The 140,104-nt window shown below is 52.6% G+C and overlaps 3 protein-coding genes and 1 non-coding gene across 8 annotated transcripts; 3 read left to right on the top strand and 1 right to left on the bottom strand.

Moving 5' to 3' along the window:
- Positions 1 to 41,299: 41,299 nt before the first annotated feature.
- Positions 41,300 to 65,379, top strand: KCNIP3 (potassium voltage-gated channel interacting protein 3). The gene is made up of 8 exons (XM_037056750.1): positions 41,300 to 41,833; positions 54,582 to 54,706; positions 55,148 to 55,217; positions 55,509 to 55,579; positions 61,376 to 61,483; positions 62,029 to 62,133; positions 62,742 to 62,804; positions 63,395 to 65,379. The coding sequence occupies exons 1-8, from the start codon at positions 41,731 to 41,733 to the stop codon at positions 63,440 to 63,442; spliced, it is 693 nt and encodes a 230-aa protein (XP_036912645.1). The 5' UTR covers positions 41,300 to 41,730; the 3' UTR covers positions 63,443 to 65,379.
- A 6,135-nt stretch (positions 65,380 to 71,514) lies between these two features.
- On the top strand, positions 71,515 to 71,624 carry LOC118994224 (U6 spliceosomal RNA). The gene has a single exon (XR_005068009.1). It is a non-coding gene; the product is annotated as a U6 spliceosomal RNA (small nuclear RNA).
- A 295-nt stretch (positions 71,625 to 71,919) lies between these two features.
- LOC118994178 (fumarylacetoacetate hydrolase domain-containing protein 2A) lies at positions 71,920 to 80,526 on the top strand. 4 transcript variants are annotated; one of them, XM_037056744.1, is made up of 8 exons: positions 71,920 to 72,057; positions 74,722 to 74,972; positions 76,060 to 76,276; positions 78,564 to 78,623; positions 78,840 to 79,002; positions 79,865 to 79,973; positions 80,083 to 80,170; positions 80,311 to 80,526. In XM_037056744.1, the coding sequence occupies exons 2-8, from the start codon at positions 74,728 to 74,730 to the stop codon at positions 80,371 to 80,373; spliced, it is 945 nt and encodes a 314-aa protein (XP_036912639.1). In that variant the 5' UTR covers positions 71,920 to 72,057; positions 74,722 to 74,727; the 3' UTR covers positions 80,374 to 80,526. The 4 variants fall into 4 exon arrangements, with proteins under 4 accessions (XP_036912639.1, XP_036912641.1, XP_036912640.1 ...); XM_037056746.1 differs by having other exon boundaries at positions 71,921 to 72,055; positions 74,766 to 74,972; XM_037056745.1 differs by lacking the exon at positions 71,920 to 72,057 and adding an exon at positions 72,072 to 72,269 and having other exon boundaries at positions 80,262 to 80,351.
- Positions 80,527 to 80,606: 80 nt separating this feature from the next.
- Positions 80,607 to 90,579, bottom strand: LOC118994179 (glycerol-3-phosphate acyltransferase 2, mitochondrial). Of its 2 annotated transcripts, XM_037056748.1 has the most exons (21): positions 90,501 to 90,579; positions 90,253 to 90,366; positions 89,495 to 89,568; positions 88,993 to 89,097; positions 88,622 to 88,750; positions 86,356 to 86,455; positions 85,853 to 85,986; positions 85,440 to 85,539; positions 85,125 to 85,334; positions 84,681 to 84,800; positions 84,435 to 84,517; positions 84,013 to 84,131; positions 83,231 to 83,301; positions 82,894 to 83,152; positions 82,665 to 82,813; positions 82,474 to 82,551; positions 81,894 to 82,025; positions 81,694 to 81,814; positions 81,528 to 81,593; positions 81,253 to 81,308; positions 80,607 to 80,951 (listed from the first exon to the last, which is right to left on the bottom strand). In XM_037056748.1, the coding sequence occupies exons 1-21, from the start codon at positions 90,561 to 90,563 to the stop codon at positions 80,835 to 80,837; spliced, it is 2,400 nt and encodes a 799-aa protein (XP_036912643.1). In that variant the 5' UTR covers positions 90,564 to 90,579; the 3' UTR covers positions 80,607 to 80,834. The 2 variants fall into 2 exon arrangements, with proteins under 2 accessions (XP_036912643.1, XP_036912644.1); XM_037056749.1 differs by having other exon boundaries at positions 80,872 to 81,308; positions 81,904 to 82,025.
- Between the last annotated feature and the right edge of the window lie 49,525 nt (positions 90,580 to 140,104).

The following is a 140,104-nucleotide window of genomic DNA, read 5'->3' as shown; positions in this document are numbered from 1 at the left end:
TCCTGTAGCTGCACCTGGCTCTTCCCTTGGCCGCTGTGACCCCGCACTGCTCTCTGCCCTCCACCCCACCCCCATCGCATCTTTCTGCCCTACGCATCTTGCTGGGCTCGGCACCTGCCAGTAGCCTTCCTGTGACTGGAGCAGGTCCCTCAGCTGCTGGTGCTGGGCCAGGTAGGGACAGCTCAGGGAAGCTGCCCCTAGCCACTCACCAAGGTCAGCAGGGGAACTGCTTGTGAAAACCACCTTCCTCGCTAGTGGCAGCAGGGACTGCAAGTCAGAGCACAGGCTGGGAGGTGGCTGGACTTGTCTGTGTTCAGCTGCCTGTCACTGCCACTGTCAGTGCTGCCTCTAATAATGGGCCCAGTTCACAGCCTCCTGCATGTTCCCTCCAGTCATTCCTGGGTCCTCATGGCAGCCCAAGGGGGCAAGCACGGTCACTGTCCTCTGCAGGCACCAAGGCTCAGTGGAAGGAGCGGCCCACCCACACACCCAGACTTGAACTCCACGAATAGAACAAACAGCCATGGCTCTGCTGGAGTGGGCATGCCTGCTGTCTGGGGTTCCAGGGAGTGACGTCCTCATGGCCCAGCACGTGCCCCAGGAACCTCCACCTGACAGGCCGCCAGCCCTCCTGCAGGGAACTGTCAGGAGATGGGCCCTAATTCGCTCCCTCAATCAGCCCAGCTAGAGATGGGGCATGAGTCAGGTGCCTGAAATGGCTCTGACTGTTCTCCAGATAGAGCCCGGGAGGTCAGGGCTGACCCTGCACCTGCATTGTCTTCCTGGCCCCACATGCAGCCCATGAGGTAGCTCTTGGCATGGTACCCACTTCCCAGATGAGGGACCTGAGGTTTGCCTTAGATAGCAGCAACAGCGTCACAGCTGGAACATGAAACCTGTTCTGTCTTACTGCAAAGCTCACTTCCCTAAGGCTTGGAGTGGAGGGTGTCCTGGGGAAAGACTGCAGGGGAGATGTGTGTGCCTGGAACCAGGCGGCAAAGGAGGGACCCTGTCCCAGCTGAGGGGCTGGCTCTGTAGGCTTGTGGCCCTTGAATCCTTTGGACTCTTCAGTGACTGCACAGACACCACATCCATCCATGTCCCTGGATCAGCCGTTCAACCCTGAGCCTCGATAGCCCCTTTCTGGGCTGCAGGCCCAGAGCTGCAAAGGAAAGGACCCCGGGGTTTTTAATTCAGGGTCTCCTTTCTTATCAGAACCTTCTGAAAGAGTGGGGGCTGCTTTGCACACTTGGTCTGGCTTGGGGCCGTCTGCTCTTCCCGCCCTACCCCAAGGCAGCCCTGTGAGGCCCAGGAGCAGCTGCAGAGCCCTGAATGCGACTTTTGTGAGGGACAAGGGCAGCCTTCATTTCCAAGGCAAAGAAAGAATAGGGCAGGTCTTCCTTCACAGGTCCCCACCCAGGGGCAGGAAGGAGAGAGGGAGTAAAAGGAAGACAGTGTGACGTGAGTCACTGGACTGCAACCCCCAGGCCCCCCTACCAGCGCCTCATCCCTAGTTGACTGATGTTTCCTTTTAACAGGTGCATCTGTCAGCTGTGATCAGCCCATGTCCTAGAACCACAGAGCAGCTGTTTGACAGGGAGAGAACCCAGGGGCCCTGCAGGCACCAGAGTGGGATGGTGGGGGCTGATTTGAGCTGAGGCAGGACAGCCAAGAGGGGGCCTGTCCCACCACCCAGCTGGCCCAGCACCACCCCCAGACCTGCCGCCTCAGGTCTCTACCCAACCCTCCTCCATCAGGCTGGCCTGAGCCCACCAGCTCAGCTGGGCACAGAAGCTGCTGACTCTCACCAGCCTCCTCTCCAGTGCAGCCTGCTACCCCTGCATTCCCCACCTCCTGCACATGGGCACCTTCAGGGTATGCAAGAGGCGAACCTGGGTTCCCCTGCTGCTGGTGCCATGCCCATGGCCAGTCTGTCCTGGCCCCGTTTTAAGATTCTCTCTCAAGATGGGCAATCTGGGCAGTGACCCCAGAGAGCCAGTTCTAGCCCCAAATCTTCCCTGTCAAGTCTGTGGGCTTGGGCAGGGCCCATCCCCTCCTTGGGCCTCATTTCCCCCATTTTGGACCAGATACACTCATAGCCTTTGCTCAGCCCCTGCAGGAGGTGGGGCCACATGCTGACCAGAGGTGCTCAGTGTCAAGGTCAGGATGACCGCCGACCATGCTGTGATGTCAATCCCCGTCCCACATGCACAATGTACCCTGATCTGTCACAGCAATCCCCACTATTTGGGGCCCTTTGATAGGGCCCCAGCCAGAAGAGCTGGGGCCTAGGGAGATAAGGTGGCTGCACCTTGGGGGCTGTTAACCCGACTGCATCTGCGGGTCTGGCCTCAGCCCCAGGCCCTACACATGCCGGCTACGTGTCCTCAAACGAGGTATGCAGCTCCTCTGTGCCAAGGTCTCCTCATTTTCCTGGGGAAATATCATTGATCTCCTACAAATCAGATGTCATACCAATCCTCTTAGCATGGCCCTGGGAACATAGCAAGAACTCCTGAACATGGGGAGTGTCAACGCCACTGTGTGCTGATGACATAGCCGAGCCTGGGAAAGTGAGCTTGCTCACTTTTGTCAGTGAGCAGCTCGAGTGGGCCCCTGGGTGAGTGTGACGCCCTCACGGTGCAGGCAGAGAGCGGGATGCAGTGTGCCCTGGCTGAGGTGGCGGTCACCAGAAGCCAGCTTCCGCTCTCCGCTCCACCGCTCTGAGAGGGGGAGCGCGTGTGTGAGTGTCTGCAGGGACTCGTGACCCAGCTCCCCTCTCACCAGACAGGCTGCTGGCCCACATCTGTCTCTGTCCAGGGGTGGATGGAGGACTGAGGCTCCCAGACGCCTCCCTATCCCAAATGCTCCAGGCTGCACGACACAACGCCCACCGCCACTTCCTGCCATCTGTCCCAAGTAATGGAAATAGAGCAGGTGACAAGTGGTGCTCAGTGAGCCAGTCTATGCTGCAGCATCGCCATGGATGGGGGCCAGGCAGCCCTCCATCTGAGCAGGCCTGCACAGCCCCAGATGGCCCAGGCTCTGGCCCCAAGGCGGTCCTCTTGGGACGAGTGAGGTTGAGCCTGGAGGCCGGGAGCCCCCTCCCCCTCAGAGACCAGCCCCTCTGAGGAATGAGCTCTCTAAACCTGAGCTGTAATTTCAAATGGACTGAGGGGCTTTATACAATATTATAAATAGAGCAGTGCAGGCCCCACTGAGTCAGACAATGCAGCCCTCAGCGGGCAGGGAATGGGGAACCCCAGATGATTCTAACGTGCAGCCAACTGGGCAGAGCAGGCTGGATCTCATGGGCCGTGGGTGTGGCCATGCCCTGGGACTGGGTGGCCAGGTCCACATTCCACATCAGAAGAATGAATAGTGATAATCACCCCTGCTGGGGGCTTTGTGTATGTCACCCCAGTTAACCTCTCCCAGGTAACCTCTCTGTGAGGGCACGTTATCATCCCCATCTACAGATGAGGAAATTGAAGCTCAGAGTGGTCAGGTACTTTGTCTAGAGTCACCCAGCTGGAAGGTGAGGGCCAGAGTTCAAGTTCCTGTCCAGGTGACCAAGACCTCTTTCCACTGCACTCAGCTGCCTGAAGCAACATTAACCTGCCTGAAATCCACCCCCATTCCCTGCTAAGTGCATCTTCTGAGCCAGTACCTAGTGGGTCCTGGTGACCCTTCCAAAGCTGCTCATGCTGCTTGGCATCCATACATGTCTGTAGACATTTGGGAGAAGTTAGCCATGCCTTTCACATACATGTGTACTCACTCACATGACACTACGTCTGAGAAAGGAACCTGGATATCCTTACGCAGGTGGCCTGGGTCCCTCCGTGGCCTCCAGCTGTGCACCCCATCCGGACAGCAGCTGTGTGCCCACAGGTGGCCTCTGCCAAGCCTGCTCTGGGCTGCTCTCTGGGGGTTCTCAGAGCACAGCTGACAAGAACCATAGACTGAACTAGCTGCTCAAAGGTCTTGCCTCAGTTCACCTTCAACAACCAGTCCAGATGGGCCCCACAGGATGAAGTGGTGAACTGCAGGCTACTGACCTTTCTGGGGGCCTGTGGGGATCAGGGCGCCATGAAGTGAGATGTCTGGATCCAGGTCTGTGCTTTGTCAAAGATGGTTTGGCCTGTCGCTGCGGTGCGGTGAAGACGCTCAGGTGACGGTGCTCCTGGTGGAGAGTCTGTCCCACACTCCGGGAGAGCTGGGTGACACCGGGGGCTTTGCCCCCTACATCTCCACAGTGGCAAGTGTCATTTCCTAAGGAGTCACCTCGACCCCTGCATCACTGCTCACATCTATAGGAGATCCTAAATACCTGTCACATGAGAATCCCCAACACCCATCCCACTGTCTGGGCTGGGTTCAGCTGCCCTTTCTCCCTGGACCTGAGCCGCCCCCCAAGTTGGCCTCTTGCCTCGCTGCCCCCCAGCCCTCCTTGCACTCCAGCAGGCTGCCTTTCTTAAATATGTCTGCCCAACCTGGACTGGGGCTTGGGTGGGAGAGAGAAGGCGGGACAGGGCGAGCCCTGGCAGGAGGGCTGTTGCAGCCCATCTGACTGGCAGCTCTGAGAGCCAACTAGGACAGTGCTGGCCAACAAAATGGTGAGAGCTTTGGGTGCTGTTTAAAGTGTTCAGGTAGGTACGTAAAGGCAGTTTCTCGAAAGCGAAATTCTTTTTAATCGTATATTTTAATTAACCTGATGTAAATATTAGTATTATCACTTAATGTGCAATCCATATAAAATCACTCATGAGCCACTTTACATTCTGGTAAGTGAGTATTCGAACTCCTCTGCACATCTCAGGCTGGCTTGCTGCGTCCCAAGTGCTCGGGCAGCACGTGCGGCCAGTGGCCACCTCGTGGGGCGCAGCCTGGCCAAGAGAGTGAGCCTCTCGGCCTCCATGTCTCCTAGCTATTTGCCATCTGCCTTCACCAATTTTGGTAAGGCAGACCAATTCTGCCTGCACCTCCGGATCGGTCTGGGAGGTGACCTGTTAGTTGGCTGGTGGTCACAGTGATGCCAGCTTGTCTGGATGTGGGAACATTCTTTTCTCTTTCAGTAGGTGATCAGAGGGTTATCTGTATAAATATAAATACATATAAATCCTACAGATAACCATATATATCTATCCCAAGATATAAATGGAGAGTTCAAATATTCAAGTTCCCAGGCTACTTATAGCAAGAGTAGAATCGTTTGCTCATGCCTCAGTCTACTTGATTTCAGTAATTTAGCTGCTTCATTATAGGGACTCCATTTAATTCTTCACTCTTTCCTCAAAGGTAACCATAGCAATACCACCAAAATAAAACAATCATGTTAACCTGCCCTGTATGTTGCCTGCTAAGACCACCCTGTCCTTGTAAAAGAGGGTGGGTCATCAGGAGTTACAGAGGTGCTGCCGTCTCCTATACCAGGAAGAGGCAGGCCCCAGGTGCCCAGCGGCACAGCCCTGCTTCCCGAGGCCAGCGAGCTCCAGCCCGGCGCGCCAGCACACACCTGAAGTGGAGCACGCTGGGCTGACTCCTCACTGACCGTGAGTGAATGAGAACACAGCACAGGGACCATGCGAGCTTCGTGAGAGGGTGGGAGAAAGAACCTAGGACGGAGTTTGGGCTCCAGTTGGGTGAATTGGAGGAGGGTCTAAGTGATCTCAAAAGGTTGGTGTGAGCATGAAATAAGGCAACTTCTCGCAACACCTAACTCAGTGACTGTCCCATAGTAGGTGCATTGCCATGTGGCATCCTTTCTGTTCCTCCCTGGCTCCCCACAGGCAGGGGACTTGGAAGGACACTGAGACCCGCCCCTGGCCTGCTTGGCCAGGCAGAAGCTTCGAGTCTCTGGGCTCTGGGGTGAGTGTCAGGGAATGGCCTTGCCCACCTGCAGCCTCTGCCCTGAGGGAAGCCCGTAGGCCTCAGACGACGCTCCAGGTCCCAGGGCCAGCCCAGGGCCACTTCTGGGACTGGTACCAGAGCACCCCCCTGCCAGATGTGCCAATGGGGACTCAGTGCAACCTGAGGACCCAGCTCTTCAGGCTCCATTGGTTTCTGTCACCCAACCCTGGCCATGCCCTGAGGCCTGTGGAAGGCAAATAGCTCTGTTCCCTGTTACGGTGCAGGAGTGGGAGGAGGGGAGTCATGGAGAGCGTCACAGGACTTGAACCCAGTCATTGATAAACGCTTATTGAGGGCTTTGCGTGTGTTCATATTTTTAATACCCTTTCTTGTGCATGAGAGAGTACTTCTGAGTAGAAAATCCGTCGAGGTAATTGTAGATCTACATGCTGTTATAAGAAGTGATACAGACAGATGCTGCATTCCCTACCCCCAGTTCCCCGGATGGTAGTATCTCACAAACTATAGTACAAGAGCACGGTGACATGTGGACAGCGACGCAGCCCACCGATCTCATTCTGACCCCTAGTTTCACAAGTGTTCATGTGTGTGTGTGCGCTTAGTGTTGTGCAGCTGTATGTATGAGGGGGGACCCAAAACCCACAGAATTCTCTTCTGGAGGGTGGGCCCCTTGTAGTACAGGCTTCCCCCGTGAGGTGACTATTCTAGGAACCCTACCAACTGACATTTCTGTGAGAGGCTGTGTTAGACTTCAGTGAATGTTTTTTGAAGATTCTTTCAATGTGTTTGTCCATTTCATGATGGCTGATTTGCTAGCATTCCTGCTCACATAACACTGAGTATTTAGCAGCTTTTTGTCAAAAATGGAGTGACCCCCACGTCACACCCTCCCTGTTCACCTGATCTCGCCCTGAGAGACTTTATTTTGTTTCCCTGAGTGAAAAAAGTCCTCAAAGAGAAACATTTTGCTGATGTGGAAGAGGTGAAACAAAAAATGGCAGAAGCCCTAAAAGGCCTCAAAATCAATGAATTCAAAATGATTTTGAGCAGTGGAAAAAGGCCTCAGTAGGTGTACTGCATCAAATCGAGAGTGCTTTGAAGGTGGCTGAAGTCTGAACATGTAAGAATGAATATACAGTTTCTTATAAATAAATTCCTGTTTGTTCGTGGTCCCCCTGCACACCTGCAGCTTTGCATCCCTACGGCCACAGGTGGGCGCGGGCGTGTGCGGGAGCCTCACTCGCTGCCTTCCTGCAGCCGCCTCCCCCCTCACGTCTACCCCCATAATTAACCTCTGGCCCCCCCAGTCTGTTTCATTTCTAAAATTGTGTCATTTCAAAACGTTATACAAATAACATATAAATAGAATTGTGCAGTACATGACCTTTAGAGGTTGGCTTCTTTCATTCAGGATAATTTCTTGGAGATTCGCCCAGTTGGTGGGTGTCTCGGCAGTGGGCACTGTGTGGTATCCCACGGTGTGGATGCACCGGTCTGTTTAACCAGTCACGAGAAAGGGCATCTCAGGGGCTTCCAGTTTGGAGCGGTTACAATAAAGCTGCCGTGAACATCCACGTGCAGGCCTTTGTTTGTTGGGATAAATGCTCGAGGGGGCAATTGCTGGGTTAAATGGCAGTTGCATATTTGTGTTTTTAAAGATTTTATTCATTTTATTTTTAGAGGGGGGGAAGAGGAAAGAGGAAGAGAAGGAGAGAAACAATAATGTCTGGTTGCCTCTCATGCGCCCCCTACTGGAGACCTGCTAAAACCCTGGCATGTACCCTGACTGGGAATGGAACCAGTGACCCTTTGATTGGCAGGCCAGCACTCAATCCACTGAACCACACCAGCCAGGGCGCATTTTTGTTTTTTTAAGGAGCCACCACTTGTTTTCCAGAATGACCAAAGCATTTTATGGCCTGATCAGCAACGCTGGAGGAAGGCAGTTTCCCTGCATCTTTGCTGCCATTTGGCACTGTCGCTGTTTTTTATATTAGCCATTCCAAGAGACATGCGTGACATCTCATAATAGTTTTCATTTGCACGTGTCCCAGCGCGGACGGTGTTGAACACCTTCTCGTGTGACTCTCGGCCACCTGCGTGTCCTCCCCGGGGAAACACCTTCGTGCCTCTGCCAGCCTCTAACTGAAACTCTGCTCTTTCACGGCTGGGTTTGGGAAGTGAGGACCTCCTGGGTGCCGGGCACTTGGAGGGGAAGAGCAATGCACACAGCAGGCTAGTGTCAGTCCTCAGGGCGGACGTGAGCAGGGGGAAGAGGAGAACAGACAGTAAAGTCCAGGAAAAACTACTGCATAGGATAAATTAAAAAACCATGCATGCTGTGAGGCACAGCAAGTGCTGAGGTGGAGCCTGCATGAGGGGTGGCCACCTGGAGGTGGGGGTCCCACCCAGGACCTGACCTAAAAGAGGCCTGAAAGGGAGAAGGGGTCAGCCTTGATGGTCCAGGGGATGAAGTGCGCAGGTGAAGAGAGAAAAATGTGCAGGTGAAGAGAGAGTGGTGTGCATGGGAGGGAGGGAAGTGTGCAGGGGGTGGGAGGGAAATGTGCAGGGGGAGGGAGGGAAATGTGCAGGGGGAGGGAGGGAAGTGTGCAGGGGAGGGAGGGAAGTGTGCAGGGGAGGGAGGGAAGTGTGCAGATAGCTGACAGCAGCTTTGTGGGGCACGTGAAGTAAAGAGTTTGGTGGTGGTCAGCAGCTGAGACGAGGCTGGCCAGGGTCAGGGTCAGGGTCAGGCAGGGCTTGACTGGAGTGGGGTCTGCAGGCTGAACCAGGGCATGAGGGTTCTAAACAAGGGTGAGAGGGGATCTGAGTTGTGTTGGGGTGTCCTCACTGACCCAGCTGTCCTAGATTCTATCATCTCTCAGCGCAGAAGCCCCACGGTGACGTGGTGAAGGGGTGATGTGTCATCTCTTGGGCCCCCTCCTTTTGGTGCCTCCCAGTTTGGGGAAGGGAGCTGGAGCAGCTATTTACAGTCCCTGGCAGCCCAGTCAGACCCTCTCCCAGACAGACACGTGTCAAATATTCATGAGGATGAGAAGTGGTCCCTCCTCCCCTCCTGTCCTCCCGGAGGTCTGACGGGCCCTGCCCATAGGACTGAAGCCTTCCTGGTAGTCGTGTGGCCCTGTGCTGGCTCAGCCATCATGGGCTCCTCCTTTCTCACTGCAAGGACTGCCCACCCACTTCACAGAGGGTGGGTCACAGGGGTCCTGACCATCAGCCAGGTGGGGAAACCCGGCCAAGGACCCCTGTCATCCCCCTCGAGGGAGGACACACAGGGACTGAGTGGGGGCTAGGGAGCCCCTCCTCAGCTCCCAAGGTTTCTCCAGGGCCTGGTCTCAGGAGAGCCAAGCAGTGCAGCCCAGGGCCAAGACCACCTGGCCAGTGGAAGCAGGAGACCACGGGCAGAGGGTGGCCCTGAAATGAGAGTCTCCACTGGGACCATTTCCTCATTTCTAAAGGGAGGTGGTGTTGCTGACCTCTAAGGTTGCCATGAAGGTAAGACAACACTGAGGCCCAGAATAAAATGTAGGAAGGGAGTCTTGGCCCTGCCCTGGGGGCCCCCAGCCTCTCCAGGAGGGTAGAACCCAGGACCCCTGCCAGGTCTCTTCCATCAGCTCAGGCCCAGGCTACAGAACGGAATCCCCAAGACCAGATACAGCCCCACCAGGGCACCCCTGCCAGCCAGCAGGGCACTGTCCCGGGATAGACGGGTCCTGCTCAGGGTTCTGAGGCCCCTTCTGACTAACACAGGCGCAGAGCCCACAGCAAAGAGTTCGTGCGATAACGAGGCACCAGCTGCCTCCTCCCACCCCCACCCGCCAGGACCAAAATAAAGACTTTATTCATCGAAGTCATTTCTCCCCTGAATAAGATCATTAATAATGGAGAAGGTGCCTCTTTGACAACCAGGCAGGACTGATGGGTATGTGCGTGTGCATGTGTGTCTGTGTATACAGGGGTGTGTGTGTGTGTGTGTGTGTAGGAGCCTCCCTCAGCATCCCCTGGTGTCCTGGGACCCTGTGTTAGTCAGAAGGGGCCTCAGAACCCTGGGCAGGACCCGTCTATCCTGGGACAGTGCCCTGCTGCTCTGCCGGCTCCTCCCTCTGCATCGTTGGGATAGTGAGACTCCTGGACCTCTGGGCACCACTTCCCTCTGCCTTGCCACCAGGGCGAGCCTTGGAGGAGGGGAGGAATACGGGGGTGTTGCCAAGGGACGTGTGTGTTGGAAGGTGGCTGGGTGGGGGGTGGTGACAACTGTGAGAAGGGGGCCTGGCAGCTGGCACCAGCCTTGGGAGCCCTCCAGAAGTCAGGATTAGGGGTCTGGAAGTTGCCCTGTGTAGGTGGCCACGGAACCAAAACTGACCATCAGGAGGCCCATTCCCCCACAAATGTGTGTGGGTCTCATGGGGTTCTCCCACCTAATTCAATCCTGCAGGGTGAACAGACAAGCTTCCCCTCAACCTTTTGGGCATTCACAAATTCCACAACGTAGAAGTTTGGGCAGGTTTCACATCCCCCATGTTTAGGAAAGCCCCCACTGAGGGTATGATGAGAGAGTCTAGTGGGCTAGACACTTGGTTTCCCTGTTCCCCTTGCAGCCACGGTCTGGGCTGGGCCAATGGACTTCTCTACCCTTTTTTAAAAAGGATATTGTTCATTTATTTTTAGAGAGGGGAAGGGAAGGAGAAAGAAAGGGAGAGAAACATCAATGTGTGAGGTAAATACTGATCAGTTGCCTCTTGCATGCCCCCAGCTGGAGAACTGGCCCACAACCATGAGCCAGTCAGGCATGTGCCCTGACTGGGAATCAAACCAGCGACCTTTCAGTTTGCAGAATGAGCCACACCAGTCAGGGACAGACTCCTCTACTCTTAACTTGAACCTGAAGGTAGTGACTCAACTGAGATGACTTCAGCTGCAGCCTCCAGGTTCCAGGGACGACAGGACCATGATGAGGTCAGTGGGGTGCCAGGCCCAGGGCCCCTGGGTTGGCAGCGCCAGGAGCAGGGCCAGTGTTACCCAGCGGCAGCAGAGGCATCCATAGACCCTTCTGTGGGGTGACCATGGCCGAGGTCTCGCTGTCCAGCTGCCTACTCTTTGCCCTGGTCTGTCTGCCTGCCTGGCTGGTTGTCCTCCCTGGAGAGGCTGGGACTGGGCTGGCTTCATGCTTCTCATTTCTCTCTAGTTGAAACCAGCCTGGCTCAGTCTCTGCTCCTTGCACTTGTAGAAGCCACCTAACGGCACAGCTCTCTGTTATTTGCTTTGGACAACCAACCGATTTTCAGAGCTGTGCAAAGAGAGCACGCTGACCCTAGAAGGACATCACTAGTCAGCCCACGGGCCATCATCCTGGTCTCCAACCCACCCACACGGGGGTGCTGCTGCCTCTCACGACTGGCGGTTAGGCCACGTCATCGACAGAATGAGCCTGGGGGCTGCCTGTAGCAGTGACTAGTAGGCCAGGCCACACTATGGCATGGCCGTCCCCAGCAGGAGAGCAGGACACAAGGCCACAAACAAGACCGGGCAGATGTCCCAAGGGGCCACCATGGCTGCTGGCCACACGTGACCCTCCCTTAGCCTTGCCCTCAAGGGCCCTCCCTGCTGCCAGTGTGGACATTAAGGACGGTGGGTGCTTCGGGAGCCAGGGTGCGGGGGTGGGGGGGTGGGGAGGTGGCGCTCAAAATATTGTTGCAGAAAAACAAATTCACTGTGCAGGGGCCTCTGCCCAAGTTGCCCTTTCCCATCCACACTGCTGGAGTCTGTCCTGCATCTGTGACATCTCCGTGGCTTCTCCTCCCGGACTCCTCCAGTTTGTTGTTTGAGATGTTAATTCAGATCATTGCACAAACGAGGGCAGTGGTCTGTCTCTATCAGTGTGCCCCTCCAGCGAGGCAGGGGGCCTCCTGTGCAGCCCCACCTTAAGCAGAAGATAGAGGGCGCAGGAGTGAAGCAAGGAAGCCCTGCTTTGCTGTGTGACACTGTGGATCCACTGCCCTCTCTGGGCTTTAGTTAAGGGAGTAGTCGTGATCTCTAAGGGGCCAGCCAGTTCTGACAACCAGGCCTGTGCCAGAGTGGGAGTGTGATGAGCAGGCCTGGACCTCACCTCCCTCCTTGCAGGGCCCCATCATTCTCCAGACCAGGGTGCAGAGTAGGGAGCCCACAGGCCCTGCCCTTGACCAGGAGTTCCACTGCACAGTCCCTGCTGTTGTGGGGCTGTGTACACAAGGGCAGACCCAATTCCCTCAGCCAAGGGGCCAGGAAACTTCATGGGAGAGGTGATTTGTGGCTCCCTGGGCCATAAAAGAAAGGCTTTCCACAGCTGGGTACAGGGCACGGACGTGCAGGAGAGAGTGGTGTGTTCACAGGCCAGTTGGTACAGCTGAAGGAAAGTGTGTGTGGGAGGCACAGGGTGGCCTGGATTGTCACTCTCCACCCGCTCCTGTCTTCGGCAACTGGGCTGCTTTTCCAGTGGACTCTGTGCCTTCAAGGTATCCTTGCTATGCAGACCAATGGCTCTTGCAGAGAGAGTCAGGCTGGTGAGACACTGAGCAGGAGACACCCAGGGCAAGGAGAACAGGGCCCTGGAACTCTGGCTGAGACTAGGGCTCCTAGCATGCACCCCTGGAAGACAAGACCCTGGGCGGAGTGAAGGACGCCTCGCCCAGGAGGCTGGGGAGTCTGGTGGCAATCTGGAAGTCCGCTTTGTGAGCAAGAGCTCAGGGGCTCTCTGCCTGTTCCTGCTGCAGGAGGTGATGAAGATGTCGGATGGCAGCCTCCTGGGGGACCCTGGGAACACGCCACTAAGCAAGAAGCAGGGTGTCCAATGGCAGAGGCCAAGGCTCACCCGCCAGGCCCTGATGCGGTGCTGCCTAGTCAAGTGGATCCTGTCCAGCGCGGCTCCTCAGGGCTCAGGTAGGGGCTGGGGCAGGGCTGGGGGATCTGTTCTGAACTCTGTCCTGTCTAGCGGCTCAGAGGCCACCTTGGGGCCCCAAAGCAGGCCACACTACCTCTGCCTCCATCAGACGTGTTTTCATTCACCATGCCCTGCTTCCCTCTCCCATGCAGGGCACTGAGCTCAAAGCAGGGCCCATGCAGGGCAGAGACAGGGTGGAAAGGGACCAGGCTGGAGGTCCACTGGGGTAGCTGGGGGAGGGCAGCTTCAGAGGCTGTCAAGCTGGGCTCAGGGCACCCACCTCACCTGCTGGTAACTTGGGGCTGGGACTCATCCTCCCTAAGTCCTCTGTAGAAGGGGCTGGTGCCCCCTGCAGGGCACATGTGAGGATGGACTAAAATGTGTGCAGAGGCCTGGGGTGGGGGAGGCCCTGCCTAGTGCACACGGGGCTGGTGCGGGCTCTTCACTCGGCCTGAGTTCTGGGAGTTTGTGAGGCACAGGGAAGTGGCTGCCCCGTGCTGGCTGTTGGTGATGTTTGGTGTTTGCTGCGTGTGACACAGCAGAAGGTGCTGAGGTGAGCTTGTATTCTCACACATGCACACACCACACACTCACACCTGTGCACACCCACTGTGCACTGCTGTGGATCCATTCACTCTGCACATGTGAGCACACACATGCACACACATGTATTATACACAGGCATCCCTGCCGCACACAGACATACACACAAGCAGGCACTCGTGAGCCTCTGCTTCTCTGACTCTAAGGAAAAGGTGCAGACAGCTGTCTTGGTTGTTGTCTCAGATACTCTGTGTGATTTCCAGGAGTCTCAGTCCCCTTGGCTAAAGAATGGGCACAGTGGTGTCCCCGGTGCCCCAGGAGTGCTGGGGTGGGAGTGAGCAGGGTAGCCAGCTCCCACCTGTGTGCGCAGGGCCTCCAGCTGGGCCCCTGTCCTTTACCTGAGGACCCACTGCAGGGAGCTCCCTGCGCAACTACAGCCCCACCTCTGCTTCCCCCGAAACCCTGACTGTCCTGCTGCGCTGTCACCCTTGCCCGATGTTTGCCCTTGGCCTTCCCCACAGCGGCCTCCTGGGGGAGCTCTAACGCACATGAGCATGGGGGGAGTTCATGGTCCCAACTTCTCGGGGAGGGGGAAGATATTTTGCTTGTGGCAGGAACATGAAGTTGTTACAAGTTTATGCAAACAGCGGAACTGGGCAGCTCCCACGCGACCTGATCGTTCTGTGGCAGGACTGAAAAGCACGGAGAGCAGAGGGGGCCACGGCACTCTGGCCACCGACTGGCCTGCCTCTCTGACTGACACGGCTTCATTTCCCCATCAGCGGCCCAGGGTTTCCTCAGTGGCAGCGCAAGATCCGCCTTTTCCTCCTGGAGATCTTGCAACCCCGCAGCCTGGCCGCAGCGTCTCTCTGTCTCTCCCCGCCTGATTCTCTCCAGCCAGCACCACAGCCCACCCCAGGCCTTTTTCCTATGGGGTCCTGTCTCCAACTGGGCGATGGCTGGGTGTGGTGTGCCACCCCTTCACTGGGGCTTCTAGCACACCCGAGTGTGGGTGTACACAGAAGCTGGGGGCAGGCTTGCTGTGTTCAAGGTCGCAGCTCAGGGTGGGCTCCTAGAGGGCAGGGACTTTTGCATTCAGCTTCTACTGAGCTGTGTGGATGTGTCCACTTACCACACAGCTGAGGGGACGAGAGAGTGGGGAAGGCCCGAGGCACCATCAGTGGCCCTGGCCCAGCCCCAGGAGGATGTGCTGCTAGGCGGTGTGCCGGGCACCCAGAGGACATGTGAAGTGCAGAAAAATGATGCCCTGTTTAGTTGTGTGAGGCAGGCAGTGCAGAGCGCTGTTTTACCAAAAACTCAGCCGGCGCTCAGGGAGACCCCATGACTCAGCAGGCTGCATGGAGGTAGGGGCAGAGCGGGCTTTCTGCCCTGGCGCTCCTGTCCTGTGCTCCGGGCAAGGTGCCCACCCAACCTGTGTCTGACACGCCTTTTCTCTCCACGCTGAGGGAAGAGGGAGCTTGGGCATCTGTGTGGGCAGCAGCCATGCTCATGGACTGAGCAGCCGAGATTCCACTGGCCTCCTGCACCCAACATGTCCTGTGTGTTCCCACAAGGACAGCACTGCTGGTCACACAGAGGGCTGTGTGTGCACCTGAAATGCTAAACTGTGAGCAGGTGGGGCACCCGGCCGCTCCAGGAGCTTCCTGGGCTCTGGGCACAGGGCACAATGGGTGCCATTCAGTGCAGCTTCGTCACACCCAGCCTGGGGACCTGGGCAGCGGTCACCTGTGGGAGGTGTAAGGATGCAGACACACTGTGTCCTTGCTGTCAGGGGTTTTTCCATTCACACAAGCGAGCCAGAGGGGCAGGTTGCTGGGGCAGCCAGAGCAGAAGCCTGGATCTGGGCACAGGACTGAGTTCAGGCCACATCGGCCTAGAGAGGGTGGGACTCAAGGGCCAGAGTCATGTGGGCAGGGCCTGCCAGCTGTCACTGTGCCCTGGTGTCACTCTTGGGCTGTGAAGGTACAAACAAAGAGTTGGGAGCTGGTCAACAGGAGTGGCTTCTAGAATGATTATGCCCAGGAAAGGGGGAGCACAGGACAGGCAGCGTGTCCCTACCCTACCCAGGAGGAGCACCCAACCTCGGCCCAGAAGTGTGACCTTCCACAACATGGGGCAGGGCGGGGGTGCATCTCAGTGACTCAGAGGCACTTCTCCTCTGGGGAAGCTTTCTTCTTCGGGATCTAAAACCTCTAGTCTGCAGGCAACAGTGTTGGAAATGAAAGGCAGAAGTACTGTGAGTCAGTGCCCAGGGGCTGGAGTGAGGGCCACCACCACCACGTCCCTCAGTCCCTGGACCCATGCTTCTGGCTGGAGAACAAGCAGCACCAGCGTCTGACAGGACAGCACCTGAATCTTGTGCTGGTCAGGGAACCAGCTGGCAGCAGACTGTCCTCCTGTTCTGGGAAGCTCCTGGGCCCCCGGACAGGGTGAGGCCAGGGGTCTTGTGAGCACTGGCCTTTGGCCACACTTCCTTGTTGTAAAATGAGTCCCTCGGTGAGTAACAGTGGTGTGTGGGACACTGTGATGGCTGGTGGTATTGGCAGACGGGTGGGAGGGCAGGAAGGAAGATCCTGCAGAATGAGTGTCTAATTCAGAGACATAGCCAGGAGGGAAGGGATGCAGTGCAGCTGACCTGCCACCTGCTGGCCAGCCTGGCACTCGACAACGGCTGCAGGCAGATAGCCCAGCGTGGGGAAGTCCTTTTATGGAACCAAAGGAGCCTCAGCCCACGCAGCCAGGAATACAGGCTGACTGAGGTGCGGAACAGGCTGTCCTGTCCCTGGCCATGGACCCTCCTCTGGCCTTAGGACCTTTGGAGACTGACGTCCTCACACCCCCCGAGCGCCACTCCTCCGCCTTGTTTCCTCCACTCCCGACCCTTGAACGAGTGGTTGGCAACTGCCCAGGAGAATGTCATCTATGTGCCAAGCCATCTCTCCTGCTGGGCCACACGGGCCAGCGGGCAGTCGCAGCATGCTGCCCACCTGGACGATGTCTCTTCCCGGCCCTCCCTGAGTGGGCTGCCCTGTCGACTTAGAATTGGTGCAACACTTCCAGCAGCTCTGAAAACGACATACAAATGCTTCTCCTCAAATGGTCTCAGGGACTCCCCCGGAGGGCCTCGGGTGTGTGTTGAGGGGAAGATGGCATTGTGGCTGTCACCACAGGGTGGGGAGAGACAGATGCCTCTGAGCCTTCTAGATGCCCAGNAGCCTCCTCTGGCCTTAGGACCTTTGGAGACTGATGTCCTCACACCCCCCAAGCGCCACTCCTCCGCCTTGTTTCCTCCACTCCCGACCCTTGAACGAGTGGTTGGCAACTGCCCAGGAGAATGTCATCTATGTGCCAAGCCATCTCTCCTGCCGGGCCACACGGGCCAGCGGGCAGTCGCAGCATGCGGCCCACCCGGACGATGTCTCTTCCCGGCCCTCCCTGAGTGGGCTGCCCTGTCGACTTAGAATTGGTGCAACACTTCCAGCAGCTCTGAAAACGACATACAAATGCTTCTCCTCAAATGGTCTCAGGGACTCCCCCGGAGGGCCTCGGGTGTGTGTTGAGGGGAAGATGGCATTGTGGCTGTCACCACAGGGTGGGGAGAGACAGATGCCTCTGAGCCTTCTAGATGCCCAGCCCCCGAGCCCATACAGAGACCCTGTGCTTGACACAGAATGCCTTTAGTGCTGAGGGAGAGGTCAATACGCCTTTCTGGTGCGTATCCCGGGTCTCACGAAAGCCCAGGAAGGAGCCAGTAATTGTGTGTCAGAAGAGGAGGAGGTCTTTGCCAAAGAAAGCCTGGCTTTGCTTAACACCAGAGGCGGCCATGGAATGTTGTAGGGGGCCTGCCACCAGCCCCACAGGGTGTCCTAACTAGCCTTCCCCACGTGCCGTTGAAAGGTGCCTGGTCGTCAGGCCCTGGGGGCACAGAGGCTAGTCCGCGGCCTTCCCTGCTGCAGGCCTTTCTGGCTCTCAGGAAACAGCCTGGACGCCTGCTTAACTGTGGTGCATAAGAAGGTCCATCGAACACTGCACTTACTTGCATATAAAAGAAACCTAAACAACAGTGATTTAATTTAGGCAGAGGCACATACCACCTATTTGAGAAATCTGGGCTAGGCAGTNCGGCCATGGAATGTTGTAGGGGGCCTGCCACCAGCCCCACAGGGTGTCCTAACTAGCCTTCCCCACGTGCCGTTGAAAGGTGCCTGGTCGTCAGGCCCCGGGGGCACAGAGGCTAGTACAGGGCCTTCCCTGCTGCAGGCCTTTCTGGCTCTCAGGAAACAGCCTGGACGCCTGCTTAACTGTGGTACATAAGAAGGTCCATCGAACACTGCACTTACTTGCATATAAAAGAAACCTAAACAACAGTGATTTAATTTAGGCAGAGGCACATACCACCTATTTGAGAAATCTGGGCTAGGCAGTGGCCGGCAGCAGTTTAGCCGCTTTGGAATGTCAGAGTCAAGGTCTTCAGAGTCAAGGTTTTTGCCCTTTCCCTCATAGCTGCAAGGCCATTGCTTTGGCTCCGGCCACATGGCTCCGTTCCAGGCAAGAGGAAGGAGAAACCCAGTGGAAGGAGAAAGTGGTGGTGCCTCCAGCAGGAAAGCAACACTTATAGACGTCTCTGGAGGGTTCGCTCTGCACTTCATTGGCCACAACCAAGCCACTCTGACTGCAAGGAAGGAGGGGGAATGACAGTTTTTTAAGCTGGGCACATTTCCACCTCTAACAAAATCTGAGTTGTGTAGTTGAAAAAGCAGAGGAAAACAAATACCCTTGGCATTCTTTGCCAGACATGCCTTGTAGGGTTATGATGACTGAAAGCACCAGTGCCCAGAAGGACCTTAGCAAGCTGCCTGCACACACTAGGTGCTCAATAAATGAGGGGGGAAGTGAGTGGTCAGCAGCTACTGCTCTAGCCACACACTTGATTTTCCCGTACCCTCCTCATCAGAAGGACCCCTCCTGTCTCCCCATCTTCTATTCTGCAGAGGCACCAGCAGGGCTGGGGAGTGGGGTCAATGAGGAAAGGGTCCCACCCCCTACCCCCCAGCCCTGTCCAGGGTCCCGGGCCCCCGAGCCTCCTAAGCAGGGGCTGGACTGGGACAGGGCTGCTCCCTTTCTGATTACAGAGAAACGCTGGGACCTGGATGAGGCCCCTTTGCAGTGTGATCACACCCTCAGCCAAAAATCACACCAGTGGTCCCTCCTCATTGGTGTTGGGAGCTCAGGAGCAAGGCCCACCCCCCTCTCAGCCCAGGAAGCTGCAGGAGCTTCTGCCTCCTGCAGAAGAGTGAGCTTAGGGTCCTGAGGAGCCAGAGCCAGGCACAAGGTGAGGGGGCCTGGCCGGGCCTGGGCGGGAACAGGGACTGCTGGAGGAAGCCGACCCCTGGACGAGGGTCTGAGAAAGGCCAAGAGAGCAGGAAGGTGGACAGGCCAGAGCTGCCACGGGACAGGATGAGACCCATAGGAGAGAAGCTGAGACTGAGAGACAGAGAGGCAGACCAGAAGAAGGGGAGAGAGAGAGTTCTGGAAAACCAGGCTCTGAGTGTCCACTTAGGAAGAGGCAGGCTGAGGAGGGACAGGGCAGGTGGGGTGGCAGAGGGAGAACAAGGGCAGGAGAGGGGCCCTGGGAAAGGGCCGACCGCAGGGATGGCAGGGCGAAGGGAGGCCCGGGTCCCGGCCTGGGAGGCTGCACCGAGGCTGCGGGAATGCCAGCGCGGCTGCAAGGAACTCCTGGGTGACATCCTCAGCTTCTTCTTCCGCTTCATCTCTGGGAACCTGGCTCGAGGTGAGGACTTCCTAGCAGGGGCAGGGATGAGGGTGCAGGAGGGGGCAGGTTGGGGCTCTGACCATTGGCACCCGCCTTGAGCAGGGCAGGTGATGGGGGTGGAGGGTGGCAGGGGCCCTGACTGCAGCCTGGAATCCTGGCCTGGGACCCTCGGGCAGTCAGTGCCAAGCCAGGGCTCCCCTACTTATGGGCTGGGGAGGAAAAGGAGATGGGGGGGTGTGCCTTCTTCACAGACTCCGGCCATGTCCAGGCAGGCAGGGGCCAGTGGCAGCATGAGGTGCAGACCCCATTGCCTGTTCCTCTCCCTTCCTCCCTCCCCGTGGGGAACCCCTCTCCCGGAGTCCGTCAAAGACAGATGTGACACATGAGCAAATGTATTGAAAGATCCAGTAGAAAGTGTTGGGTCAGTGACAGCCATCTTTCAGAATCTCTAAAAACCAGCCTCTCTGGGACTGCTGGCAGGGGTGCTGGTGCACACTGCCCTCTAGTGCTCGGGCCTGGGCAAAGCCCCGAGTGGAGCGCCTGCTGGGCAGTCCAGGCCCCATTGCTTCAGGCCTCCTCTGCTCCTCGCCTTGTAGGTGCCCCAGGGCTGAGCAGGACCCCACTGGGGTGAGGTCAGGGGGCCCAGGAGGCACAGGGACAGGGACTCCTGCATGTGTGGATCCCTTGTTTCCTGGCAGGATGTGGGAGAGGGTGGTGCCAGGAGATCTGTACTCAGCAAGCAGAGACCTCTGCAGCTTCCAGACCCTTTCGTTCTCCTGTTATTGGAGGGATTCAAAGGGGAAAAGGCTAAAGAAATCACGTGATTCCCTAAAGAGGTGTCAAAATAAACCCCTTACACAGGAAGATGAGTCAGCACAGACCTGTGACACGTTGGCTTTTTAGTCAAAGCTCAAAGCCGAATGTGCAGCCCAAAGATGTTAATAGGTGCCCAGGGACTGGGTGCCAGCACTCGGCGCGGCTGGGCTGGGAAAGCCTGGCCTGTGTCCCCTCCAGCAGTGGGGCCTCGTCCCTGTCTTGTTCTCTGCCCTGTCCTGAGAGCCTGGCCCAGAGCCTGGCCCACTGAGCATCTGTCAGTGGTTCAATGCTAATCAATAACATTTTAAGAATCATAAAAACATTAAATTAAGCATATAATTAATTGTCTCGAAATCTGTGGAATAATAATTGTTTAAAATACTCAAAAGTGGTAACAAATGTCTAGAAATAAGAAGACAGGGTTCTGGCAGAATGAAGGTTGCCTGAGGGAGGTCGGAGGGAGGTGGAGTCTGAAGCAGGGGTGGGGCCACAGGGGCCTCTGTGAGGGCACCTGGGCTGGGGGGGCGTGGCCACAGCATGCTTACCGCATTCTCGGTAACGGGAGTCTTTCCTTCTGGTAGCTTCACACTCAGTTCTGAACAGTTTTTCCTGCCTGATTGATATCCTGCAGACTTGGGGTGCTTTCTCTGGACCCCCATGTGTCTTCCTGGAAAGGAATGGGTGACACCGCAGCTCCCTGACCCAACAAAACCACATAGGCCTGGGTTTGCTGAGGGACGCTGGCCTGGAATGGCAGTGTGGTGGGGGAGCGGGGAGCCACCTGGGAGCCGGCAGCCTGCGGGTGTGAATGGGAGACTCTCTGAGAAGCACATGGGCCGCTGCTAAAAATACAACCGCTTGGCACTGGGGCAGGAACCTGCCAGAGGAAGCTTGGTTCTCTGTCACCTTCGACCCTTTCAGGCCACTCCGTGGAATGGCTGCTGCTGCGCTGTGGATGCAGTTTGTGCAGGTCCTGCGGTCATCTCTCAGGCCACCGAGAGCTCAAGGACTCCTTTCTGGTCCAACGTCAGCGTGCCAGACCCTCATTCACTTGGAATCCCTGCCCCCCGCGACGGTCCAGGCTTAGGGTGAAGGAAGGCAGAGCCTGGGCAGGGTCCTCAGTGCCTCCAGCTCCTGCTTCACTCTGCTTTCCCCTCAGGCCCAGGCCCAGGCCAGGGCCACCTCAGGGCACCCCTTGGCGTCGGCTCCCAGTGTGAAGGTGCCCCCTGCAGGCCATATTTCTTGGAGGAGGATGAAACGTTGAAGATGGGCTCCCCAGATTTCTTCCACAAGGTTTGAGGAAGCTCTACAGAAACACACTTCTGCCTTCATGACTGCAACTGCGGGATGTCCAAATCCCTCACCTCAACCAGGTGGCCTCTGGACAGTGCAGCCTTTGGCCATTACCCTGACTTGCCAAGGTGTAGGTCAGGCCCACCTGGACCTGCATCTCCTAAACTCCAGGGACTTGTGCCCAGATCCCCACAGGCTTCCCAGAAGCCCCTCAACTGGGTGGGGGAGGGGAGGAGGTGAAACTCCGCAACACACAAACCAGCCCTTCCAAAGACATGCCCCTCCTCCACCTCACCAAGCTTCCTCTTCTCTGCCCCCTGGGGGGTCAGGGGGTGAATCACAAAGCCGATTCCCAGTCCTGTAGTGTGCAACCTGCACAGCTGATCTTAGCCATGTGGGTCTCTGCCAAACTCATCAGGAAAAGTCACATTTAACTCTTGGAGTCCACGTCAACACAGGACAGGGCTTCTCTCCAGACTGTCTCCTGGGCCATGCACCCCACTCTGCCCAGGCTCCCAGCGATGAGGCAGGCACAGGGCAGAGGCAGGGAGGGGCCAGGAGCAAGGCAATGGGGCTCTGGCTTCAGAATGAAGTGGCAGAGACCCAGGGTTACAGACAAAGCTGGGCACAGCTGGCTCGAACTGTCCAAGCCTCATTCTTGATGTTGAAAAGATAGATCCCCTACAAGCAGACAGGAAGTGCGGGTCAAGGCTCTGTTGAAGTCCTTAAGGAGGGAAACAGCAGATGGTGATGCCAATTAAAAAAGACACAAGGGGAGTTGTAAAGAGGGTGAGAATAAAAGGAACACCAAGATACAAGTGTTCACTTAGAAATGAAACTTAGAAAGATGCAGAGCAGGGAAAACCACCCGTGGGGCTATCATCTTTGCCTCAGAGAAGAGGCATCACTGCGTCTTACCAGCTTCCCAGGCCTGGAGTCCGCCTGGGCCTCTGTCAGCGGCACAGCTTGGTCCTGCTCCTCTGAGGGTCACATGGCCCGGGCAGGTGTTAGTCGATGCCACAGCGGGATCTGAAAGATCACGCAGCACTCTTTGGGCTTTGTTTCCATAACTCCTATATATATTTTATGCTCACCTGAGGACGTTTTTTCATTGCTTTTTAGAGAGAAAGGAAGGGAGAGAGAGAAACATCGACTGGTTGTTTCTCCGGACCAGGGATCAAATCTGCAACCCAGGCATGTGCCCTGACCAGGAATCAAACCCACAACCTTCCAGTTACAGGATCATGTTCCAACCAACTGAGCCACACCAGCCAGGGCTGTTTCCATATTTAAAAACTATTTTGTTTTATTTTAATATTTTATTTATTTATTTTTAGAGAGAAGGGAGGGAGGGAGAGAAATATTGACCAGGTTGCCTCCCACACACCCTGACGGGGGGTCGAACTAGCAACATTTCAGTTCACAGGCCAGCACTGGAGCCACTGAGCCACACAAGCCAGGGCTTAAAACAACTTTTAAGAATCTCACCTTTGCCACACATGGCTGTTAAAAGGTAAACCAGGCACATTGAAACTGTCAAGAGTTTGTTAGAGCAAACATCAGTTCGAATCCGGCAGCACCAAATGGAAGGTTGTCAGGAGTGCTCCAGTGGCAGGAGCCGGGGAAGATGTAGTGAAGGCGTGGAAGCAAATCAAGGAAACTGTTTGATTAGCTGTAGCTTGAGCAGTCATGTTACTTGGGAAAGGCTCATTGGCTGTTCGTGATTGGCTGTTCATCAGTTTTATTTTCTCAGATTTGAGTGCATTGATTTGCACTCGAATCCACTGGCTTGGACTTTGGTTTGCTTGCCTAGGCTGCCGTGGTATTGAGCTCCATGTTTAAATACTTTAACATAGCCCGGCATGAAGCGGATTTCTCCTGACCGCTCTGAGCTTCCGTTTTCTCATCTGTAAAATGGTCATAAGGATAATGAGGTCATTAAGAAGGTGGTTGCCAGATGCACATGAAACTTCTGCCTTTCACCTTCTCCACCCTCCCACCTTGGTGTGCTTCTGCATCCGCTTACTTAGTATTGGCGTGCGACTCTGGGCAAGTTACTCAGTCTCTCTGACCCTGTTTCCTCACTCATGAAATGGCTATAATAGAAGGGGTGGTACTGAGGATTCCACCAGAGCGGTAGAAAACTAGGGCAGTGTTTCCCCTTGAAGTTTCAGTGGCAGAGCTGGCGGTGATGGGGAATTATTGTGTAGCTCTGAGCTAGGGCTTCCTCCTTTCTTTTCCTAATCTGTGAAATTAGAGCTGGAGAGGTCACTGTTCAAGGTCTAGTATCAGCTCCGAATTCTGTGATGTCTCCCTTCCCCACCTTTAGCTGGTCACAGGGGCCTGGGAGTGTGGAGTGTTTGTGGCCCCTAGACCCTGGGACGGGGCCTGCCTTTTGAGCATCTGCCTATTCCTGTCTCTCTTTGCAAATCCTGAGAGATTCTGCCCTTCCACTGCTCAGAGCGTCTCCCAAACCCTTCCTAGGGCCTTGCTAACAAGACGAAGTTCATTAACAGCCAACTATGAGCAGCTTGCTGTCCTGCCTTAGCTTTAGAGGAGTTCTCCTTTAGCTGGGGTTCTCCAGACAAATATAATGGGCTACTGTGACCCCCCCTTCAGTAGCCTCTGCCCACACAGCCTCCCCCATTGCCTGCCTCCAAATGGCAGGAGGAGAATGGGTAGGCGAGGTGTGGGTGGGGGTGCAGAGGGAAGGACAGCGGGAAGGCTTGCTGGGCACTGACTAGAAAGGTAGACACATGCCCAGACACAGGGGCATCTTGGGCCCCATTGCCACCTTCCTGTGCCAGACCTGCTTTCCAGTGCGTGTGTGCGTGCACGTGTGTCGTGTTCCTGCTGCTGTGAGGCCCAGTCCCTGGCTCTGGGGTGGCAGGGTATTGGGGCTTTTTTGGTGTGTGTGTGGAGGGGAACAGAAATAGTTTCCATATACTCCAGATGGAAAGAAATGTCTTTGTGCCATGCTTGGGGCTGCTCAGAGAAGAGGCAGGACTTTGGTGACTGAGATATTGGGGCTCTGGGCAGATACTCACAAGCTAGCAAGCTTGGTGTCCCCTTGCCCTAGCCACTCCTTTCCTGTGGCCTCCCCCCTGACCTGTCTGCTGTAAGGTCTCTCTTAACAGGCAATCCCTTTTTCTGCCCACTAGGGGGCAGCAGGGACCCAACATATGTGCCACCTTGGCCGGTTTTCAATTTTGGTCACCAGCTCTGCATTTTCTGATACCAACCCTTCCCCCACCTCTGCTTTTTTACATGTTTGGGGCTTAGGAACACAAGCATCTGGCGTTTCCAGCTGCCATCTCACATCCAGGGCTCATCCTTTTATCCTGGTTCCTGATGTCCTGGGCTTAGAGCTAAGCTCAGGACAGCCTGGCACCCTCTCCACAGCAGGCATCCCCTCCGCTCTGCTGCCCCTGAAATGCCTGTCCAGTCACGAGCTCCCTGTGCCTAGGGTGGCACTGGTTCCTTCCCAGGTCAGCCCTCCTAGGAGGGTGGGGTGAATCTTCATGTGTTACACAGGAAGGCTTTCTCTGTCTTCCTCAGGTGTGAATGAGGGTCAGGCTCTGCCCATGGCCAAGTGCACACCCTGGCTTGTGCATGGCCTGGGGAGTGGCTATAATGACCAGAAACAAATGCTCCCAAGATGGGTAGACCAGCTGCTGCTGGCCGCCAGTTCATGGGCTGGCAGAGTTTCTCATGGTGAAATAGTGAAGGACGGCAGTGGACTGTCAGAAAATCCCCTTCCATGGTTCACATCTTCATTCTCTTTGAAATGATACTATAGACAGAGTAGTTAGTGTTTTTTGTTTGTTTGTATTTTGGTGCCCTTGCGTTGCAAAATAAAATGACACTTTTATGGCATCTTCCAAATTTGGGGGAAATAGGAAGGGTGTGTAGAAGCCTGGGGACCCAGCGGAGGCTGACCTGAAAGGTTAGAAAGGAGCTGTGATAAGGGTGAGAGGCAGAGGCCGGGGACAGATGGGGAGGGCAGGTGTCCTGGCTGGGCCTCAGGGACAACGTTCTTTCTTCAGAACTAGGTGTGGCCATGTTGCTGGTGGAGTCCACTAGCCTGGACCCCCTCATTCTGGTGGCCAAGAGCTGTTCCTCCCAGAGAAAGACAAGCTGAGGACTGGGCCAGAGCAGTGACCAGAATCTGGGGACTGGGGTGGGGGTGTCTGAGACTGCACAGGCCCCAGCACGGAGTGTAGCCATGAGCAGGTGGATGACTAAAGGAGGGAGGGAGGAATGGCGTGGAAGGCAGAGAGGAGCAGCCAAGGAGGCCGTCGCTCAGGTGTACTGACCCAGCCCAGTCTTAGGGGAGGAGAGGCCAGTGAGTCTCCGCACCACCTAAGTTTCCAGCAAGAAAAGAGAAAGAGAGCAGGAGAGAGGGGCTCACGGACGGGGTCCCCCCACCCTGCCAGGTGGGAGGCTGCCTCGCTCAAAACAGAGATGCTGCCCCAAAAGGGGAGTGAAGAGCCTGAGGGGGGGCAGGGGCTGATGAAAAGGGCCAGCAGCCTTGGGGTGGAGGGTGAGGGTGTCCCCCCACCGCAAGCTCTGCCCCATTGGTTGTGACCCTGCAGGTCACTCCACCTCTGTGAGCCTTGGGAGCACGTGTGAAGTGGCAGAGAGTACCAGAGGGGGCTGCTCTCTGCCCATTACTCCTTTCCTCATTCTCACCTGCCCTGCCCAGTTCTGCCCCTGGAGGTAGCCACTCCAGCTCACACTCCTCCCAGCAAGCAGCCAGAGGAGCTTCACAAACATGAATCACTCACCCGCCAAAACCCCTGGGTGCTGCCCCCGAACTTTAATAGATCCAGAGCCCCTTGGGAGGTGTCCCTGCCTGCTCCTCCTCAGCAGGAGGTTAGCTCAAGGTCCTCTCTGCTCAGAGCCTCTTTGGGCTGCTCTTTCTCCCCCTTTGGGCCAAGTTCAAATGTCACCGCCTCAGGGCACTTGCCCTGCGGTATCACCACAAGCCCCATTCCTACAGGTCAAACGCCGTTCCATCAAATGGCATCTGACAAAGGTGACTCTCTCTTCTGGCCATCCCAGCTGGCTCTGCTCGATCACCCTGGAGCGTTTCCATGTGTAGGACAAGCAGCACTTCAGGGGGCTTCCAGGTTGATCAATCACACCAACCACATCCGCCTTGGCTTTGGCCACCAAGTGCTAGCACTCGGCCCTGCACTCAGGGTCTCATCATCCCCATTGCATTCAGGGATCCCCGTTCAATGGCTCTGAGGTGACAAGCAGGCCTCCTGTCTGCTCTTCAAGGAAATGTGCACACGCACTCACACACACCCAGGTTCTCCTGGAAGCAGGGTCATTATTTCACTTACAGCCAGTCCTCTGAGCACCTGCTGGGTTAGAGTGAGGGGCCGTCCCAGGAGAGGGAACGGAGTGGGCAGAGTGAGTTCTGTGTGCAGTGGTGCTGAGACCACAGCTCCACCCTCAGCCAGTCCTTACGCAGATCCTGCATGGTGAGCGGTTCTAGGAGCACCTGAAACTTAGGAAGCAAATGGTCTGTCCATCCGTCTACCCAGCACACATCCATGAAGTTCCTCTTGAACTTGGCACAGACCAAGGCATGAACTGAGCTAGAAGAGAAGAGGAGCCAGGGGAGGTCTTCCAATTCACCCTCCCCACCTTGCTGGGCCCTTGCTGACCCCTTCCCCCAACACACTAGGGAACATGCTGTGGTCAGGCCCCTGAGGCCAGGCCTGAGCTGGGGATATTGGGGACCTGCTGCCAGCCTGTGCTGGACAAACCTGGGGATCCCTGCGCTCTGCACCCTCTTGGGGGATAGAAGCAGAGGCAAGGGTCTGAGTGCAATTTACCCTTGCCCACTCCTCAACTTCTCATCTTCCCCGAGCCTAGGATCAAATACAATGGCAGGTCACCCCTCCTCCAGCCCTGTGACCTTCCTCTGGGACCTGCTGAATTCTCATAGCACCAATGGGGAAAGTGAGGGCTAGAAAGAATGGGAACTGTGCAAGTCACACATCTGGGGACCCCTAGGACAGTGCTCTTTCCTTCGCTCCCCACAGCTGTCTCACACTGGTCGGGGGCAGCCGAACTATTTTCAAGCACAGATCTCTCCTGTAGAAAGCGGCCCGCCCTGCACTGGCCCGCTGTCTGTGTGCGCCTGCACGTGTGTGCATGTGTGTGCCAACTCCTACCATCTGCTCATCCTCTGCTACCGGTGTGGCCTTTGAGACCGCCTGCCGGGGACACGGGCAGGACCGGTGCTGTTTTTGCAGCAACATCCCCATCCACAATTGGGGGGTCCTTAGAAATCCGTGGACTGACCCCTGGGGCAGCCTGGCCTGTGCAGACCCCTGAGAATCAGGATCTCAGGGTGGAGGGCTGCTGGGTGGAACATGCCCTGGCAAACCTGCAAACAAGCTGGCGCCCTTTTGATTGTGGCCTTTGCCAACTCTTAGACATGTCCTTAGGCATGTCGGCTGCTGGGGGTGGCCACTGAGCACCTCTTAATGGAAGAGGGGGTGCCACAGAGTGTGGGGGTGACTTTCCTCACAAGTCCCCCCAGACGCCATGGATGAGTGTAAACATGACTGAGACATGATGTGATCTGCTTCGGGAGAAGTGACCATTTTCCCAGAGGAAAAAGGCTGTGAGCAGTGGTTAGTTTCTCAGGGGAAAAGGGCGTTGAGCTCCCTCCTCTAGAGGCTTTTATTGGGTTGTAATATATGGGAATACAGGGAGGCCAGGATCAAACAATAGATAACATTTCAAAGAAATCCAAGGGCTTAGTTTGAGTCAGAGTCTGTCAGGAACAGAGTTTTAGAGTTTCCTGCTCAAACCCTTAACATATGAATGAAAGCACTCTTAGCAGAGCAGATTTCACAGGTTTATCAGCAAGTCCTTGTGATGCCAGATTTTTCCCCAGGACACGCTCTAGCAAGGCAAGGAGCTGCACCTCTCCCCAACAGGTATTCAGGCTTAAGGGGATTAGAGCCAGGAAGCACTTCTCCCAGAGAACATGGGGACTTGGGCTGTGTCAACACCTGGGGGGCGGGGCAAGAGTCCATTGCTCTTTGTTGCAGCCCCCCCCTCAAGTCCTTCCATGACGGCCTCCCAAGTGATCAAGTCTGGCTTAGGTTGCCCCCTGCTGTGAGGGGCCTTACCTGTCAATGACTTCTGACCAAGCTTTGGGGGCAGGGAGAGGAAACTGAGGCAGCGTTTCCTACCAGAGACAAGCTTTGTCTCCTGCAGCTGGCACTCCAAAGGTCGTCCCTCGCCCTTAGCCACAAGGGGACAAGATACAATTCCTAGAACCAGGCCGAGCGGTCCATAACAACAGAGGGAGAGGAGAAGGCAGATATTGGGTGAGGGGTTCTAAATGTAACCCGGGGGTTCCCAAAAAGGGTGAGAGGGGCCTGGCTCTGCCACTTACCAGCTCTGTGACCTTGGGCAAGTCACTTCATCTCTCTCAGCTGTTTCCTTGCCATCAAAATGGGGAGTGATGGTAGGAGAACTCTCCTCTCTGGGCTGCTGTGAGGGCAAAATAAGGTGCAGCACCTAGCCCAGGAGTGCTCAGCACCCAGTAAGCCCAATAAATGCTCTGGTTCCTAGGTCAAGGCTGAGCTTCACACCAGCCATCTCATACTGACAGGGCTGCTACTGACAGCACCCCTATCTGAGGCTTAAGCTGGTTCTGTATTCTACCTAAGCAAGCTGGGTTAAGACCAAGCCCCAGGCACCTTCCCCAGGTGGGCCTCACTGCCCCCCTGGCCTGGGCCCAGGCCAACAGGTCCTGAATTTGCTGAGTGCCACCTGGGCATACTCTGCACTGAGGTGGACGTCACCAGCTCATTTCATAGATGCGTCCTGAGGCCCAGGGAGGTTGAACAGCCACCCCAGGTGACCAAGCTGGGAGGGCCCTGTGGTGTCTGACCACAGGGCCCGTTCCCTTGGAGAGCCCATGTCACAGGGGCCCTCACCTCTGGTCATCCACAGCGCAGCCAGTGGTGGGGGACGTGTGGGGGGCTGCAGGCGTGCACCCCTCTGGGCAGCCTGATAGGGTCTGTAGGGCACAGACCCCTGTTCGTGCGCATTGGTGCACACAGTCACACAGGCCGAGGAAGTATTCTCGGCCATTATGGCGATTGATCTGTTTGATCCTGTGTGCCGCTGGGCAGGCCCTGCTTACTCATGCTTTCTTAAAAACAGCCTCTGCTCTCACACGGCTTTAATAATTCAGCTAATTGTCTCCAAAGCCAACCTGAAAATGCCAGCTCAGGGCCTTCATCCCTCTCTGCTCCTCCTCTCGTCCTCTGTGCCAGTGGCCCTCACCCCTTTCTGCCTCAGACCGAGGCCTCCCTGACCACCTGCAACCACTTCTGGGCTTAGCCTGGAGGGTTCTGGTGTTTCCCACAACCGCTGGAGGAAGAGGGGGAGTAGGGCTGGGAACGACTGAGTTGCAGGGCTGATGGGAGGGAAGGCAGGGCGGGGAGGTCTGGCCGCTACTCCCCAGCCAGCCCTGCAGTGCTGAAGAATGGGGAGGGGAAGGTGAGGACATGGGGCACCCTGCGGTCTTCTGTCCTGGGCCTCTTGCCTGTTGGTGTTCCCTGGCACCCTCTGCGGACCATCTTCGTATGGGGGTGGTCTGGGGGACTGCCCAGACAGAGGCTACTGGGAGCACTATTGTGAGGCCCACTCAGAGTGACCAGGGTATAGGGAAAAATGACCTGAGCCCCCAGGTGGAGCCTGCCCTGTGAAGACCTCACGGCCACGTAGGCCAGGCTGATGGAAGTGGGCACCAAGCCGCAAGGAGGGAACCAGTGTGTGATGGCTCATCTCTGCAAAGGGACCACTGGGCCAGGACTCCAGGGCTATGGCCCTCAATCTTTGTGAGATTGCCAGGCTGTCGCTGGTCCCATGGAAATTTCAGAACTTTCTGCCCTCCAGCCCCAGGCCAGGCTGAGAGCATCCAGTGGTACATTTACTGAACAAGTAGTGGATTTTGACAGCCAGGTGCTGCCCTAGGCCCTGGACAGCTAAAACCCCGTGTAGAGTATGCTGGCTATAAAATAAGTTATATATATATATATATATATATATATATATATATATATATATTAGAAAGGGCTGTAGAAATTACATATGGAGGGAAGTGGGGGACACTCAGGGAAGGGTTTGGAGGGAACGTGACATTTGAGTGAAGACCTGAGTGGAGTGGGGAAGAGCCAAAGGGAATGCTTTCCAGGCAGTGGGGTGGGTAAGCAGGCGTGTCTAAGGGGTGGGAGGTGGCCCATGTGGGGACACTGAGAGGTCATGGCATGGGAAAAGATGGAGAAGGGGCTGGGGGCCACTGTGGGGGCCTCAGCAGCTCAGGGCGGAACCCAGGAGTTTGCATGGAGCCGGGCCGGAGGCAGCCTACTGCCCAAGTCCACCTTCCTGTGGCTGCTGGTGGAGAGTAAGCGTCGGGGGCCAGGAAGGCAGTGGGCTCCTGAGGTCGCCACAGGCTGGGGCAGGGAGTAAGAAGCAGGAGGGTTCAGGGCCTTTTGAAAGTGGAGCTGAAGGGGTTTGCTAGTGGGCGGAATGTAGGGTGTAGAGAAAGAGAGAAGCAGAGGATAATGGCGGGTCAGGGTTTTGTCCTGAGCGCCTGGCGGTCTGGGCGGTTCTTCACCACAGGAGGGAGCACGAGGAGCAGTCCCAGAAGCGGAGGAGGGAGCTCGGCTGTGGTAGGTGAGGTTGGACACATCAGATGACAACCCAGCAGAGTATGAAGCAGGCGGTTGGCAGCTGGGACACGAGAGAGGCTGGACTGGAGACGTAAAATTGGGAATCATTAGCACATAGACAGGATTTAAAGCCAAAGGACTGGACGGCAGTGGTCCAGGGCCGAGCCAGGCATGCACACCTACTTTTAAAGGTCTCTGGCTCTTGCGCCCACACCCTGAGCTTGGCACACAGGCTGTATGACACACAGGCTTCGTGGGTGGCTTCTAGCAGCCCAGTGTCAAGCCACAGAAAGAAGCCATTCGGGGAGAGTGGGGAGAGTAAGGCTGATAGGCAATGTGGCAGTGTGAGAAGAGTTTCTAGTCATTTTTGTCCCCTTGTCTTCCTGTGCTTTGGTTTAAGGTACAACAAATCTCTCTGCCCGAGCAACTTCAATCCAGGGCCTTAAAACAGCACCTTAGCAGTCAGGTGGAGAGGGGGGGAGTGTGGACAGGACACCAGGGGGGTCCAGCAAGCATCTCCTTCACAAGTTTTAGTGCATACTTTCTGAGAGAGGAGGGGCTTAGCGGGATTGAACTCTGGCTGGTACTTGACAAGTGTAGCAGATTGCTTGTGTTAGGGGTCTGTGCGTGTTAGGAGATTGCATGTGTGAGGAGATTGCATGTGTGAGGAGATTGCATGTGTGAGGAGATTGCATGTGTGAATAAATTGCATCTATCAGGAGTTTAGATGTGTGAGATTATACATGTTAAGAGACTGCATGAGTTAGGAGACTACATGTGTTAGGAGATTACAAATATGAGATTCCATGCATGTGGAGATGACATGTGTGAGGAGACTGCATGTGGCAGGAGATGACATATGTTAGGTGATGGCATGTGTTAAGAGATTTCCTGTGTGAGATTATATGCATGAAGAGATCACTTGCTGAGGTTACATGTGTGAGGAGACTACATTTGTTCTGAGACTGCACATAGTAAGAGAATGTGTGTGTTAGGAGACCACATGGGTTAGGATACTGGGCCAAGGCCATGCCGTACAGATTCACTTCTGGTTCTCCTATGGACAACAGGAAAAAAAAACAAAAAGCATGAAGAAGGGGTGCCCTGAGTGTGCCGTGCGTCTTGATGTGCCCCAAGAGACAGCAGCACGATCTCCCAGGGAGGCAGCTGCGGTGCAGCTGGGTCCAGGGGTTTTCCCCTCGGGACTGAGGGGAACAGGGAGCAGGAGGGAGGCACAGGAGGAGCCACAGGTGAGGGGCGGGCTGCCCCACTGCCCGTTGTGCACCGAGGTGCCCACTGCAGACCAGAGCTGACAGGGGAAGGGGAGCTGAGAGGCATGCAGTGCCCTGGGTGACTGGCTGTGCCCAGGATGCACAGGGCACCCTGTCCTCTCAGAAGGAGAGCCACGGGCACCCCACACGCCATCCCCCGCACCCGCCTCGCCTTCTCCAGGAGGGCAGATCCCCATGCACTTTCCATGCAGATGTGAACACAGGCTTGAGAGCCTCCCAACATTTGAGGGGGCAACACCAAGGAGTGACATTAAGCTCAATGAAATGAAGGAGTAACAGCAAATCAACAGAGTTACTAAGGCAAGCAGAAGAAAAAGCATAGACTACAATACATATAGCTGATATTCTGAGACCCAAGAGGATATTATATGCATACAAAGAATCAACAGCCTTGGAAGTGAGGGCATAATTGCTGAAATGTGGAAAATTTCATTGCTGGTGTGAACAGCAGAACAATCACCCTAAAAAAATAAATTAATGAACTTGACTCTAGCCTGGAATATCCATCAAGTTACCTAAATGAAAAAACAGAGAGATGAAAACGTAAAAATCAATTAAGAGTCATGGAGGAGAGTTTCAACTTCGATCTAAAAGCAGTTGCAGAAAGCAGGTGTCGAGAGAACGTGGGAAACAGTCATTAATAGGAAAAGTGTGTCATTTCATTCAGTCTTTCCAGCAATGCAGCAAGGAAGCCACGCTTGATACCTGAGAAACTGGGGAGAAGTGGATGGGACTGCTCCAGGGCCCGTGGCCAGGAGGAAGGCCTGCTCCCGGGTCTGCTTGACTCCAAGCTGGGGTCACAGTAACTAAGACAACTGGACCGCCCCTGAGAGATCCCAAGGCAGAACAATGTCCCACCAAGCACGAGCTGAGGGATGTTAATATGTATTACGGGAAAAGGGACTCTGTGGTCAAATACCTTTGACACGTGCTAGGCAGATGAGGGTCAGCGAATTCGTGCCCTCTGCACGTTTTGAAGATGAGGCGGTTGGTCGGGGTCTGCTGGCTTTGCAATGAGTCACATCTGGGTCCTCAACCCATCTCTGCCTTTTTTGCTTTTTGTGGTGTTTGGGAAGACTTTTTGCCCCTCTGGGTCTTGTTCTCATCTGTTCAATGGGAATCATAATTGCATCCCCGGCTATCTTCCAGGTTTCAAGGGCCCAAGGAAATGACAGACATGAAACTGCTCCGTAGCATGCAAGAGTGTGCAAACACGAACATCCTTCTTGTGTGGGTTCTGTCACTAGGTCTCTGTGTATTTGCTGCTTCAGGCTTTGGTGGGCAGCCAGCCACATGGACTCAACTTTCCATACGTGACTTAGAAATGGGGCCTGCAGAGTCTGTTCTTTTAGCGAGTATGCGAATAATGAGAAGAGACAAGAATGCTCGGGCAGTGCTGCGTCGCAGTCCTCACGCCCTTGGACTCTTGGGTGCGGCCTGGGATAGCCAGAGGCCCGGTGTTCCTGCTACTGGGCTGAGCAGTGGGTCTGTGGGTGTTCCTCCTGCCCCTTCAAGCCATTGCCGGGCTTCAGATGTTCAAGTCAGGTAAGGAGTGGGCCAAGGCATGAGTCTTGGCCAAGGAATTGAGAGTTGGGCTCTCGTCCCCACTGTGCCACTGTGTGCCCCTGCCTGGCTCTATCCCCTATCCCTTCACACTCAGCTCTCTATGGTCCATTTTCCTGGTTTACACTACCTCCCACCCCCCTGGGCTCACACCATGTCACTCTTTGCTGTCCTGGAGCTACATGGGCTGGTCACGGGGCTTGGAAATGCCCAGGCTTTCTCTGTGCCTTGAGTCTGGAATGGGAGCCCCTCGGCCGTGTTTCTCCTTTTCTAGTCTCACTCTGCTCTATCACGGCCCATCCACTGTCTGTCTCTCTCCAGAAGGCAAGCTTCTTGAGGCCAGCGCCACGTCTGCCCTATTAGTGCCGTGTCTGCCAGGCTCTGAGCAGACACTCAGCAGAATGTGTGTCAGCTGAGTAAATGCATGAATGACCCTAAGCCTCTTCTAACTCTGAACTTAAATCTCTCCTGATTGAAGGGAGATTCAAAAACCATGTTTCCTCCCCCGGACCCACCCCTTCTCTGTGACTGCCTCACAAGTACCCGCCCAGGGCAAACCTAGCCGTCTGGGAATAAGGGTGCTGGGTGTTTCCAAGGAGCTCAGACTAAAGTCCCAGTGCAGGGACTGGGACTTCTGGAAAGTGGCAGGTGGGGCAAGTCCTCCACCCTCTGTTCTTTGCAGTTGTGAATGCGGGTGTTAATAGGAGTGCTGTGGGGATTAAATGATATTATGCATGTGAGTGCTTAAGAGAGTGGCTGGCATGTAGTTAACTCTCAATAAATGAAGTTGCTATTATTACTATTACTAGCCAGTCCCCTTGCTTCACTGAGCTCAGGGAGAAGTATGGACTGGCTGAGACCCCCAGCCCGTGGGCAACAAAGATGGGACGCAGATCCAGGACTTCCAGCTTCCAAGCCAGGGCTCTGCTCCTCCTCCTCTGTTTTCCACCTCAGACCCCAAAGCTCTGATTCCCGAGTCACTCGTCTGCATTAGCTGACACAGGGCATCTGTAATACACACCGCCCCACAAGCTGCCAGAGGCCACCGCAGCGGCTGAGATACACTGGCACCAACCATCCAGGATGGAAATTCCCCAAGACTCCCTGGGGCCCTCAGCTCGAGCTCAAACACAGACAACTTTGCAGATCAGCCACAAGAAAGGGGCTTGCGAGCACTTAGCATCGGTGTCATAAAACACGAGGATTGATGGCCCCGGGAGACCGGAGTGACTGCCAGGAGAACCAGCAAACTCTGAGTAGCCAACGATGTTTCCTACGCGTTCATGCCCCGGCCCCCGCCTGGATTCAGCCGGGCGTTAAAATAACAGGACACAGTTAACATGTGCTCGGAGCCCCCCGCGTACAGAGGACTCCCACAGGAGTGGGTGCTCCCGATTCTCACACCGCCACCAGGAGGGGGCAGGCCAGAGGGGAAGGAATGTTTCCTCCATTTTTGACATGAGGACACCGAGGCTGAAGGAGATGAAAAGAAAAGTAGCTTAGGTCACCTAGCCCCGCTCTCCTGACTCGCCATTACCCAGTCCTCTTGGAAACACAGGGAGGCGGGAAAGCCAAGCTCTGCCAAGAAACAAATTCACCCTGAGGAACTCACAAACCAACACGGTGGGCATTATGTCCACCGTGGGTCTGAACTGAAGTCGCAGACTCTAAGGGTCAGAAGTAAAGTTGCTGGGAAGAGCCATAGCTCGCCTTACCCGGTCCTGTCGTCTGGGGCCGGTGGGTTCCCCGGACTGGAGCTGAATGGACGCAAGAAGAGGCCTAGGAAGAGATGAAGAGCGTTGCACACGAGAGAGGGACTGGGAATACGGCATCGCAGGAGAGCAGGGAGCAGAATGAGGGGCCCTGAGGACAAGGGGCCCTTAAGTGTCCCCTTTGTATCACCTGTTCAATATTCCTAGACTCTTGTAACCCCTGGAACAACAGGTGGGGATTTACCCTTGCCCTGTGTGGGGCAGAGGCACAAAGACACCCTTTCCCCCTGACCCAGGGGCAGTCAGACAAGGGCTGGGCAGCCCACAGAGATGCTCCCGTAAGTAGGCGGTGAGGGGTCTGCCGCCACAGAGACACCTGGACACGTGCCCACAGGGCCACTAGCTCAGTCCTTCCACAGCTGCCAAGTCCTCCCAGACGGTGGGAACCCTGCGAACCAGAACTGTTCAATGAAGGGGCATGAAGTGGCTTATGTTCCAGAGACCGCTGGCCTTGACTCCGGCCCATGATTTCTGCGACAGTGGACGACTTATTTCCAGAAGCTGCCTCTGACACAGGAGACGCTTCTCTTTAGTATTTCTCAAGGAATGTGCCTGCTGAGGAGAAATACTCTAAGTTTTTGCTTACCTTGGAGTTCCTAATTTACCTTCCAGAACCAGGAGCACCTGGGAAGCGACACGAGGCAGTCTAGTTCTCATTACCTTGTGGCCACACAGAGCCCGCCCACACGCCGTCTGCTCTGGCCCAACCGTCAGATGAAATGTGGGAGGTTTATGGCACGAGTAGTGGAGAAAGCTCCTTTCCTTTAGCTTCAACCATAGGAAAGGTCCCACACAGGAAGTCCAGCCGGAGGGTGGCTCCCGGGGCCGTCTCCTCAGACCCAGCAGGACCGTTAAGGACCTAGGTTTTTCTATCTGCACCACCAGCATTGACCTCGCTCACAGCCTGCTCCCCTCACGATGGCAAGAGAGGTGCCCAGTTCCAGACATTAACACCTCTACACGACAGTGTCCTAGGAAAGAAAGAGGTCCCTCAGGTGTATTTTGGGGTGTTTTCTTTCATCAGCTTGTCTGATTCGTGTAGGTCACTATTGGACACGTAGCTCAATGCCACCAAGTGATGCCATTTTACAAGGAGGAAAGGAAGGCTTGGAGAGGTTAGGGTTGGAACGAGGGACGCGGCCTGGTTCTCCTGGACAGCAATCCCGTGGTCTTGCGGGTGGCACCAGGACAGCCTCTGCTGGAATAATTGGGAAGAAGGAATCATCAGACATCCCCATTAATTAGTTTGTAAATATTTATACAAGGCAGGTAATATGCGTACCTTTGGGAAGCTAACAATCTAGTGGAAGCACAGAAACAAATAAATTAACACACAAATACCTAAGTTCACATTGTGAAACTGCCCAGAAAGGGCTGGGGCCACGGTAGAGACTAACGAGAGGGAAGAGGTCCGGGGCGGCACCTCCGCAAAGGAAGAATTAGCTGAGACCCAAAGGACAAGCAGGCGTTAATTAGCTGGGTGGAGGAAGAGGAGATGGAGGAGGGGGGGAACGGGAGGAGGGGGGGGGAGGGGAGGGGGAGGGGGAGGGGGAGGAAGAGCAGGTTCAGGGAAGAGCGTGCACAGAGATCTGGGAGCAGAGTCCTGGGCTCACTCAGGCAGCTGCACGTGGCTGGGTTCTCATGAACAGGGGAGAGTAGGAGGGGCCCACCCTCGTGGGTCTAGAAGGGTAGGGTGTCGTGGAATTAAAATCATAGGCTCTGAAACTGGATGTTTTGGATTAAAATTCTGACTCTGTGGTTTAACAGCTGTGTGCCCTTAAGCAAACAGTTAACCACTCTGTGCTTTCATTTCTTCCTCTTATCAAGTCTGCACCTTCTCTGGAGCTGTGAGAAATGAAGGAGACGAGTTGTGTTGAAATGTCTCATGCTTAGTACTTGGTAGATGTCAGCTGCTCACGTGGAAATCCTTGGAAAGGATTTGACTCCTTGTTTTGTGAGTAATGGAGAAGGCAAGGGACAGCAACCCAACTCACACTGTCTTGACCAACAATAGGGGGGATTTATTGGCTCATAAAACTGAAAAATACAGGTTTAGATGTGTCATCAGGTACTGCTGGGTCCAGGCATATAGCACTCTCTTTCCACTGTTTGCTCTGCTTCCCAGGGAGGTGAGTACATTCCCAGGCTCTCTGTCCCCACAAGGTGGCAGGGAGTCCAGTTAGCCACCACAGTGAAGGAGATAACCTCTCTCCGCCTTGTCCCAGGGCCCGTCTCGTGGAGTCTCTCCTTGTCCTAGTGCCCTTCTGTGGCCCAGCCCTGAGCTGGTCACCAGGAGGAGGAGGGGCGTGGAGTGTGGAGAGAAGAACTGATGCTAAGCAGGCAGCTGTATCCCCAAATGTTGGAGATCAGTGGCCTGAGGCTGGCAGGGGTTCTAAAAGGAAATTGAGTTGCTTTTACCAAATCGACGAAAGGCATGCTGAGCAGGCAGGCACAGACAGTGTTCAGTGGGAGAGACACTGGAGATTTTCTTTACCCTGCGAAAGACAAGGTCTGACATTCCCCTTGGGATGACCACTGTGGCTGCTGAATGGACGAGATGGGAGGAGGGCAGAGCAGAGGTGGGAGAGGCAGTCTGGGAGGGAGGGGTGATGGCCAGGCTGCTGGCAGTGGGGCAGAGAAGGATGAGAAAGAGGCGCAGAGCCAGGGCTTGGTGACACACTGGGCTGGAGTGGGGTCAGCCGAGTTCTAGGCCGAGAGCCAGGATCTGGCCCACCCATGTGGGACAGGGGTCTTCCGGAGGGCAGATTGAGGGGGTTCGATTTGGGAGGAAGTCAGAATTCAGCTTTAGATCTGAGCATTTGAGCCACCTTGGGGTGTCCATTGGTAGGAATTCAGTAGGCACGTCTTCGGGGCTTTCTTGTCTGGTTCTTGTTGCCTGTGAGAAGGGTAAATAATTCGAATGATGCTTTCTCTGCCCAGTAGAATACACTGAAAAAAGGGAGGCCTTCGCCCTGGGAATAACTTACTGAGCTGTTTGCAGGGAATGTCCCTGGAACAATACGGGCCTGGTCCAATCCCTCCCTTAAGAGTCAAAAAGTCCTTGGACAGCTAGGTGGCCAAGACCAGTAGGCTGGGGGCATGCACTGGGTGCTGGTCAAACTGTTGGACTCCAGCCTCCAGGAGCTGGCAGTGCGGCTGTGGTTAGACACGAGGAGCACGGTGACACAGAAGATGTCTGGGCAGACAGCCGGAACTCAGTGCAGCATGGCATGGCCACGCAGCAGAGGCCGCAAGGGCTCAGAGGAGGAGGGGGTTAATGCAGGGCTGGTGTAATCTGGTGTGGCTTCCCAGAGACAGAGCTGGAGTGGCATCATTGATGTGGCCGACAAAAGGAAGACCGTGACCTCGAGTGTGGGGTACAAGCCTAGGTGTGGGGTGTGTCCCACCCTGCCCTGAAGAAGCTGGGTCTCTAAGAACTTTCCAAATTAGGTCAGGACACAAGGGCCTCCCTGGACGTCCCAAATGTCCTGAGATCTTCAAGTGAGGGCTTGCCCCCAGCCTTCCCAATCACCTGAGAAGCAGCAAGCTGTGCCCTCCTCAGGGCCCCTCATCTCTCCCTGCATCTGTGGCAGCCCTCAGCACCCTGAACTGCAGAGGTTTCTCTGTGCCCCTCACCTTAGCCCACCTCCTCTCAAAGGCAGGGAACTGGCAGGGAGCACTGTCAACACCGGCATACATGCTGCCACATGTTGGGGAGGGGCGAATCATGTCAGGCGAGTGGCCCTTAGCGGGGAGCTAGTGGTGGCTGGGCTGAGTGTGGGGTGCACGTATGAAGCTTGGGGGCTTGTCTGCCTTATTCCCTCTCCAGGTCCAGAGAAGAGCAGGTGTAGCGAGGCCATCAGCCCAGCCTCCATGGACCTGGGCTGGCCCCAGAGCTGGCGGATCCCAAGCTAGTGAGTGAGCAGGGAGTCAGCTTTCCATCCATTAGGCCCATGGCCCGGCTGCTGATGCTGAGCATTCTGCTCTAAGCCCTGCTGTCTACTTAGGCATCGTTAATATTTTACGCTGCAGAGCCAGGGGATCGATGCCTTGTTTATAGCTCAGTGTTTATGGACAGTCACTGAAGCTTTCATGAGCAGGATGTGCAGGAGCACCAGAGGAAACTGAGGCAGGAAAGCAGGAGTGGGAAGGCCTCAGGAGGGCCCCAAGATGGCTTCCTTTGCTTGCTTTGTTCTCTATCCTCCCATCTCTCCCGAATCAGGAACCCTGGGCATACCCAGCTCCAGACCACACCCTAAAAGGCCCCGAGCACCCCTGATCAACCCGATGGAGGCTCTTTAACTCCTACAGACTTCCACACACTTCAGGAACTCGCCCAGTCCAACAGAGACTAATCTCTGCCATCTTGGCCTCTCTGCCTAGAACTCTGTCTTTGGTCAGTGGAGACTTCATTGCATCCCACTAAAATGGAATTGAAAGCTGTGTGTCTCCAATATCTCCAATTCAGACTTTTAACCTGTGTTGAATAGTGAGGTTGAACTGTGCAAGCCCAAAGAAAGGCCTCAGGTAGCTTCCTCCCCTTCAGTTTCCACGGAAGCAGTGTGGTGCCCTGGGGCAGCGCCGGCTCTGGAACCCAGCAGGTATGGTTGCACCTGTGCCCTCTAGGTTCTGCTTTCCTCACCTGTACAATCTGGGAAGAGAAATGCCCAGGAGGGAAGCCCTCGAGGATGACAAGTAACCCTAAAGACTTGGCTCTGGTCTGCCAGTTCCAAGAGGGCCCTCAGTGCGCAGATGCGGTTTCCCACCCAACCTGGAATTCGAACTGTGTATTGCTATTGTTCAGGCTCCAGGTGAAAACAGGTCTCACGCTCAAGGACGTGGACCGGGTATGGGTTTCCGTCCACTAAGGCATTGGGAGAGCCGAATTTGTTCGCCGCAGCGCGCGCGTGCCGCCCCCTACATCTAAGCTGGTGTGCAGCGCCCACTGGTGGAAGCAGAGAGTAGCGGCTCCAGCGCCCGCTACCCCAACCCTGGAGTCCCAGAGTTTGGGCACCCAGAGGATCCGGGTCTTCGCCCTGCCGCGCCCCTCCTCTCCTCTTCGTTTCTTCTTGCTTTCCGAGGCTTTCCCGCGCCCCACTACTCAGTGCCCTGGGCAGGAAAAAGGCGACCCACAGACGAATAAGCACACCCTTGCCTTGCTCACGCGGAGCGGTTGACCTCCACTTAGCTGTTTCCCGAGGCCGGAAAGGCAGGCACCAGGCCCTCCTGGAGGAGGAGGCTGCAAGTCCGTGACTCCCTAGCGTCAGGCAGAACTTGAACTGAGCTTCGCGGACTCTAGTGCACTCTGCACACCCTCTTAAAGTCTCGAGCGCACCCTGGTTTCCAGAATTGAACAATTTTGGAGACCAAGGCCAACTTTAATCCCCGGCGGAGGGCTGGATTATGGAAAACACCCGAGGCCAGAGGGCTTCCCGGGTCCAGAGGGCTTCCCGGGTCCCTCGAAGGCCATCTCTGCTCAGGCGGTCGGGTGGGAGGGGCGGCGGCCACGTTTCGCACTATCAGCCCAGAGAGGGGAAGCCCCGATTCCGCAGCGGTGTAGTGCTCTCTTCCTTCCCGTCCCCTCCCAGCACGGATTCAGTGAACTCATCCACCCAGCGGCCTCTCGGGGCTGGCGGGGAAGCGGTGGCTGTGCGCCAGGTCCGTCCCGGGCTGAACGGTCTGAGGCGGGCCGCCTCTTCCACCCCGCCCTTCCCCGGGGCGCGCGGGGGGCGGGAGCTTAGGGGACGCCTCCCGGGTGGTCGCAGGGCCTAGGCCAATGAGCGCAAGGGGAGATGCGATGAGGGCTGGGCGTCCAGGAGTACTTGGGACCCCTGCACGCCTTCGCCCAGGGGGCTGGAGAGGGCGCGAGAGGCGCGGCACCGGTGCTGGGCATGGAGGCGCTTCTGGCCCGCGCCGCCGCCGCGCCTCAAAGTTTGCCAACTGACACGGAAAGTTGCGCTCCGGAGCGGCCGCCCCGCCGCGTCCCACCTCCCGACTGGGCCCAGCTAGCCACCGCCGCCCTGCGCGGGGCCCCGGCCGGGCAGACACCGGCAGCCCCGCCTGCCGGGGGCATGTGAGTCACGGGCGGGCAGCACCGGCCCGGCGCCTCCGAGGCAGCGCGCGGGCCGCCATGGGCATCCAGGGCATGGAACTGTGCGCCATGGCTGTGGTGGTGCTGCTGTTCATCGCCGTGCTCAAGCAGTTCGGCATCCTGGAGCCCATATCCATGGAAGGTAACTTTGAGGTCCCTGCCCCCGCTGCCCTCCGCCTGGGCCAGCGTTCTGTGGGGAGGGAGCCACACGGGCTCTGGGTCGGTACGCCTAGCTCGGCCACCCAGGTCGCCTCTCGGCTCCGGAGGGCTGGGCCTGGAACTAAGAGGTCAGAGAGGGCTCGGGCCCAAGTAGCCTCCGAGGGAACGGAGCCGCTGTGCTTAAGTTGGGTGTGAGCGAGATGCCAGGTGGCACCTTGAGCCGTATTGACTTCCAGGGTCCGAGACGCTCGCTGTGAGCACAGCTGGGTTAGGCCGCCGGGCGGCAGAGGTATTGCAGGGTGAAGACGACTGGAAGACCCTCTACTCAGGGTGCCGGGAGGCGAGCTATTATAAAGCTTCTGCGGAGTGTCTGGGGCCATCACTTTCGCCCCCATCCAACACCCATTTCCCCCTCCCCAGGCAAGGTTCAGGCCCACGGGATTAGTAATCAAATCCTCAGGCGCCACATTTCGGTCCCAATAAAATATTAACTGAGGAGACAGGCCTACTCTTAAACCAGACACTCCCCACCACCGGAGACCCCTGGCAGGCGCCCTTGGAGCTGCTTCCCAACCCTCGGTGCGTCCGGAAACTCTGGGCCGGTTGGGAGGAGGGGCCCCTGCAGGGCACACCCATTCTGAAGGAGACCTTGACTCGCCAGAGTTGTAACCTGTGCTCCTGCAGTTCCAAAGAGGCTGTTGCAGCCCTATGCCCCTGGACTGCAGGGAAGGGGCCAGCAGGTCCTGTTCATGTCACCTGTGGGCCCCTGCTGTCCTCTAAGAGAAGGATGGGCATCCACCTGCCCCGGCACTCTGCTTAACTTGCCAGGGTCCAGCTCCTGGGACTGAAATCCAGAGACCTGGGGAGGTGAGGGAGGAAGAACCTGGCCCTGCCTCTGAACTGCCCAAATCTCCTTGCACATAGGGATGCGCCCCAGCCCCTGTGAAGGGCTATGAGGACAGGAAGGGGCACAGGGCCAGGAAGCCATGCTTGACCTCCATTCTGCCTTCAGAGCCCAGAGCCCACTCTTTACCTGAAGTTCATGGCTATGTGGCCCTCAGAAGCCATCCTACTCCATCACACCTTTTCTAGGTGAGTTCAGGAGGTCCAGGTAGAAGGAAGTTGCTCAAGGTGGTTCGGAGAGGTGCCACCTTAAACTTTGCACCTGGAGAGGAAACTTGTCCAAGCCAGGTCTGCACTTGGCTGGCTGCTGGCCCTGGCAGGGGTAATCCGTGATGGGAAACTTAATGGAAAGTGCAGGCAGTTGGGGCGAGGTTGGGGGCTGAGCATCCCACGCTGCTGTGGAACACGGCTTCTTGCTGGGCACTAGCGTAGCCCATATTCCCTACCCTACCCCTCCCTATGATGGGGGTGTGTGGGTCCACCTCCCTGCACTGGGCCAGGCAAGCCAGCTGAGCTCACCAGGGGTTGCTTTGACAGATGGACGGCCCTAGGGTGGTCAGGGATGTGTCGCTGGGCATCATGCTCACAGGTCTGGGCCAGTCTGAATCAGTTTCTGTGATTCTTAAGAAGGGATTTCTTCACCAGGTGGAGAGGATGCACAAGACTGCAGGGGTTCTATTCAACCCACTAAAACAGCCACCTCAGACTCAAATGAATTTCTCTTTTCTGGTGTATTTGCCCACTTGACCCCCTGAAGGTCTGGGGTCTTGGTGTTGTGGGAGAGCACAGCATCCTAGAGTCAGCCAGGTCTGAGCTGGGAGACTGCCACCCACACAAAAATGGCTGTAATACTCCCTTACCCTTTCTGAGCCCCGGCTTGATCCCCCGTGAAGTAGGGCCAATAGGAATTCTTGCCTGTGGAACTGAGGCAGACTAGTTAGTAACTGGCCAGAGGGGCTTTCATGACCCCAGAACTATTCATGGCATGTGATAAATGCACATGCTTTGTGAACCATTGCCATCACCAGTAATTAGTAATACAGTGATGAATTGTACTCACAGAAGCAATTCACTGCTGAAAGCATCCCTCACTTAGGCAGGCCTCCCTGCCTGTGTCACAGGGACAGGGTTGTAAGTCCAGGCATTCCCTGTTGATGTAGAGTGGCACCTGGTAAGTACCTAGAAGGGTCCATTGGCCAGGGACTGTTTAAGGGGCTGTCAGCTGGGCTGTCAGGACCACCAGCCCTTAGACCCCAGCCTGGATGTGAGCTGGCACAGAGGGAAGGAAGCTGGTGCCCAGGTCCCCTCCAAGCCTGTGTGTGCGTAGTTGGATGTGCCTCTTGTCCTCTCTGAGCCTCCGTAGTTCTCATCTGAAAGAGACCAGAGTTATGAGGCCTCTGGGGATTTTTAGGCACTAATGGATCCGGGTTGTAGGGATGCAGCTTTCTAGAAATAGATGCGGGAGTCGAAAGGCCCTCCTCTGTGCCCTGGTCCCCTGTCAGTCTCTGTCTCTGGTGACTGTGCCGGGGGTGTTCCAGCCTGGTGCAGCCACCAGCTTACTGGGTGACTTTATTTCCTCACTGGTAGAATAAGAATAATAATAGACTGGTTCCCCCTCTCCATTTCAAAGGGGTGGCATGAACTATGGCTCTTTGCAAAAATTAACAGTAGAATGCAGCTCTAAGAAACTCCTAGGGGTGGGGTTCACTGGACTGACCAGCCTTGTTCCTGAGAACTTCACAGCCCTAACCCCAGACCTTCGTGTCGACACTTGTGGCCCAAGGCTTAGCTCTGGCTGCTTCTTATCTCAGTCCAGGTTTCCTAAGTTCTGGACTAGTAGCTCTTGGCCGAGAGCAGTTGGCTCCTCAGTAGATGTGTGGTAATGTCTGGAGGCTCATTGGTGAGGCCTGAGTGTAGGCGGGTGAAGAGAACAGAGGCATGAAGGAGAGAATGGGACGTGCCCATTGCAGAGGCGTGCACGGTTTCTGAGGTGTGACCTCAGGCCATCCTGAGGTGTGAACAGAGGTGTGAACAGGCCACCCCTGTTCTTCCAGCAGGCAGCTCCAATTCTCTGTAGCTGCCTTCTTCACACAGCGCCTGTGGGGGGCTGGCCTTGGAAAGGTGGCCTGGGAGCCTGTAAGGTCCACGGCTGACTCGGCTTGGAGCGACCGCTGTTACTCCTACTCCCTCCTCCTGGCTCTCCTCCCTGCCGCAGCACCCTCTCCTGCCTTTGCAGGGACTGTCCACCAGGACTCCTTCGGCCTCTGGGCAGAGCTTCTCGATCTGCGGTGCTGCCGACAATGACAGTAGCCAGCATCTAGCGAGTGCTCTGTCAAGGCCAGGTACTTTGTGTGTATCAGAGTTTTGTCCTCCTTTTAGGTTCATTTTATAGATGAGACTGAGGCTCAGGGAAAATAAATAACTGGCTTGCCTGAGGTTCCCCAACCAGAGAGTGGCAGAGCCAGGACCTTTCTGAGCTTTGGCACAGTCCTGGATGTGTCTCCAACTCTTCACGACCACGGGGGCATGCATGCCAGCTTCGTACAGCCCAGGTGTTGGGAGCCCAAAGGGAGGAAGCTGCCGGGACCAAATCTAAAGTGAGAAGAGTCCCCCTCACAAGACTGTGGGAATGAAATGTGTGAACACGAGCAAAGCTCAGAAAGCAGTGCTCAGCGCAGAGGGAGCACGTAGTAAGTGTTAGCTCCCATCCCCTCTGGCAGGAATGGCCCAGCCCAAGTGACCCCCAGAGTCCGACATCACTGACTGCGTGCTAGAGGCTAGTGGGCAAGGGGGGTGCACTTGACAGGCTGCCAAGTAAGACTTCATGTGAGATGCCCAAGTTTCTTGGAAACCACCAACCGTGTCCAGATAATAAGCAACGGTTGAGGCAGAGACTTGGAGAGGGAGGGCCTTGCCCAAGTGCCCCAGCCTCCGGTTCCGGTCCACCTCCCTGTCCAGCAGAAACCCACAAGGAGCCCACCTCTCTCTTCCCTTCCCTGGAGCCAGCCCATCCGGCAGCAGCCTTGGCCAGCGGGGACCAGGGGCCTTGCAGAAGACACAATGAAGGATGCCTGCTGCTATAGACAAGCCTGTGATACCATGTGCTCAGTCTCTGCCAGGCACCGCTTTCTGAGCTTTGCATCTTAGCTTGGTGGTCTCCTTTTCTGATGCTTATCTGTTTCAGACACCCTTCTTTTGTCAGCTGTGAACACTAGACATTGTCTTCTCCCATTCTGCTGAATTGTCTTCAATTCTCCAGAATTGTCTGGATTCCCTTCTCCAATTCTCCCATTGTCTTCTCCCATTCTCTTTAACAGGCCACAGTGCTCTTTGTCTAACAGAAATCCTTAATATGAATGGGATTGAATTCATCCACTTTTCCCTCTATGGTTTGAGGTTTTGAAATTTTCAGAAGTCTTTCCCTACCTTTACTTGGCAAGATACATTTTAAAAAATTCTATTTATTTATTTATTTTTGAGAGAGGGGAAGGGAAGGAGAAATAGAGAGAGAGAGAAACATCAATGTGTGGTTGGTTGCCTCTCATGTGCCCCTACTGCAGACCTGGTCTGCGACCCAGGCTGGATTTGAACCGGCAACCCTTTGGTTCGCAGGCCGGCACTCAATTCATTAAGCCACACCAGCCAGGGCAAGATACTTTTTATTTTGACTCTGCAGCTCACCTTTCATATGTGGGTCTTAGTTCATCGGAAAGCCACTTTGGCACGTCGTATAAAGGGCTCCAGATTCGTTTTCTGTAGGTGGTGAGCCAGCTTCCTTAACTCGACCAACCGAACAGTCTGGCCTTTCCTCGGCCTCCTGTGAAGCCCCTCCATGCCTCTTCTGTTGCGCTCCCCGGTCTGTTTGGTTTCTGTTCCTGTACCAGCCACACAACTGTTGCTGCGTGACTGTGCAGTGCGTATTAGCATCCACTATGGAAAGTTCCCTCTTTACTTCTCTTTTCTAGATTTTAACAGACTTTCCATTCTTCATTCTACATTTGAGAGTAAGTTTATCAAGGTCCTCAAAAAATCCAACTGGATTTTTAATTGAGAGTGTGCTGAATTTATAGATTGCTTTGGGGAGAAATGTCCTCTTTGTAATATTTTACGGTCCTATCCAAACTGGAATGTCTCATTTATTCAGATTACCTGTCTATCTAGAGGTCCTTTCAGGTTTGGTTAGTGCTGAGATACTTTTTAGTTTTTATTGATATTATGAACTTATGACCAATTATGATTACAATATCATAATCGATCATAAGTTCATTGATCAATTATGATATTATTGATGATATTAAAAGATACTGCATTATCTTTTTATTATATTTTAGGTGGTTATTACTAGTAGAAAATTGCTATTGGTTTTCATGAGTTAATCCTCTTTCTGGCAATCTTATCAAACTCTCATGTATATTGATTCTTTTGGTCCCTGGGGACTTTGTTATCTACAAATAGTGTTAATTGTATCACTTATTCCCAACTATCACATCATTTATTTCTTTTTTGAAGTTTCGTAGAGCATTGGCAGGACATGAGTTGGTGGTGATGGAGGCCAACCTTGCGACTGTGGCCAGATCTTGAAGACAGAGTGTCTTTGCCTTTGCCGTGAAATCTAAAACTTTCTGTAAATACATGATTTGCAAATGTGAGCTGCGTTGAGCTGAGGCAGTTCCCTTGATTTCTTAGTTTGCTAACTTAGTTGTTGTTTGTTTTCATTACAAATAGATGCAGATGTTTACCAATACCTTTCGCATTAGGATTTTCAATGAGTTTCCCTCCTTATTCTCTTACAGATGAAGTCTTCTTGATCATGGTGTACTTTTATTTTTTAAAACTACCATTAGAGCCCTGGCCAGGTATGGCTCAGTTGGTTGGGCATCCGCTCGCAAAGTGAAAGGTCAGTTCCTGGTCAGAACACATGCCCCAGTTGTGGGTTCAGTCCCCAGTCCAGGTGCTGCGGAGAGGCAACTGACTGATCGATGCTTTTCCCTGACATCAATATTTCTCTCCTTTTTCTCCCTCCCTTCCCCTCTCTCCAAAAACAAGTAAATAAAGTCTTTTTTAAAATATGGTTGGATTCAATTAGCTAACATTTGGCTTCATCTATGCTCAAAATGAAATGAGCATATCATTTTTTGATTTTCCCAGCTTTACTGAGATATAATGGACACTTAACATTGTGTGAATTTAAGGTGTACAATATGATGACTGATACATGTATGTAATGTGAAACGATGACCACAACAAAATTAGTGAACATATCCATCACCTCACGTCTACTGTTTTTTGTTGTGCTGGTGGTGAGAACATTTACGATCTACTCTCTCATCCACTTGTGAGTATGTAGCACAGCACTGTTAGCTGTTGCTGCCCTGCTGTACGTTAGACCCCAGACAGACTCACCTTATACCTGGAAGTTTGCACCTTTGACCTGCATCTCCGCATCTCCCCACCTCCACCCGCTGGCAGACACCATTCTACTCTGTTTCTGTGAGTGTGGCTTTTTTTCAGATTCCACATATAAGTGAGATCATACAGTGTGTGTTCTTCTCTGTCTGACTTGCTTCATGTAGCATAAAGTCCATAAGGTTCATCCATGTCAACACTATAATTTTTATTCTTGCATGGCCCATGTATGACTTAGGAATCAAGATGACTGTGTCCATCATTGCATGAGTAATATGGAGATCACTGGTGATACTTTTAATAGTAGTTTGTATGGAGTGGTGGGCAAATGCCCCAAAGGAGTGAGTTCAAGAGAGAATAGAAGGAGAGGAAGTGAAGACAGCGAGTTACAGGAGAGAGAAACACAATAGCTTGAGGGGAAAGTAGAACCAAGGGAGTTTGTTTTCCAGTTTTATTTTTGTAATGGAAGAAATGGCATCGTGTGTGTGTGTGTGTGTGTGTGTGTGTGTATGTGTATGTATTTGAAGTTCTTGTTTTATTTTATCGTTTTGGCCTTTGAGGCAGAGGGTTAGGTTACTCATATTCTTTAGTTCCTGGGACAGTATCAGTCTTGCCTTATTTAAAACTCCTCTCTTATTTTATCTTTCCTTTTCCCTTTCTGTCCCCCATTTCCTCCTCCCCTATCGCTCTTGTTCTAATTTTATTTAATTTAGATTTTTTACACACAGTGCCATTTGCCTTTTTTGGTGCCCAGTCCTATGGTTTTTTTAAACAACACAAGTTTATTTTCTCATAAATCTGAGATCAGAATGCCAGCAGGCGCATTTCCTCCCAAGGCCTCTTTGCCTCCTGGCTTGCAAACGGCGCCTTCTCACCGTGTCCTCAGTGGTCTTTCCTCTGCGCATGCGCGAATCTGGTGTCTCCCAGTTCTGAGTTTTGACAGATGCGCGTCATGTAACCACTACCACCATCAAGATACAGAACAATTCCATCACCACAAAAATTTCCCTCACCTTGTAGTCTGCCCATCCCTTGTCCTCAGACCCTGATGTATTTCCTTCTCCATGATTTCTTTAATTTTATATTTTCCAAAATGTACAATTGGCATCTTACATTATGCCTCTTGAGTCTGATTCTTCAACTTACCAGTGCATCTGAGATCCATCCTTGTCACTGTGGCTCTCAGGAATTTGTCCACGTTCATTACCAGTTAGTAGTCCACTGTGAGAATGTGGCACAGTGTGGTCATCCATTCACCAGTCAAACGATGCCTGGGCTATCTCTAGTTTTTGGCGATTGTGAATGAAGTTGCTCTAAATATTTGCCTAAGTTTTTGTGTCAGCATAACAGTTCCATTTTGTTTGGGCAAATAATTGGGAGTGGGATCTCTCGGTCAGACGGTTAGCGTATGTTTATAAGAAAATGCCGCGCTGGTTGCCAGTGTCAGCACCATTTCCTTCCTGCCAGAAAAGTATTTCGTTACTTCGCATCCCTAAAAGTGCTCGAGGTCCTCAACATTTGTAACCGAGAGCTAAGCGATTCTAACGGGTGTGCAATCGTGTTTCACTTGGTTTTAATTCGGATTTCCCTCGTTGTAAATGGTGTTAAACACCCTTTTATGTACTCATTTGCCATCTGCACATCCTCTTGGGTGAGGTATTTCATCAAGTCCTTTGCCCATTTATTAACATGGGTTGTTTGTTTTCTCGCTGCTGAATTTACAGAGTTGATTATAAATTCTAAATATCCTTTGTCAGAGACGTGATTTACAAATATTTTCTCCAAGCCTGTAGTTGATCTTTTTATTCAACAGATCTCTTACAGAGCAGAAGTTTTCCTTTTTTCATTAAAAAGTACAATTATCATTTTTTTCCTCCAATGACTATGCTGCTGCTGCCTTGTCTAAGAACTCTGCCTAAACCCAGGCCATGAAGATTTTCTTCTGCATTTTTTCCAGAAATGTTATAGTTGTATGTCTTACATTTAAATCTGTGCTTCATTTAGTCGAAGTTCATTTTTCTTGTAATGGATGTTCGATTTTCCAGCACCATCTGTGGAAAAAACTATCCCTTCTCCACCGAATTGCTTTTGCACATTTGTCAAAAATCAGCAGGTGATATTCGTGTGGATCTGTTTCTGAGCAGTCTGTTTCGTTGTGTTCATCTGCACGTGTTTCTCTCCTCCAGTACCAGCCTCGGTTATTACGCCATATACCGTATTTTGCCACGTATAATGCACAGTCATTTGCCACATTTTGGGCCCAAACTTTCAGGAAAAAAATCTTTCACTTTAATTTTTACTTATTTATATTTAGACACAAACCAATTATCATATTCTAGGGTATTATTTTGTAGATGGATATCATTATTGCTTTCTAGAGTTACACTTTTAATATGTAAATATAAATAAAAGGATTAAAGACATATATAGATACGGAATTAGTACTACCCAAGTATAATGTGCACCCTTTTTTTCCCCTCAAAATTTTGGGCAAAATGCTCATTATACATGGCAAAATATGGTAATAAGTCTTAAAATCAGATAAACTGATTTACCCCGCTTGATTCTTTTTCAAAGCTGTTTTAGCTAGTGCTTCCTTTGCCTTTCCATGTAAATTTTAGAATTATTGTGTTTACATCTACAAAAAATTCTTCCTGGGATTTTTATTGGAAGTTTGTTAAATCGGTAGATAATTTTGGAGATAATTGACGTCATTGAGACGTTGGGTCTCAGTGTGCGAACATGGAATGCTTCTTCACTTAGTTCCGTCTCCCATGGTTACCATCATCAGCATCTTGTAATGTTCAACATTCAGATTATGTGTGCGTTTTGTTAGACTTGTGCCTCAGTGTTTCATTTGTGGGGCAAGCAATTGTAAATGCTATTATTTTTACATTTTTTTCCAATTGTATATTGCTGGTCTATAGAAATGTGACTGATTTTGTTAATTTTGTATCCTGCGACCTTGCTAAACTCACTTATTAGAGGTTTTTTTGTATATTCCTTGGGATTATCTGCATAGGTAATCACGTCATCTGCAAATAAGGATACCCCTTTTTTCTTTTTAATTTGATCGGTACGCTTTTCCTTGCTCTCTCCCTTTCTTTTTTCTTTTCTTCCTCCCTTCCCTTCAAACCCCTTTATGCACTGGCGAGGACTTTTTTTAAAAATGATGTTGAATAGGAGAGGGGAGAACAGATATTCTTGCCTATTCTCAATCTTAGGGGGAAGATATTCAGTCTTTCACCATTAAATATGATGTTAACTATAGATTTTCTGTAGGTGCCTTTTATCAAGTTGAGGAAGTTCCCTTGCATTTCTCATTTACTGAACTTTATTTATTATGAATTTGTCAAATCCTTTGAATTTTTTCAAATCCTTTTTTTCATCATCGTTACAATCATGTATTTTTCTTTAGACTGCTAGTATGGGGGATGATGTTTAGTTATTCTCCAATATTAAATCAGCCTTGCATTCCTGGAAACCTCCATTTGTGGTGTGGTCTTCCTTTTGGACATCAGTGGATACAATTTTTGACTGTTTTGTTGAGAATTTTTGTCTTTGTGTTCAGTATCGGTTAGGACTGTTCAGGTTATCTCTTTCATCTCGGGTGAATTTGTATAATTTGTGGTTTTGTGGAACTGGTCTGTTTTATCAGTTATAGACTTTGTGTGCAGAGCCTTGTTCCTGGTAGCTCCTTTTTTTATCCTCTGAACATCTGGAGAGTCTGTACTTATTTCCCCTGTTTATTCTTGCCATCAGTGATTTGTGCCTTCTCTCTCTTTTTTGTCTTTTTCATTCTTGCTAACATTTTATCAATTTTATTGATGTTTTCAAAGGACCATCTTTTTTTTACTTCATTGATGAAGATATTTTAATGGATATTGTAGTCCCAATGTTTTCTGATCTAGTCAGACCACATTGGTAGTATTGGGAGTTGAATTTCAATAGAAATATTATTCAGAGAAAATAAGCCAGGCTAGTCAAGTATCTAGCTATACTATATAATGAACAATTGCAGGAACCAAGGATGCTCAGGGATTATATTACATTTATAGACAAAATCTAAAAATGTGAACCACCCATGCCACCACAAAGGACCACCTTTTGATTTTACTAATGTTCCCTATATTTTCCATTTTCAATTTCATTGTTTCTGCTCTTCCAACTTCCTATTTCCTTCCTTCTGCTTGCCTTGGGTTTATTTTCCTCTTTTATTTTTATTTTCTTGAAGTGGAAGCTTATTTAAAATCTTTTTTAAAAATAGGCATTTAATGCTTTAAATTCTAAGTAATTTATCTGCATCCCACAAATTTTCATGTTATCTTTTCAAATGCATTAAATTCAAAACTCTTATTTTCCTTCTGACCTTGATTTTTTATTTGATAGATATCATTTCTCTTCATCCTGAAGTACTTCTTTCAGCATTTCTTGTAGGGAGATTCTGCTGGCAACAAATTCTCTAGCACTCACTTATCTGCAAATGCCTTCATTTCACCCTCTTTTTTGGAAGGATATTAACATTGGATATAAAATTCTAGAGCAACACTTCACCAGTTGAAGTGTTGTTCCTTTGTCTCTTGGTCTACATAATTTATTGTGAGAAGTTAGCTGTTTTTCTTACTGCTCTTCTCTTGTATCTCCCTCTCCCCACTCGCTCTTCTAAGATTGCCTCTCCATCTTTGGTTTTCATCAGTTTGACCATGCTGTTCCCACATGTGTTTGTCTTTTTTACTTTCTTGGAGTTCAGCTGAATTCCTTGGATCTCCGTATTGATGTGTACCTCTAATTCACTGCACAGTGCTCCCTGGTGTGGATTCCCCATGTTGTGCTTCTTCATCCTGCCTTTGATGGGTCCCTGGGATGCCTTCAGATCCTCATAAAAATGCTGTTTCCATGAGCATCCATTTATAGGTCCCTTTAGCCGGGTAAGATTTTGTTTGGGATGTTAGAATCCAGAATGGAATTGCTGTCTTGCAAGGTTTGCCTATACCAAACTGACTGAAGATTGCCAGTTGTCCATATGGTGATAAGATAATCCTAAAGGGAGGAAAGAAAGATGGTGAGGAGAGAGGAAAGAGTAGGGAGAATTTCCGGATCCTCATACTTGAGGAGGTTAGAGGGGACAGTACCCACTGTGCAAGTGGAAGACTTAGCCAGGAGCAGGAACAGTTCATCTTCAGAGAAGGAGGAAAAGGGAATAGATGCAGTAAATGGGTAGGTGTGGTGGTAGGAACTTGGGGAAGTTTTCTGTGGCTTCTATATTCTTGGTGATGTAGGAAGCAACCTGAGGTACAGGATGGGGAATGAGGTACTGGCAGCTTAAAGAGAGGAAGCTGTGAAATAGCTACCTGGGCGATTGGGAGTAGACATGACCAAGGAAGTAGAGCCACTTTCTGAGCAGTTTGCAGGCTGCTCTTGGGTTAGTGGGAGTGAGCAGTGCTTCCGGGAGAGGCCGGGCATGGAGCAGGCCCAGCAAAGGGTTCCACGGGCTGGGGTTAGCAGTGCTCCGTGCCCGGCACTGTCCTGGGCTCCATAGGCACAGGGTGGGCAGTGCAAAGGGGCTACAGGTCACCATGGACTCAGTGTCTTGGGGGGTGCCTGGGCAGGTGGGGGTGGTGACAGTGTGGGGGGAAGGTCTGTAATTATGTGACTGGGCTGCTCTTCAGGTTAGGTACTCAGTGCTTCTCTGTGTATAGCTCTAGTTTGTGTTATAAAAGTGATCCATGCCGCACCAAAAAAAAATAGGAAAAGATAAAACATGATAAATAAAAAAGTAAAGATCACCTGAAATGCAACTCCCTCCACCCCAGAGGCAGCTGTAGGTAGTTAACATTTGGATGTCGTGTTTTTAGAGAAAAGGGCTGGTCCCTGCCCAGTGGGCCCTTGTGGTCTGACCTCCCGTCCAAATGTAAGTAACACCCCCCACCAAATGCAGCCAAGCAGCAGTGTGTTAGGCCGAATGGGCCAAGAGGGATCACCTCCCCATTGCTGGTAGAAATCAGGGAGGACTACATGGAAGAGATGGCCATGAATTGATTGGGTCTTGAAGGTCGAGGGTCCCCTGAGTCTGTCTTGCTGTCTTTATCCCTTTCGCTTCCCCTTGTTCAGTGTTTCTCAGGGACAGGGCCAGCTCCCAGCCTCTGTCCCACTGTGTGGCTGACAGGGTGGGCGTGCCCCAGGTGAGATGAGAGGGCAGGGCTCACTCTGTATGAGGAGAAGGGGCCAGAGTGGCCTGAGTGTGCTGCTCCGCAAGAGCCCCTCCATTGGTGCAGTGTGCAGCCTATGTGGCCGTACACATTAGTCATGCGAAGCAAGTCCCTCTGCCCCTGACCTCAGCCCGTGGCCTGGCATCCACCCTGTGGCGAGATGGAGAAAGGGGGCTACATGTTCCACTCTCCCGGGTCTGTGTCCCCCTCCAGATAGCAGCGACAGCGAGCTGGAGCTGTCCATGGTGCGCCACCAGCCAGAGGGGCTGGAGCAGCTGCAGGCACAGACCAAGTTCACCAAGAAGGAGCTGCAGTCCCTCTATAGGGGCTTCAAGAACGTGAGTGATACCCATCCCTCAGGAGAGGCCCTGACACACCCAGCCCTTTTGCCCCTGGCTCCAGAAAGGGGGATTCTGGCCCAGGCAGACCTTATAGAAACTTCCATGGCATAGCAAATATCCCGGGGGCCTTGATGAGGCTCATATTTTGTGGGAGGCCTCTCTGGGCGTGTGTGGGCCAAGGCCCAGAGTCACAGCTCTGAAGGCCCTGTGCTCCCCTGTGTGGCTGTGTGCTGGCACAGGGGAGGGGTGCATGGAGGGGCCACATTGGCCTGAGGGCCCCCACCTACCCCTCCTGCGTCAACCCACCCAATCACCAGGCTGTCCTGGGGGCTCGGTGGAGCCCAGCAGTGCCCTGGACAGCAGGCATCCCTCAGAGCGCGGGCTGGGGCACGAGGCTGGGGTGGCTAAGGCTGCTGAGGGGGTGGCTTCCTGCTGCAGGAGTGTCCCTCGGGCCTGGTGGATGAAGACACCTTCAAACTCATTTACTCACAGTTCTTCCCTCAGGGAGGTGAGTCCAAGGCCAGCCCCCCTGCCCTGCTCCCTGCTCCTCCTGAAGCCCCCGCTTTGTCCCTATGGCAGTTCTGCAGAGGGTGGGTGTCCCTCTATGGGGAGGGGACCCTCACCTCTACCTCTGTGCTCCCCCCACCACTTGTTTTCTTGAGGCCTGGTGCTGCCTCTATCTCATTGGAAGGGGGACCCCAGCTCAGGACACAGGTGGACCCCCAGTACGGCTGCCTGGGGTGGGGACTTGACTGCCAGGAGGCCCTAAGACACCCGACCAGTAGCCTTGCTCCCCCAGATGCCACCACCTACGCGCACTTCCTCTTCAATGCCTTCGATGCTGATGGGAACGGGGCCATCTGCTTTGAGGTAGGTCTCTGTCGTACCCTCCGACATCCCCTGCGTCTTGCAAGGTGTCCCTCTGCCCTGGTGCCACACCCTCGGATTGTCTAGAGGGTTGGGCATGACCCTGGGGTACATGCTCCAGGGTGTCCCCTGGGGAATGAGTGGGTGGTACTTGACTGGCCCTGGATCTAACCATGAAGTCAATGGAATTTGGTTTTGCTGTCTGACCACCCTAGTCCCAGCCTTGTCCTCCAATCCAGCCCCACCAAACCCCAAGACCTACTGAGGCACCTGAGGTGGCAGTGACCCAGGGTGAATTTGCACCTGAAAAGGAGACAGGGATGCGCTCAGAGATCTGTGTTCACAGTGGGGTTTCAGGCTCCCAGCCCCAGAATTCACCCCCTCTGCCAGAAAACAGACAGCCCCTGACCTGAGCAGGCTCCTGCCATCCCAGCCAGACACTAAAGGAGTCTGGTGTCCCCCTGCAGTGCCCACCAGCAGGGCCTCACTGGGCTCTGTGTGGGTGGCCATGGGCCCCACCCAGGCTGGGCCACAGGATCATTTGAAGGAGGCATCTCTGTGGAGCCCAGGCCCCTAAAAATAGCTGCAGGTGAAAAACTGAAACCTCTTTGGGGAGGAAACCATGCTGAGAACCAGGCGTGATCGATAACCACTCAGCCCAAGGGCAGTGACAGGAAAAGCACAGGGCCAGCCGGCCGCCCAGAAAGCCCCTGAATCAGCTAGAGGGATGATAGCAACTCGTAACTCATACTAACGCTGCTGCATTCCCCTTCATGGGCCAGCCCGCCCTGCGGTGCGCTGACACCCTGCCCGGCTGACCACAGGGCCCGCCCCCTCCGGCCACACTCTAAGGGCTCGTGAGTGTGTGTGTGTGTGTGTGTGTGTGTGTGTGAACGTGCAGTGTTTTATCTTCTTTATTCTCGGTGGCACCTGCACACAGTAAAGCTCCAATCCTTACAGAGGAGTAAACAGGAAAACTCGTTGTTCCCCCAGTTTCTGTGGGTCCGTCAGGAGGCACCTGAGGCACCTGGGAGTGAAGTGCAGGAAAGACTCTAGTGTGATGGGCCACCAGGGCATTGTGGGTGGTTACTCGTGTTCAGAAATCAGAGGACCAAACTGCTCAGCAGGGCCCCAGTGTGTCCAAGTGGGTGTTTGGAAGGTCTAGGTTACCCGCCGTGGTCATCCCTCTGACTCAGTCTCCAAGGGAAGGGTCTTGTGGTCCCTTTAAGGTGGTCCCTTTAAAGTGGCTGAGTTGAGGGTGCTGGTGCTGAAGCCCCTCTGCCTGGCACCTTCTCAGAAGGCTGTACCCTCTGGTGCCATTCTGGGCCTTCCGCGTGCTTCTCCGCATGTGAGGTGAATCCTGCAGTTTCACATGGTGTTTGTTTACCATGAGGACTCTTGATTTTGGCGTCCACCCTAGGAAGGCCTTTTCATGAAGGGAGGAGGGCAGGTACCTCCCCAGGACCTTCCAACCAGCAGAGCACCATCCTGGCTGCTCTTGGGCCAGGAAGGATCCTGACAGGTTGGGGGACGCTCGGCCCCCTTGTGGCCTCAGACGGAGCCTCTTCTATGCTCTGAAAACGGAAATTGGGGTCCCGTTTATGGAATTTATAGTGACCCCGATTTTTCTGTATATTCTTGAGAGACAAAATCCATGTTAATTAAAGTTACAGATATGGGAAAATAGTGTAACTTTCCTGCCCTCACCAGAAAGACCATCAGAAAACTACACTGGCAAAACCAGCAAACCTTACCATTGCCACCTGGAGCTGTGGTCCCACACTCTCCCTCAGCGCCTGCCTCCTGCCCCTGTCCTCCTGGGCCGGCCTCCCCTCGCCCCCTGGGGAGGGGGCGCACACAGATGCAGTCCAGGGCCTTGCTAATGCCCTCATTCATCATGTCAGGGCTGCTGCTCCTTTGAAGAGTTATGACTAGCGTGTGTATCTCAGGAAGACTGTGGCTGCCTCTGCCTGACCTCCCAATGCAGTAGCCCGCTTCCGGCGCATCGACTGCACAGGGTGTGCCGCGAGCAACCGGAGAGAAGGCCTGCAGCCTGCATCACACCCTCTGGTCCCACCCCCGGGCTGAGCTCCGGCTCCATGCTCGGCCTGGCACCCCTCATGGGCACTCTGGGATGCTTGGAAACTGGTTTCTCTGCATCACTACGTCATATGTAGGAACCCCTCACCCTCCCTGGGCTCCGCCTCGGGGACAGCCCCAGAATGGGGCTGTGGGTGTGATAGGCTTCACACACCTCGGATTTAAGAGCAAGCAGTCACATACCAGTAGTGACAGTCCCACATGCAGCCGTGCTCTGTGGGGCTGGCAGTTTAGAACTAGCAAGCTGCCTGACGTGGGGCCATGTGTGTGTGTTATTGAGGACAGGCCAGTGGCCTCGCAGCTCACATTCCCAGCCATCTCTTGATGCGTGCACTGGCTCACAGTGCCCGTGGCATCATGGATGAGACATGAGACAAATTCACACAGACTACCGAGTCTTGTGGAGGAAAAGGGACCACATGGCTACTCCCTCAAGCAGGGAGCACCTCAGAGTGGCTTGGCCACCCTCTCAAGGGGAAAGCGGCTTGGGGCGGCCTGGCAACTCTCTCAAGGAGAGAGCGCTGACCCTTGCCTAGACAGGCTTTTATTGGTTTTTTTTGCACAGGAGTTCAGGTACAACTTATTAATCGTTGTCAGGCAGTAAACAGTAGATAGTATACAAAGAACCATGAGGGCTTCTCCTAAGTCAGGGTCTGCCAGTTAAAAGGCTACAGAACTTTGAGAACATAAACTCACTTTTTGCTCTGGCCTTTATCATTTAACTAAAAGCATTCTCAGCAAAGCAGGCTTCACAGGATTGTTGGGAATTCTTTCCTTTGCCAGATCACCCCGGGGAACCCGCCATTCCCAGCACAAGGCTGCGCCACCCTCTGTCATTGTTTTCAGGCTTAAGTCAGGCAGAGGAGGTGGCCAAGGAATTCTCAGAGACTTCTCGCAGACAGACTGAGGACTCAGGCTTTGTCAAAGCTGGGGGGCGAGGGTCCATCACCCCCTTTCTCCATAGCCCCCCAAGTCCTTCCCTGGGGCCTCCACATGATCATGCCTGTCCTAGGTCATCCCTCCCTTGAGGAATTTTACTTGTCATTGGCTAACTGATCGTGCATTGAGGGCCAATCAGAGTGAAGTAAAAGGAGTGGAGACAGTGCCCCTGCCAAGGAGATAAGCTTTGTCTCCTTAGTGGCTTATGGTCTGAAGGTCGCTCACTAAGCCTTAGCCATGGGGGATTTCAGCTCCTGAAACCAGGCAGGGTGGTCCCCAACAACCTCTCTCCGGGTGCTGTCACGACTGTACTTCACACACACTTAGGGACACTGTATGGGGGCATTTCTTGGTTGTGGTTGACCACGAGGCCTTCCACACTTCAGGCCCAGGTGTGTGAAGACAGGAGGAGAGGACAGCAGTGCCCTCCCATGGCCCCATGAGAAGAGGGTCTGATGTGGCACTCCATACCTCTGCCTCCCACTGGGAAGCCTGTCAGACCCAGAGAAGAGGGAGTGATGCGAACTCAGAGGTGCTGTGAGTCTTCGTCACTAAGTAAATCACGCACTTCAGTGATGACCTCACCCCCGTCTCAAAGAACTGTGTGTGGTTTCTGTTCGATACCAGCATTCTCTCATTTTCTTCACTTAAACACATATGTGACTTCAAGTGTCCCATAGGTTACAGGGTGTACCTTGGAAAACAGCAGTTAACACCCGGCACACCTGAGGAGTCAGTCAGCCTCCTCCTGTTGTAGCCGATTGCCAGTCTTTGTCTCCGTGTCTCCCGGTAGCACGCCTCTACTTCCCACCTGTCCAGGCTTAGCCACGGCCCACGGGTGTCTGGTGGGGAGGCCTTGGGCCCCCCAAGCACACACCTTCTCAAGCCCAACTTCCAACAGAAGTACAGGATTCCGATTGGACAAGGACTCACAGTTTACCCTGATCGTGGGAGTGCGAGCCCAGGAAGCCGTGTGGTAAATTGTGGCGGTGCTCTCCTCCCCTGCACGTGTTCTCAGTTGGCCTGCCTTCGAGGACCGTCCCGAGTTTTCACCTGCCTGGTACTGGCAACCTCAGCGTTGACGCCACCCCAGGCCCTTCTCCAGTCATCTGATTGGGCACCTCCCTGCAGACCCCTCCCCGGCCCTGGGCTTCCTCGTCCACTGGGTCCTGGAAGCACCACCTAAGGATCTCTTCCCCTCCCTTCTGAACTGGGGTCTCCTGGTTCCTGGACCCTGTCACCTTCTTTGTTCTTGCTTTACTCTCTTTTTTAGGGGCACGTCTTCCAGCAGCTTCCTAGGGAAGAGAGAGTATATGGGAGGTAACTTTGAGTGTTTGGATGTCTGGGAGAGTCTTCATTCTGCTCTCACTCTTGCCTGATGTGCTGAGAGGGACCAGAGCAGCAGCGGGAAGCTGTGCTTCTTCGGAATGGTGGCCGCCATGCCACCGGCTTCCCGCCCCAGTGCTGCTGTAAAAGGCACAGCCTGCTGATCCCTGACCCTGTGCAAGGGACTCGGTTCCGGTTTTCTCTTCGGTTTCGTTTTTCTCTCTGGAAGCCCGCAGTGTCCTCCCTCTGCTGCTGGTTTTCTGAAATGGCATCAGGGTATATGCCTACAGGCAACAGGGCGAGCTGTTGGCAGGTGTGGGAAATCTCCCCTCACTTCTTGACCTGCTCTCCTGTGTCCTCCATTCCTCCCAGTGCCTATGGCGGGGCCTCTCTTTCTCGTCATTCCTGTCCTGTTTGCAGCTCTGCCTTCCCCCTACGTCATGGAAGATTCCACTGACTTCTCCAACCCTTATTCTAAGTCTGTTGTTCTGCATTCTCATTTTTAATTCCCAAGAGCTCTCTCTTGTTCTCAATGATTCCTTTTTTATAGCATCCTATTCTTATTTTAGGGATGTGAGATTTTCAATCTCCAAATCTGTTTTTGTTAAGTTTTCTTTTTCCTGTAATAATTTTTGTTCCTTCCCAACTGCTTTTCTGTTTCCCTTAGGCTTTCTCGTTTGTGATACAGGCTTCCTCAGATCTAGAAAGTATAAAATTTGAGTGAGGACTACGCCCCGTGGTGTATGGCCCTGTCCCTCCACAGTCCGCCACCCTCTGCCTTCCTGGGACAGGCCTTCTCTGCTCCCCTTCTTTCCGAATTCCCTGCAAGGACCCCATGGGGCAGAGGGGCTCGGCCTGCAGGCTTGCAGGAGTAGAGGGAAAGACTCATGCCCCACCAGCTGTTCTAACACAACAGTGTGCTTTTCCATGTGGAAGCTATTGGAACTTCCCTGTCTTGTCACATTACTGATCAATTATCCATCATGCTCGTAGGTTTGTCCTGACCCAGAATTGAGCACTATTAGCTTAGCTTTTGAGGCTGGACGTTTTCCAGCACCCTGACGTGCAGGTACTGGTAAACTACGAGGCAGGTGCCCCCAGAACCCCTCCGTCATAGTGGTGCATTGCAGTCCGGGACACCACAGGCTCGAATGCCTTTACTTGTGAAGATCGGTAACAGCCACCGTGTCATCCCTGCCACACACATGCACTCATCCATGCACATGTGGGCACACATATTCACACAGCCATGTGCACACATGCATTCATATGTGCACATGTGTGTGCACACCCTGTCGACCTGATGGACACCACCTGCGTGCTCTGTAATGGACGCTCCTCACCTCTAAGCTGTGAATTCACTGGAAGCCACCCAGTGAACTGGACATCGATTCTGGGGTCCGGCTGTCACTCCTCACCCTTTTTTCCTCCCAGGACTTTGTGGTTGGCCTTTCCGTCCTCTTGCGAGGAACAGTCCAGGAGAAGCTCAAGTGGGCCTTTAACCTCTATGACATTAACAAGGACGGCTACATCACCAAAGAGGTATGGGTGGCTGGGGCATGGCCCGTCTGGTCTCCCCTCCCCACGCAGAGACCAGGTGGGAGGCAGCCACCAGGCAGCTCTGGTTCCCTGAGCACAGGGAACGTGAGGCTGTGTGCCCCGCACCACGGGTCTCGATCCAGTCTAACAAGTGTCCTAGGATCATCCCCTCTTACAGGAGAGCCTCGGGGGACACAGGCGGAGAAGCCTAGAGTGGGGCTAGCTTTGGCTCCCACCTATCAAGGGGCAGTGTAGTCCCTTAGGGGGGGCGGGACTTACCACTCAGGGCCACAGTGGATTCTTTTGGCCCAAACATTCTTTTGTATGTGAACTAGTTGCTACAGTTTCAAATTTTAGAGCCAAAAATCTATGTCCAACTTCTTTCGGAGAGTCTGAAGCTGTCCCTGGGCAGAGCTGACAGGGCCCCTTCTCACTCACACCCGCCCTAGAAGGCTCTCCACCTGGGGGTGCAGCCCCTCCCCTTGGGCCCTTGGACCCTCCCCCCACTCTTGCAGCTGGACTCAAGCCAGCTCCTCTGCCCACCCCAGGAGATGCTGGCCATCGTGAAGTCCATCTATGACATGATGGGCCGGCACACCTACCCCCTGGTGCGGGAGGACGCACCTCTGGAGCACGTGGAGAGGTTTTTCCAGGTGAGCGCTCAGCTTGGATAAGCGGGGAAAGGCAGTGGGAAGAGGAAGAGGCCCCGGTTCAGGGCACCCAGGGCAAGCCACTCCCCTCTCTGAGCACCCCCTCCCACAAGGAGGTTAAATGGGCATACCCCACTCTGCTGGTTGTCAGGGCCAGGGGAGCAAATTAAAACGCCATCCCCTCCTCAATCAGCTGAACCTTGCTCGGGGCAGGCTGAGGCTCATGAATTGCAAGGCGGCTGACATCTTGGCCAGTGTTCTGGTGCCTTCCAAGAGATCCCCCAGCTCCTCCAGGGAAACTGCAAGAGGAGTGGGGTTGGGATGACTTTTCTCTGTGTCCATGGGATATGTGGCCCTCTTGTCCCTCAGTCACTCCATCTGCCCTGGTTGCCTGTCAGGGCACATTCTTGGAAGTGTCATCCAGGAGATTGTCAGAAGCAGCTGGGGGTGGGAGGGGCCCAGAAGAGCACTCTATGTGGCTGGGATCCAGTGTAGGGGACAGAGGGAACAGGTTGGGGTGGAGGAGACCCGACAGTCCACATCCTCAGGCCTGGGGCAGCGACAGTCCCGGGTGAGACACAGGCTCACTAAGGGTGTGGCTTGGTTTGCAGAAAATGGACCGGAATCAGGATGGAGTGGTGACAATTGACGAGTTTCTGGAGACCTGTCAGAAGGTAGGTGTCCTCAGGAATTGAGAGTACTCAGTGTCCTGCCCCTGCCAGCCCTCAAGCCACTCCCCACCTCCAGGGTCCACTTCTACTGAACCCATCTGCTCCCTACCCGCTCCTGCCAGCCACCGCCCACGTGGGCACCCTGTACCTCTTTTGTGTGCTTTGAATTAGAGAGGGCAGGAATGGGGCCAGCAGGGGCTGGTGGGGCCATGTGGCCCTTGGGAATGGTCACTCTGGGGAACAGGTTCTCGGAACCTCCCCAGCTTACTGACCCTCCAGTGCAGAGCACCCTTGCGGGGTGTGGGGGAGGGAGAGCTCTGGACCTCTGCCACTTACCTCACTCCCAGAGTGACCCTAGCCTCTGTCTGTCTGAGCAGCCAGAGAGGTTTGTCCTTCAGTGAATTAGTCGATCCCAGATGGGCTGCGCTTAGGCCATGGGGCCAAAGACAGGCTGTGCCTGACCAGTACCCCGTAGCTCAGGGACACAGGCAGCAGTCCCTGCGGAATGGATTCCGGGTCCCTGTGCAGAATCTGCTCAAGGTGGTCAGAAATGAGCACTGCCCCAACCTGGCCTCTTTCCCCTCTCCACGCAGGACGAGAACATCATGAGGTCCATGCAGCTGTTCGAGAACGTCATCTAGGACACGTGGGATATTGCCAAGTGGCCACTGCCACCACCTCAATTCTGCCAGGAACAGCCTCCACGAGAAACATTTTTCTAACATATTTGCAAAAAGTGAAGTTTGCTCCAGACACAGAAACACACCCATTCCTCTGGGCTGTCAGAGGGGGACCAAGGTCAGGGGGCACTGAATCTGGCTGGGAGCTGGGTCCAGGTGACATGAGCCACACTCCCCCAGCCAGCCATGTCCCAGGCCAGCAGGGTGAGGCTGCCTCTGGGGTGGGCTGATGGGAGAGCAGTGTGTATGACCACTGGCTGCTGGATATGAATGAGCAGGAAAGTGCTCAGCTCCTTCAGAGGACGGTCCAGTCTCTAGCACCAAGGCCCCTCCTATGTGAGCCCCTCCCTCCTGGCCCCATCTTTCCTATCACCCATCCACCAGACTCTGGGCTCCTCCTTCCCCCAGCCATTCCCAGCCACTATCCACACTCCCAGAAAGCCCCTCACTGCAGGACCCTGGAGGGGAAGCTGGGGGTCAAGGAAAGAAGTAGTGGGGGCAGAGCCTGCTGCTTCCTGGAAGGGACTCCTGGATGAGTTCTGTTCCAGTGATGGGGGACTACAGGGCCCTGCTGTCCCTCCATCCCAGGAAGGGGGCCCTTTAAGCTCAGGGTTGGATTTCCTGGTAGAGAATGTGAGGGGCCTGTGTGCTGACTCAGCTGGGTGGGAGAAGCCCTCGGCCACTTGCCCAGGCCTGCTCAGTGGGGATGCAGTAGCAGGCTGCCCCCATCCTTCAGGCTCTGTTCACCCCAAGGTCATTATAGGTCCCAAGAAGAGGTCACGTGGCTCAGGGACTGGCAGCCCAGGAGCCCAGGTGGTGGGCGAGCCTAGGAAGGGCTTCTCTGTCCTCCTATCCCTCAGCCTCTGTCTCCCTTGGCCCAGCAGTTTGGCCGAGCCTCCCTCCCGGTTAGGGTCCTGAAGCAGTGTTTGCCACCACTCCACACAGGCGCACCCAACTCCACACAAAAAGCACAAGCAGCCCGGCAGCTCAGGTTTAGCCCACAAGGGGAGCTAAAGGCACTTCTTATCCCAGATGAGGCCCTCCCAGTGGGCTGAAGTCTGAGTCCCCATATCCCTGGTATAGGTGGCCTGGGGAGGGAACCTGGGGTCAGGTCTGTGCCTCAGAGCAGTGGGGGCTCAAAACCTCCCCCAGCCCAGCTCACCAACGTTCAAAAGCACAAACCCCAGGACTCTGCTTGGCTGGGTTCTGCTCTGGGGGTGTGGCCAATGTCCACCTGAGGCCAGAAACAGCAGTGCTGGCTGAGAGGCCTGGGGTGTGTGGCAGGCTCACAGGGGCTTCTGGGGGACAGAGATGACAGCTTCTGCCTGCTCAGGCAGCACAGGCCCTCCCGAGGAACATTCTCAAACATACATTCCGTCGGCCGCCACCCCATCTCTGCTCAGCCTGGCTCCGGGTGAGCAGGACCTGTGGGGAAGGGTGGGATGGCGGAGGCCATGGACACTGCTCTGGCTTGGTCCTGGGGACTTCTTGGCACCACAGGTGGCCCTCTCCTTGGAGTTGCACTGATACCCGTCTCCACTCTGACTGGGGGGTCCCTCTCCCCTCCTCCAGGAGGGCATCAGCTTTCCCTGGCTCAGGGATCTTCTCCCCCGGCCCCCAGTCCAGTCCTCCCAGCTGGTGTAGCTCTGTTCTCGGGCCCAGGCCCTCGGGAGGGTCCTCACTGTCCCCCTCAGCTCGGCCAGGCTGGCTCTCTTCCAGCCAGGAGAGGGTGGCCTCCCACACTGGGACGTGGACTGGCCGCATGTCTGCATGGCAGAAGCATCTCCCTTGGGCACAGCCCGGGAGGGCAGTTCCTGTTCTCAGTGCCCACCAACATTCAGTTCTGTATATTTTAATAAAATGAACTTGACAGAGGAGAGGGACTCTCCTTGGCTTTAGCCTGACTTTGAATTTCTGTCCGGCTCCTGCCCATCTCTGCTGTTATCCAGGCTCCTGCCCAGCGCTGTTCTGGTAAGTGTTTAACCTGCCTTGAAATTGCAGCATTTGTCAGTTTCTATGCTGGACTTCAAGCTCCTAATGTAATGTCACCAAAGGCAGCGTTGAGGTACGATGGCCACATTGGTAGTCTTTATGAGAAAAGCCAGCCAGCAGGCGGGGTACCTTCTTGAGGGGCCATTTATATTTATTCCCAGGTCACTTTCCATGCCTGTTGCAGGGAGTAATCCCCGCATAGCCCCTTGGCTGGAGGGCGCAGGTCACAAGGCAGAAACAGGATTGGCCTGACTATGTCTTTCCTGCTTTTTGTTTTCAAAAGTGTAACTAAGCTCCATAAGGGTTAGGCCAGGGGAGGAGCAAGAAATGAAAACCTGAGGGGAGGAGAAGTGGGGTCCCCAACTTGGGGATAGAGAAGAGGTGGGTTCTGGGTAGTCTTCAAGGGTCAGACCCAGGGCCACATAACATCTCCACAGCGACACGGATGCAAGCCTCCATGGGTCACCAGCTTTGACTGATGGGCATCAGCAGTGGCCAGGAGGGCAAATGATGAGACCCCCTTCCCCCACCACGCACAGCAAAAGTTCCCCACCTGAGCTTGAGGACCCTGGCACAGTCCCAGCAAGGGAGCCGCCTGACTCTGCTGTCCCATGGGATGCCTGCTTTGGACATGGGCTGGCCACTGTGTGGAGCCTATTCACTCCAGCCACAGCCTGGTGGGCAGGATCAGGAAGCTGAGCTGAAAGGTGTTAAGATCTCTCAGCCACTGACGAGTGGAGTCAGGACTGGACCCAGGATGAGGACTCCAGGCTGGACGTAAGCACTGAACCATGTGCTTCACAATGGGCCACAGAGCTCCAAGTAAGGAAAGCCCATCTATCCATTCATCCATGGACCACTATCCATCCATGTGCCATCTACCACTCACCCAGACACCATCCAGCCATCTGTCTCTCTGTTTGTGCCTCTGTTTCCCACTCACCTACTCAGCACTTCCCTGATCCAGTCGCCCGGTGTGGAGGGGCAGCTGGCTATGCACTTCACCACTGAGTGGCAGCGAGGGACCCAGAAGGGTCTCTGGGCTCAGTGGCAGGAAACCTTTGTCCTGATCTGGACCATAAAACTCATGTGGTCTCAGACGAGTCTCAGCCTCTCTCTCTCTCTCTCTCTCTCTTTCACCTCCCTCCCTCTCTCTCTCTGGGTCTTGGCGTCAGAAAAAAAAAAAAAAAGGAACCCTCTCCAACTCATTTTAAGGACCATAATTACCAGGATTTAAAAAAAGTCATGAATAGGATAAAAAAATTATAGGACATTCTCAACTATAAACAAAGATATAAAAATCATAATATTAGTAATCTCATTTCAGCCATATAAGATATATATGTGATATATTTAACATCATGACAGATTTGAGTTTATTCTAGAAATACAGGGTTTAACATTAAAAAATATAAGCACTCTAATATCCAAGGATATGGGGTATCCAGGAATCTGTATTGCTTCCACTGAAAACAACACAAAACCTGCCTTTGCCAAGGTCAGCGACAATCGCCTGGACTGTCTGAACCAGCTGGTCATAAAAGAAATATGCAGACTCTAGCTGCCTGTGGAGTGAGCTCAGCCAGGTGCTGATTGGAGAGGAAAGTGGGGTATAGCTGGGGCCCAATCTGCACAGGGAGGGAGCCCACGGCCAGTGCCAGAGCCAGCATGGCCAGGAGTTACCCTGTGCCTGCGCAGGGCCAAGATGAGGGGGCCTGGAAGCAACTCCACCCACCTCTCCCATACCCTGCCCACTTACACAGGGAAATTGCATATATCTCGAAGGGAGGCTCCAGCCCTAGTTAGCCCTTATCCAGACTTGAGAGATCCTGGAGAAGGGGCAGTGTGATGGGAGCAGGTGTGGCAGGAGGCCTGGTGTGGCCCTGGAAGGCATTCAGGCTCCTTCTGAGCAGGCAGCTGAGCACAGCCCTCTCTTGGGTAGTGTAGCTCCCAGTCAGGAGACCATCCAACCCACAAGCTCCCCCTGACAGCTCCCGACTGCCGAGGGCCACCAGTGCTAGAACTGGGCTCTCTGCCAGCTGTTGGGTACCTTTTTGTTTTGTCTGTTTCTTGACCAGAAAACCTCAGCTAGTCTCTAACTCACCTGCCCCAGCCCTGCCTATCTTTGCTCTCACATCTGGACTCAGGCACAGGGCCCGCTCTGCTCAGGCTTCGAAAATGATCAAACTGTCGTGTGGATGCAGATCTATGTCTACCCACTGCTCTGCCTGAGCTGGCCCTGCCGTTCACCCCAGCAACAAAGGCCCTCAGGAGCTCCCGTCTCGAGACACCCTGGAGCACCATGGGGACACTGAGAAAGGTCAGCTGATCAGTCTGCTGCCTCTCTAGCATTCTCCCTCCTCTGGTGGTAACCCCCAGTCTCTCTGGGGATCACTCTGCCCCTCTATCCTAGAAGTCTGGGACCCTGCCTCCAAGACTGGCCTTAAGCCCATTGCTACATGGCTCTCCTGGTCAGTGAATGGCTGAGGGTGGGCACCTGGAGCCAAGGAGGCCCAGGAGACGTGAGCCCAGAACACTGGGAAAGGCTCTCCTCCCTCACATCTGAAGCTTCAGGGACCTGAGGCCTGGGGCCGGGGCTGCCATTTCGTCATTGGTAGGGGGCCATGAGAATGAAGTTAGAGCAGAAGGGATGGCTGAGGGATGGAGACTGAGAAAGTGGGGGGACAGGGGTCATCCCTTGAGTTCAAAATTAAACTATACCTTAAGGAAGCCCCTCCCATTCTCTATATTCTTCACTTATATGAGCCATCATGAAATCTCCCGCCCCCAACACTCCACTGGAAGCTAGTTAGAACTGGGCTGTGGAACTTTTAGCTGGCTGAAAAACACTCAACTGCTACAGCCCTTAATGTCAAGCTCAGCTGTTGGGTGGAACACGCTTTCCAGACTTCAGTGAGACCCAAGGGAAAGTGGGTCTGGGGCCAGCGTGCCCAGCCCTGTCTCCCCCTGCCGGACTGTGGGCCTTGTGCCAGCAGGAGCCACAGCATTCAACCTGTGGCCCCAGGACAGCCTTGCAGTTGGCACATGGGAAAGGAGTGGTCAGTAATGCTGCTGAACCAACAGTGATAGGGAAGGAGCCACTGCTGAGCACACAGCCCAGAACAAGCCTGTTGGGTCACAGGCCAGGCCAGGAGGCTCCAGGGTCAAGGTCTGTCTGTAACACATGGCCTGCGCTGCAGAGCACATCCTTCTGAATGCACACCCCCACCTGGCCCCAGCATGGCCCTCTTCCATCCACTTTCCCTTCCTGAGCAATTCTGGGTCTATCCTGTTCCCTGGAGCTTAGCTAATGAAGCCAGGGGGTGCTCTTCCACCATTTTGAAAAACCAAGTACAGTAAAACACCAGAAACTAAAAATAAGACCTCACAGAGCAGGCCATCAGTCAGCCCTGGACTGCCACTGCCAGCCAGCTAAGACTGTGACATCCTCAAGGCCCCTTCCCATCAGCTCTCACAAGCGGAGGACCCATTGTCCATTTTGTTTCTCTTGATGGAGCGAGCAGGCTGGTGCTTCCATGAAGCCGAACATGTTTCTCTTTGGCTTCCTTCTTTTCCTGATCACTTCCTCCACAGGTTTCAGGAAGCTATTTCACTAAGAGTGCTCAGATGCTCAACTTGATGCTCAATTCATTTCCTTGCCCTTAATACGTACATTCAAGATCTTGCCCTCAACCTGTTTGTTTGGAACAACTCGACAGCAGGCTGGGGCATGCTGCAGACCCCCGGCTTTGCCGCGGTAACACCTGTGGGAGCTCCTCTTTGAACAGACCCATTCCCTGACGTCTGCAGTACCACCTTTCCTGTAGGCACACATAGTCCTGTCCAAAACACCAACTCCATGTCTCTAAAAGACCTAGAAAACACAAAATGGCTGCCTCTCCTCTCTCCCTTTATGTTGATAATTTCGACACTAATAACAAATTAGTGCTATATTTTCAAATTCACTAACCTTTTCTTCTGCAATGTTCAATCTGCCATTAATCCACCTAGTGCATTGCTCACCGCAGACATTGCAGTGTACATCCATGGAAGTTTGATTTGGGTCCTTTTAAAAAATATCTTCATATCTCTAACTTTGAACAGATGGAGTATAGTTATACTGTCACAGTGTTCTTGTCCATTAATTCTAACATCTGTCAGTTGAATTGCATTGAAATACTTGATTCTTCTCACCATGGATCATGTTTTCCTTCTTTCCGAACTTGAGTTATCTTTAGATATAAGAACTTGTAAATGTTACCTTGTTGGCTGCTGAATATTTTGTAATTTCTATAAACATCATTGAGGTTGGCCTGTGATGTAGTTAAACTACTTGGAAACAGATTGATCCTTACGGGTCTTGATTTTATAATCTGTCCGTGAGGTCTAGGGCTCATTACTCCCTGCAGAGACAAGGCCTTCTTGCGTACTCTCCCCTGTGTCCCACAATTTCTGTCGTTCCAACCTGACCAGGGGAAAGAGACACTGCTCCTGGCCTCACGCAGGCTCTTGACACTGTTCCCTCTGATTCTTCTCGACGGTGCTCCCTACTCTCAGTGAGCTGCTTCAGAGGCATGCACTGCTGAGGACCCTGCTGAACACTCGAGGAGGAACCGCTACAGAAAGCCAAGTTCTCTCTCTGCCCAGGCGTCTTCTCTCCAGTAGTGTCCTGCAAACTCTAGCTACCTAGGTCCTACTGGGCCCCCAGCGCCCTATCTGCAACTCAGGGGCCATGCTGGCCCCACCTCAGTCCCCCTTTCTTGTGCCACAGCCTGGACACCGTTTCAAAGCATTAAGCAGGGGCCTCATTTGTTTCCTATCTGTTATCATTGTTCTTTGTTACTTAAGGCCCGGTTTCTTGAAAACCATTGTTTTGGATGTTTGTTTGAGTTTTTTTTTGTTGTTTCATGCAAAGACAAATCCTGTTCATTATGCCATTTGTTCATAAGCAGAAGTCCTCCTCTCCTTGGCTTCTGGAAGGTGTGGCCCCCTGACCTCTGCCTAAGTTATGTGTCCCCCTGTTTTTCTGATGGCTCCTCTGGTGCTGTCACCCTTACAGGGTGGGCCTCCTGACTGGGACTTGTGCCAGGTTCACTAGTGCATCCCCCTGTTCACACTCACCCCCATAGGTTTCATTTCTATCTCTGCAATGACCTCTATCTTGAAGCCAGACTAGAGCCCCACACTCCACTGCCCACTCTGCAGTGACCCCTTGAATGTCCCACATGTACATTAAACACATCCCATCCAGAACTGAGATCACCATCCTCTCCCCAGAACTGCTGTCCCTCCAGAACCCATTTCTGTGACTGGCACTACCATCTATCAGGCCTAAGAGGTGGCCTTGTCCCTCCTTCCCCCATCCCCCACCTCTTGTCCTCATCGGTCATTTCTACCTCTTGTACACCTACGAACTCTCATCATCTCCAATGCACACCAAGCCACCATGGCTCTCATCTGCACCGCTCTCACCCAGACACCTGTCCTTGGAGGCGTGACCAGAGTAAAACTACTTGCTGCAAGTCTGACCATGCATCGCCCTATGGGGACCTTCCAGTGGCCTCCTGTGTTCTAGATAAGATGTAGACTCCTTTCCGGGACAAGTAAAGCCTGTGATGATCTGGCCCTTGATTAAGTCTTGGCCCTCTTGCCCACAGCCCCTTATAGGTCGTCATTTGCCAGAGGCCTAGAGAGCTTGGGTTGTAACGGTCTGATTTAGTTAAATCACCTTTCCAAGAAAATGCCTGGCCTCAGATGCTGGAAATTATGCCTCCTACTATCCCGCCCTGGGCCCAACACAGCATATGAAGACAGGGTTGCTGCAAATGAGTGTAAAAGGCGGTACCTGGGGTCAAAAATAGTGGTTCCCCGCCTCACTGCTTGTGTCATCTTACGCAAAGCACATCCAGCCTCAGGCGCCCCATATGCAAAGTGAGTGCAATCATCCCTCCTGTCCTCAATAACATGCCAGAGATTTGTCTTTGTTGACCAGCGCGCTATTAATTTGGTTTCTTCTACTGCATTTGCCCAACATCAAAACGGTGTGTTCGCTTGGCAGCACATATATACTAAAACTGGACCCATGCAGAGAAGATTAGCATGGCCCCTGCGCAAGGGTGACACGCCAATTCGTGAAGCATTCCATATTAAAAAACAAAAAAACGGTGGCCGGCTCGGAGGCAGGGACCAGACGCGCGCGCGGGGTCGGGGCTGGGGAGGGCGGCACCCAGGACGCAAAGCGAAAAGAAGCGCTGGCTCTCTGGTCGCTGCAAGCACAGTCAAGGTCGAACAAGCTTGGGCGGGTCCACCCTACAGGCCTAAAAGCCCACGAGGCAGAACACCCTCCAGCGCCGGTCTGCCCCACGGTACGTAACTTCCGATAACGCCCTGTTATTGGGCGTCACCACGGAGCGCCGCCTCTGCCGACAGCTTATTGGAGAAGCCGCCCTGCGCGCTGCAGTGGGGATTCTCGGCGCACGTCGCGGTAAAGCGACGTAGCACTAGTCTTTCGGCGTCCGCCAAACCCAGACTCTGGTGCAGCAACCCTAGTCCGATAGCGTTGGGGTGCCCTACAGACCGGCCAGGTAGGTAGGGTTCTGGCCGGCCCGCGGGCATCCCCCACGGGAGGCGCCCCGCCTAGGGCAGGACTGGACCTAGGACCCTGGCCGCTCGGACCACACGGACGGGCCCTCGTGAGCGCCCACTAAGTGCAGGGGACCAAGCTAAGCATGTAGGGAAATTGAGGGACTTGCCCAGGGTGCCGTGCGTGTGGACGGACAGTGGGATGCAGTCCCAGGTACACACACGTCTCCAAGTTGCGATGCTTGTGCGCTGTTTTCGCCTCACGTCCCGGCGTCTTTGCCTAGGCACCCTTTGGCAGAGTTGGGTGGAGCTTGGGCTCTGCTGCAGAGAGGTAACCGCAAAAGCGCAAGGGTCACTTTCTGACTGGGTATCTTTGCAGGTGACGGCTCCTTTTTAGGCATCAGTGCCACCGTCTGTAAAATGGGGCTCACTGCCCGAGGGTATATTGGTAGGACCAGGTGAGAACCTGCAGTCTGTGTGGCCTGCGGTTATCTTGGAGAGCAAGTGACCAGCCTTATCCCTGAGGTGACAGCCAGCAGGGGACCAATCCTTGAGCATGGCCTAGAGCAGGCAGGGTGTCTGGGCCTCTAGAGGGTCTCCTGTTGGAGGTCCCTACTTCTCACAGAGTCTTCTGGGCTAAAATGCCCTGGGGGTGAAGGTGGGAGTGGGCTACAGCTGGATTGTCTTGTTTGCACACCACCTGAGCTTGGATTCAAGTCCCAGCTCTTTCCCCTCAAAGGAAACCTGGGAGAATCCCTTAACTTTGCAAAACCTTGTTTTTTCCATCTGTAAAATGAGGCTAACAATACCAGCCTTCCACAATTATCAGAATAAATCAGACGATGTGGATAAAGCACTTAATGAGACCTGGCATTCAGTGGGAGCAGTAGCTGTCAAATATACAGGGTCCAGCAGGAGTAACGTCTGCTCTAGTGTGGTTGGTAGGTACGTGACTGTCTCCAGTGAGATGGACAGCAGTTTGAACATTTCACCTCTAGTGTCCTCAAGTGTGGTGTGTTTATTACAGAATTATATGCTTAGGATTTTGTGATAATCAGGTGTGTTATTTGTGCCAGACCCTGTATTTTAGTGGATAGAGCGTCTGAGTGTGTGCACTTGGCTAGGACAGACTTTATCAGTGGTATGGTTGGACCTGTGACAGACAGGAGGGCAGGAGGCTTCAAGCCCTCGTTTTCTTGTCAAACTCATCAGCCAGCACAGCGGTTAGCTCGTACCTGGGTCTAATGCATCTCTAGATGAACAAGGCAGATGGAATGATTGGGGTGAGAACCAGGAGTCTGGGACTACCTACACATGCCTGAACATAAAGACTTGTTTTTTAAAGCAAGGAACCAACTATGGAAGGGACTGGTTGGAGACCAGATTTAGGTTAGAAACAAAACAAGATGAATGGGTTTGTTTTTGAGTGCAGCTTGGAACTTGAAACAAGGTGTGAGCCCTGTTGATACCTTCTAGGTGATTTGAAGAGGGAAGGCACAGCCACACGTCCTGAGCTTGGCAATCGCCAAGCTTTCCCAAGCAGTGAAAAGTCAAGCCCCTGCTTCTGCAGAGAGTAGTGGCTAAGAGCCTCTGTGTGCCAGGCACAGTCAACTCAACAGTAAAAGAGACAGACGAGGCCACAGAACCAGAGAGGAGGCACCCCCTCAGACTGTTGCTTCTCAGACCTAGGCCCTGCGCCTTGCAGCCTCCCTCTGGCAGCGTGTGCTCCAGCAGGAAAAAGTAAATATTTACTCTCTGAGGAGGGAGGTGGGGGCTGCACCTAGAAGGTGGAACAAGAGGATTATGGCTTGATAATGTCAGCAGGGGAAAGCATTTTAGTAGGAGGGTAATAGGATCAAATTGGCAATTAAAGATGGTTTGTGGCGGGTGTAAAGCCAGTTTTCCCAATGGTTATTTGCATGTGACTTGCTCCACTCTTATCTAACTCCTAGTCCTGCTTGTTTTAGCCCAGTCCAATTTAGCATCACTTCCTTAAGAAATCAGACAAGTCTTCCTCCCGGGAAACCAAACCAGCAGGTAGCTCTTTTGTCAAGGAGCAGAGTAGCCTCAGCTTTCCCTCTTCACTTACTCTCTTAGTGAAGAGCCTTAGAAATCTTATACGACAGCAGCCTCATTTATAAAGAGGGAAACAGGCCCAGGCAGGGTGATTATCCCAAGGCCACAAAACTCCACTTCATCACGCTGCCCTGATCACACTTGCAGGACCCTGATTGTCACAGCAGAAGTCCCCTTGCTGAATTGTATGGCATCAGCTGTTAACATCAGTCTTCCTTGTGAGCAGGATGGCAAGGCTGAGTGTGTCTGAGTGACACTGTTTGCGCCAGTGCCAGGATGGTGCCAGGCAGTGTACGCTTTCAGAAAGCACTGGTTGAAGGAACGCTGGACCCCCTGGCACCTAGCTCAGAGCCTGACATGATGTATTTGCTCCTTTAGAAAGGTGTCATTGTGTGCATTGAACTGAGCGAAAAACCACCTTATGAAGTGCGACAGGATGAAATAACTTACAAATCCAGACCCCTTCCATGTGGTGTGCCAGGAGCTTGGGCTGGAGCTCGGAGGGCCTGGGGCTGCAGATGAAGGGGCTTTGGGCCCTGACGAGCTTGCCAGTGCCCTCTGTGCTCTGCAACCTGCTTTTTTCTCCATAGACTCTGATGCTGTTCCCTGTTAGAAAAAGGTTGCTCACAGCTCTGCTGCATGCTCAGTGGTGGCCCTTCCAGCCCTCCAGACACATGAGACTGGTGCAGTTCCAGGCACCCCACCTGATGGGACCTCACCTGGGCCTGGAGTCAGGGAATGGTGGGGGGGTCATCAACCTCAATGCCTTCGACCCCACACTGCCCAAGACGATGGTGGAGTTCCTGGAGCAGGGAGAGTCCACTCTCTCAGTGGCGAGAAGGTAAATCTCAGCGGGTATCATCACCCTGTGGTGGTTGCCCTGTTTCCCCTCTCTTTCCTCCCGCCCCCTCCTTGGCCTGGGAAACAGGACCAGCAGGTAGCTCTTTTGCAAGGGAGCAGGGTAGCCTCTGCTTCCTTTTCTCATGTATTCTCTTAATGCAGAATTTTAGAAATCTTATATGACAGTAGCCTTGGTTTATAGAGGGGGAGAATGAGGCCCAGGGAGAGTGATATCCTATCCCAAGGCCACAGAACTCCACTTTATCGTACCGCCTTCTCCGGGGGTGAGGTCACTGCTTGCCGGAGGGGTCTGGGACCTGCAGTCCTAAATGGCACTTTGGGAAGTGGGGGGACTGATTGGACTCTTGGCTTCTTAGGGGAAAGAGGACTGCAAAGAAGTTTTCTTACAGATTCTTGGGTTTGGGCTAGATTAGATAGGGACTTCTGAAGCCAGGAGCCCTATGGCATTTGTTCTAAAGGTACTGATGGACAGTAAGACCACTCTGAGGTACCATTTGTTCCTTTTAAACTGGCAAAAATACAAATGTTGAACCGCACACAGTATGGGTAAAAGCATGTTTCCTAAACTTCGTGTTCTCCCAAGGTTGGAGCCTACGTCCATATCCCTGGAAGGGGTGTGTCTCTACAGTACACTAATATGTAGCCATAATATATTGTTATGGTGAGGTCTTTAAAATATGTATATGCTACATTTTTAATAAGGTGTATATAGTATGATGTCATTCATATAAAGTGAGGAGAGGAGAAGAATAGAGTAGCTGTGAAGAGCTGCACAGGACACACTGTGTGTCTGAGGCTGGAGGAGGGGAAGAAGGGGTAGAGGAAGAACCTTCTCAGTCACTCCCATCTGCGCCTTCCAGATTCCCTTACATGGATGTGCGGTACCGAGCAGGGGAAGGAAATCCAACTGGGTAAATATGAAACAGTGCTCTGATGTCAAAGGATAATAGTTGGCCTTGATTTTCACATTAACTCTGACTCAAAAATGTATTTTAAACAGCAAAACTTGTAGCAGGACTGCTGGCCTGCCCCCAACCAGCCCCCCTCTCGTGCTCTGGTCTCTGCAGGGCCTTGGCTGCCCAGTTGCCAGTCCTTCCACGGTCAGAGGTGACCTTCCTGGCTCCAGTCACACGGCCAGACAAGGTGGTGTGTGTGGGCATGAATTACGTGGACCACTGCAAGGAGCAGAACGTGCCTGTGCCGAAGGAGCCCATCATCTTCAGCAAGTTTGCCAGCTCCATCGTGGGGCCCTACGATGAGATCGTCCTCCCGTCTGAGAGCCAGGTCGGTCGGTGCCTTCCCACTGCCTCTTGCATCACTGGGGCCATCACAAGCGTGCACGGCACCCAGCTCAGTAGTGCATTAAACAGAAACCCAGGGACAGTGATGCGGGGCTTATACAGTAATGAGACTGGCCTCAGGAAAAAATTAGTAGAAGAGAGACCTTTCCATTTATTCCCATTTGGAGTATAAAAGTAATATACCTTCACTGTAGACAGTCCTAAAATTTAGCATGCATCTTCTAATAAGGACAATCTCCTATATGAACAAAGTAGTGTTATTACAACCCAGCAAATTAACAGGAATAATCTCTAATGTATAGTTCAACTGAGAGATGACTTTCAATTTGGGTTCTGTTTTGTTGTTTCTTTGACGACTCAGGATCAAACAAGGCCGCACATTGTGTTTGGTCATGTCTCTTTAGGGCCTATAATCTACAGATCCACAGGCATCCACAGCCTTTTTTTCAGAAAGGCCCAGTTAGTAAATATGAGACTTGCAATGCCAGATGGTGTCTGCTGCAACAGTTCAACCTCGCCACTGTGGTGTGAAAGTGCGTGGCTGTCATACAAATGAATGAACTTGGCTGTGTCCCAGGAAAGCTTTGTCTGAAGGACACAGGCAGCGAGCGGGGTTTACCTGCAGGCTGTGCTTTGCTGACTGCTGGTCTCTGACCGCAGCCTGCTGCCCTTTTCTGTCATGATGCTGACGTTTGAAGTCCAGGCAGGCTGTCTCATAGCGTGTCCCACAGTCTGGATTTGCCCGATTGTGTCCTCATGATTAGATTCAGGTTAAACATTTTGTCAGGAGTTCTACACAGGTGCCTCAGTCCATTTGGGCTGCTATAACAAAATAGACTGGGTGGCTTATAAGCAACATTTATTTTCCACAGTTCTGGAGGCTGGAAGTGCAAGGGCAAGGTGCTGATAAATTTGGTGCTTGGGAAGGCCACTTCCAGGTTCCTGATCATGTCTCCCTGTTCTGGGAAAGAAGGTCCAGGGAGCTCTCTGGGTCTCTTGAGGGCACTAATCCTATTCATGGGCGCTCTGCCCTCATGGTGATCACCTCCCAAAGGCCCTACCTCGTAACCCATCACATTGAGGGGATAGGTTTCAACGTAGGGTTTGGAGGGACACACAGGCAGTCTATACAATACAGATACTGTATCTTCACACTGCATCCCACTGGAGGCTCCTGTCAGCTGCCTTTTAAAGCTCGATCATTCGGTTTGCTTGCTGTTCACTAGACCTCTCCATTGGGAAGGTGCAGTTCTCTGGCAATAACCTACCTGCAGTTGCTGGAGACGTGGGACTATCTCACTGCCCCACCGTTTTCACCCCGGACCCCTGGTCATCTTTACCTGACTCCATTATTGCACTGGGGTTAGAAAACTGTGCTTTTCTATCGTGCTTTCTCCTCTTTATTAGCTGGCATTTTGTGAACAAAGGAGGCTGCCTTTTTTTTTACTCCATTCCTTTAGTATCACTGAATTTTTTATTTTGATCCAATATGTTGTAATCCATCATTTATAGTCTTCCTAATATGCAAATGATCTCAGTTTGGCCAGTGGGGCGCTTCAAGTTGGCCCCATCCCCATCACTTTTTGAACACTTTCCTGCTTTCTGTCCAAGATACACAGGCTTATTTTGTACTGCGTTGGACCTGGGATTAATCGTTTCCCCGAGAGAACCTGACTCTTTCTAGTGGGTATCGATACTAGAGACCAGGTGCGCATCAGGTGTGCTCATAGCCACTCTGGGTCATTCAGATCAGCCAGTTTGAAGGGTTAGGTTGCGTCTGTTTCGTAGCACTGTGCTGATTCGGGAAAGGCTGAGTAATTTTCATTTTTGCGGCCCTATATATTTTTTGTGACTTGCTTATTCAAGCCTTTTGCCCACATTTATTTTGGCATGTTGGTCTTTTTTACCATTTCAGTGAGTTAATACATTAAAGCACTGGAATGGTGTCTGGCACACGGCAGGGTTAGCTGTTATCACTGGGTATCCATCATTTTTTGGAAGTATCAAGAGTGACTTTTACATTCAGTCCCCAGACCAATGTTGGTCCTCTAGTCACTGTGGGAACTGTGCTTCCATCCAGTGGTGCTGCCTGCCATTGTCGAGGTTTATGGGTCTACAAGTCAACCCCACACTCCCCTCTGTTTTTATTATGACTCTAGGCCAGCAACTGACCCCATGTTAGAGGCCCAGGCTGAAGACATGGCATGCAGCCCCCAGCACCAGACAGGCCCCAGGGCCAGGTGATTCACTGCTCCTTTCCTGCTTTATAGGAGGTGGACTGGGAAGTGGAACTGGCCGTGGTCATTGGAAAGAAAGGCAAGCACATCAAGGTGAGGTTGAAGGAGTGGTACCCACTGTCCCTGGTCTTGGAAAGTGGTCAGCTGTGGCACCTGCCTTGTCCCTTGCCTAGCACCTTTGGTGAGCTCTGGCTACTAGTGTGGGATAAAGGCTTTATTATAGGGTTTGATGTCACTGTGACCTAACCTCCAATCTGGCCAAATCCCTTGCCCCCCCCCCCCNTCCCCCCCCCCCCCCCCCCCCCCCAGGCCACAGATGCCATGGCTTATGTGGCTGGCTTCACTGTGGCACATGACGTAAGTGCTCGTGACTGGCAAATGAGACGCAATGGAAAGCAGTGGCTGCTGGGAAAAACCTTTGACACCTTCTGTCCCCTGGGCCCTGCCTTGGTGACTAAGGACAGTGTAGCAGGTAGGTCTCTGACAGCCCCCCTGACGACTCTTCTTGCTCTGGTCAGATATGTCAAAGTAAAGAAACAGCAGCGCTCTCGAAGTGGGAGTGTGGGGGCAGCTCGATGTGGAGCCCCCTCCCCAGCTGCCTTTCACTGATTCCTTAGAAAGCAAGTCTCAACCGGGCCACAAGCACATGCCCTCACCCCCTGGAAGACCACAGCTGCAGAGGTGGTGAATCTGCATTCATCGAGTGCATTATAAGAACAGTGCTCCCCTGATGGGTGGTTGGGCTTCCTCTACCTGCCACCATCTGGGAGAGTCCTTAGGCCGGAAGGAAGCAGAGCTGGCCCTTGGGCATCACAGAGACTGTCACAAAGCCCGTGCATTTTCTTTAGTCAGGGAGATGGAGAGGACCAAGAGGATCTTGCCCAGCCACTATGACCGGGGCCACACTGGCTATCAGCAAGGGCACCAGGAGCCAGGAGGGAAGAGGGTGGTGCAGAGGGCAAGGCGTGGCCCTTTAGGTTGGGGGTGTGTCCGAGGGTCTTTAGCCTCACACCACCTTGTTCAGTCAGTCAACAGTCAAGTTAGATTGTGTTCCAGCTGCTCTTAGAGGGTGTCTTTGTGAGTGTGCAAGATGAAAGTTAAGATAAATGTGTGGTTTGCCAGGATACTTACTGGTGGGCCACCCCTGCCAGAGTCAGGTGCGGGGTCGCGCTGTCCTGCTCATGCCATTCCCCTGCTGCCTCACAGATGCTGATGCTTTCACATCTGCATTTGTCAGCCTTTGCTGTGGACAGGTGTCCTTCTCTTTAAGGCAGAAAACTGCCATGTGTCCTCTCTCTGGAGGGGAGCTCCATGGTGGTGTTTCTGCATTTCAGATCCACACAACTTAAAGATCTCCTGCCGGGTGAACGGGGAAGTGGTCCAGAGCAGCAACACCAATCAGATGGTGTTCAAGACACAAGAGCTGATAGCCTGGGTCTCCCAGTAAGTGGGGTGAAGCCCTGACCTACACAGTCACCTGCAGCCAAGCTGAGCCTTCCATCCCAGGCTCTGGCACCTCAGCTCCTGGTCTCACCTGGCCCTTTTGCCCCAGGTTTGTCACTGTTTACCCCGGGGATACCATCCTGACAGGGACCCCCCCAGGTGTTGGTGTATTCAGGAAACCTCCAGTCTTTCTCAAGGTAGGTTGGCAAAAAGGAGGGAAGGAAGAGGGACCCAGAGGCCTGGCAGGCTTGGCTCAGACCTGAGAAACCCAGGCCTGCGCATGTATAGATGTGTGTGTCAGGCTGAGGACTGACCACCCGCGGCCACTCCATTGCAGAAGGGCGATGAGGTCCAGTGTGAGATTGAAGAATTGGGTGTCATTATCAACAAGGTGGTGTGACAGCTCCTGCCGCAGGCCCTGGATGCAAGATGAGAGGTGGGGTACCCGCTCCCCCTCAGCCCTGTACAGTTCCAGCCCACTCAAGGCTGCTCATCTAGGTAGAGGAGGAAGAAATGGGACTCTCCTCTTCAATAAACTTAGTCTAAAGCAGCAGCTTGGCTCCTGCCTGTCTTTTAAGTTTGTTTCAGGGAGCAAGAGAGAGCACTGTCACGGCGTGGGGAAGGAGAGCAGACACTGAGAATCTACACCAAAAGACAATGCTCGGCTTGGAAAGAGAACTTGTCCAGCCTAGTCCCCTTGTTTATCACACCAAAGAACAGAAAGTGAAAGACAGTAAGAGACAATCAAACCTCAACAATTTTATCGGCCAACCAAGGGTTTGCAGGCCTCTGGCTTCTGGCTTCAGGGCTCAGCTATGTTCTGGGGCTGAGAAGTCTCGGCACAGACTCCTCCCCACAGTTCTAGTCACAGATGAATTGCCTGATGAACTGTTCCAGCTTTTCCTGATTGTCCCGGCTGGTGAAGGCAGGGGACAGGTGGAGCATGGGGCCTGCAGGGCTGGGTGTCTGCTGCAGCACCTGTGCCATGGAGAAGGGCTGCGAGCACTCACCATGGGAGATTCCTTCAGTGAGACCCCTGGCCCTAGGCCTCAGGGTTTGAACAGTGTTTCCTCAAACCATCCCCAGCACCCATCCTGGGAGCAGAATGAGGCAGTGGCTTGGGAAACCAAGAGGGACAGGAAAATCATCTCATCTTCTCCAACTCCTGTCACCACACCTGTTCTTGAGGAAAACCCGGGGTGGGCACAGGTGGGCTTCCCTGAGCAGGTCTATCAGGTGGGAACAGGGGGATAGGAGGAGGATGAGAATGGCCTCTCACCCCCAAGTCTCTGAAGGTCCAGACAGCCCTGATGGCAAGACTTGGGTCTGCACACTCTGAATGAGAGAAAGAAGTGAAGCTCTAGTGGGTGCAGCCAGCCACTGGCACAAGCTTCTCTTCTCACTGGTAGAAGAAACTGCCCAAGACAGGGCGCAGACTGCACCCAGTGGCGCTCTCTACTCTGCAGCCCTCCTTCCTGGAGTGGGGCTGGCAGTGCCCAGCAGAGGGCAGCAATCGCCTGCCTCCTGGGCACCACCTGGCTGTTTGGGACTCACCGAAGGAGCCATCCTCCTGGGCAGAGGCCTGCAAGAACTGGAACAGCTGCTCCGCATAGCATGACTCTGTGGAGCAGAGGAGACTTAGGCCCAGCACAGGCAGAGCCCTGCCCTGAGCTCTCAGCCCCTCTCTGAGGACAGCCAGGGAGGGGAGTGCGGGCCTCACCTGTGTCAGGCAGCTGGCCATGGTGGAGGAATGTGGCAGCCTGCGCGAAGGCCTTGAGCAGTGGGCTGAGCAGGCGGCACAGGAAGAGGAAAAAGTCGGGGCAGCGAGACTGCTGACTGAGCTGAAAGGGGACAGGCCAGTGAGGGCAGCTCCCACTGTCTCCCTACTTCTTCCTTCCCTGGTGGCTTCTCCCAACGCACCCTGAAGTACCGGCCCTCTGCCTCCTCGAAATCATCACTGTCACTATCAGTAAAGTCCCCACTTGGTTTCCACAGCAGCTTGGCACTCAAATGTTGTCTCCCTGTGTCGCAGGCCTTCTGGTAACCTGGGGTCTGGGGGTCAGAGGAGACACTGGTCTCTGCCAGGCTGGTCAAGGTTCAGCCCCGAGTCCCCCAGATCAGGTAGATGGCAGTCTAGGCACATAGAGGTACAACCAGTAAAAGCAGACCTAGGAGCCCACACAAGACCTGCTGAGCAAGGTGAGAGACCTGTAGGGTGAGAGGAAGTAGGCACCCACCCTCAAGGGCCACAGCCCTATGGATAAGAAATGTGGGGGCGGGAGGAGTGCAGAGAACCTCAGAGGTACAACTGTGCAGTCCTGTCATGACAGACACACAAGTCCTAAGGCACAGAGCTGCAGAGGCAGGACCCAGGCTTCCCTGTTTGCTTGGCCAGAGGCTGCCTGCCCCCACAGCACACACAGGGCAGCTGTCAGTTGGGGTGTGAGGCTGAGAGAGGCCAGATCCAGGCAGGAGCTTTGTCTCCAGCGGTTCTGCCTACCTCCTCAGCAACCAGGAGCCCGCACTGGATGAGACGGTCCAGCACCTCCTGACAGTAGCAGTAGGAAGACTGACAGGGCTGGGGAGAAAGGTGTCTCTGTGGCCTCAGGAGAGCCAGGCAGTGGGCAGGGCAGGCACAGCCCTGCCACAAGCCAGGGATGTGTGGGTCTCGGGGCTGGGGGGAGGCCTGACCTGCAGCAGTAGCAGGTCCTGTGGCAGCAAGTGTAGCAGCAGCAGGACCTGGTGGTACATCTCCTTCTGGCTCAGTAGCTCAATGCCCTGCAGCTCCCAGGGCCCTTCTGGTGGCACTCTGCCTGCCAGCAGTGCCCGAACTGCACAGGCTGGGGAGGGGGCCAGGCGTGAGGAAGGAAGCCATCCCCTAACCCAACACCCGACCCCCTCACAGGCTGTCAGGACTCACCGCCCACGGCCTCACTCAAGAAGGCAGGCAGCAGCTCAGAGCTCAGCTGTGCCAAGTGCATGAGGCCTGGGCTGGACCGAGGCACCACCAGCAGGTCCCCCTGGCGAATGCGCAGCAGAGCCACGTGTGCCCGCAGCAGTTTCAGCGTGTGCCATACCAGGCAGCGCAGCTGACCTGAGAAGCCCACGTCAAAGCCACGGAGCAGTATTTCCTCCGTCAGCCAGGCAAACTCTCCCAGAAGCTTGGACAGGAACACACCCTGGGTGGGTAGTGGCAGGGCTGAGCAGCAAGGCCATATACCACTCCCCAGCCCCACCTTCCCCACCACACTGCCTACCTTCCGATGCTTGAATAGCAGCAGTGTCGCCATGATGGCTGTGCTCATCACCGCAGAGCTTGCCACACTGGCTGCAGCCGGGGTGGAGGGACGTGGCTCAGGGGCCTGGGCCCAGCAACGGGTTCTATTACCCAGTGTTTGGGCCAAGGACAGTCCCCTGCCTCCCTGACTGCAACCCTCCCACCGCCCCAGCAACTCCACCCAAGGGAAGGGGAGAGCAGGCCTGCCCGGTCCTTGGGGTCCACCCTTCCCAGTGGAGAACTGGCATTTGTCAAATGTGCTGAGACATGCAGGGAGTTCGGGGACCTTTCCTGCGCTGTAGGCCTACCCATCAACCCACAGCCTCTGCCACAGAGAGGTACCTGAGAAGACAGTTGTAATGAGCATTCTGTGAGAGCCCCCTCTGTGATAGGTACGGTGTGAAGTCCCTCGTGCATTTTCCCACTCAGTCAATGTTACTCCATTTACAGCTCAGGAGATCAGGCTCAGAGAGGTGAAATGGGGAGCCAAGGCAGGGCCAGGGTGACCGTGGGTAGGTGGCCTAGATCCCGGCATCTGTCCTTCGTACATGCTATCCTCTGTGGCTCAGGCAGCCATCTGTATGCGCTCATGAGGGGCTCCCTGGCTGCCACACTCCTCCTCACACATCACAAGTGGGTCACACAGGAGGGAGGGTCAGGTGCAGAGACCCATTTGGAACGGAGGGCTCTGACAGCCCACTGACCCAGAGAGGAGGAACAGCTCAGGACTGTCCCCAAAGGCCCAGACCTAGTTTCCCTTACCATTCCGGATGTGACGGCCCAGCCTCCTGACCAGGAGCTGGTCCTCTTCCTTGAGGGCCAGAAGGGGCCCAGTTACTGGGGTCCACTCCTGCTCCTTCTCAGTGTCTGGGATGACAGTACTGGAAGAGACAGAGGTGGCAGGACTGGAGGAGCCAGCCTACAGACGGTCTTGGGGAAGCCTAGTGCTTTCTCAGAAGAGAGTTTCCCCAGGCCAGCCCAGCCCCAGGGGGCCCTGTAACACCAGCTCCTTTCAGCCTCTGTCATTTCCCACACTCAGATTAGAGGCAAGGAGGGGTCCCAGGCACTGTTCTAGATGACCTAGAATATCTGGTGAGGGAAGGCTGGAGTCAGTAATGTCTGAGGCTCTGTGCTGAAAGACCACCTGCCATGCCCTGGGGGCCCACACCCACCCCTGCCCCTACCTTTGGCCCAGCACGATGGGCTGCAGCAGCTGCTCCAGGGTCTGCCTGCTGCCCCAACAGCTTCTGGCATTGATAGTGTACTCCTGCCCAGGATGAAGCTCTCAGGTTGCCTGCTTGCCCACCAGGAAACCTACACACAGCTCACAGGTAGGTGAGGCTATCCCCACAGTGGCAGTGATGGCCAGGCTGCCAGAGGCCCCAGAACAGACCTCAGGTCCTCTCAGCTTCGCCCAACAGACTCCATACCTGCAGGGAGAAGGGCTGGGACAGGTGCACACGAACGCAGGTCCGGGGGCTGCAGCACCAGCCTCGCAGGCTCCGCAGGACAGCCAGAGCTACTGTCCACAGCCCCAGTGGGGCTGTGGCCTGTGGGGAGGAAGAAGCTGAGGGAGCTGGCTCGCCTGGAGCACTGCTCTCTGCTCAACTTTATCTTGCAAATGGTACATGACCATGACTTCTCTAAGCTAATTTTCTCATCAGTGAAACGAGAAATCCCTCCCTAGTGGGGTTTTCTGAGGGCGAAACAGGATAACAGCATCAGCTTGGCAGGTGCCACAGGATGGCTGGGGAGAGCTCTTTTGCACCATGCTGACCCGAGCCCTGAGAGGCACTCGGCCACAGGACACAATGTACAGTGTCTTCTCTGGAGATGGTATCCACTTGGAGTCCCATGGGGCAGGGGGGTCTCACATGGTGTGCATCATGTGCATCTGGAACCAGGTCATAGGTGACGGCCACTGGTACCAGCATAGCATCTGGGACAATGCCTGCCTGGACCGCCTGGACCACCAGTCCCAGCCAGGCCTGGCCCAAGGCGGATAGCCAAGGGCCCTGGGTCCCAGGGGGCTCTTCCAGGAAGATAAGCAGGGGCTGCCTGCTGACCAGCAGCTGCTCCACGACCTAGATGGAGGTAGGGAGGTAGTGGCAGAGGCAGTATCAAGGCTGGAGCAGCACTAGGCACCTATGCCTTGGCCTGGCCCTATAAACACCACTGGGGGCACTCACCGCGTGGACCAGAGCCCTGGCGAGGACCCCCTCAGAGTTGTCCAGGGAGAGGTTGGCCTCTGGGGGCAGGAAAATCCCCCCAAGCTTCCTCAGCAGAGCTCTGTGGGGCACAGGGCAGACAGAGCCTGATGAGGGCAGGGGCCGGGAGATGGGACCAAGTAGGAGGTTAGGGAGAGCGCTGGCCTACCCAGGGCCAGCCTGGATTCTGCCTGAACGTGCTGAGGCCAGGCATGGCCCCAGAAGCTGTAGCTGACCATCTGAGCCCACAGGCTGGACTGGTAGAAGGTTGGGAGCTAAAAGGCCCGGAAGAGGGCCTGTGGGGAGCTGCTGCAGCACACCCCCACTCCCATCCTTACATATCCCTGCCCCAGCCTGGGGACTGCCATGTATGTGTAGGGCCACACAGCTTTTACCTGAGGACAGGGGAGCAGGCACAGGGGTCCCAAGCCACACGGAGCACTCCCAGGCCCTGGGAGAACAGCACAAAAGGCAGTAGGAGCCCATCCAGGAGTGACTTGTGGGTAGAGAGGAGGACGAGTGGCGAACCCTGCTTGGGGAAAGTCAGACAGAAACCCGTCTCCACCCTGAAGATGCAGGGAGCTGAAACCCTGCGCCTCCACACCCAGGTCAGCCACAGAGGGACGAAGGGTTCAGCTGTGCAGTTCTCCCTTGGAGCACATTTCCCAAAAGGAGAGCCGCTCTGCTGACAACCTTTAAGGTAACGCACTGGTGTAATGGTTGTTAAGACCATGACAAAAAGCCATGAGAGGAAGCCCATTGGAGCAGGGCTGTGAGAGACAAAGAGAAGGTCATCTAAGAGCAGTGGGGTTTTCCCACCAGGGGATGGGGCTGGGCCTGACTCAGGGCTTGGCCTAGCTCTGCTCCTACCACCCATCCCATTGGAGGGCAGGCTTACCACCTGGGCAGCCTGGCGGACCATCGTCATGTGGCCCTTGTGGAGCTGTACATTCAGGAAGAGGCGGTTCAGGAACCGCAGTACTGCCCAGCTGAACAGCCTGCGAAGCAGCAAGAACCAGTCTGAGGTATGGCGGTCACTGCCCACAAGGCAGGGCCCCCCACCCCCCAGCATCTCAGAGGGCCTCCAGTGCTGTCCCTATTTTACGGAAGAGAAAAGTGAGGCTCAGAGAGGTTACAGAAACTGCTGAGTAGTGCAGAAAGCTAAGAAATACTAGACTGGCAGACAGGCCTGACACCAGAGCCCAGGCCCGTGGTATGCTGATATACCTTTTTGCGAATTGCTGGGAAAGGTGAAATAAAAAGGGATGACTCTGTGATACAAGAAGGAAAGAGGACAATTGAAAGGGGCTGTCTTTAAATGAAAGCAGAAGAGTAGATGCAGGTAGCATGATGAGGTGGCAGACAAGCAGCATGCCCGCATCTGATGGCACGAGACAGGGCATCAGCTGACAGTGGGTAAGGCTGGGAAGGGGCCATCTGGACCAGAGCCTGTGCCCCTTGGAGAACTGCACTCAGAAGGAAGCAGGTCCACAGGGTGTTTTCTTCTCCAGCAATGTCTGGCTGCTCCGATACAGAGAAGGCAGGCTGCTGGGTTCAAACAGAACCAATTGTGTCCAGTGGCTCCTTCACAGGGGCATTATTATCGTGATGAGCCCTGGGATTGAAGCTGCACCAGGAGGGGCAAATGCCCAGTATAAAGGTGGCTAGGTCAGGGGACTGGAAGTCTCAACAGTCAAAAGAACTTTTGTGCCAAAAGTTGGAAGTGTCAGAGTCACCAACCTCCTCCACTTCCTATCCTTCCTCAGTTAACTTCTCAGCTCTGTCAGGACAGCTGAGCCTGACACACTGCACCCTGTGCCCTTTTTCCCTCCACAACTCACCCGTGCCCTCACTTTAACCGTCATCCCTGTGCTAAGGCTCTGCAAATGTATGCCTCTTGCCCCAGCCTCCCTTCTGAGTCCCAGGCTCACATAAACAAATGCCTCCACCAGCACATCAGGTGTCTGAAACTCTGTATCCAAAACATCCTTTGTGGAAGGAACTCATTCCTCCTGAACCAACACCCCCTATCCACATCACCAGGTACTTGGCCAGAAACCAGCTCACCTGCGAGTTTCCCCTTTTCCCTCACTGTCCCACCCTGACCTCCAGTCCATCAGTGAGTCCTGGTAATTTCACACTGGTCTCTCAATCCACTTGTCCAACCTCTACCACACCTCCCATCCAAGCCATCACCATGCCTCTCCTGGACTAATAAAACAGCCTCCCAGATGGCCTGTTCTCTACTCTTGATCCTAATTAATCTTGTTGTCATTCCCTACTTAATTAAAATCTTTCCATTACTTGTCACCACACTTAGAAATCAAAATAAAAACTTCCTGTATGGCCCTGTGTATCTGGTCCCTTCTACCTCTCATTTCATCCCCAATAGCTCACTGACCAGCTTCCAGCCACCTTGGCTCCATGAGCAAACCTGGCCCTTTCCTGTGGCCATAGCTAATGCTATTCACTCTAGTGGGACTGTTCTGACTTCCGTGCACCATTTCCCCCAAGACAGGCTCCTTTTCCCCTTTCCTCCCCGTCTTGCAAGTCTCTTCTTTCCCTCCAGGTGCTCTTAGCCCCAGTCCTATTCTGTCCCCGCAGCCATGGGTATCTCTGTTCTCTGACCTGTGCACCCCTTCATTCCCCTGGAATAGCACCTGCATCTAAAAGGAGCTCAAACTGTGCAGATGAATGTGAGAGGAAGCAGATGGTGACAGTGGGATGGATGCAGGAGGAAGGTTGGGAGCTGATAAGGTCAGGGAACCAGTCACCACTGCCCCTCTCCCTCTCTACACAGGAACCTGACCTGTGGAGATATGAAAAGACGAAGGGTGATACTGGAGTCTGGGCCATGACCAGGGGGTTCCTGGAGTGACCCCCAAGACATTCAACACCCAAGCTAGTAGTGGTGAGAAACTGGGCTGGAAGTTGGGGGCTGGCTCAGATCAAAGCTGCAACCCATATCCAACTGGTCCCACTGAGGAGCCAGCTGCTTTCAAAAGGTCTGTGTCCAGATCAGGGGCTCCCTCGGGCCCTCTGGTAACACACCATCTGGCTCCCCGGTGCATGGGCAGGGTCTAGTCCTTTCCCAAGCCCATTCAACACTCACTCTCCAGAAGGGCAAAGACTCTAGGGATAAGTGTCCCTTAGCATAAAGTTACCTGATCAGGAAGGGGCGAGGTGGGGCCTGGATGTGACCCAGGATGCGCTGTACCTCTTTCTTCACAAGGCCGGGCACCTGGCCTTCCCCAGCCCCTCCTGGGGCCCTTCCTGAGATGACATTCTGTACGCTACAGTGTAGGGGAAGTGGTGTCAGGAGAGGGCATGCCTCAGTTTGCTCAGGTCATTTCCATCAGCCCCACAGCCTCCCCAGAGCATGGCTTCCAGTCTTTAGCCTCCATTTTTAAGGCAGGAACCTAGGCAAAGCTAACATTCTAGAAACCGGGCCTCTCAGTTACCCCTGCCTAGAGCCTCTGTCATCCTTTCAAGGATCCTAGAAGTACCATCCCAACCCCCATCCCTGCCTCCTCACCCAGTGCTTTCCATGACCTTCTGTAGCTCATCCCAGCAGCGGGGTATGTGTTGCTCCAGGGACCACAAGAAATAGCAGAGCCTCCGAACCAGCCAGCCCCGAAACCTGAGCACAGCCCCAGAAATAGGGTGAAGATCTTTTAGAGGGTCTACCTCCCACTAGGACCCAGGGAGGGTAGTCCATGAGGGAGGGATCATACCCCAATCCCATGGCCTGGGAACACCTGAGCTTGGCTTATCACAGAGAAGGATGAGGAAGCACCTGTCCCATTCCCACCCCCTCATGCTGAGTGGGGCATCGATGCACAAAGGGCAGCCCATAAATGCCACCAGGAGGAACTGCAGGAGAGTTTCTGCCCTTCCCTGCCTCTCCTGCCTGTGGGTGCGCAGCAAAGGGCAGGGACTTCTTTCCCATTGGAGGAAGAAACTGACACCACAAAGCAAGGTCCTAGCAGCCCCACACCTCAGAGCCCCGCTTACCCCTCCTGCCTTTGATTGACTACCTGGTGTTCTCCTCCTTTACCAGGATCACATTGCAGAAGCCCAGGTCCATTATGCTTCTGTGGAAGAGGGACTCCTGCCCAAGAGAGGGCAGGGATAGCATGCATGACTTCGGGGGGCTTTTGCAAACCTGCAAAGGAGAGCCCCTGCTCTGTCTTCTCAGTCTCTGCCTGGAGGACTATCGTGCCTGCTAGGAGACAGGACTGTAGCACAGCATTTCCCAAAATATCCTGAAGCTCATTCAGGAAACAGGGTCCTGTGGTCAAAATGGAAGGGCTTCCTTCTCTACAGCACCAGCCACTTGGAGAGGGGCATATTAAAGTCTCTGAGGTCTCTAGTTTACTGCAGAGAACATACATGTAGCCTGGATCTCCACCAGAACTGTGGGTCTCATCAGTACCAGCACATGAGGCATGGACACACAGGAAGACCTCAAGTCTGTACTGAGTACTGGGTGACTCTGAGTGGGTGAGCCCCCCAAAATGAACAGCAGGACTGTGCAAGCATGCTCAGATCCCAGTTCTCTGGCCATACTCTGTTCTCTCAGGTGCCTCTGCACCTCCCTTCCCAACTCTCCTAGAGCTGTGAGCCAGCCCCAGGCCAACAACACAACCAGTACCAGTGCCTCCATTCCCCTGAAAGATAAGAGCATAGGCATGGGCAGGGAGGGCCAAGCCTAGAAGGACATAAGGGAAGCCATGGTTCCCACAGCCAAGATGTGCCAAGCTCCCAGGGTGGGGCTCAGCCTCACATTACTCACCCAGCTCTTGGGGGTGCAGGTCTGGCAGCAGCGACCCACAAAGGGGCGGTATTTCCCCAGGAATGGGGCAATAGCCTCTAGCTTCGTCCCCAAGCCTGAGGACCACTGGCTGGTCTGGAAAGTGGCCACGGAGAGAGATGGTAAGACTCAAGGTCCTTGGAAGAGGGAGGGAGCCTCCAAGAGTGAGGTGCTCAGGAGGAGAGGTGGGAGGGCAGAGGATATTCTGGGAATGGAAGGAGCCATAGTACCTCCTGGCCATTCTGGCTGCTCCTCTGCTGAGTTTGGAGTCTAGCTCCCAAAATGGAATCCATGGGGGCCTATAAGATCTGAGAAGGGCCACCTGCTTCTCTTCCTTTCACCACAAGACAGGAAGGATGACCTGGGGAGAGATGGAAGGATGGAGGGGCTACTGGAGTCTGGGCCACAACCTGGATTCCTGTGGTGACCACCAAATTTCCATCCCTGGGACAGGCAGACAGCATCCAGGACATCAGTGATGAGAAACAGGGCTGGAAGCTGACCAAAGTCATGCCCCATACCCAACTGGTCCCACCAAGGAGCCAGCTGTCCTCAAAAAGTGTCAGTGTCCAGATCAGGGGCAACCTGAGGGCTAACATAAATGAAATCAGTTGTCTTACCATCAATACCCACCCCGCATGTCCCAGCACAGATGAGGGCTATATGAGAGACTCAGACCCCTTCTTTGCAGAGGGAAAGAACAAGGCTGGGTTGGCAGGAAAGAGGCATGTGACTGCTGAAGAGGAACAGGACCATTGCTGCAAGGCCACCAGGTCCTGTCCAGCCTCTGTTCTCCACACAAGAGGATGGCCCTTCACCTACTCAACCATTACAGGAATAGGGGCCAGGTACTAGATGGGGGACAGCTGGGGAGTTGGGACATAGGGAAATACCACATAGATCTGTCCTCAAGGAATACTCTTAGGATTGGAGACCAGACAAACTTTTCCACAATACATCCCCTCTCACACCCCACTCTCGGCAAAAGATCCTGCTAGGTGTCTCCTCAGCCCCTCCTTCTCATCATATTCCTCTGAACTATCAGATGTCTATTCCATAAAGCAGCACTGAACCCCTCCTGGCCCAGAAATTAGGCCCTAAAAACTCCTCTACCCTGATCTCTCACCATATCCCTGATGCGTAGGCTGGTCTGGTTATTTACATTATCCCTGTCCCACCACACACTGCACATGCCCATGTGGGTGTGCCTTTCCCCTTCCTACCAAATTCTCCCCGTGGCTCTAAGTTCATGATGCCTCTGGATTATCCTCTAGGGTTTTCCCCTCCTCCTTGGTTCCCCCAGCCCAGGCTTGCTGGGCTAGGAGCCTCCTCCAGAGCTAAGGTTTCACTTCCTCAAGTCATCCAAAAGAGACCTGAGGGCAGGGGTTGCAAATGACTCATCTCTGACCACCAGTCTGCCTGCACCTGCACAGGTGAGGGACCCAGGAAATGCCAGATGACTGGCTGTAATGTCCTCTCCCAGAATTCCTCTGGGTCTCTCCTACTTTCCCTAATTACCACTATTTAAAACTATAAAGCTAAGTGGTACTAGGATCACAATCCCTGCAGTTGATGAGCTCTGGTAGACTCACCCCAAATGCACTTCCCACTCACAGACACTCGGCATGGGGAGCTCCCAGGCCAGCTGGGGAGTCCTGCTTGCTCTGCGAGGAGGAGGTCCGCTCCTCAGGCTCAGCCTACTTCTCTCTCAAAAGCTAACCCTAACGGGGCCAGAAAAAGTAAAAGACAGGGCCAGGGGTAACTCCCATTCACTAATTACGTCAACTACTTAGCTCACACAATCCAGAAGTCAAGCTCTGGGATATATCCTTCAGAACCGGGGTTCCCCAAATGGGGATTTGTGCCACCCTGTAGGTCCTACCTGAACACCCCCTCCCCGAGCTGGCAAGCTGGCATCCTGAGAACCAAATGTAGGCCACATACTTGCTTTCTGACACACACTATTCTGAAACTTGAATTAACATCATTTAAAACTAGAGAGCTTGTCAGGTTAAAAGTAATGGTTTTCAGCTGCTGCAGTTAAAGAAAAAAAAATCTCTGAGACCTGGCGTCTGTGGTGGGCAGCCCACAGGACTTCGGCGGGCAGAGCCTGGGGGCCGCTGTCCGTCTGACCCAGCAGCAGGCGCCTCCACACTGGCCGCCGTATCTGTCCGTCCACCTTTTGCCTGAACCCCGCTCACACCTAAGTGTGAAGCCCCCCATCGAAGGATGGCATGCCAATCTGTCCCCTGCGGAGAAGTGCAGTTCGCACGTGCCCACTTCGCCTGCAGGCCTCAGCCCGGCGGCCCCCAGGACTCGGCCCCACACCAGGCCCATGGCGCGCGGCCCCTCCACAGTCCGAGAAGGCGGAGGGCCCCGTCCCGGGAGCAGGGTCAAGCGTCTGACGCTGCCGCACGGGCGCACACACACGTCTAGGGGGACCACAGGGGAGGCCTCAGTGCAGCGGTGTCGCCGTGTCGCGGTGTCGCCACCGAGGCCCTCACGCCACTGCCGGCAAGGAATCCCTGCATGGCAGGCCCTCGGGGCCACGGCTCCTCCACCCCGACCCTCCCCACCAGGAGGGTCACCCAGGCGCCTCCTGAAGCAGGAAGGCCCCGAAAGATCCCGCGACCCGCCTGCACTGGCTGAGCAGTGACTCGGTGGGTCTTACCTCACACCCACCACAGACTCCCGCCAAAGCCGCAGCTTAGCAGGAGGCCAACTGCCGGGACTGGAGGCTCTGCGTATCCGTCGTGAAGGCAGCCCTGGGAGCCAATGGAAATGCACGCTGTGCCCGAAGCCCCGCCCCATAGCCCCACTCCACGCTGACGGAGAGCTGCTTGGGCACGTGATCCAGGGCCCAAGGCACGCTGGCTGGGCTGACTGGTGCGCACCGCCCGTGGTGGGCCTGGGGTGTTACTGAGTTGTGGCAGGGCGTGGGGACCTGCTGTGTTTCCCAAGCAGATTCCACGCCCCTCCCCCCACCACCCCTGCCTGAGGATCTCTGGAGATGTCTGCAAGACCTCAGGTACCCCAAACTTGGACAAGGACTCGAGGACAGCCTGGTTCTAATGAAAAAATTTTCCAACTCGGGCTGCTGGCTCAGTGGATTGTGTGCCTGCCTGCGAACCAGAGGGTCGCTGGTCCGATTCCAGTTGGGGCACATGTCTGGGTTGCAGGTCAGGTCCCAGTAGGGACACGTGAAAGGCACCCAACCACACACTGATGTTTCTCTCCCACTCTTTTCTCCCTCCCTTCCCCTCTAGAAATAAAATTTTCCTGATCTATACAAGCCGCTAGAGTTTAGGCTTGAGCAAAATTCTGAGTTGGGAACACCTAGAAAAGGCAGAGGATCACCAGAAGCCAGCATTGGGTCATGAAAAACAAATTAAGCCTCCCCAGTGTCATTTCCTTTGTTGATTAGCACTCCAGATCAGTCAGGGACTGCTGCAGTAACCAGATGCCTATTTCAGCTGGTCCTTGGCCAGTATTTATTTGTGTGGCTATATAATTAATACCTGACTCCTCTCTTGGCCCTAAGCTACATGTGCTGAGCTCGTGCCTCGTTTGACTGTTACCAGCACCCAGCAGGGGATCAGCAAGTAGCAGGCAAGCCATATAGACTACATGAAAGATGGAATAACTGGTTTGTTCCCATAGGCACCTAATGGGCTCACTTGAAATGCCAGAGAATTCCAGTTTGAACACTACAGCACTGCATAAGCAAAGCCACATTGGAGCCTGGCTGGGTCTGAGAGCACAAGGCTGGTTTACATTCCTCCCACTTTTCTGACTCACCCTCTCTGATGTAACTGCCTCTACCCTTCCCCTTCAGGGTATAGCCATCTCTCTCTTTTCCTGGTACCCCTTTGTGTCTATCTTCCCAGGCTGTATGTGTCTGCCCAGTTTAGCCCAAGTGTGTAATGTCCTTTTAGCACTTGCAGTATCCATTTTGTCTCATCTCCTTTGGTATCAGTGCATTGGCCACAGCTAGACCCTGAGATTTCGAAGCTGAAAAACAAAACAAAAACACCTTTATTTTGAAGTTGTAAGTTGCCTCCTAAGAGAACAAACTTGAATTTGGCCAACACCTGTTTGCTCTGGGAATTCCATCTGTTTAGGCAGTTGAGTTCTGCAGTTGTCAGTAGGGAGACCTGATGCTGAGAAGTCATCTGAAGACAGAGGCTTCCAACTGGAAAGATGGATGGGTTGTGATGGCGGAGACCATCTGTCCTCTGTTGTATTGTTTGTTTGGAAGTAATATGTTTTGTTTTTTATTTGCTACAATTTAGGTATTTCAAAAGAAGCATCACCTCTCAGACCTGGAACTTAACTGGGGTACCAAGGAGTCAGTGTCCTCCTCTTCAAGTCATTTGCAGAAAGTGTGAAGCTCCAATGTAGCAAAATCTACAAGATTGACTGTGGCTGACTGACCCTGGGCAAAACAGAAACTCTCCAGCCCCACTCAACCTGGTGTGGACTTTGGGAGCCCCATCCTGGGCTCAGGCCAGACCACATCACCCAGAATGTTCTGGCACATGTAATTGACACCTTGGGCCCTGAGGGATCAAGGCCTGGCATGTGGCTGGGGGCCTGTGCCCCCTGAATGGGACTTTCTGCTGTACATTATCTGGAGAAGAGGGCTTGGGCTGGCATTCATCTGGGCACAGGTGCTCTCACTCCTGTCTCTGGGGCTCACCAGGGGGTTGGGGAAAGGGACCCTTTCTGGGTTATCCCTCCAAGTCTACGAACTCAGCACAGTCACCTCTAGAAATAACCACTGGTTGTGCTCTGTGTTGTAGTTCCCATCCATTATTCCATAGCCTTCCATAAAGTCTTGTTAAACATAGCAGCAAACCACAGGCCACTTTCTCCACAGCCAAGATTGGCTGCTCTATAGAGCTCAAGCTCAAAAGCTTGAGCCAAGAGGCTTTGGGATGGAGGGTGTAAAGTTCTTTGCAATAATGGGAATCTGGGATTCTATGAAGGCCAGAGATGATATGAAAAGCTAATGGGCTGATGGCCTGAGGGAAAGGGTGTTTCATGCTACAGGGCTGTCCTCCACCCCAACAACTTGGACGATGTCCTGGAAGGCAGGTTTAGCTTAACCTTCTGGCAGTTGCCATATAACAAAAAGGAATAAAGGGTATTTGCCAACAGATTTAGGATTCAAAGAGATTTTGAGAAAAGAGAAATTATGACCAAAAAGACCCCCAACCTTAGAGAACCTGGTGATACCTGAGGGATGACAGCTCAGTAGTGTGGGCAGAAAGCTGGACTTGTTGGAATTTCTGTCCAATGGGATTCTTCCTTTCCACCAATTTGAACTCAAACACACTTAAGCCAAAAGATAATGGGTTGACTCACATAACTAGAAAGTATAGACGTGTTAGCTTTAGGCATGGCCAGATCCAGTGATCAAAACAACCTCTGATTCTCGTGTATCTGTACTACTTGTCTCTGCTTGGTTTTTGTCCTTTCTGAAGGCTCTCTCCTATACCAAGATGACTGCCCAAGACTCACCTGCCTTCCGTAGCAACCTTAGTAGAAAAAAATGCCTCTCCCTCAACATCCATATGAAAACCCCAGGGGAGACTCTGTCCTGCTCAGATCATCTGCCACTTTCTCAGCCAATCAGTGAGCCTACGAGGTGTGATGCTGTATTGGCTCCACCCTTTCCCTAACTGTATGCAGTGAGAGGGACACTGTGATTGACCCCCCTGAGCTGGAATGGAGTGTGGAGGGACTGTTCCCTCAGGGGAGGGATGGGACTGATAAAAGCAGCATGTCCCCCATGGTGTCTGCTGCTGACTTTCCAGCACTAGGCCGTGACATTTGTCTAGTCTCTGCTGTGTCCCAGGGCCCAGCACTGTGGACTCTTGATAAATACTTGTTGAATGATGAATGGGTCTTAGATTTTTTATTGAATGGGGGTGATAATCTGTCTACTTACTTGGCATGTTGGGGTGTGGTTCAATAAGATCATGCAGTGCATGGGCTTAATAAGCATGACTGATTCTGTGCACATCAGGGATGATGGTGAGCCAGCCAGTGTCACAAAGTGATGCTGACCAGCAGGGTTGGGCCACCGTAGAGGAAGCCAGCAGTTATTCTGTTGCTCTGTGATCTCCTTGCCCTTACCTCAGGCAAGGAGGGGCCCTTAGAAGTGTGTGCATTTCCTTCATATTACTTGGATTTTTTCTATCCAGAATACTTAAATTCTTTAACAGGGTTTTTTCTCCCATTGCCTAACTCGCTGGGAATGGAGGTGTTCTGAGGAACATTCCAGGCCCACTCTTTCTTCCTCTTGGAGATGTCCTCTCCAGCATTAATTTAACATATTCCATCCATTGCCTGCTAATTGCAAAGTGAAGTTTTACAGTCCAAGTAGAGTAAGCTTGTTCTCTTGGGAGGAGTATCAGTTCTCCCTAAATTTATCTATAGTGTCACTGCAATCCTAATAAAAATTCCAGCTAGATGAACTTACTCTGAAATGTGTGAAGGGAGAAATGTCTATGGATGCCTAAGCAGAAGGAGGAGCACAGGAAACTTGCCATCACAGAGATTCAGACATATAATAACATTGTTTTTAACCAATATGGTATTAGTGGAAAATCGGACAACCCATTGGGAAAGCATGGAGAGTTCAGAGATGGATCCTGGTTATAGGGGAGCTTAAGGTTCAATAAAAGTTGCATCAAAAATCAGTGGGGAAAGAGTTGTTCTTACTGAAGAATCTGGCTTTATAGACAAAAACAATGTAATCTCATACAAGATGAGTGCTGAGAAGGTGTATTAAAACGTCAGTGTGGGCCTGGCTGAGTGGCTTAGTTGGTTGGAGCATCATCTCATGCACCAAAAAGTTGTGGGTTCAATCCTCAGTCCTAGGTTGCAGGTTTGATCCCTGTTCAGGATGCGTATGGGAGGCGACTGATTAATGTTTCTCACATTGATGTCTTTCTCTCCCCTCACCTCCACTTCATCTCCCTGAAATCAATGAAAACATATCCTTGGGTAAGGATTTTAAAAAGTCTAAAGAAAAGGAACTGTAAACAGCCAAGTTGTAACATTGATAGAAAAAAGCATGAAAGGGAACATCTTTGAGACCTAGAGGGAGGAAAGGAGTCTTAGACAAAATATCAAAGCACAATCCATAAAGCAAAAAAGGGAGGCTTTGTTATGTCAAAATTAGAGCTATTTGTTCCAAGTGATGCATGATGAAATGAGAGAAGATAACATGCATAGTCTAAAATTTATAAGATTAATAGAGCCTCAGTATTCAAGGAACTCCTACAAATTAACAAGAAAAATAAATGGACAAAGATTATGAACAGGCAATTTTTTGAAGGGGAAACCCCCAAAGCCAAGAAATATATAAGGAGATGGCTAAAATCAGTAGTAGAGAAATACAGATTATAATAATAAGAAATCTGAACAGAGTTTTCTCCAAAGAAGATGTACAAATGGCCAATAAACATGTGAAAAGGTGTTCAACATCACGAGTCATTAAGGAAATGAAAATCAAAATCACAGTGAGATACCAATTCACACCCATGAGGATGTCTACTATCAAGAAAACAGAAAATAACAAGCATTGATGAGGATACAGAGAAATTGGAACCCTTGTACATTGCTGGTGGGGATGTAAAATGATACAGCTGCCAGAAAAACTATATGGCAGTTCCTCAAAAATTTCAGAATAGAATTACCACATGACCAGAAATTCCTCTTCTGGGTATATACCCCAAAAGAATGGAAAGCAAGATCTTAAAGAGATATTTATAGTCCCATGTTCGTAGCAGCACTATTCACAATAGCCAAAAAATGGAAGCAACCTAAGTGTCCACTGACTGATGGATGGGTAAATAAAATGTGGTAGATACATACAATGAAATACTATTCAGCCTTAAAAAGGAAAGGAAGTCTGACATACACTACAACATGGATGAGCCTTGAGGACATTGTGCTAAGTGAAATAAGCCAGTCACAGAAGTATGTTTCCACTTATATAAGATACCTAGGGCAATTCAATTCATAAAATAAAAGAAAGTTGACTGGTGGTTACCAGGAGCTAAGGGAGTCAGAGAAATGGAAAGTTAGTGTTTAATGGGTATAGAGTTTTAGTTTTACAAGATGAAAAAAAGTTCTCGAGATGAATGGTGTCTATAGCTTCACAAGTGTGAAAGTACTTAATATCACTGAACTGTGAACTTAAAATGGATAAGATGGTAAGTTTCTTAATATATGTTTTACTACAATTTTAAAAACAATAATAAAATATTACATTACACCCATGTGATAGGCAGAATTCTAAGATGACCCCAAGTGCCCAAGCCCTAATGTAATTATTTTCCTTGCGCATTGGCAGGGCCTGTAACTCACTTCTAACTAATAGAATATAACAAAGGTTATGGGATATCACCCCTGATTATGTTACACTATATGGAAATGGTGACAGGAATTGTTTCACATAATTAAAGGCCCAGGTGAGCCTTTTAATAAAAAAAGGATGTAGAGGTCAGACTGTCTCTCCTGCTGACCTTGAAGAAGCAAGTCACCTTGAGTTTTACAACCACAGGGAGACAAATTCTGACATAATCTGGGGCAGCCTGGAAGCAGCTCTTTCTCTAATTGAACCTCTAATGACAAGCAGCCTGGCCAGGACCTTGACTGCAACTTGAGCAGAGGACCCAGCTACACTGTGCCCAGTTTCATGCTCCACAAAAAAAGCAGACAAACAATCAGTGTTATTATAAGCCACTGGGTTTGTGGTAACTTGTTACCCAGTAGCAGAAAACTAATGAAATCTTTTAGGCAAGCAAAACTTAGCTGGATGAAGACAAATTTTGGTGTTGGGTAAAGACGTGGGAATGTTGGTGAGGGCAGTGCTTATGGGAGGGTCACTGTGGGGGTAGTTAGTCAATAGTGCGCACCTCCCACACCCCTGCAATTCCATGTCCAGGTAGAGATGCAAACAGAATTGACACGGGTTCATAGAACATGCATATCACTATGGTCCCTGTAGAGTTCTGTGTGGTGATATGGGGATAGGGGTGGTTGGAGACCACCTACAGGTCCAGTTGGGGATAATGGGAAGAAAAATGAGAAAGGTTCTCAGCACGGAGAATAATGTAGCAGTTAGGAGAGATTGGATGTTCACATAGCAACAGGGCTAGGCCTTAAGATAATTCTGAGGTCTTTTAAAAAGAAAAACAACATGAGAACCAAAATATTACCATTTGCAGAAATTTTTAAAAAACACATAAAGACAATATTCATTTTGCAAGAGCACATACAAGAGGAAAAAAAGACTTCTTAGCACATTGCCTATGGAGAGGAAGGAATGGGAGTGGGTTCAGAGATAAAGGAATAAATAAAACATGGGAGGAATATTATATGGACCAAAGGCATGTGCAGAATGAAGAAGAAAATGAATCTACCTGAGGTCCAGTGGAAGCCGAAGCACAGTACTGTCTACTCCTTCTGAAGGAAACAGTTCAGCTGGGCAAGTAGAGAAAGAAATGGCAAATGTACTGGTAAAAGCCAACCTTGGCATACAGCTTGGCTCTTTCTGCACATCAAGCCCAGTAGAGGGAGTCACAAGCTGTGGATTGGTGATAGCCCTAAACAGGTTGCCCAGGGCCAGTCACAGGCAGTGTCTGACATAGGTCTGAATCAGAGTCCTTGCAGATTTACCTAATATGAAATACATAGAAGGAAACACAAAGAGGTGGCAAAAATGGGAAGATAAAGAAACAGGCCCTAAATGAAAGAAAGAGAGAGTTCTCCAGAAGAAGAACTAAATGAAATGGAGGCAAGCAATTTTTCAGATATTAAATTTAGAATAATGATTATAAGGATGCTCAACAGCATGAAGAAAGGCATAGAAACCATAAAAAGAACCAGTCAGAAATAAAGAATGCAATATTTGAAAAAATAATACACTGGAAGGAATACAGTAGACTAGGTGAAGCAAAGGACTGAATTAATGATTTGGAAGACACGATAGAAAAGAAAACAAGCAGGGCAGCAAAAAGAAAAAATAATTATAAAAAATGAGGAGAGTTTAAGAAAACTTTTGGGCAACATGAAGCATAACAACATCTGCACCCTGGGGATACCAGAAGGAGAAGAGAGAGAACAAGAGATTGAGACCCTGTTTGAAGAAATAATGCCCCCAAACTTCCCTAACCTGGTAAAGGAAAAAGACACACAATTCCAGGAAGCACAGAGAGTTCCATATAAGATGGACCCAAAGAGGTCCACACCAAGACATATCATAATTAAAACTGTGAAGCTTAAAGAGAAAGTGAATCTTACAAGCCACAAGAGGAAAGTAGTTAGTTACCTACAAGGGAGCTACCATTAGATTGTCATCTGATTTCTCAACAGAAACATATCAGGGCAGAAAGGATTAGCCTCACTATTCAAACATTCAAGGTGGTGAGAAGCAAGGACTTACAACCAAGGGTACTTTACCCAGCAAGGCTGTCATTTAAAATTAAAGGAGAAATAGAGTTTCCTAGACAAGTAAAGTCTAAAGGGATTTATTACCACCAAACCAGTTATTGTCACAAATGTTAAAGGGCTTGCTTTAGAAGAAAAAAGGAAAAACAGAGGAAAATAGTTAAAAATAAAATAGCAATAAATACATATCAAAAATCACTTTAAATGTAAATGGATTAAATGCTCTAATAAAAAAATATAGGAAAGCAGATGGCCAAGAAAATATGACCCACATATATGCTGTCTCCAAGAGATCCACCTCAGATCGGAATATACACACAAACTAAAAGTAAAAGATAGAAAAAAATATTTCATGCAAATAGAAAGGGGAAAAAAGCTGGGATAGCAATACTTATATCTAATAAAGTAGACTTTTAAAACCAAGGCTATAGTAAGAGACAAAGAAGGACACTACATAATGATAAAGGGAACAATCCAATGAGAGGATATAACCCTCACGAACATTTATGTACCCAATATACGAGCACCTAAATATGTAAAGCAAATCTTGAATATAAAGGGAGAGATTGACAGAAATACAGTCATAGTAGGGGATTTTGACACCCCATTGACTTCAGTGGATAAGTCTCCCAGACAGAAAATCAACAAGGAGCCCTGGCTGGCGTGGCTCAGTGTATTGAGCACGAACTGTGAACCTGGACCCAAGGGTCACCGATTCAATTCCCAGCCAGGGCACATGCCTGGGTTGTGGGCCAGGTCCCCAGTGGGGCATGTGTGAGAGGCAACCACACATTGATTTTTCTGTTCTTCTCTTCCTCCTTCCCTTTCCCTCTCTCTAAAAATAAATAAATAAACTATTTTTTTTAAAAAGAAAATCAACAAGGAGATAGCAGCCTCAAATGACACAATACATCAAATGAATTTAATTGATATCTTTAGAGAATTTCATCCTAAAGCAGCAGAATATACATTGTTTTCAAGTGCACATGGAATGTTTTCTAGGATCGACCACATGTTAGGACACAAAACAAGTGTCAATAAATTTAAGAAGATTGAAATTATATCAAGTATCTACTCTGACCATAATCCTATGGAACTAGTAATCTATCATAAGAAGAAAACTGAAAGGTACAGAAATACATAGAAGATAAATAAAATATTATTAAACAATGAATAGATCAACAATGAGATCATGGTGGGGCCAGGAATCAAAAGATACCTTCAAATAGCCCTGGCTGGTGTGGCTCAATGGATTGAGCACTGGCCTGCAAACTAACAGTCACTGGTTTGATTCCCAGTCAGGGCTCATGCCTGGGCTGTGGGCCAGGTCCACAGTAGGGGGCATGGAAGAGGCAACCACACATTGATGTTTCTCTCCCTTTCTCCCTTCTTTTCCCTCTAAAATAAATAAAATCTTTTAAGAATATATACCTTGAAACAAACGAAAATGAGAAGAAAACAACCCAAAATCTGTGGGAAAGCAATCCTAAGAGGGAAATTCATGACATTACAGGCCTATCTCAAAAAACAAGCAAACAAACAAAAAACAACAAGAAAAAGCTCAAATTAACAACTACACTTGCACTTAAAGGAACTTGAAAAATAACAACAAACAAAGCTCAGAGTGAGTAGAAGGAAGGAACTAGAGTTTAAAAAACATACAAAAGATCAATGAATCCAAGAGGTGATTCTTTGAAAAGATAAACAAGATTGATACACCTTTAACTAGACTCATCAAGAAAAAAAGAGAGAGGACCCAAATAAATGAAATCAAATATTAAAGAGGAGAAGTAACAGGTAACTCCAGAGAATTACAAAATATTGTAATAAAACATTACAAACACCTATATGCCAACAAATTGAACAACCTGGGTAAAATGGATAAATTCCTAGAAACATACAATCTTCCAGAACTGAGTCATTAAGAATCAGAGACTCTAAACAGCTAGATCGCAACTAGTGAAATTGAAGCACTAATAAAAAAAACTCCCAACAAACAAAACCCCTGGACCAGATGGCTTCATATGTGAATTTTACCAAACATTCTGAGAACTAACACCTTTCCTTCTCAACCTAGTCCCAAAAACTCAAGAGGAGAGAAAGCTCCCAAGCTCACTTTATAAGACTAGCATTATCCTAATTCTACAACCAGATAAAGATACTACAAACAAAAAGAAAATTATAGGCCGATATCCCTGATGAACATAGATGCTAAAATACTCAACAAAATATTAGCAAACTGAATACAGCGATACATGAAAAAGATCATACACCATGACCAACTGGGATTATTCCAGGATGCAAGGTAGGTAACAACATTCACAAGTCAGTAAATATGATACACCATATAAACAAAATAAAGTATAAAAACTACATGACCATATCGATAGATGCAGAAAAACATTTAATAAAATCCAGCACCCATTTATGATAAAAACTCTCAGCAAAGTGGGAATAGACAGAACATACCAGAACATAATAAAGGCCATATATACAAATTCACTGCCAGCATCATACTCAATGGCAAAAAATACAAGTGTTCCCCTTAAGATCAGGAATAAGACAGGGACATGCACTTTCAGCCCCCTTATTAAACATAGTTTGAAAGTTCTAGGCACAGCAATCAGACAAGAAGGAAATTAGGAAGGAAGAAGTGAAACTGTCATTTGCTGATGATGTGATTCTGTACATAGAGAACGCTAAAGACCCCACCAAGAAACTGCTAGAACTAATAAATGAATTCAGCAAAGTAGCAGGATACGAAATTAATATTCAGAAATCAGTTGCATTTTTGTATGCTAATAATGAACTATCAAAAAGGGAAATTAAGAAAACAATTCCATTCACAATTGCTTCAAAAAGAATAAAATACCTAGAAATAACTCTAACCAAGAATGTAAAAGATCTGTACTTGGAAAATAAGACACGCAAGAAATGAAAGAAGATACAAATAAGTGGAAGCACATACCACTCATGGATAGAAAGAATTAACATTATTAAAATGTCAATACTACCCAAAGCAATTTATAGAGTCAATGCACTTCCCATCAAGATTCCAATGGCATACTTCACAGAACTAAAACAAATATTTCAAGGATTTACATAGAACCACAAAAGAGGCCCAAATAGCAACAGCGATCTTGAGAAGAACAAAGTTGGAGGAATCACATTACCTAAATTAATCTATACTACAAGGCCACAGCAATCTAAACAGCATGGTACTGGCATAAAGCAGACACATAGATCAGTGGAACAGAATAGAAAGCCCAGAAATAAACCCAAGCCTTATAGTCAATTAATATTTGACAGAGGAAGCAAGCACATACAATGGGCTAAAGATAGTCTATTCAATAAATGGTGTTGGGAAAAATGGACAGATACATGTAGAAAAATGAAACGAGACCACCTTCTTATGCCACATACAAGAATTCAAAATGGATTAAAAACTTAAATATTAGACCTGAAACCATAAAATTCCTAAAAGAAAACATAGGCAGAAAAATCTCAGACATGGTTTGTAGCAATCTTTTTTTTTTTTGACATGTCTCTTCAGGCAAGGGAAACAAAAGAAAATAAACAAATGGGACTAAATCAAACTAAAATGTTTTGCACAGCAAAGGAAATCATCAATAAAATAAAAAGACAACCCACTGAATGGGAGAATATACTTGCCAATACATCTGATAAGTGGTTAATACCCCAAATTTGTAAAGAACTTATAAAACTCAACACCAAAAAAAACCAAATAATCCAATTAAAAAATGGGCAAAGGACCTGAATAGACACTATTTCAAAGAGGACATACAGATGGCAAATAGACATATGAAAAGATGCTCAACATCACTAATCATCAGAGAAACACAAATTAAAACTACAATGAAGTATCACCTCACCCCTGTGAGAATGACTATCATCAATAAATCCACAGACAAGGGTTTGTGAGGGTGTGGAGAAAAGGGAACCCTTTTGCACTGTTGGTGGGAATGCAGACTGGTGCAGCTACTGTGGAAAGCAGAATGAAGTTACCTCAGAAAATTTTAAATGGAGCTGCTCTATTGACCAGTGATTCTACTTCTGGGAATTTATCTGAAGAAACCTGAAACACTAACTCCAAAGAATATAAGCACCCTTATGTTTATTGCAGCATTATTTACAATAGCCAAGATTTAGAAGCAGTAGATGAGTGGATAAAACAGCTATGGTACATTTACACAGTGGAATATTACCTGGCTATAGAAAAGAAGAAAATTTTACCCTTTGCTACAGCATGGATGAACCTGGAGAACATTATGCTAAATAAAATAAGCCAGTCACAGAAAGACAAATACCATATGGAAGCTGATGAACAAACGGAACTAACAGGGAAAACAGAGACAGAATCATAGATGGAGAGCAGGATGACAATTGTGGTGAGGGTGAGTGGTTAGAGCGTGGAGGGATCGAGCAAAAAGCAAAAAGGACTCATGGACATAAACAACAGCGTGGTGGTTGCTGGAGGGAGGGGGATTGCTAGGTGGAGATGAAAGAGGGCATAAGGGGGATAAATGGTAATGAAAAAATACAAAAGAAAAAAGAAATGGTGAAAGCTGCTAAGATGGAGTAAGTGCCATGAGAGCATCACTGGACAGACTGGGTCTGCCTGGTGGGAAGTCAGGCCTGAATGTTATTAATGACTCTCAATATGAGTGGCCAGCCAGCTCAAACTGTTTATTTTAAAGGGAAATTATTTACACAAATGACTGAAAAGTACAGAAGTATAGGTGGATTCAGGTGGTCAAATAATGTCATCAGGATGTCCCCTGATGCCTTTTCAATCTGCTTTCTTCTGGGTTGGTTTCATTCATATATACATATATAATTTTTTAATCCTCGCCTGAGGATATATTGATTGATTCCAGTGTGTGTGTGTGTGTGTGTGTGTGTGTGTGTAGAGAGAGAGAGAGAGAGAGAGAGAGAAAGAAACAGCACAGTGAGAGAAATATCAATTAGTTGCCTCTCCTATGCATCCCTGACCAGAAACCGAACACGCAACCCTGGCACATGCCCTGACTGGGAATCAAAGCCATGACCCTCTGGTTTAGGATAATACCCTAACCAACTGAGACACACCAGCCAGAGCTGGATGGTTTTCATCCTCAGGCTGACCCTACTGGGGGAAAGACATTGTCCCAGCAATGCCACCTGTATGCTCTTCAGCTAACAAACCCAGAGATGTGGGGTGCCTTTACAGAGGTTCCCCCAAGGGCCTCAGTGTCGACACTCTTTGGCCTGTAAAGAGTCATGGGTTCATGCCTGAACCAGTCCTCACGACTGATGGCCATGCCAGGGTGGAACAGCCACCTGGAACAAGAAGGGAATTCTGGCAAGGGAATGGCATGAGCAAACACTCAGCACCATGAAGCTAGAACAGCTGGCTGCCCGGATCAGGCATAGCAATTCAGGGCCACAGGCACCATCGGCACCCCGGGGCAGGGGCAGCAAGATTGGATCTGCAATTTGCAAGCTTCACTTGGCTGCTAGTAGTGGGTGGCCTGATGGGAGCGCTGACATTCAGGCCCTCTAGCATTTCTTCCAAGAAAAAAGATGTCTTATGAAATGCCTCCCTCTGGGTCCTCCTTCCTATAAAATAGCCTCTTCCCCTGAGAGCAGAGAAGCTAGCATGCTCAGAATGTTTTCAACGTGAATATCTGGGGGGAGCCCTCCAGGTGTCCTGGGTCATTGCAAGAGAGAGCTCGTGTGGAAGCAAATCCATATAATCAGTTGACAGAAAAGTACTTAACTGGCCTGTATTCATCCTGCACCAGGTGGCCTCGGGGGAAGAATGGTCATGCTCCCTCAGCAATAGCCCATTTGGCCCAGACCCAGGGTCTGGCTTCTGCAGCACTTAACCACCAGTCTTTCTGCTGGTGGGTGGCTGCTGGCATTGTCTCTGCAGCACTGGGGGCAGTGCGGGGTTTGGCAGGGCTGTTGTTGGGGGCCACACGGGGTTCTGGAGGGTCAGGAATGGCCTTTCTTTATGTGGCCCCCACAACATCTCCCTGTAACAGAAACCCCCCTGTGGGTCTTTTGCTCTGGGTTCTTTTTGCCCTCCACTGATAAGAACTGTGGCTCTTAGTGCCAGAGTCTAGTAAAAAGGAAAGAAACTATTTATTCAAAAGCTATACAGGTTCGGAATAATGGTGGAATGTCATCATTAAATCCCAAAGATCCTTTAAAACACCCACAAATACATGCAGAGTCCTGCCTCCCCTTGCCAGTCTGGGGTACTGTATCTCAGGAAAAGAAATACAAGTCCATAGCTCAGCCAGACTCCTGTTCTTAGTCCGAAATCATGTGGCACTTCCTCATGGCAGGTGGGTGGGAGTCCGTTTGCATCTTTTCAAACCGTGTGGCCAAGACCCTGAACTGCTGCTACATGGTCATGAGCAAGAAAGAGGAAGAGAGAGTTTCTCGTGGCTCTCCTACTCTCCCTCCCATGTGGCCCAAAGCTCAAGCATGCCTAAGAGAGAGTGTGGTACAGAGGCAGACAGAGACAGAGGGACAGAGAGACAGAGAGAGGGAAGGATGAAAAGGGAGAGGGAGAGGGAGGGGGAGGGAAGGGGAGGGGGAGGGGAGAGGGAGGGGGAGAGGGGGCAGTGGCAGGAGAGAGAGTGCTTCCTCTTCACTCCCAAACCTCATCCTTAAGCCCCAGCATGGCTGCTGCACCTGGGTTTAAATCCTGGCATGGATCTTCCTCTGTAACCCCATTTCTGACTCCTCCCACAGTGGGTTACACCTGCCAGTGGTCTGGTTTCTTCCTCCTTTCTCTGCTGCCATGGTTAGTCCGGGGAAGTGTGATCCTGACATGTAGGAGCTGCCTCCAAGCAGCTCTCATAGGGGCAGGAAGACCCTCTGGCTACATCACACATCAAGTAGTGGGGTTAGGGTCATGCCCATTTCCTTGGCTCAGAGCAAGCACAGCTTTTAACATTACTAAAACACTGGCCAAATTCTTCAAATATGCAAAGTACCTCTCAATGGCCCTGCTCCACTTCCCCCAGCTGAATTAGGGATTTGGGGGGTTCTCTAGCTCAGCACCCTATTACATCCCCACCCAAGCCACTCCTCCCCACTGCTTGGAGTTTGAACACAGTTCTTCTCTTTCTGGCTGCAGTGGGTAACATGGTTATATAATTAACAGCCAGCCTCAAGAGGCTCTGCTCAGCATGCAAGCAAAGAATGGTAGTGCTGCTTTTCCCAGAGTGGAGCTGCTCAGTTCTAGTCTGCACCTGCCTCTGGAGCAGAGGGAAATATGTGGATTAGTTAGAGTGCTTTCAGCTGCAAGGAACAAGAAGCCCAACTGAAAGGAGCTTAAATAATAAGGGAAATGTGCCTTGTGCCAAAAAAGCCCCAAGGTAAAACAGCCCAGAGAAAGTTAGCTCAGTGGTGTACTGACAAGACCAGAGATCCAGGTTTCATCTACATTTCCATGCTGCCTCTTCAGTGGGCCAGCTTTGTTCTCAGGCTGGTCTCCCTCATGATCACAATGTGGCTGCCACTGTTCCAGGCCTCACATTCAGACATGACAACACCCAGCAGTGGAGACCACCTCTTACTGGATATGCCTTTTTAAGAGTGAGGGAACTTTTCCCAGAATCCCCCTAGCAGCTCCTGTCGTATTTATCTGGCCAGAATTGCACCACACTCCCATACTTGGTCAATCTACAGCAAAGTGCAAAGGAAAACCATGACCAGTAAAGGGTAAGAACGGCCCCAACAGCACATGTCCAGCGTCTACTCCAGCATGTGCCTGGCAGTATCTGCTGCACCAGGATGCAGAGGTTCTTCCCACTTAGAGATTGGTGGAGAGGAAATTGAGGCTCTAGTCCAGCCTCCTCCAGCAGTCAGTGCCTGACCTCAACAAGTCAGGTCCCCCATCAGTCACCCACCTGGCAGGCATTCTCTCTTCACACCCTGATCTGGCTCAGTAGTGGTCTGCCCAGACAGGGGATGGGTCATGACTGTGTAAGCACTTGTGGCCGCACCTCTACCCATTGTTACTTATCTGCCTGGGCAGCCTCCCCTGCAACTAGGGTGACTGTGGGACCTATGCCCAGACAATGAGAAAGAAGGGGGCCCCTCTGGGTTCTTTCCAGGAAAGATTTTCTTCTAGAAGGAAAGCCCCCTCTTCTTTACCCTCCTCTGGCCTTCTCTGTTCTTTCCAGTTTGGTGACCATAAGTGAGGATGCTTGGAGCTGCAGCACCCATCTTGCAACAATGAGGGAATGACCAAGAAAGTCCCAGATGAGAAAAACTCATGCTTTGACTATTGGGCTGTGAAGCAATCCTGGGACCACATAGGTCTGGTACATAAGATAAATTACTATTCAGTTAAAACCCCATTTATTGCATTTATTTACTTGCAGCCAAATGCACCCTCACTGACACAGAACCCAGCTTCTTCACCAGTGAAGTGAAATAAGTGGCTCTGAGGACAGCGCCCAGTGAGGCTGGAAGCCCCCTAGAATTTTAGTGCAGGGCCGCCTATGCAGTTCCAGATTTGTTAGCACCCACACTGAAACAGTGCAAAGGACAGGAGGAATTAGTTTCAATAATATGATTTAACCCCATATATTCAAAACGTGATTATTTAGCATATAATCAACATAAATTAGTGAGATTTTTATGATATTAATGAGATAATTTGTGGTAGTAGTTAGGTACTGGTAAGATGTTTTACTTCCTGTTTCCATACTGACTCCTCAGAACTCAGGTGTATTTTGCACTTGCCGCCCAACTCAGTTTTTCTGCCCATGTTTCGGGGGCTCCACAACTACTGTGCTGAACAGCCCAGGCCTCGTGGCGGGGTCTCTGGTTGTTGGGGTGGTAGCAGCTGGTATTAGCCACTACGGGATTCATTTGTAACAGAGACAAAGGACCTGCTAGCCCCTTGTCTAGCAGGGTGGCCTGTGGCTCTGTACAGGACATGTGAGAGTCTAGGTCCTTCCCAGTCAGGGATCCTCAGTGCGTACGAAGGTCACCTGACTGTGTTTGCATCTCAGAGTCCGGAACTGTGGGCTCAGTCATGGTAGGCAGGAAGACCCTGAAGAAGAGGGCTCATGGTTGCCGGCTTTGGGAGGAAATGGTAGCTTCTTGGTTCGAGGAGGAAAGAGTGCCAATGAGCTATGCGTGGGCTAAGAAGGAAAGGTTAAAAGCCTGTGCCTAGAATATCCTGCCTCTGAAAAACTGGGTGAGCTTGGAACAGGAGCCAGTACAGAGAGCATGACAGTGCTTCTGATTTGGAAAGTGGACAGAAACTTGCTCGGGCTTTGGATGCTGAGTATCAGAAACTCCAGGAGGACTGAGATCAGCTGGAAAAAAAAACTGGGTTTGATCTTGTAGACCAAACAGGAACAGTGGGGAACAGGCCAAAAGCAGAGTGACAGAGGATCAGCAGCTGCTTCCAGGGCTGTGACCTGCCAGCTTCTGTGGCAGAAAGTGGGACCAGCTTAAGAACTCACTGAAGGTAATGACAGAGAGGGTGGGGTAAGGAGGGGCCAGCAGGGGAAGGGAGGCGGGCTGCTGGGGAAGAGGGGCAGAGGGAGAGCCTGTGCTGCTGGCTGCTCACCAGGCTCTCTTTCAGCCTGGGGCTTTCGAGAACCAAGGGCAGTAGTCTGGTGCCCACAATTCGGGAGAAGCACCCTTTGGTCCAGTCAGCCCTCCTCACAGCCCTCGGCCTCTCTCCCCACCTTTCAGGAAGAAGGCTGCTGAGGGAACCAGAGACGGAAGGTGCTGACCTGGCCTCCCCTGGGAAGCCACAGCCCAGGCCTCTGGCACCTGCTGGACCTTGTCCAGCTCATGTGGGCTCAACATGTAAACTCTTTGCTCACCACTGTGAAAATTTCAACCACTAGCCTTAGCCAAGCAAGTGTCCCTGTCTTTGACCTTGACCCATGGCAACATACCTTTCTCTTAGAGGGGATGTGGGATCCAGGAGCTGAGAGCACTGTTCAACCAACACGTATGTCGTGTTACCTAACTTCACAATAATCATTCAGGGTGAGGATCATCCTTACCTGAGCTACAGGTGAGGAAACAGAGCCTCAGAGAGGCAAAGGTCACCCTGTGTAATACCCAGGACTGGTTTGGTTATGCTGTTGTGACAAACAACTTTGAAGTCTTATAACTTGACCCAACAGTTTACTTCTGGTTTCCAGGGGCTGGAGGGGGATGTCCTTCACGCTGGTCATTAAGGGACTCGGGCGATCAAGGCTCTGCTCCCCGGAACAGTGGCCTTTCAAACTCCTCCAGGAAAAGACACAGCTGAAGGGTATACATCTGGATTCTTTTGTGCTTTGGTGTGACCCTGCCTACCTAGAAAGGAGTGGAGAAATCGGGGAGAGCAGCTAGGGTGTCTGATGAGCGACACCCAGTTAGGAAGTGGGAGTGTCAAATGTCAAAGTCCTCCCTCTCCCCTCTGTACTATTCAGCATTATGCAGCCCAAAATGACGGAAGGCTTATTGTGAGCTGTATGGTGATATGCAAGTTCAAGGGGTGTCAGCACCACCACCCCTAGATACTCCCATAAACTCACCTTAGTCTACCCAGCCTCTCTGCAAGTTTAGGGCCCGCTCAGGCTAGGGACAGCCCATGACATTCCACCCACTTTCTCCCTCCAGCCCTGTGCTCCCCCTACCAACCCCCACCCTCACCCCTGCCCCCATTCTTGGCCTGTCCTCCGCCTTCCAGCCTTCACACCATCTCCACTCAGTCCCAGGAGCCTCGGTTGCCCTCAGGTTCCTGAGCCTCATTCCTGTGGATTCAGGAGCTCCAGCCCTCCCCACCCCAGAGTCTGCCACAGTCCTCCCTGGCAGCAGCCTTGCTAAGAGCCTGCTAATCCATTAATTATCCTCTGCTAGCTGAGGAGCCTGTTAATTGAAAACTCAGCCCCCTCCTTTAATTGCTTGCCTACCTTCTGGCTGTCTCGGTTTTCTCCTGTTCTCTCCACTCCTATCTCTCCCTGTGCCCAGCCCTTGGTTCTCTCTGCCTTTGGCTCCTGATTTCCTGGTCAGTAATGGTGTTTGCTCCTGCTTTCTGCAGAGCTGGCCATCTGGTGAGGGTTTCCGTCCTGCCTGATCTACTGTGGGAGGCAGGAAGGCTGATCAGGCAACTTGGCCCAGGAATTAATGGATAGGTCCTGGGCCAACGGGAAGACTCAGAAAGGAGCAAATTTCAATGTAAGCAAAAGGCCAAACTTCTCATCTATAGAGCTGGCCAGAGGACCTGCTGCCTGCAAGAGCTGTAGGGAGCCTCAAAGGCTCAAAGCTTCCTGCCCAGCCTCCCCACCCACCTGGAGAGCTTCTTGACCTCAGGCCTTCGGGTCTGGCCCCTGATCTCACTCACCACTTCTCTACTCGGCACGTCACTAGCCTGGCCAGGAATAGATAGACTTTGAAAGTGGCAACAGTCTGATAAATGACTAAAGCAAATTTCAGAAAAGTGGATATAATATGATCCCATTGTTATAATAAGACTCTTGGAGTGTGGTATACATATGTTTGTAAACACCTTTTTAAGAGGTCTAATTGGTGGGGGAACTCAGTAGTTAAAAATTTTTAACTTTAAATTTTAGTTAATAGGTTTAGTGATTAATGTAGGTAGACAGCTGTTGTTCCAGGAACTGGGATACATGACAGGACCTACTCCAACTCCAGGAGATGGGCAAGCAGTTTGACCTTCGTGCCTCAGGACTACAAGTGACCATCATGGTGTCTGAGCCGGCGGCTCCGGGAGGGAACCGCTTGCCAGGATTCGGGTAATCCTGGGTTAGCAGCTGAAGGGATTCTAGTAAAATAACCAGACTGCCACTTTTATCTGATTAGCCTTTTCCCCTAAATTTCAAACCCCTTACCTACTCTTTTCCTTATAAAAAAAAAGGTTGCATTGAGATGGGATGTTAAGACGATTCTTTAAGGCACATAACCCACCATCTTCTCAGATAACCTGCCACCTGAATAAAGCGCCCATGAAGGTTCGATCCTTTTCTCTACTTACTGGTTCTGGTATTGGCAGGCAGCATGAATACAGACTTTTCCGGTTTCACAGCAAAATGCCCACCAAACTGATTAGGGTGGTTATTTTTGGGAGATGAGATTGGGACTGCAAGAAGGGAAGACTTACATTCTATCTTTTCTGTTTGAATTATTTTAACAAAAAAGAGAGCAAATGAATGTTTGTCCTCCATGAATCCGTGACCTCGGAAAGCGGCTTGACCACTGCAACCTCAGCAGCCTCATCTGTAACCTGGGGGCTTGTCCAGAAACCCCATTCACTCTGTATTAGGACTGTTGGTTGAAAGCAACCCAAGCTTGTGTAACAAAAAGGACCTGGGACTTTTGTGCGTCCAGATCCTGGGCAGGAAATAGAGCATGGGGATGCCTCTTCATTTCTTACCATGGGTCTGCTTTCTTCTCTCTCTTTAGAAAATTGTATTTCTGCTTCTACATTCCCCATAGCAACTGGGTTTGCATACTATGAGTCTGGCCCACTAGAAAGGCCTAGGCCATAATTCTGAAGTCCTAGGCAAGCGTCTTATTGGCCAGCTTGATGGCTGTCTCAGTCAGGATAGGCTGGGTTGCACTATAATAACAAACAGCCCCCAGATCTCAATGGCTTAAATCACTACAATTTATTTCTGGCATGTGCAATACATCTATCACGGGCATAGTCAGTCACTCAGTGACCTAATTTGATGGAAGTTTCATGTCAACAGGTGTGTGCAGGACCTCAGAGACCTGGAAAGAGAACATGGGATCTTAAATTTTCCATCAAGAAGTCACAGGCCACATCACCCTCACTCACATTTGATCAAAATTAGTCAGACAGCCAGGCCTGAACTGAAGTGGAAAAAGAAGTCAGCCACTCCAATGGGTCTGGGATAAAAGGGATGTGACATTTGTGAATAGCCTCAGTGACTACCAAAATGACCTGTCACCAAGACCCCTGCCCAGTCTCTTTACCTGGCCCACACTGCAATTTCTCACTAAGTAAGGAACATTGCTCGGGAGGGAAGGGTTCCTAGGGAGTTCTGTTTTCTAGCCTTGGTTAGCGGGCTCCCCCTCTGGGTAGAAAACAGTCACCGTGGCAGAGTCTAGGATCCAACGGGTTCCCAAAGACTCCCATGAAGCCCTGGGGCTTGGGGTCCCAGTGGGACACTCCTACCCATCCAGCCTTTTCCCTCTTCCAGCATGAAGGACACTCTTCTGAAGATGGAGGCTGGTGGGGTTGGGGGCACTTTGACAAAGTCTGCCTTGGGATCCGGCAAAACTGAAGCTGCTGATTGCTCTGGGGGTCTCTGGCAGCACCTTCAGAAACACCACCTCCATGGGGTTGTCGAGGAGGAGGGGCCAGGCCCATTAGACTTCCGGATCCAGAGGCCTGGGCTCAAGCCTGGCTCTACTCCTTGATCTGGGCAAGTTGGTTACCTCTAGCGCCTCAGTCTCCTCACCGTAAACTGGGTTCATTACCAGGTCCGCCTGCTGGACAGTCCCTCTGGTGGCACAGCTCTCTGTACAGGTGACACCTGGACAAACATGAAGTGGCATTCCTGGGATCCTTCCTGGGGACTGGCCCTTCCCACCCTGCTTCTGTGTCTAGGAACGTGTCCCCCACCCAGATGTAAAGCGGTTGCTCTGCCTGCTCTGGAGAAGAGCTCCTCTCTGAGATTTTAGACAGAATAATTTCTTCTTCCTCTTGCGCCTGCCTGTCTGGAAAAATCGCATAGCCTCCCATGTGCACCCACACACCCCCACAGCCACTGTTCCCTCATCAACCAGCAAAAAGCTCCTGAGTGAGCTATAGGAAGAGGAGGGAAAGCTGAAAGGGGGGACTGACACCCCCAGCTCTAGAGGGACTCCTGGCTCCAGGCCAAGGGCTCACATCAGGATCTGGGACCAGGCTCCTTCTGATTCCCACCCACTGTGTTCCAGACATGAGTCTGGCTTTGTGTTGGGTCAGCCACCTGCACCCACTCTGCTGAGGCCATGACCAAGTCACTGAGGAGCTGAACAGGCAGCAGTGGGTGTCAGCGCCCCAAAGATGCGAGGAAAGCTCCGAGGCCTGTGCTGCTTCTGCGCTGGCTTCTGCACTGCTCCCCAGAACTTCCTGTCACTGGAAGCCTGGAGCAGAAACGGCCCTGGGGGGAGGCACAGAGAAAACTGCTGCCTGCTGTGGAGGAGAGCGCCCAGGGACACAGGAGCCGCAACTGTCCCTCCCAGCACTGACCACAGTGGGGCCTCTGCTGCCTTCACTGCTTGGGCAGGGGCTCAGCCAGCTCTTAGACAGCAGGGCCCTTGCCCACCACACTACTTTATAGTGCTAGACTCTACCCGCCAGTGAAGCCTTGAAAGTCCCCATCAAATGTAGGTGTCTGCCAAGCAGGCAGACTCCTCACACCGTGAATGGGTTTCCCCAGGACAGGGGAGGTTTACCTGGGAGGGGGTGCACTCTGGCTCCCTGCCCTCCACCAGGAGGCACGTTCTGGGGAAGACCCAGAAGGGGCTGATGTAGACCCATCCCCTTTGCCCTCCAGGCCCTGGGTCTGGAGGAGGTATGATGGTGGGTTTAAGGCGCTCAGGGAGCTGAGGAAGTGAGGGGTGGAAGCAGGGGATGGGGCAGAAGGCAAACAGAGCATGTTGGGGAGGCTGTGGGTCTCCAGCCTTTCTTCTATGGTGATGTAGATATTTGCTCAGAAACAGTTTCCACAGCTCCTGGTTCTCCACCGATGCTGCCCTCTACTGAAGCAGGGAAGTCAGAAATAGCTGTGAGGCCAGGGCCTCCTCCCTCCCTTCCTTCTTCCCAAAGCCTTGGGTGCACCCTGCTTCCTCTCAGACACTGGGGTCAGGCGCCAGAATGGGAGAGCAGCGATCCTAGAGAAGGAAGGGGGTTGGGGAGAAGAAGTGGCCTTCCTGTGCTCCCAGAACAGGGCCCCTGGCCCCAGGAGCCAGGGGACAGGCCTACGGGCCCCATTCCCACAGCTCCCTCCTGCTGACCCCTCCACAAACCCCTATACCAGCTCCCTGACCCATGCCTGACCCCACAGCCCATCGGGAGCCAGAGAGTATCCACAGCATTAGGGCTGACTTTGGGGCCACAGAAAGGAATCTGTGGGCATTACTCAGAGACAATCCTTGGGGACAAGAGGACCACTCTGGGGGCTGACAGTTAGCCAGTCCTGCCACCTCCAGGGCCATAAATATGCCATGCTCTCTGACCCAGCAGCCCCACTGTTTGGAATTCCTCCCAAAGACATAATTGCAAGGGGAAAACAGCTATACGTGCACAGCTGTTTATAGCAACATTATTTATAATAGAAAGAACTGGAATGGGCCAAAGGCCCTGCTAGTTGTGGACGGGAGGGGACGATGTGTCCATGAGGCAGAATATTTATGACACAGCCAGGAACAACGGCAAACTTGGAAAATACTTTGTGAAATAACATTAAGGGAAAAGAGAACAAACTTGTACATACTTATTCTGTCAACAAGTGGCTGCGAGCAGCCTGTGTGCACCATGTCACAGCTCTAGCACCTGGGACAGGCCACCCGGAATGGGACCAAGGCCCAGCCCTCCTGGGGAAGCTCCCGGCAGACAGCCAGCCCTGTAGTAAACAGTGAATCATAGCACCATCAGGTAAGACCCTCCCGGAGGAGACAGGAGACACCAGGCTGGCACGTGGCCCTTGCTCCCACAGGCCTCCTGCTGCCCACTGTGAGGTCCATCCTGTCTGGGCTGGGGGGTCACTAGGATGCGGCCCAGTAGAGGGATTAGTTAGCCTTTGGTCAGGCAGGAGCCAGGCCCGGGAGCAAGGGAGCCAGGGTCACCATGTGACAGGAGCCAGACCAAGGGCAGTGGGCACAACTGACCAGAAGGGTCTCCTCTCTGCAGGCAGAAACTGACAGGCCGCTCTGGGGAAGCCCATGAATGCTTGCAGCTTGTGGAGGAGCCAGTGGGGCGGGAGCAGCCCCTGAGAGTGTGAACTGAGTTTCCCACAAAACTGGCAAGTAGGGGCCCTGGCTGGTATAGCTCAGTGGATTGAACACGGGCCTGCAAACCAGAGGATCACGGTTCAATTCCCAGTCAGGGCACATGCCTGGGTTGCAGGCCAGTTCCCAGTAAGGGACACATGAGAAGCAACCATACATTGATATTTCTCTCCTCTAAATAAAATCTTAAAAAACAAAACAAAACAAAACTGACAAGTAGGGGATCAGAAGTGATTGCTCCTTGGGGTTTTGGGAGTCTGTCTTGACCCAGCAAAGTCATCTTGCACATAAGATGTGTCCTGCAGTGCCCTGCGGCGGAAAGGGAGTCAGATGGAGGAGTGAGAGTGTAATCTGAAGGTTGGCGGGCCCCAGCCCTGCTGGTTCCGTGAGGCCCACTCCATGCAGAAGGAAATCACTCAGACCTAGAACCTACCCTCACTCCGCCCAGTGCGGGGGCAAGAGATCCAGACAGCACTGGAGCACAAAGCAGGGACACTCAGATCTGCAGGTACAGGAGTCCCTTTCCACTTTCCCAGAGTCCAGGGGCAGGGGACTCCCTGGTGTGGGGGGTCCAGGGCATGGAATTGCAGAGGGTGCCTCCAAGGTCCTGGGTCTGGCCAGGGATGAGAGCAGGGATGCTCTCTCTGCAATAGCTGTCCTATCCAAGCAGGAGCTAAGAGACGCAGCCCTGAGCCCGTGGGAGGCACCGGGCAAACAGAGGAGTCGCAAGCTAAACATGCTATTAGCAGCGATGGAGAAGTGACGATTATCACACAGCTGTCAGAGCATCGCCCAGCCCCTTCACACCCGCACCAGGGAGGGGCCACCACTCACATGCCTTCCCTGTCTCTGCCTCCCTAGAGATGTCAAACGGGGAGAGAAAGGTGGGGGCATGGGTATTTCGGGCCACCACCGCCTTTCCCTGGAGCTCTGGCCTGACAGCTGGTGACAGAGAATCTAGAGGCAAGGCCTGCCCTGTACCTGCTCCCCTATAGCTGGGTCCTTGTTTCTCAAACTGTAAGCTGGGGATGAGAGTGTCACCACCTCACAGGGTCATTGGGAGGGTCACATGACACATTCTGTGTGAAAGCACTCCGTGAATGGTGAAGGGCAATGGGGTCGCTGTTGTTTCGATTCTTCCATCTGAAACCTAGTTTTCATGGACTCTCACTACCGGTTCCTTTCACACATAATGAAATTGAGTTTTAGAGAGGTCAGGCAATTTAACCAAAGTCACACTTGTAGACAGGGGGAGGTGACCGTGTTGATGTTGGAGCCTCTCCGTGTTGTAGATGGGGACCCAAGTTCCAGAAAGATGGCCACAGAGAGGATGAAGGGCAGCAACTTTCCAGCCACTGCCCAGAGGCCTGTCCTCAGCTGGGCACAGCTGGCCCGAGGGAGCAGCCGAGGAATGACCTCAGGCAGAGAACTGAAGGTGAACCCCAGCAGCCTACCTGGTCTCCTCATCTCGGGGGTCTCTTGCAGACCCAGGGCCATGGCCTGGAGCCATATGCCTCTAAAGGTGGAGAGGTGGGTGCTGTGTCATTAACGAGGGGATGGATCTGAAGGTTCCATCCCTGAAGGCTGGGGAAGGTTGCACCTTCTGGTTTCAAGTGCCCCCCAAACCCCAGCAACTCCCCCTAACCCTGCTGCTGTCCTCACCCTTCCCGCACCTGACAGAGGAGAGCACCTGGGCCTGAGGAGAAGACCTAGGAGATGGGCTGGGAAGAGAGAGGCAGAGGGAGGGCAAGCACCTCAGGACCCTGCCTGCCTGACCACCCCTGCCAAGCGCCAACCTTTGGAAAGCACTCATGCTCCCTGGGAAAGGGGCTGGGAGGCAAGGAGGATGATCGCACTGTGTGGGAGCGGTGCTGAGGGTGGGGAGTGACTCACAGGATGGTGGGGGACAGGAAGCTTCTCGGAAATCAAATGGAAGGGCAAGGTGCCAGTGAGTCAGGGACAAAAGCCACTGCTGTTGTGCCCAGCACTGTGCACAGAGGATCTGCCTCGTGCCTCCCGCTTGCCCTCCTTCTAGCTGCCCCACCAAGCGTGGCCTTCATCCGCCTTTGGCTCCTCATGGCCTCTGGCACTCCTGGTGCCCGATGGGGAATGACTTCTCATCTTGCCCACTGCTGCCTGGCTCTGGAGTCGAGACCTCAGCTCAGAGTCAGCGCCCGTCCTGCAGCACAGTGTCCAGCAGGCTCTCACTGCGGACCTGCAGGGAAGGTCAAAGGGCTGCGGCAGGCCCATGCTGCTACTCCCCCTTGGGGGCCACCCCCCACAAACAGTGAATGCCTCACCCCAGATGCTCCTGCTCCCCGGGGCCCTCTTCACCATGCCCTGAGCTGGGCTCCATGACTGTGGTTGCCTGACTCATTCTCACTGACACTCTGTATCCCCCAAATTTTTACTGGGTGGATAGATGAGTGGATGGGTGCAGAACTGGCATTTGGTGCTGGTGGGGCACAGAGGACCAGCCAACGTTCACGCTGTGGAATCTCAGGCTCCCAAGAGAGGCTCTGACCCAGGCAAAGGCAGGAGAGAAGCAGGCCGATGCAGTCAAGCCTCAGCCTCAGCCTGTGCTCTCCCTACCCTCTGTCCCAGCCCTGTGCTCCACTCACTCCTCCTAGGCCACCTTCTCCGACATCCAGTGTGTTACCAGATCTCCCCCAGCCTTACTACTGGCCCCTGCCCTGCCTTGCCTTGGTCCAGGCCCCTGTCCCCTTCACTCTTCGTCTAGGGGCCAGCTGGTTGGCTCCGTCCTGCAATGGAAATCCATTCAAGGGAAGTCGAGCAGGGGTTTGTGCTTCTTTCTCTCTCAGTCCATCCATCCACCCACCCACCCCGGAAAATTTCAGAATGCTTGTCACCCTGTGCATGTCAGTCTCCTGGAACATCAGCTACACGAGGGGAAGGGATTGCTGTCTGGTTTGTTCTCTGTGGTGTCCTGATGTCTAGAAGTCGCCACAAAGTTAGTGTATAGGACATATTTATTGAATGTCAAATAAGAAAAGAATGAATAGATAGATTCTCCCCCTGAAGAATGGAGACAGGGCCCACCAGCCCTCATATACAACTGCATAATCCAGGTCAACTCCCTGGCCATGCAGAGGTGAAGTTCAGGCCCCAGGAAGGGCTGCAGCTTGCCCAAGGCTATCTGTGGAGGTCAGGACAGGTCCAGGTGGCCCAGCCCTGTGCCAGAACCCTGTGTTCAAGATCCGAGCAGCCGGAGCCCAGAGCCCTGCGGGGGAGCCAGAGGTCAGAGTCACAGCAGAAGCTCAGGGGCTGGGCCAAGTGCCCTCAGAAGAGGTACAGACAGCCCGCATCAGGCGGTGCTGCAGAAACCTGCTCTGAGGCACGGCCTGCCTGAGCTGGGTTTTGACACACCTGGAAATGGGGGAAAACATGCACTGGGTGGCAACGCGGTCCCAGCTTCCTGGAGGAGTGTCAGGTCCTCAGCTGGCACCACAGCCTGGTCGCAATGAGGACGGGCAGGCTCAGGCCTCCCTTTAAAGCCTCTCAGCTGAGTTAGACAAAGGCACTGGGCTTGACTTCTCTACAGAATTACCAGGAAACACTGAAAATGCATGTTTTAGGCTTGTCACTGCAGATTCTGGTGCAGCAGGTCTGTGGATGGCTCAGGACCACGCAATTTACAAACTCTGCTGCTCGCTCATTCGGGCCAGTGGGCTAAACAACCATAGGGGCCCTGGGCGGGAGCCACCTCGGGAGGTCTGACTCTGGGCAGGCTACTGCACAGCCCTGGACCTCAGGCTTCTCACCTGCCAAATGGGAAGACTCAGAGAATCCCACAGGATTGGCAGATCCCATGGGATGCGATGTAGTGACGACACTTAGCCACCAAAGAGCGAGGGGCTGAAATCCATCGAAATTCATTTCTGCCGTAACAGCACAATATGGGAGTTTGTTTCTCTCACACCTGTCGGGGGGGGGGGGGTCTGAAGCCAGCTTAGTGCTCTGCCCTAGTGGGGTGGTGGCTCAGAGGTTGAGAGAGCCCTGACCCCCACCCCAGCCCCACCACCACCTGGGCGGCTCTGGGTGAGTGGAGGCACCCGCAGGAGTCCTGCCTCCCTCCCCTCTGAGGGTCCCTCTGAGGGCACTCCTGGCCTCTCTGGGCCCCAGGTGCCTTGTCTGTAAAGAGGACAGGTAACAGTGCCCACGCAGTCAGGGGTTGGGCCCTTCTCAGGGGGGCTCGGGGAAGACGGGGAACCATGCGGCCTTCCTGTGGCCCTGCTACTCCCCTGACTGACTCAGCCTCAGCCTGGGCCTCTGGAGTCACCACCGTGAAAGTGTCCGGCTGCTTCCTCCTCAGTGCAGGGGAGGACCCTCAGAGAAAACGTCAGGACATCCGGGGGCATCAGCAGAGGTCACCTTGGGTGGCTCTCTTGCTCAATCTCAGAGCCTCCTCCCGAGCGGATGCCCGGGGCCTTGGCCCTTTCTGGGCTGGTGATGGTCCTGTCAGCTTATGTCCACTGTGGCCTGGGTATTGTGCCTGCTGTCAATGTTCGTGTTCTAAAATAGAGGAGGACAACCCGCAACCCCCAGGAACAGAGCTGCAGGGGTGAGTCCTGGGTACCGGCAGGGAAGCTGGGCACAGGGCCCCTGCCCACCATGTGTGCTGAGCCTGTCTTCAGCTCCGAGGCCCCTTCCCTCACATTGCTGTCTGCAGGACCCCTACATGGACCACTGGCCTTCAGGGGATCTCTGACAGGCTGGGTCACTGCTCTTCCAGAACTGGATGACCCCGCACTCAGGCTACACCACCACAATCCTGGCCATGGGCTCTGACACCTGCCCCCATTGCTTCATGAAGGCCTTTACGCACAAGCTTGACATTCGAGACCCTGGCAGGCACTGCTGGTTGTCTAATGATGGATACCTCAGGGACCTGTACTTTACCCATCTTCCCACTGGCACACTTAGCCTTCTATTGGAGAGACATGCCTGGTGCTTGCTTTTCCAGCCCCCTTTTATAGTGAAAGACTTGTCATGTGACCCAATCCTAGATAAGATGATCTCGGAATGGGGGCCAGGGGGTGGGTCTGCTGAAGCTTCTTAGGAAACTGCCCTTTGCCATCTTTGGATGTGTGAGGGCAAGTCGTCTAGAGCTGTGGCAGCCATCTTGTGACCATGAGGACAGAAGCCCAAAGTGGAAAAATGGTCCTTGACCATATCATTGAGCTGCTAAATTAGCCAGCCTGGCAATGCCCTGATTCTGTTTGTTATGTGACAAAATAAAACATATGTGTTTCTATACACTTTAGCTTGGCAATTCTTTTACTTGTAGCCAAAGCACTCTAACTGATACAAAGACTCAACACTATCCAGTGCCCACCTACGTAACTTCTTGTCTTCCCTCACTGCTCTTCTGATGCACCTCTAGGTGAAACTTGTTTTGCTTTCTCTTTGTTTTGCCTGCTGCTGCCTACAAGGCCTCTCTGGTCTCTTCTAATTGGTGAACTCTCAGCCATTCCTCAAAGCCCAGATCAAATGCCTCCTCCTCAACAAAGCTTCTGAGTTCCCCCAGGCCTAACTTATGGCCCCGTCTTGCTGGTTTGAATCTCATCACTACGAAATTTCCGCATAATTATCTGTCTCCTTGTTGGCTGGCCACAGCCCTTCACTGTGAGTTCCTCACTGGCATAGATGCTTTCTCCTTTGTGCCTGGTTTCCCTTATTTGCTGCCCCTGGTATGCTGCAGGTGCGTAGTAAATGCTGAGCACCAAATGAGCAGAGACACTGCTTCCTCTGCCTCCTCCATTCCTCAGCTCTCCTCCCATCCAGGTACTAAGCAGGCCCAACCCTGCTTAGCTTCCAAGATTGGAGAGATCAGGCGTGATCAGGGGGGCACGATCATAGACCATTCCTCAGCTCTCTGATGTTCTTGCTCAGCTGGGCAGGAAGTGGGCACATCTCTCTGTTCCCAGGGAAAAGGAAGCCTATGGTCACCAGACTGGTTGGGGTAGACCAAGGACTGCAGGCTGAGTTTCCTGACTTCTGGCCAAGGCTCTTTCCAGAATCCAATGAGGAAAACTGGGTGTGTTTCAGAGCTGGCTTGACAGATGTCCAAACTGACATGACAATAGAGGAGGTAGGAGCTAAGGGAGCAAGGGAGCTATCAGGTGCTGCGTGCAAGCCACTGCTGAGTGGAGGGGGTAAGGAGGAGGAAGGAGGCCTGGGGCTGGGCAGGGGCCTGGGACCCTTCCCCAAGTACACACACCTCTCCTAGCCCATGTGCCATAGCCTCAGTAACAGGAGACATCGTGAGTGAGCGGAAAGGAGCCCGAGAGGTGGGTCAGACCTTACAGTGGGCAAAGGTTTGGACCCTCAGGCAGGCGGGCTCAGGGTGCAGGAGGATCCTTTTGGGCACCCAAGCAGAGTGCCTTGAGGACTTTGAGGTTGGAATGGTGCCTTGTCCATTGGGGGTGGTCAGGGATCAGTGTCAAAGCACCCTCCATTTCTGGGGAGCAGAGCTGGGCTCCAGCCCTGCTCCTCTGAACTGACTGAAGGACTGGGTAAGTGTGGCAGCCTCTGAGCCCCCCAGAGCCCTGTGGAGCTGGGGTCCTGAGCGCTGAGCTGCCCTGGCTGCGGCACTCGGCCTCTCTTGGTCTGGACTCTGCAGGCCTTCCTCAGAGCTGAGCCTCCCAGGCACGGTGGACGTGGAGAATGTATGAGGGAAAAGTGGGAGGGCTCAGAAGCTGCAGCCAGGAGTTTTATTGTTTTATTTGTGCACTAGTTTTTTTAAGATGCTTTAAAAATTGCTCAAGAACATCTCTTAAAAAAAAAAAACACAAACATTTAACTATTCCAGGCAACACTGAAGTGTCTCTTAACTACCTTCCCCTCTCCCAAACAAGTTTCCGTCCCCAGAGGTAACCACTTCAGCTAGTATTACTTTATTAATAAAATAACACATGCACAAATTTCTACATGTTCGTGATAGCAATTCCAGTAAAACCCAATGTCTAAGATAAACTCCCTCCTCCGAATCATCATTATTACAATTTTGGGGTACTCCTGTGGGTCTTTTAAAATTAGTGTGCAGGCAAAGAACAGATGGGGTCATATTGTGCATGCAGTCCTACTTCTCACTGTCGCCCTGGTGCTCTCCGAGGTTTCTCCTTGCCCACCCAGAGCAACCCGCACCCCCGTGCGTTGTTCACCTCTCCCTAGGGCGCACTGGGGTGAACTTGTTACCCCTGAACTTTGCACTCCCGGCCCCTATGGTGGACCACTGGGTGATTCCCTTTTTCTGGACTCCAGGAGGAGCTCAGGGCCCTGATCCAACACTGTGGGCAAGTGCGGGCAGCACTCCCCGTGCATCTGCGCTGGGCACTCCCAGCAGCCCAGTGGCTCTACAGGCAGGTGGTGTTTGTGGGGATCTGGGGCAGCCCTGGGCTCACACTGTCACCACCTTGTTGCTGGTGACCTCAGGCTGGCCACTGGTGGGAGGTGTGTACCAAGTGGACTCCATTCCAGTCCCCTCCAGCCTCCCTGAAGATGGGCAGGGGCCCGCACCTGCTTCACTGCACCTTTCTTAGCAGATGCCCCGTCCCAGCCCAACGTGGTCCAGAGACCGCCTGGGCAGAGGGCGGAACCCCAGGCAGAGCGCCACTTTACCCTGTGCCCCACTCCCTCACTTGACTCTGCCGTTCATTCTAATGCCAGCGCCCCCAAGCCATGCAACTGATTCTGGAGGCCACGTGACCAGCAAGGCCCAGCGAAGTCGCCACATCTAAGGACCCTTTGAGCCAGCTTTGGGGCTCCCTTTTCTCCCTCCGCTGCTGCTGCTACTGGTTCAAAAAATATAACACCTGCTCCACCAAAAAATGTAAACAAAAAATGAAAAATTTAGTATTCCTGAAAAATAGGTCTTCTCAAACAGAAGACAGCTGCTGTTAGAGCCAGATTTGGCAGAGGCAGGGTGGGCTGTTTTCTTATTAGTGTTTTCAGTTTTCCCCCACGAGGTGCCTCTAGTAAAACTACTTGCCTGGAATGTGATCTCCATGTGCTCTGCTGGTAATTAAAGTTACCCTTTGTTAGTGTTTCCTCTGTCTGCTTGCCTTGTGTATTTGTTTGTGATCATCGCTGGGGGTTCCTTAGTGACAGGATGTGACAGTAGAGGTCGGGAGAGGGACGTGGCCACAAGGTCAGGAGGAGCTGCCCCAGCGGCTAGGAGCCAGCCAGAAAGGTCACCCAGCCTGGAGGTCGGGTCCTGGCCGCAGCCAGCTGCCCGAGAGCCTGGAGGCACGCCCAGCCCATGTGGCCCGTGCAGTGCCCTGGCCCCCGAAACCTCTGCTTCTACATCTTCTCTCAGGAAACTTTGGGAAGAGATGTTCCATCAGAACAAGCGACCGTAACCACAGAGAGTCATCCTAATGAGTAGTGGCCAGGCCTGTCACCGGCCAGTTTCCTGAAAGCTGCTCCTCTCCCTCCATCTTTACTCCACAGGTCTTGCCCAGGGTGGGCTGGGGCTCCGGGGAGGGACTAGGTCTGCAGGAGCGGGGAAGCCCAGGCGGCCCAGCCTGCCTGGTCCTGGGAGAGGGAGTGCGGAGGGATGAACTCAGGATCCAGGCTCCCAAGGCACCTTAACTGTGCCCTCTTTTGGCACCTGGCAGGGGTCCCCTGGCAGGCCGGTCACTGTTCAACCAAAAAAATAACAGCCCACAGAGGCTGACCTCAGGCCCAGGACAGCTCCCCACCACCCTTCCATGTTTCCCTCTCCTTGGCCTGGTGAGCAGGTGTGGTCCCAGGCCCTTCTCCAAGGGCAGCTTGGAGCTGCCTCCTCCTGGCCAACCCTGCTTCCCTGGGCTCAGGGGACATCTACTGAGTTTCAGTCACATGGCTGAAGACCAGGGAGCCTCACGGAAGGCCTCGTGCTGTGTGTGTGCAGCCCCTTCCACCTCCCTTTCCTCTCTCGGTCCCTCTGTGCCTCCTTCCCCCTTGGGAGCTCAAAGGGCATCCTCTGTCATGCTGAGCAGTTGAGCTTTGGACCCACAACCCTAAACGCAAACCCAGTCACCCCTGTTCAGCCAAGCCCTCCAGCTCACAGCCAGTCCTCCTACCCCCCAACATGTGACCCATGTCATCCCCCTGTGGGTGTTCGAACCCCTGCCCTGTTTGGCACTGTACAAGGAGGCCAGTTTCCATTTATGGGACCCAAATGGGATAACACCGCCCTTTCAAGACCTTAGCACTTTAGGGAAGAGACAACTGGGAGGACTGTTGAGGGCAAGGGTAACTAGCCAGAACATAGCTGTAAGGAAGCAAAAGGTGTTTTACTAACTAACGTAAAGAGGCTCCGGGACATGCCCGAAGAGCAGGGTGTGTTCCAGGATGTGGTTTAAGAGCAAAGGTTAGTCAGGCAGATAGCCATCTGGACAGTCACTAGGGAGGGAAATTTTGCCCCTGTGCATGGGCTCAACTGACCAATCAGGTAAAGGAGCACAAGCCAGTGCAGCCCCTGTGCACCAGCTCAACTGACCAATCAAGTAAAGGAGCACGAGCCAGTGCACGAGTTCACTCACCAATAATAAGTAACCCCATTGTGCCCCTGAGCCAACCGCTAACCGCCACATCTGCTTCTGTATCCAGCTTGCTTGCGCGCCTCCATAAAACCCTAAGCCTGTCAGCGTTTGGCGCGACTCTCATTTGCAGCCCTTTCGGGCACCGTGTCTCCAGACACTTTGGAGAGTTCGCCCCTGCGTAGGTTAAACTTGGCCAGTAAAGTAACATCTTTGGAACCCCGAAAGTCTCCGACATTTGTTCTCGAGGTTGGTGAATGCAACAAGGACAATCAATGGCATGTGGCACTCGGACTTTCCTGACTCCGGTGGACACTGACATGAACTCTTGGGGTGTGAGAGCTCGGTGCAGATGCCTCACCTTTGCGGGAGGAAACAGGGCTCGGGATGAAGATTTAAGTGGCTGTCCAGGCTCTCAGCCAGGCCTCTTTCTCCTCGGGGACACTTGAGCTGGGGATGCGGACCCAACACACAAGGGACAACGGCACGTGGTTGCTGGGCATTTCGGGGCTGCACTCACAGGCCCAATGGGATGGAGTCTGAAGCCAATTCAGGAAGAGGCTGCCTTCGGGTTCAGTGGAATGGATGCAGGACAGGCACAGGAGTGGTCACATGTGACTGAGGATCTGCCAAACCTGGTGCTGATGGCCTCTTAGATCCTGTCCTGCCACACATTCATGGCTTCACTGATCAGAGAGCCACTGATACCAATGTGGCCACAGGGCACGGGAGGGCACTGTGAGAGGCTGGACAAGGATCTGTTGGCCCCAAGGTTCTCAGCCCTGCACCTGGAACCTCATTCTCTGGAGGAGAACCTGTAGCCCAGGGGAGAGGGCCGGGCAAGTGTGCCTTTCAGCCATCTCCCATGCTTCCTCCCTCCTTCCCGGTCCCTTAGGGAGTGGCGCCGGTGATGCTGTGACGGCTGGCACTGGCAACTGTCAGAGCTGCTGTGTCTTATTCCCTGAGCACCCATTAAGCCTCTGTTATTGCCCCATAATTATTGCCATTAAAGGGGCTTTGTTCTCTTTATTTGGGAAATAAAACAGGCGTAATCCCTGAATCGAGAGGAGCACACCCACTCGGACCTGTCACTGGTGACGGGTAGAGGCTCAGGACTCCAGAGCCCCCGGGGCTCCTATTGACCTTGACAGTGAGCAAAAAGCCTGGAGCCTGGTGGAGCAGCAGCGTGGCCCCAATGTGAGTTGTGTGGGGTCCCAGCCAGTCCCCTCACTTCTGGGCCCATGGCCGTCATCACCCCACCACCTCCACCCTGCACCACAGCCTGGCAAAGCAGGCAGTGCTGGGCCCTTGCTCCCCTTCACGCTGAGCAGATGGACTATTAAGGGCCTGTGCAGCGCCTCTCAGGTGGCACTAGGTGTATTAGCAATGAGAATGAGAGTTGTCATCAGTTGAATAGGTTTCTTCATATACAGGTAACCTCCTCTTTTTTGAAAGTTCATGTTACACCGTTTCACTTTACAAAAGACCAAATCAGTACCTCTTTTCACTAACTGAAAGAAACACAAAGAGAGTTCTTGCTTTTACAAAAAAGGCGAAAAGCAAAAATAGTGGGGAGCCACTTCAGCGAGAGTGTGCCAGGCAGAGAAGAGCAGCTGAGGTGGGGAGGTGCTGGGCGGAGGCACACAGGTGCGGAGGGTGAGAGGCAGCGGGCCCTGGTGCCGGCACTGGAGAGGCTCCCACGCCTACTGTGGGGGAGGGGCTGACAGGGAAGAGCTCCTCCGTCAGGGTTCCCTACTGCCCTGCGCAGCCTCCAGTGGGGCCGACTGTCCCCCACACCCCCGTCCATGTCCACTGAAGCAGCCAGGCTCCGGTGTGCAGAAGAGGTCCCTCCAGCCCTTCTCATGAGGCGGCCTGGGGGAAAGAGAGGCACGCCCCATAGAGGGGCCTTCCTTCTCTGTCTCCTTTCCTCATCTGTAAAGTGGAGAGCCCCCCATACCCCTGAGGCTCTGGTCGCCTGATAAGCTGGTCAGGAGAGCCAGAGATGATAACAAGACCACTCTTGTAAAGGAGGTGCACTAGTATGTGCACAGGCCTGGGTCACGTTCCAAGAATGTATTTTCACTGGAGCCTAGCTCCAAGATGAAAGGCCTCTGAGCTATTCTAGTGTCCAAACTGTCAACAGAAGAAATGTCCAAACCTGCAAGAATTTTGAGTCTATTTGAAACAAACTGATGATAATTGCTAGGAAGCAAAACCTCAATAGATTGAGAAAACGCTCCAGAGAACGGCAGTTCTAGAGGACGTAAGTGGGTTGGATGACATCCATCGCTGACATATTTGGAAGGCAAGAGAAAGGGAAGAGGGGAAACTTCTGGGATTGAATAAAAAGTAAAATGATAGACACGTACTTCTCTTAAATAGATGCAGGGTAGTTCACAGTCAACAATGAACTCAATAACAATATGGGGATCTGTGGTCTTTGGTATCCGTGCTTTGAGGGCTCCAGAGAAAGGGAATTCCTCTGACATTCCAAGGGTATATTCTCGTAGATGCAAAAAGACAACAGACAGGCTTGCTTAAGGTAAAGATCGACTTTTGTCAAGGAAGATTCTAGTCTTGGACGTGACTACTTGCCCTAAACTGCTTTGAGTGAGTAAGTTTTAATTTCAGGCCATCCTTTGGGGTTACTTTAGGTCTCCGAGTCAATAAGGCACCACACAGGCCTCCCCTGAGCTTTTCAGGTTTTGTATGTGGCCCCTTTTTGTCCACAAGCCTTCACTGTACACAGGAAGAAACAGGGTCAGGGAGGTCATTTCATGTACCCAAGCTGAGCGAGCGACTGAGGGCAGAGGCAGAACCCTGCCTTCTCTTCCACAACATACTGTCTCCTTTTCTCACCTTCTTTGCCTGCCCCAGTCCCAAAATATTTCTCTCTATCCTGCCATGCTGGATGGGATTGTTAGGTAGAAGTCAGAAAATGCAGGAGGAGGAAGGCAGGAGGGGGGTCCACAGTGCCCAGAGAAGAAGCCTGTAAAGCAACGTTGGTTAATTGCCTACCTCTGGTCACTATCTGTTTTACAGGGGGTTCCTAGTGCTTCCAGAAAGAGCCCCAAAATAACTTTGAATAACTGCCTCAACTTCAGTTAACTGCCTCCTGTCACATATTTGTTTTAGAACAAGATGACCAAATGCCATCTTAGAGCAAGATAAGAATTCGGGCTAACGGGCCACCACACATCCCTACGTTTGGGTAGTCACGTCTCCCGGGGGAAGCTGGCACCACCTTTACCTGCCAATTAACATGTAACTCCCTCGTCCCCATCTGGCCAACTATATAAATCCTCAGGACAAAGGACCTGATGCTTTTTCCTGCCCTTACCTTGCCCTACCCTGACCTGATGCCTTTCACCCCGACTTTGGTAAGACCTGTTCTCTTCCATGAGAACGTATCACTAATAAACCCCGCCTACATACTGATAGACTTTTGCTGATCTGTAATTCTTTACTGTGACAAAAAGAAGAACTAAGTTTCTTCGGTAACAGGATCACACAGAAACACAGTTTCTTGGATGTGGCTAATATGCGTGTCCTTTTAGGCAAGCTTTAAATGGGTGTAAGTCACTCACATCCAGTATGAACTAGTTTGGTCAGCTGGTTTCCCCAGAACTCACAAAACAAGAGCAGTGGTGGGATGAAGATTAAAGAAAGGGACAGAGAAAGAGATCTCTGTTGGTCCTTTAGCTGTCTGTGTTCGAGACCAAAGAGAGTGTTATAGTACAAAGAGGAGGCCTAGTTTTAAGTCCAGTTTCTCAAATTTATTCACTCGGAACCAAAGACCCATCTCTGTCAATTGGCCACAATGCATTGACTGAATCAAAGTCCCTCCCAGGCTGACATTCTAGTTTTCCCACTCTAAGGATAGGGTCCCGGGAAGAGGGTGGTCTTCCAGCCCCCCGACCCCACTCACTACCCCTAACCCCAAGGCCCAGGTCAGAAAGGCCAGGCCTCAGGGCCCTTCACCACATGGGCCAAGTCCTATTGCAGGTCTCCATGAAGGTAGGAGGACAAGCTCCAGCAGCAGTAAGTCCCAGAGGGAATTTCTGCCTTGACGGCGGAGCAGGAAGGGGATTGACCATGGGCCCACTCCACCTTCAGCTGTAACAGCCTCTTCCAGGGAGCGGGATCTGACTCCCCGTGACCAACAGGAACACCTGCTCTGCTGGTGAGTCCTGCTGGCTTACAGGGCTCCCTCACGGCCGTTATCTCTCTCTTCTTATGTTAGTGATGCTTTGTTGAGGTACAGCGTAATTAACATACAGTGAAGCTTAAAAATCTTAAGGGTACAGCTCAATGAACTCTACAATGTATACACCCTGTACTCCTCACGCACATGGAGATTTCAAATGAGACTTGCAACGGTGTCATTTACAGATTGCTCTCGGTCCTTCCTGCTGGTGTTACCATATATTTTACTTCTATATTTTTATTTTTGCTTTAAATAGTCAAAAATTTTAAATGAAAAATAATAGTCTCGTATTTGTCCGTGTTTACAAGTTTGGGCACTTTTTGTTTCTTCCTGGGAGTCTAGCCCTTGGCTTTCTCCCAGGAAGAAAAGCTTTCTTTAGTGTTTCTTCTAATGTAGATCTCCTAGGAATTAATTCTCCCAGTTTTATTTGTCTGAAAATGTGTTAGTTTGGCTTCTATTTTTGAAGGAGATTAATATTAGATACAGACTTCTAAGTTCACAGACTTTTTTCCTTTAAGTTCTTTAAAGTTGTTCAATTGTCCTCTGTCTTCCCTCACTTCCAGTAAGAAATAAGCTATAGCTCTCACTGTTTTTTTCTCTGAATATAATATGACTCTATTTTCCAGATGATTTATTTACATTTAGAGAGAGAGAGAAAGGGAGGGAGAAAGAGAGGGAGAGAAACATCGATGCATGAGAGATACGTCAATCAGTTGCCTCTTGCACGTCCCCATCCGGGGATCTGGCCCACGACCCAGGCATGTGCCCTGACTGGGAATCAAACCAGAGACCTTTCAGTTCCCAGGCCAGTGCCCAATCCAGGGGGCCACACCAGCCAGGGCCTCACCAGCCGCACCAGCCAGGGCCTCTGGGTGATTTTAAGATTTTCTCTTTACCTTCCTTTTCTAGCTTGACTGTACTGTACCTAAGTATAGACAGCCTTCCTTGTGTTTGCCCTGCTTGAATTTCCTAGGATTCTAAGATCTGAGTTGATGTCTTTTATCAGTTTTNGACCTTTCAGTTCCCAGGCCAGTGCCCAATCCAGGGGGCCACACCAGCCAGGGCCTCTGGGTGATTTTAAGATTTTCTCTTTACCTTCCTTTTCTAGCTTGACTGTACTGTACCTAAGTATAGACAGCCTTCCTTGTGTTTGCCCTGCTTGAATTTCCTAGGATTCTAAGATCTGAGTTGATGTCTTTTATCAGTTTTGGAAAGTGTTCAGTCATTTCCTTTTCAAATATTTATTCTTCCCCATTCTCTGTTCTCCTTCTGGGGCTGTTAGGTAGCATAGATAGCAAACCAAGGCAGCAAGCAGGAGGGAGACATGTCTCACCCACTGACTCAGCAGTCTCGAGCCTGGTCCAGTGATATTGCCAGGTGTTCCTACACCACAGGAAACACTATGTTAGCACAGGAGAAGCACAGTCCTTGACATTCTATGTGGCGTTTCCACCATCTGGGAAGGAAAGCCTTGAAACTGTGCTTCCCCTCCAAGGCCTAGGAGGCAGGAGAGGGTCCACAGTGCCCCAAAGAAGAGGCCCATAAAACAACTTCGGTTAATTGCCTGCCTCTGGTCACTATCTCTTTTATGAGGGAGTCCCTAATGTTTACAGGAAGAGCCCATAAATAATTCTGGGTGACCGCCCCAACTTTAATTAACTGTCTCCTGCCTATTTTACAACCAGATGAACCAATGGGATCTGGAGCAAGATAAGAATTCGGGTTAATAGACCCCCCTCCACATACCTAAGTTTGGGTAGTCACATTCCCCCCGGGAAAGCTGGCACCACATTTATCCATCAGTCAACACGTAACTTCTTCACCCCCATCCCACCGACAATGTAAGTCCTCAGAACAAAGGACCTTTCTCTTGGCTCTCCGGCTGCCTGACCTCAGGACACCCGGCCTCTGGCCACCCGAATGACTGCTTGCCACCCAGCTCTTGGCCACCCTTACTTTTACCAGCCTTACCCTACTCTGCCTATGCCTTTCAGCCCCTACCTTAGCCGGGCCTTTGTCTTCTGTGAGAACAGATCACCGATGAACCATGTTCGTACACTAATAGATATGCTGGTCTGTAATTTTTTACTGTGTTGGCGAGAAGAACCACATTTCTGGGAGTTTCTCCCATACAGGACTTCGGTTGTACATATGTAATATTGTACTACTCAATATTCTTTCATGTACTTTTTTCCCTCTAGTCAATGGGTTGTCAAGCTTTTCCTCTAGAGGATCAGTGGACAAATATTTTTAGCCTTGTAACTGTTAGGTCTCTGCCACAACCATTCAGCTCTGCCACTGTGGCACTGAAGTAGCCACAGATAATACTTAAATAAGCAGGAGTAGCCGTGTGCCAATAAAACTTTATCTACAACAAAAACAGCAGGCCAGATTTGACCTCATCTGAAAAGCAGGATGGTAATGACACCTGAGATGGAATAGTGCTGCATGTAAACTGTATACCCAGCACAGACAGGTGTTCACTGGTGTCCATTGTCTGCCTCCCTTTTTTCTCTCCCCTCTGCCTGGCTCGCGAGGGACTGAAGCCTGCCGACGAGACCAAGCACCCACCACCAGTGACCTTTGAAAGAATCAGAGACATGAAAGGTGACAACAGAGAAGTAATGGGAAAACTTTGTACATGTTTCGAAGAAGGGATCCAGAAACCTGCACACAGATAGGCTGGAATCATATCTCTAGCAAGATTCTTACATTATTCAACAGCTTAGTTTGTAAGAATTGAGAAGCAGCATCTGTAGACTCTTCTAGAGGGAGGCGGTAGCCACCAATGCTCAGGGCCCCCCCTCTGATCATGCTACCCTGAACCCCTTTCTTTAATACTTCAGTGGCATTAGGAGGAGGAGGTTAGAGGACAGCCTTTTTGATTTGTCAGACTGTCTCACGCTACCTGGAGGCGGTACACAGAGGTTTAGCTCTGCGTCGCGTTTTTGTAGGCGACTGAACAATGAACTGTGGCTGGTGGACCTCTGGTCCTCGGCCATAGGCTCTACCCCACTTCAGAGTCTAGGCAAGGAGTTAGATGGGTCATAGGAAGCATTTTAACAGATCTCAAGGATGGCGCTGGCTGGAAAGGATGGTGCGCTCACTGAAGGATGACGTCCAGATTCAAAAGTAACCCAAGAACGTGGAGCAGAGGGCACGTTCCAGACATTTCTGGTGGGAGTGAGAGGGCATAGCCACTTTGGGGAAAGATCTGTCAGTTTTGTGTAAAATTAAAGATACACCTACCTATCAGCCAGCGATTCCAATATCAAATATTTACCCGAGAGATAAAGACCTATGTCTACACAAAGGCTCGTGTACGAGTGCTCTTAGCAAGGTTATTCACAACGGCCAACTGGAAACAACTCAGGTACTCATCAATAGGACAACAGATAAACGTATTGTGGTATAATTGTACAACAGAACCCTAGTCAGTGACAAAAAGGAAGAAACCACAGACACAGGAAATACTCTGGGTCTCAAAAATATCATGCTGATCGTAAGTCTGACACTGTAAAGTCCATCTGTATGAATTTCTGTCATAGGCAGAACCTGTGAAAACGATGCTGGCCCTCAGAGGGCTGAGATGAACGTTGGCTGGGAAAGGGCCTGAAGAAGCTTCCTGGGGTGATGGCAATGTTCTCTATCTTGATAGCAATTTGGGTTTGCATTTGTCAAAACTTATGACTTGTGCATTTCATTGTATATAACTAAAAAACATGAACAAATATTGATCTCCACTCAAGGGATGCATACTGAAATATTCGGGGTGTGGACATGTTTGTGTAAGCCCTTTGTCTGCAACTTACTTGGAAAGTCATCAGCAGATAAGATGGATTGATAGGTGGGTGGAAAGCTGCTTAGACAGGTAGATATGTGACAAAGCAACACAGTCAAATGTGAATTGTAGAATCTACAACTGCAGGCCAAGAGCAAGGGGTCCGTGCCAGTGTAGGTCTCCTTTGTGAAGCTGGGAGTGGGGGCATCCTGATTCACCAGCTGTGTCAAAGTTTGTTATGAGCACGTGTGCTGCTGCTGTAAGAGATGCTGAAGTAACAGATGTCTTCATAGCCCCTGCTCATGGAGGGCACCCCATCCTCCCCACATTGCCCTCTTGAGACTCGAGACCCCACTTTCGAAGAGACATTAGCAAATGCACAAGGATGTATCAGCCGGGATACACTGCATTTCATGGCAGCGACAAGAGCTCCTCAGATCTCAGTGGCTTCTCTCTTATGCTCTACATCCACCATGGTTGGCTGTGGCTCCAAACCGTGTCATCTTTGCCCTGGGACCCAAGGTGACAAAGAAGGCTTTATTTGGAATACTCTCTCTACCTGGTGGCAATGAGAAAGACATAGGAAACCACAAGCTGCTCCTACAGCTTCTGTGTGAAAGGTGCATATGACGCTTTGGTCTGCCATCACTGGCCAAAACAAGTAACATAGCTACGCCTCATTTGGCCATGAATTGGCTGCCATTGCACACATTGGTACGCATTTGGCTCGCCATGAATGCCCCATCCTTCCTCAGAGGTACTGCTTGTTCATTGTGACAGTAGCGACGTGCTCTGTCCCAAGGCCTCTCTCAAGGCGGCATGACAGATGACAGGATGGTTTTCTCCAGGCACTTTAAACAATGAGACTTGCTCTACAGGGCAGGCTGAGGACACTTCCAGGGGCTGGGTGTGACTGGCTTCAGGTCACCGTAAGAACCACTTTCTAACACAAAGAACTGCCCTGCAATGGGGAGCAAGGTGGGCACATATTATCTGGGCACCTCCCCAGGCCCAGCATGGTGGCCGGTGCAGAAGGTATTGTAGTCCATCCTGCCAACTCACCTAGAAATACTGGGTCCAGCTGCCCACAGAGTAGTGAGTTCCCTGTCTCTGGAAGGAAGCAAGCAAAACCTGGGTGGCCAGGTGACAGCTCTATAGATGGAACCTCTGCGTGGGCAGATGAGGTCAGGCCAGAGTGAGGCTCCACCAAAGTATCCTTGGGAGGGGCAGCTAGACAGGATGCTGTGCCCCTCCACCATCACCTGCCCCTCACAGAGCTGCCCACTGGGCTGCTGTGTAATAGGTTCTAAACGAGCATACTTTCTGAGTGGGGCCTCTAGGTGGAAACTCCCCCAAGCCTGGGCAGCTGTTCAGGGCTCAAAGAACTTGAATTCTGGCCAGGACAATTACTGACCATCCCCTGTGACCTTGGGCAAGGGGCTTAGCTGCAGGAGAAGGGCCGCTGAACTAGTACACTTGTGAGTAACTCAAGCGCCAGTTCTCTGAGGCATGTGCCACAGCCACACCTGAAAGCACTGGCCAGCTGGTCTGTGCAGCTGCTGTGACTCTCTCAGGGCCTCACTGCTGAGCAGGCTGCTCTCTCATTAGTGATGTGCTTCCCAAAGGTCTCAGGCCCATCTTGCTATTGTAATAACCCTCCTCATGAGGACAGTCCTCTCTCGTTTGCAAAATGCAAACTGACAGAGTCTCTGTAGGCTCTAAACTCATGGGTGGCCAGGGCTATGACCCAGTCCCAGGGCTACTGTGGAAGGGGATGCAAAAGAAAAGGGCCCAGCCTGCAGTCCAGACACCTGCCTGCCACGGGAACCGCTCTGCCCAGCTGGATCACTGGCTGGAAGGCCAACTCTCCACCCCAGCTCCCACTAGGGCAGCACTCCACAGTTTACAAAGGAACTTATTCCACCTCTGGGAGTGAATCTGACCTCACATCTTCCTTGAAGAGGAGGCAGCTTGTCCAAAGCCACACATTTGTAAAGCAACAGGCAGAGACAGGGTCCACGTCATCTGCCTCTCAGAGCCCAGTTTACCACATGGCCCTCCTGCCTGCCTACTTGTGGGATGGCTCCTCCAGGGGTGCAAAGCCCACCTGCTCCTTCCCCCAGCCCTGGCATGGCTGCCACGTCCTGGAGTCAATGCCCAGTGAACACAGCACTGGGAAGTGTCGCTTTAATTAGGCAGCAGATGAGGTCAAGCTCCGAGGCATTCACAGTGACTTCCTCTCTCTTCTGCCCTTTGGGTCCCTCCAGCTGCAGCCCAGCATCAAGCATAGCCGTTGGCTTCCAGGGCGGAGGATGTCAGGGAAGGACGGGGAAGAGTTCAGCCCTGGCTCCAGGCTGGCCAGCCGGAAGCCAGGGCCGCCGAGAGTGGCTCACATTAGTGCATTTCTTAGCATCCGCATCCCTTGGCTGGCTTCCAGGGGCCAAGGTCCCTGCCCTTCACTGGGGACAACTGCCTTTTACGCTCATCCAGAGAGAGCCCAAGAATTCTGGCTGGCTCAGCCTCCTGCTCTACCTCAGCAGAGAGGCACGCAGAAGGTCGTGTCTCCCAAGTCCTTCCTGCCTGGGCCTGCATAGTAAGAGACCAGACCTCCAGGCGGCTGCCCTGCGTGGGCTCCCCCATCTCCACTCCCTGCAGGGCTACCTGCAACTGTTTCACAGGCCCTGCAGCCACAGTACCTACCCTCCTCTTCCTGTCCAGCACCAGAGTTAGGCACATGCCTCTGTTCACGTTCATGGCCCACCCCCACCTGCAGGCCCTGTGAAGTGCCACCTACAGGATTTGTTTCCATTTTCCCTTATCCCCCTCCTTCCTCCCTCTGTCTCCCAGTGCATGTCCTTAAATGCCCGCGAATCCTTAGAAGTATCCAGCGTGATTCGGGTGTGCTTGTGTTTCCAGTCTGCGGTTTTGTGGTATAGCCCCTGTCCATTATATGGTTTTTACTCAGCGTCATACTTCTGAGATCTTCCCATTGACATGTGCACCTTAAATGGGTGAATATGGTATGCAAATTGCATCTCAATAAACATGTTTTTAAATCTCCTTGGAGGGGCATTTGCAGTGTGGTCTTTCCATGAAGCTTCTTTCCATGAAGCTTCAAGGAGAGGAAGGAGCAGCAGATTCCTGGATCCAGATGCCAGCAGCACCACAAACCTGCCTGTCACCTTAACGGGTCCCCTCCCTTCTCTGGACTGAATCTCATCTTGAGGAAGGAGGGCCCAGGTCACTTCTGAGGGCCCTTGCACCCTCGATGTCTGATAATGAAGTGAGGAGCCCTGAGCCAGCAGCGTCCCCCAGCCCCCTGGCGGGCCGTCGTGATGCCAGAGAAAGCTCTGTGCTCAGAACTGTTCCTCGGGACATTTTCTGTTGCACTGAAAAACCAGAGGCCTCCTACGTTTCCAGCAATAAGAGGACAGTTACACGACAGCAGTTGTGCCACTCAAAACGGGGCCTGAAATCACTGACAAACATGGGTGATGCTGCTGCTGTGGTGTCGGTTGGAGGAGCCGGATGGAGGACGAGGGAGGGCAGTGGGCTGTGACCACGTACACTTCACCAGAGAGGGACAGCAACAGCTGGGGTGTGTCACCCTCTCCCACTGAGAAGCCCACTGGTGTCCCCATCAGGGCGTTTGGGTGACCTGCAGGTTGTAATGCAGATGCTCAGCACGTGAGCTGTGTGTGCAGGTTGTCTGCCGGCTGCAGCTGCCTCACGGGGCAGGTGGACTGGGGGTAAGGAGGGCAGGAGGTCTGTGCCCACTCCCCAGGCTGAGCCTCCAACACAGGGTTCGGGGTGGGCAGTGCTCTCCTGGGGACAGCTGCCACAGACCATAGCGTGCTCCAGTGGGGAACCCTGCCTGCACACTCTGCAGAGCATCGGGAACCCCCAACTTTCTCTGGCTGTTGTGGCTCAGTGGATTGAGCAGTGGCCTGCGAACCAAAAGTTTGCTGGTTTGATTCCAATCAGGGCACAAGCCTTGGTGGTTGGCCAGGCCCTCAGCTGGGGGCCTGCAAGAGGCAACCAAAAAATGTTTCTCTCCCTCTAAAAATAAATAAATAAAATGTTTTTAAAAAATATTTCTAAAAAAACCCCACAACTCTCAGTGGCTTAGCACTAACTGATTGTTGCGCATTCCGTAGTCCCCTGTGAGTCAGGCAGCTGTCCTCTGAGTGGTGACTCAGGGACCAGGCTCTAATCCGCCTCTGGTGCCACCGCCTCTTACTGGAGGCCTCTGAGGTTGCTGCAGAGGAAAATTGAGGGGCAGGGTGCACACGGGAGACTTTCACGGTACAGGTCTCTGCTTTCCCCTTCCCACTGGCCCAATTCATGCCTGGGTCAAGGGGACTGGGAAACATGGTCTAACAGTGCTCGGGAACAAAAGGAGAGCCAGCATGTCAGGAGCCTGGACGGTTCCTCCCCGAGCGTCCATCCGGTGCTTCCTCCCATACACCCTCCAGGACCTGGGCGTCTGGAGGGCATGGCCAGCACCTGTGCTGGCTCAAACGCAGCCATGGAGAGAGCAGACCACGTGTGACAGTCCCTAGCACCGGTCAAGGCATCTGGACTTTGTCTGTGGGTGGTGAGGAGCCACTGATGGGCTTTAAGCAAGAAAGTGCCATGGGCAGGTCTGGGTTCCAAAGAGATAAAGCTGCTAAGCACAGGGAGGTGGGGAAGGCAGGGCCAAGGAGAGGAGGCCAAGAGGCCACGTGAGCAGGTCCCAGGTGGCCCAGAGTGAAGTGTCTGGACCCCTGCTCCAGTGCACCGCCTCGTGTGTCCCAGCCCATCACTAAAGCCTGAGCCACAGGGTCTCTGCGGGGGCCCTGGCAGGACACCAGGCCTCACTCAGGGAGCCACTGAGGGAGGCTGCACTGGCTCTGGGAGGGTGGACAGGATGCTGTAATTCTATTGCGAACGTCTGGGAGCTGGCAGTGGCAGCAGGACCAGGACTGATAACCATGTTTTGTTTATTGCGTGCACCAGGGACATTACTCAGGGCTGGGGAGGAGCCATTAACCCATGCTGAGTGTGCTCTGCAGGAAAACCATCTTCTGGCAGCCTTTTCAGGCCTCACTTGCAGGGAGGGATGGGGTGGCTGTGGTGGGAACACGGGAAGGCTGGGGAACTCCTAAGGGGGAGGCCTGGAACACTGATTGGGGAGAAGGACAGGAGTCTCCTGATGTGTATGGGTCACCTGGTGCCCAGGGTGCCTGCTTCTGGGAACCCTTCACACACCTCCCTGTCTCTCTGCTGCCCCTCTGGACCCTCTCTTCTTCATAGTCCCTCCGGGCTTCCCATGATGGGGTGGGCGGGAGGGCCCCTTGCAGGATTTCTGCAGCCCCAGACCCTGACCTCAGCTGATGACCCCTCTCCTCCCTGTGCCCACTCCCTATCACTGCCCAACTGACCACAGTGGCCGCCATCCCGCCCTGCTCCCCACTGCTGGCCACAGGCTGCTCTGTTCTCATGCTTGAATTACCCTATTTCACCTCATTTTCATGAACAACCTTGTGAGCACTGGGCTGCCCCAGTCCACAGAGGACGGGCTACTGCCCAGACAGGGGAGGGAGCTTGCCAGAGGTCACACAGCAACCGCGGGGAGAGCCAGAACTGCCATCTCTTCCTCTCCTTCCCCTCCTCAGCTCTCTGTCCTTCTTCTTCACTCCAGCCACCCCTCATCCCACCCTGGGGAGCAGAGCTCAGGCTCCTCGATGGGTAAAGCTGTGTTTGCAGAGACCTGCCCCTCGGGTCTGGGATAGGTGGCCTTGGAGTTCCATCTCAGTGGACAGGAGGAAA

The sequence above is a fragment of the Sturnira hondurensis genome, unplaced genomic scaffold, assembly GCF_014824575.4.
Source record: "Sturnira hondurensis isolate 20B ecotype Veracruz unplaced genomic scaffold, ASM1482457v3 Scaffold0009178, whole genome shotgun sequence".
Lineage (NCBI taxonomy): Eukaryota > Metazoa > Chordata > Mammalia > Chiroptera > Phyllostomidae > Sturnira > Sturnira hondurensis.
This window is presented reverse-complemented; position numbering and strand designations above follow the sequence as displayed.

Excerpts from the sequence above, each read along its gene's own strand:
- LOC118994179 (XM_037056748.1), bottom strand. The coding sequence starts at position 90,563 with ATGGATTCCATTTTGGGAGCTAGACTCCAAACTCAGCAGAGGAGCAGC. Across the intron at positions 88,751-88,992 it reads AAGGTCATGGAAAGCACTGG|CGTACAGAATGTCATCTCAG; the intron begins GTGAGGAGGCAG and ends CCTACACTGTAG. Across the intron at positions 84,132-84,434 it reads CCCATCGTGCTGGGCCAAAG|TACTGTCATCCCAGACACTG; the intron begins GTAGGGGCAGGG and ends TGTCTCTTCCAG.
- KCNIP3 (XM_037056750.1), top strand. The coding sequence starts at position 41,731 with ATGGGCATCCAGGGCATGGAACTGTGCGCCATGGCTGTGGTGGTGCTG. Across the intron at positions 61,484-62,028 it reads ACGGCTACATCACCAAAGAG|GAGATGCTGGCCATCGTGAA; the intron begins GTATGGGTGGCT and ends TGCCCACCCCAG. Across the intron at positions 62,134-62,741 it reads ACGTGGAGAGGTTTTTCCAG|AAAATGGACCGGAATCAGGA; the intron begins GTGAGCGCTCAG and ends CTTGGTTTGCAG.
- LOC118994178 (XM_037056743.1), top strand. Across the intron at positions 79,003-79,864 it reads GACTAAGGACAGTGTAGCAG|ATCCACACAACTTAAAGATC; the intron begins GTAGGTCTCTGA and ends TCTGCATTTCAG. Across the intron at positions 80,171-80,310 it reads AACCTCCAGTCTTTCTCAAG|AAGGGCGATGAGGTCCAGTG; the intron begins GTAGGTTGGCAA and ends ACTCCATTGCAG.